Below are 144179 nucleotides of genomic sequence, written 5' to 3'. Positions count from 1 at the left end.
TTCCCCAATCTGCGTCTCCACCTAATCAGTTGCAGTGCTGTCATTTGTCATTTGCTCTTAGTCTCCAATTTATTAGGTGAATGACGAGTGGGAAATTGGATTCAAAAGGACCAAATCACAAAGCGAGGTGCTATGGTAAGCATCATCCTGGAATTTTAAAAAATGCTTTTTCCAGTGTGTCCCTCGGGATTTGTTCTCTGCGCGTTACGCAGTTGGGTATTCTGCTTCGAACACAGGCGCATTGCTCAACCTGGCCATTTCTCCCCAAACTGGTTTTGAAGCGCAAGGCATATCTGAACGCAGGCTGCCTTTCGCTAAAACTCAGGGCTTAAGTGTGAATCCCAATGCATTCTAACGGTAAAATATTAACAGATATTACATAACATTGAGATGTGGGCAACCATTTCAGTGGATGAGCAACGGCGTTAATGTCGCAGAATGAAGATACTTCTGATAGACAGATAGATACTTTATTCATCCCCATGGGGAAATTCAACATTTTTTCCAATGTCCCATACATTTATTGTAGCAAAACTAATTACATACAATACTTAACTCAGTAAAAATATGACATGCATCTAAAATCACCCTCTCAAAAAGCATTAATAAATAGCTTTTAAAAAGTTCAAGTAGTTTACTTAAATACTGTAGCACGTCCATTCAATAGACTTCACAACGGTGCTGAAGATTTCTGCCCAGCGTCATATAAGATAGTGAGAGTCTATCTGTCTACCTGTGAGACAACTTCGCCATAACGGTGGAATATCGGTTAGCGCGATGATATTGCAGCTCAGGACTATCTAAATAAACAAACAGAGAGGCAGACAGACAGACAGTCAGTCGAGCGGGGAGGACGAAATGACGGGCAAAGGGACGGACTGACGAAAGGACGGACAGACGGATGGACGGGCAGGCGATGGTCATGCATAAAGGCAGATAGACAGACGGATATACAGACCTGGACGATATTTTTGTTTTTCCAAAAGTGTACCTTCCGCAAAAACCTGTATTTTTTATCATAGACTGCTTGAATCTGAACACAGATATGATTTCAGACTACACATATCACGTAACAATTTAGAGAAACAAGAAATTAACTTTTCTGGAATATAATGTGTTTAATTGCATAATGGTGCAGATGCCGTGAAATAGATTAACTAAGCTAATATCGTTTGTTAATGACTTTTGTTTGTACTCAGTGTCTGAGGCTACCTCCTGAAATGTACAATTATCAGCCAGCGTTGATAGACTCCAGTCACTCTCATAACTTTCTCGATGACCACAATGTCCAGTTGAAACCTTTCACCATGCTGGTCACTGAATGTGCCAACATTTGCAGTACAGGTGTTTAAAGAGGAATGCAGAAAAAACATCTTTAATGAGATGTTCCACTTCACGGTTTGTACATTTGAAGTATGGCGTTAATCAGCGGCATGTAGATTGGTGTTCTGCAGTTGCCAAGAACATTTTCAACAGCGTTCATGAATTTTTATGCAATTTTCTCTGGTGTCATCGAAAGTTGCGAATTGCCTGTCATTGATGAGCCATTGTATTTCGGGACGGACAAAAATGCCTTCCTTAATTCTGGCATCAGTTAGAGGAAATATCTCTCTGAAAAATCGAAATCCTTCACGGAAACCTATAGCCTTTCTAAAACCTGAATTGTATGCAGCATCTGACACGATTAAATATGGACAGGCGTGTCTGGACAAGATATAATATTTTTTAGCTTCCATTATGGACAACATTTTATTTGACTTGAATTATAAACTGGAATAAAAAATATAGGCGATTTCAATAAACTGTTTTGTATTAGCGAAGTATTATGGTGATGTTCATGATCAGTAGTCGAACGTCCATAGGATACAGCTAAAAACATCAGGAAGTACAATCTTTGTTGTACAATGTAGTTTCATAGATAGAGAAATAGATAGATGCCAGGTAAGTAAGTAAACAGATACATAAACACAGATATCTACCGGAAGAAAGCATTCGTTTCTCTTCATCTGAAAACAGGAAATCTATTCTATTTGTTTTCATTTCTTTCGCGGAAGGCAATTTATTATTACCGCCTTCTGACTCTAGTCTATATTGCTAACCCTCGAATACAAAGAAGATAGGTTCTATCATCAAATCTCTTCTGTAATCCCTACTGTGCAACCATTGCTTTGCAGGGCTCTGGTGACCAGAAACATAGCGAGAACTTAAGATATCGCACAATTGTTATATTTTACCGTGTTTACTGTTCGAATATTCTATATGTCTGCTGATGAACGAACACATCCTATATGCCTGGGAAATATTTATTCACAAATTTTGTTTACTTTAAAGATCCGAACTTATCCTTCCATCTCACAGTGCCCGCTTCTTAGAGATAGACTGATATATAGGTCGAAGAAAGACAGACAGATAACCAGGCAGAAAGATAGATAGATAGAGATGCATTTATAAAACATGTTGTATGTATGTATTTGTACTTTGTTGTAGTATATTTTAATATGCATTACACTGTGATGCGGCTGAAAAAGCATCCAATTTCACGACATATGTCAGTGATGTTTAAACCGTTTCTGATTCTTTTGATTTCTGATGCTTTTGCTGCTGGCGAAGGGTTGGGGAGGATGGCTTCGGAGCTTCGATGGTCTGTCTCTGCTCCTATGCGGTCTCTTGTTTCGTTGATGCCTCTGAAGAACAGAAATTACCGGCTGTATACTGACACTAAAGGAACCGAAAAACAGCATGAAACGAAATAATAAAGCTTTCGCCTTTCAGTCCAATGATTCAAATCTTGAAATGGATGCGGTTGTCAAACTAGCACTAAGCTTAGTTATATGCACATGATACCAAGATTGTCGATTGTGGTAGAGAAATGACAGATCGAGTTTAGCACAGATAAATATGAACTGTTTCTCCTTGATAATGCAAATGCATGGAGACAGTACACTGTTAAGGACAATAATCTTGACAGTGTTAATGAGCACAGAGAAATCTTGGGGTCCAAATTCGCAGGTCCTTGAAAAACTTTTATTAGTCCGAGAATTGAGTTAAAAAGTAAAGAGGTTATGTTCCAACATTATAGAACGCTTGTGAGGCCACATCTGGAGTATTGCTTATAATTCAGGTAGCCCGAATTAGGAAGGATGTTAATGCTTTGGAAAGGGTGCAGAGGTGGTTTACCTGTATGCTACTTTATGCAGAGGGTATGCTCTATAATGAGAAGCTGGAGAAACTGGTGCTGTTTTCCCTCGGGCGGCAGAGGCGGAGGAGGGATATGGCAGATTTTTTTATGACTAGGAACTATCTATATACTAGATGATATAGACAGAGTGTATATTTTTACCCCAGGGTATTGATGTTTAATACGGGTAGACATGCATTGAAGGTCAGTTGGGTTAGGTTCAAATGGGATGTGAAGTGGTATGTTTTTTTTAATTCAGAGAATGGTTGATACCTGGAATCAGCTGCCTGCTATGATGGTATAGGGTACCACATTAAAAGGCTTTCAAGTGCTCATTGGCATGTGAATATAAGGAAGAGGGAGAGATATGAACATTGTGTTGGTAGCGTGATTAGATTTACTTATTTCTGTTCGGCTTTTATCGGGTTCAGCACAACATTATGGGCCGAAGGGCGTGTTCTTGTGCAGTACTATTCAGAAGTGCTCCCGCACAGGTCTGGTGAAGAGTTTAAAAAAAACAGGAAGTCTTTCAACGCGAGTCTTCGATTGGAGTACTGTACAAGCGTAAGAGAAGCGTTCCCGCATAGGTCCGGTAAAGAGCTTTAACAAAGAAGAAGTTTTTCGAAGGAAATCTTCTATTATAGTACTGCGCAGACGCAACACAGTGGTTCTCGCGCAGGTCAGGTGAAGAATTTTTGAATAACAGTCTTTTTGTCAATGGAATCTTTGTCTGGAGTACTGCACAGATGGAACATAATTATTCTCACGCTGGTCCGGTAAAGACATTTAAAAAGCTCGTCTCGTTAGAGAGCAGTACCGCCTAGTGGAGCGGTCGTCTTTGGAGTAGTCTGAGTCAGAGTAGAAAGACTTTGCCTCAACAATGCTTTGGCGAGAAATGGAGGAGACAAGTTAAGTCGGTAAATTCATTCATTATGTCTTTATTTTGAAGTAACTAACTCTGGAGGGAACAGGGGTTCGGTCTGCAGGGCCAGTGTTTTGCTTTGGGTTCTACAATTCGTATTTCTAGGAGACCTCCAGCATCTCCGATGACCACGTCTTCACCAGGTACATTGGGAAGCAGCACATTTGACATCGTGTTAAGGAACTGGAGATTCAACTTGGTAACCTTCGTCTTGTGACTGTAAGTGAAGTGGTGATAGATAGGAGCTGCAGCTACGTAGTCACCCCCAGGCAGCAGGAGACAGGTTAACGGGTGACTGTCAGGAGAGGGAAGTGTGAATGTCAAATAGTTGATAGCATCCCTATAACTGCCCATCAACAATAATTTCTCAACCTTGACTACTGTTGGTGGGCGACCTACCTGGGCGAGGGAACCGAGGCAGTGTCTCTGGCACTTGAGTCTGGCGCTGTGGCTGAGGTGCAGAAAACTGAAGGGGGTGTCAGCAGTAGCAGGGGAACCTAATCGCAGGGGGACAAATAGGCGATTCTGTGGACAGAAGAAGGAAATAGGGATGGTAGTTTCCCTCCAAGGTGCCAGGATCAGGTCCTGAATACAGAATAAAGGCAGTTAGGGACGAAGCGGAGAAACAGGAACTCATGGGTAGTAATCTCGGAATTTCTGTCTTTGCACATGACAATGAGAATAAGAATAGAATGAGGTGTCGGGTAAGTACATGGCATAAGAATTGGCTCAGGGGACAGCGATTCATATTTTTGGTTTGTTAGAACCCCTTCTGAGGTAAGTGTGATCTGTACAAATGGGCTGGCTGCACTTGATCCGAGGAGGACAAATGTGCAGGCAGGTTTGCTAGTCGTGTTTGGAGTGTTTTAAACTAATATGTCGGCTGGGGGGAGGAGGGGGTTAAGTATGATAGAACTGAGAATGAGCCAGCAACTTTACAAGAAAATGATATAACTGTCGCCCCCTGGTAAGCCTCAGACTCGCTCAGCTCGCGTCCGTCTAGGGGGAGCAGCCTTCGGCCCTGCCAAACTGGGCAATCAGCATGTGTGGATGCTGTGTGATGTCGCGGTCCCGACAAATAACAGATGGTGCACCATATGCGATTAAATGATTACACTTTATTGATATTTCTGGAAATATGTTCTTAATAGAGATACAATATGAAATGAAAAGTACAAGGCACCAAACTTATCAAAGTCCAAACCACTTCGTGCACAACCATTGGAGCTCAATTAACGAAGTCCTCCGGCCACCATTCGATCCCCTCAGACCTCTTCGACTCGTAGCTCAGGACCACCCGAAGTGATCAACCAAGCACCCCCGGCACAACTGTCTTCGTCTTCTCTCCTCGCCGAAAACCCAGGCCTCGGACCCCCGCTCGGGGTCCGTTCCGTCGCCCAGCTTAGAGCATCGTGTCCTCTCTCTGTCTTTCCCCGTCGCACCGACTCCCCAAAAGCCCGCCAACAATACTAGCTTAACAGACCCACAAGAAGAATAACCTCTATCCCAATTGGTTAACAAACGAATACAAATCTACTTATCAGTAAATATAACACAAACAAGCTTCGAGAGTAATAACTCTCTCTCCAGTTGTAATTACAAAGAAGCATTTATACTTTTAACAAAACAAAGAAGCCATTTTGATTAACATATGCAGTAACATAAAGAAGAAATCCCTTACATAAGATTTAATATGAAAGTAAGAAGGACCAGCCAATGACTGGGTACAACTTCAGACAGACCAAAAATATAAATAGTATAACGGCGGCAAAATTCAGAAGAGAGGAACCTGCAGGACTGAAGGTAATTAAATCCACATCGCTTTTGGTAAAAGGTGGAAAAAGGTGTGGCAAAATTAGAGATGTTTCCATATGACAATATGGGCATCACTAGGCGTGGCTGAAAGCAGGTCATATCATTAAAGGATACACCTGCAATCGAAAGGACATGTGCAGAAGGCATTGGCAGTAGCTTGGCTGTATTGGTAATCTTTCGACAGAGGTGACACGTGATCAGAAAATGTCGAATTTTTCTGAGTGGATGGAAGAAACTGCAAGGGTAAGATTAAAAAAAAACTATTCTGGGAATCATATATATGCCTCCAAATAGTAGCCAGGATGTGGGATTGAGATGGCATAGAGAGCAGGAAAGAGCATGTAATAAGGGTAATGACAAAATTGTAATTATAAATACACAAAGGGAATTGTAAAGTGAGGATGGAGTCAGATTTGAATATTGGGAATTTGTTGAATGCCTATGAGATGGCTATTTAGAGCAGGTTATGCCCTAGCCTAACGGGGGAAGGCTATCTTAGAGTGGATATTATGTAATAACCCAGACGTTATTAGTTAGCTTAACGTAAAGGAACACTTAGTCAAGTCAGTTCAAGTCACTTTTTATTGTTATTTTGACCATAACTGCTGGTACAGTACACAGTAAAAACGAGACAACGTTTTTCGGGACCATGGTGCTACATGACCAACACAAAAACTACACTAGACTACAGACCTACCCAGTGTTACGTACCCGTGACACGTGACAGTGGTACCCTTGTCACGTGACTGGGGTTGAAGTTATACTGGACTTGAGGTAATGGTCTTGTGATGGTGGAGTGATGTCATTTTCCCGCCAGTAGAGGTCATGTGACAGGTTTTTTTAACAGGTTATAAAAGGAAGACCCACCCTGTCAGGTGGGGCAGTTCGTGGCTAGATTTGCCAAGCTGACTTCATGTCACTGCGTGATTTAATGTGATGACACAGTTTAGTTGAAAAATGAAGTTTTATATAATGCCTAAAGTTTAAAAGGTCACTGCCAGCGGTTTATTTGCTGATGGAGAGTAAAGATAAGAATTTGGAAGATAGAAGTCGAGGAGAATCGATTTTCGACGGTGGAAAGTTCGACCTTATTTGATCCTCATTCGGAAGGATTTCGTTGACTGTTCTCGTGTTAATCTCCGCTGGGATAGCGGGAGATTGAGAATAGTGTGGAAGGAAGGTCAGTGCCTTTAAGACGTTATATTCCATAAAATTCTTCATGGGAAAGTTCGACGCCGGGGATAGAAGGACAACGACGTGGAAGAGAATTTAAATCGTTTTAAAAAGTCTCTCCTTTTAAATGGACTGTGAGCTTTTGAACTTTTGGCATACCGCTTTAAAGAACTGTTTTTTTTTTCAATACCGCTTTAAGAACTGTTTGAACTGCAACGCTATTAAGAACTGTGAATCTGCCGCACAGCAGCTGAATTCCGGTTAAGCTAATGTTTGTTTACTTTTGGGGGGTTTGTTTTCAATGTTTAATAAACGTGTTATTTGTTATAAAAACCCTTGCCTAACTCATATATCTTTATTGTTGCCTGAATACGTAACACCAGGACTGCATAAAGTACACAGAACAGAGCAGGCGTTACAATAAATAATAAACAAGTCAGTAGCCATATCAGTGAGTAGTAGTTTGGTAGTCCGATGGCTTGGGGAAAAATCTGTTACATAAATAAACAGCTGAATGGTGGCTTTCGGGATTTCGTCTGTTTCAGTACTCCCGCCGAGTTTTCGCTCCCATAGATGTAGTCCGATTTAATGTCCATTGGCGAGCAGAATGGACGGGAGAACCAGCTGGCTAGGGCTTGCACGGACTGGCAGGGACTCATGCACGCTCGCCTCGCTTCCGCTTCCTCGCACACAGCTTATGACTTCCCCAACTCTGGTCACCGGCATCAGGAGACTCCGACGTCTGCAGGTCCGATTCCCTCAGCAAACCGAGGTCGTTCAATCTAACCAGCAGATTTTCATGAAGGTTTGTTTTTGGGCGATCTATTTATTGTAGCAGTAACTGGCGATAGTAGATACTCACTCTGTTATCCATTGCTCCAAACCCTAATTGTGCCTTAAAATTAAATTTAAAAAAATTAAATCAAAGTAGCAACAGATCCGAAAGGACGCTGTTGCTGTGTGCCGCGCCGCCTAAGCGGCAGTGATCATAATATGATTAAATTCATACTGCATTTTCTGAGGGAGAGACATACGTGATGAATAAAGTGAATTGCAAAGGCATTGGAGTGGAACTTCCGCAGGTCTATTGGAGGAAGATACTGGCAGGGATGACGCAGAACAGAGGACATTGACCTTTCTGGGAATACCTCGCAAGACGTAGGATGGATATGACCAACAGAAGAAGTTCTAAAAGGCACGCTCTGCAATCACGGATGGCAAAGGAAGTTAAAGTCTGCATAACGGCCATAGTGGGGTGTGTCAGAAATGGACAGGAGGAAAAGTATAGGAAACTGATACAGGACTTTGTGATATGGTGCAACTCAAATTACCTGCGTCTCAATATCACCAAGACCAAGGAGATGGTGGTGGACTTTAGGAGATCTAGGCCTCATATGGAGCCAGTGATCATTAATGGAGAATGTGTGGAGCAGGTTAAGACCTACAAGTATCTGGGAGTTCAGTTAGACGAGAAGCTAGACTGGACTGCCAACACAGATGCCTTGTGCAGGAAGGCACAGAGTCGACTGTACTTTCTTAGAAGGTTGGCGTCATTCAATGTTTGTAGTGAGATGCTGAAGATGTTCTATAGGTCAGTTGTGGAGAGCGCCCTCTTCTTTGTGGTGGCGTGTTGGGGAGGCAGCATTAAGAAGAGGGACGCCTCATGTCTTAATAAGCTGGTAAGGAAGGCGGGCTCTGTTGTGGGCACAGAACTGGAGAGTATGACATCGGTAGCAGAGCGAAGGGCACTGAGTAGGCTACGGTCAATCATGGAAAACCCTGAACATCCTCTGCATAGCACCATCCAGAGACAGAGAAGCAGCTTCAACGGCAGGTTGCTATCGATGCAATGCTCCTCAGACAGGATGAAGAGATCATTACTCCCCAATGCCATTCGGCTTTACAATTCAACCGCCAGGGGTAAGATATGTTAAAGTGCCGGGGTTAGGACTGAGCTTAAGTTACCATTCAATGTATTTTAGTAAACTATTTAAGAACTTTTTAAAAGCTATTTATTAATGCTTTTTGAGAGGGTGATTTTAGATGCATTTCATATTATACTGAGTTAAGTATTATATGTAATTAGTTTTGCTATTATAAGTGTATGGGACATTGGAAAACATGTTGAATTTCCCCATGGGGATGAATAAAGTATCTATCTATCTATCTATCTATCTATCTATCTATCTATCTATCTATCTATCTATCTATCTATCTATCTATCTATCTATCTATCTTTCTTTCTATCTATCTATCTATCTATCTAAAAGCCAAGGAAAATAATTTTATGGTAGCAGAAGTGATTGGGAACTTGGATAATTGGGAACCTTTTAAAATCCAACAAAAGAAAGCTATAAGAAGAGAAAAGAAGAAATATGAGGGCAAACTGGCCGATAATATAAAGCCGGATATTAAAAGTCTTTTCAGTTATATAAAGAAAAATGGGAAGCGAGAGTTGGTACTGGGCTACTGGAAAGTGATGCTGGTGAGGTAGCAATGGGGGTCAAGGAAATGGCAGATTAACCTAATATGTACTTTGCTTCAATCTTTACTGAGGAATTTACTAGCTGTGTGCCAGAGTTCCGTGAGTGTCAGGGAGCAGGAGTGATTGCCATTGCTATAACTAATGAAAACGTGTTATGCAAATTGAAAGGTCCTAAGGATTTGAGCACACCTAGATTAGATAGGGTACATTGCAGAAAGAGATTGTTGAAGAGACAACGGATGCATTGGTTGTGTTCTTTGAGGAATCAGTTGATTCTGGTATGGAGCCAGAGAACTGGAAAACTGAAAATGTCACTCCACACTTCAAGGAGGGAGGAAAACAACAGAGAAAAAATTATAGGCAAGTCAGCCTGACATCAGTCATTGGGGAAGGTTTGGAGTCTATTACTAGGAATGAGGTTTCTGGGTACTTGGAGAATACTGATAAAATAAGTCAAAGTTTGCATGGTTTCTTTGAAGGAAAATCTTGCCTGACAAACGTGTTGAAATTTTCTGAAGAAGTAACAAGAAGGGTGTACAACAGAGAGTCAGTGGACGTCATTTACTTGGATTTACATAAGCCATTTGATAAGGTGCCTCACATGAGGTCGCTTAACATGATAAAATCGATGGTGTTATATGAAAGATACTGGCATAGATGGAATCTCTGACAGGTAGGAGGCAGCGAGTGGAAATAAAGGGAGACTTCTTTATGTTTAATAGAAAAATTAATCTGGTCAACCTATATGGACCTAATGTAGACGATCCTTCCTTTTTAAAAATATGTATTTGCTTTATTGCCGTACTTCAATGAATATATGTTGTTAATTGATGGTGATTTTAGCTAGTGTTTAAATCCTTTCATTGACGAGAGTTCGAACAGTCAGCGGCTTCCGAGTTGTTCTGCATCACGTATTAACTCTTTTTTTTAATTGATATTGGGCTGGTTGAACATTTGAGACATTTACATCCTAATGATAGAGATTAATCTTTTTTTCACATGTTCACAAAAAATATTCGAAAATCGGTTACTTTATAGTTGATCTCCGATTTGTCCAAAGTCCAGAAATATGAATATGATGCTATAGTTCTCTTGGATCATGCGTCTTTAAGTTTAGCTTTTTGAATTGAATGATGTCCCTATTGCAAATTTGCATTGGCGTGTTCCGGAAAATTTATTACAAAGTCCGGACTTTGTCAATTGTATTGGGACTCAGTTAATTTTTTTTCTTTTTTTTTAATAATACGGCAGATGTGTCGAAATTGATTAAATGGGATACCGTTAAAGCATATTTTGCGCGGTCGGATAATTTCCTATCCAGCTAAGCTTAAGAAACAGACAAAAACAGAGTTAGATAAGATTTCCAAACAAATTAAAGACTGGCATAATATATATGCAATGTCTCCTAACTTTGATTTATTTAAACAAAGAGTTGAACATTAATCAAAATATAATTTATTATTAACTTATCCTATTGAAAAAATAATTGCTTAAATTGTAAAGTCAATTTTATGTGTTTGGAGACAAAAATAATAAGGTATTAGCATCTCAATTAAAACCAGCTAGAGCCAAAATACAATTTTTAAAAAAAAATTCGGAAGGGACATGGTAGTTTAGCATGTCATTATGAAGATATTTCAAGGCGTTTATATTGAATATTATAAATCTCAGTTTCCCGCTGATTCATCTAAAATGAATACCTTTTTACAAAAGTACGATTTTCTTCAAATTTCTGTTGAAGATCAACAAACCCTTGATGCTCCTATTACTGAATGCGAAATTCGGGAAGCTATTATTTTCAATGCAATCTGGTAAAACTCCTGGACTGCATGGTTATTCTGTAGGATTTTTTTTTAATTGAAAAATTGCTCTCTTCATATATGTTGGAAACGCTTAAAGATTCTTTTTTGACAGCAGAGTTACCTCACACATTTTATGAAGCTTATATCTTTCTAATTCTTAAGAAAGATAAAGATTCTACTGACCGTGCTTCATATAGACTTATTTCTTTATTAAATGTTGATGTTAAAATTCTCTCATAAATAATGGCTAATCGGCTGGTGAAATTCTAGCTAAAATTATTTCTCAAGATCAAGCAGGTTTTGTAAAGACCCGATCTGTTATTAATGATAAGAAGTTCCATAGGAAAATCCACAATAGCAGTCCCGACATAATAATGCAGAATAAACAAGCAACACCAACTTACTTAATAGATATAACCATCCTGGTCAGGTGTAAGTTACATCAATCAATAAGAGTAAAAATCTAAAAAGACGCTGACATTCACAAAAAAAAAAGAAATTAAAGGACTTTGGAGCATGAGCATGATATCATTGCTCGATAGGAATCTCTCCATCTGGAATCATCCCAAACTCAGTACACCATAGCATTAAATAATTAGGGCTATGTAAATCTTCAGAAAGCCACAACACTGCACACTACTAGAATACTCTCAATATCGCTAGCAAGAGAGAAAAGAGCGTATTTGGCTCTGCTCTCACCTCAAATTCATAAGTTCCAGCTGACAAAATATAAATAATAATTATACTAATAAATCTATTTTGCTTCTGTCCAAACTTAAACCCGCATTCTAATTTCTGGAATTAGACGAAAGTTGTGTAGCAAAATAGAAACACCAAAATGGCTTATACTTATCATACCTTCTACAAATGGATGGTTAGAAATTATATACTCCTTCATCAAAAAATTAAAACCAATTAATTCAAATAGAAGAACTATTTTCGATTGATATAAACATCCACTATGGACTGAATAAATGCAGAACATTAAAAAAAAAGAAAAGTTACATAGAGCTAATAGATTACAAAAGAGAACAGCAGGATACAATACAATGGATATGTAAGTATGGAATCTGATAAATCAACAAGCAAATAAAATAGTGCATAGTACGATGAACGAGAAACATTCGACGGCGATTATTTTATGGGCTTAGCAAATAACTAGCAAACAGAGCTCAACAGTAACAAAATCACAAAGCCAACAAACACGTTCGCTATATTGATCTGGCGTAATATCTTAGTCCGAAGTCTTTTCTGGAAGATTTATAGCGAAATAATAGAACTGAATTGACCAATTGCAGAAAATATCATAGTTGGTCAATTGCGCTTAATTTAACACTACCAATGACTGGAATTGAAAGGAATAATATTAATAATTTACACAACAGGGACACAGCGTCTAAGGATATAATTTCAACAACGAACATTGGATTCAGCACTGCACTCCCGCATTGAGAATTTTGATACACCACTGAACTTAAATGAGCTCACAACCCAGGAAATGTTTTAAATTATTACTTTTGAAGAAATGGTTAACTAATGGAAGAGATTCACCATCTGTGGACCACATCCGCATAATCTGAACAGCACATTAGTTGTCGGCATTGAAACGTCGAACACTGATCTCGGAGCCCAAGGCCTCTCCCCAATAATAGAAGGGTTCCTAGTGGCAATACGGGACTGGGTTGTTAACTAAAAAAATACTGTATCACAAACACATAACAATAGACCGACGAATTCTAGATGAAACAAATCAAAAAAATCCAAGGAAATCCTGAAAAAGTCCAACGCAGGCACAAACAATTGGCAAACATCATTCACCAATATCTTGCTTTAAGATACAATCATAAAGAAATCCTACCATACTGTAAATACATGCCATATCCAGTTTTAGAGTCAAAATCCCACAAATTATATTACGACGGATCCGTTATTAGAAATTAGAAAATCCATAATAACCGCCCGGATACAGTAACGCATACCATACCATACAGCAACCATAACTCACTTAATTTATATAGCCATAACGATCGCACATAATGTACAGAAATTGATAAGCTAAATCATCCGACTTAATATGCTATTACTGCTGATGAAACAGTTAATGAATAGAAGAACACTACCCTCCATGAAGAAATGGAGGTGCGCAAGCTAGATGTCGGTAACGAAGCCCCGAACGCCTGTTTCAGTGTTGGAGACTTCTTCCCTGAAACAGAAGGGCCCTTATGGCAATACTGTACCAGGTGGTTAATGGAAACAATATGCTAACTTAAAAGTGAAAATTGAAGACGTACGGGATATACATTCTCTCGATAGTTACATCTCCAGTCACTACACAATAGCATTTAACAATTTATAGTGTACTATCTGTATGAAACCCCATAAAGCCACAATGCTAAATGCCAATAGAATAGTTCGAAAGGTCTTATAAGTTGAGAAGTGAGCGTGCTCGGCTATGCCAGGACCTCAGGTTTTACCAGTCTGAACTGCGAGAAAAATAATGATTTGAATAATTATCGACAGATACATAGGTGGGTAAGGACATCTGCTGACGTGAATTTTTAAGGTTTTAAAAGTGAGTCTACAATTTGTGGAAACAGTTCAGTGTTCAGGTGCACGGATAACATTAGTCACCTCAAAAAGATGGAGGAAGTACTAACAGGAATAAAATGGTAACAGAGCACTGGATATCGTTGGTGGTACTGAATTGTCGTTATTGTAATGCTGCAAGCTAAACGAATATGTGTTTGAAGTTTTGGTTGCTCTAAACTTAACTGTGCTGAACTTTCGTTCCCCAGTCCGCAATGTCAAAACCTGAGGAAATATATTTTGTATTGAGAGATTGACGACTGCGGTGATTATAGCCGACGTTGAACAACGGTTATTGCAGTTAAGTTTCAATGGGTTCACGACGCTGTACCCCGCAGCTGAATAGTTAACATCACCCGTGTGGAGAGCATACTAGTTATTTGATGGTTCAGTGGTTCGAGGGTTCGATGGTTCATTAGGTCAATGCTTCATTGGTTCAATTTATTGTCAGAAAATGTAGACAGTATACAATCTGAAAACATTACTTTTCGCAGACATCCACGAAACAGAGATACCAAAAGTCAAGGAACAAATGCCAGAAGAACGCTCGAACCCAAAAGTCTTCCCATGCAGATGAGGCAACAAATCACCTGTCACAGCGAGAGGGGATGCCAACAACTCGCTGTTTCGTCGTTAGTTTCCATCGTCGTATTTGCAATCATCTACTTGAGAATCAACAGTATCTCTCTTCTCTCTTACCATCCAGAGTATGGGGCCTCCGACAGCTGCGACGGCTGTGCCGATATTACGATCGACCGCGATGCTTCAGTCGGCAACATCGACGAGGAATCGAATCGTCCACAAAGCAGTGACAGCAAGGCCCACGTCCTCCAAACTGCTCCCTTGCACTACCGAGAGAAAACCCCCCGCATCTGTAGATAATGGCTACCGACGTAATCACAGTACCGTTAACTGTGGTGTTAATTGTTCAGGCTAACAAAATGACTTCTCTGTATTCCTGTAATGAATTGGCTTCTCTTTAGTGTTACTTAATGATGTAATGGGATCTGTAGCTGGAATGCTTGGGTTATAACTGCAAATAATGTGAGAACTAACCAATGGAGAATTGCTATGCTGTCTTACATGTGTGAGCTGCGCGGGAGTTCGCGATCTTTTTCGGGAGGCGTGCAAGGAGGAAGAACGTATGAGGAGCGGACAGCGGTTCCACGGAGGCGGATACTCGAAGTCGGCGGCTCGGAGTGTGGCAGAAGGCTCGGAATGCCGTTGTGGATTGAACCGAAGCTGGTGAGATCCATCATATTAAAATATTATGTGCACAAACTGATGAACTTACTGATTTGGCGCCTTGGGTTATCTGTTTCCAATAACTCATCACTAAGAAATAACTATAAAGTTGTAATTATTTGCTCGCATTTGGTGTATTGTCTGATATTTGTGTTGTGAGCGTATATCGGGAGGCTTAACACCTTATTTACACTGAATTATAGCACTGTTCGCGGGGCGACGGCGGTTTACCCTAGGCGAATGGGGATAAATTGGGGTCACAGATGCTACACATCAAAAGAGATCTTGTAATTTTCTTTTTGTGAGAAAGAAAATAATTTATTTATTTTTGTGAGAAAGTCTTGTTTGTTATTTAGTTTGTTTGCTGCGAAGGTACTCTTCACAAAACTTTATCTACTCACGTATCTGTCGTTCTTGGATATGGAGACGAAATGTGTCCATCTGCCGTCACGCGGCGTTTGAACCGTTTTTGATGTTAAAATCCTCGATGAATCCAACCTATTGTTTTCTAAAATAGTCTGTGCAGAAACTTTCAATCCCTATGTTTTGATACCGATTAAGTTTTATAAAACATTCAATGCCTCTTCTTTTATTCTTTTTCTTGCTAGTTTTGCAAAAACCTACCTATTACTGATTTGCGACCGGGTTTTATGATGATTACGAGTAACTGAAATACCAAGTTAAAGAGACCATAAAGTGAGATCATTTGTCGTGCAAAATTCTCAATGTATGGGCAAGTGATGTAGTTATCATCTGTTTTCAAGGGTCCGATAGTTGAGGGATTGTAACTTTTCTTGAACCTAGCGATGTGTGTCTTGACGTTCTTGTACTCAGATGACAGCAAAGAGAAAGGAGCGTCGCCTGCGTGATGAAGAACTCTGATGATGGATGCAGATTTTCTAAGGCAGCGTTTCATGTAGGAGTGCTCAATGGTTGGGAGAGCTTAAACTGTGAGGGCATATCCAATACAATTTGCATGCCTCCTGTTCAGAGATATTGTCCATCATATCAGGCAGTGACAGAGCCAATCAAAAAAAAAACCTCCGCTACACAGCTATGGAAATTTGTCAAAATGTTTGATCTCATGCCGAATTTTTGCAGAATTCTAACGAATCAGAGGTGCTGCAGTTCTTCCTTCCAAATTGTATTAATGCGCGTTGTCCATAATAGATGCTTTTGAAAGAATAACACCAAAAAACCTAAAATTTCCATCACTGTCAACCTCTAATCCTGCGATGACGACTAACTCATAAGGCTCCGGTTTCCCTCTCTCAAAGTCTACAATCAGGTCATTGAATATACTTGGCGGTACACCTGAAATATAACCCTTTGTTTCGGATAGTATTATAGTCTGCGAGTCAGCCTATCATGCCCCAGTGTGCTAATAGCGATTAAGTTTGATAAAATATGTACTACCTTCTAAATTGAAAGACAATATAATGTAGTTTGGAATTTTACCATCCGCATATTTGCCCACCTACAATGTCCTTACTGATTGTAAGAAAAAAGTTTTTTTTTCAAATGCTAATCTTAACTACCCTGCATATCAAGCATATGAGAGGCTTGACAGTTAGGGTGTTTCAACTGCTGTCAAATGACAAAACGGGTCAAATTTGATCAGAACCGGATGTAACGGTTAAATAAGTTTACTGTGTCCATGGTTCGGTTCTTGCTCTGATAAATAAAAACATAGAAAGTGTAGACTGCTCTTTAACCTTGTGTAGCGCGGGTATTTCATGTCTCACCTTGCAATGTTAGTTTATTTTGGATGGTCTCAAAGTAACTCTTCTTAAATGCGTTCTCCTGTTTCCCTGCTGAACTATAATTCCATTTGTTAGTCAGCTTTCGATATGGTTCGACATCCAGTGTATCTCGAAGTTTTCCTCCACATCTTTCACCCTCATTTCAACACGTTGGAGAGAATAACTGGTAATTTTGCATCTCAATTATTGGCACCAGTCCGATGTTGACCTACCTTCAAGTAACTCTCCCATTCTAGTTTTGTCAGTTCTCAGATTATGTTTTCCAATCCACCCTTCCTGAATCAGCGGCTTTATTTCTTCGACTGTCTTTCTCCCTTTTATATATAACAGCCTTCAAAGGTTCAGTGTTCTTATCACTATCACCAAAATGCTCGGCCATTGTTCATCTACTTGATTCAGCGGCCTTCGTGGATGCACTTTACCTTTCCCAGTGGGTACGTGTATTCCAGACCAGAGCGATCCAAGCAGTGTTTACTTCCCATAATACTAAAATAGTACACTTTGCTTCCAATCGTGCAGCCATCATCTCTCCTCCCAGCATTACTGTAATGAACATCAATGATGTCTTTTCTGAGCTCATGAAAATATCTCAGATATCCGCATCAATGTTTACAAGTCTGATTCGCATTGAACTTTAAAAATAGCGCACTTGTGTGTACAAAGCGACACAGATATTTCACATCTTGGAGAATAGAAAACGAATGAAACAGCTCCAAAAATCTCATCTATGGAGATGTATCCGGGACTCCTTTTCCTTGTCACAATATACCAAAATATTCATAGTACGTTTATAAGCTTTAGCCCTGATTATTCCGGCGAGGCCATTATTGTGATGCCTCATAAATTATATTCGGAATAGACGCACACGAACCATAGACAACATGAAATCGTAGAAGAGTTAAAACATGAAGAGTTACACGAGTGGCGATCATTGATTGCAGCTACAAGGTTTTAGTAGACGACAAACGACGGCACAGACAGTGAAAGAAAGAAAATCCCCTCATTATTTGAAGTAAATTTGGAAGAAAACTCAAGAGACTCGGAGATGTATCGAGAAAGGGATGGGTGCGATTTTCAATAGGATAGGGCTTTTGGTTCGGACCGAGTGGAGTTTCTGCTATTTCTACGATAATGGATTCGCCTTCGGCCAGCTACCTGAACGGATCTACCTTGTTACAAACAAACTGCGTGCGTGTGCATCACTGGCGATTCCATTTTCAGATCAAGGTCAGAAAACTTTGAGGAAGTAGAGAGGCTGCAAAAATTCAGGTAAATTAACCGAATGGGCAAAGAAATAGCAGATGTAATACTCTGTCGGGAAGTGTATGGCCATACACCTTGGTAGAAAAAAATGAAAGAGTTGACTTTTTTCTAAATGGACAGATTGTGTGCAGGATTCCCGAAAGGTTACTTTGCAGGTCAAGTCTGTGGTGCAGAAGGCGACAGAATTATGTTAGAATTATGGAAAGGTGATTAGCGAAAGTGATACAGAGCTGGAGAAGGGAAAGGATCATGGGACGGGAGTTCTCAGGAGAAAGGGGGGGCGAACCACCAATGGGAGATGGAGAACAGGCAAACAACTAAATATGTCAGGGATGGGGTAAGAAGGGGAGGAGGGGCATTAACAGAAGTTAGAGAAGTCAATGTTCATGCCATCAGGTTGGAGGCTACCCTGCCGGTATATAAGGTGTTGTTCCTGAGTTTGGATTCATTTTGACAGTAGAGGAGGCCATGGATAGACATATCAGAATGGGAATGGGACGTGGAATTAAAATGTGTGGCCACTGAGAGATCCTGCTTTCTCTGGCGGACCGAGCATTGGTGTTCAGCGAAACTGTATCCCAGTCTGCGTCGGGTCTCACCAATATATAAAACGACACTGTCAAAATTAATCCAAACTCAGGTTGGAGGAACAACTCCTTATATACCGGCTGGGTAGCCTCCAAACTGATGGCATGAACATTGACTTCTCTGACTTCCGATATTGCCCCTCCTCCCCTGCTTACCCCATCCCTGACATATTTAGTTGTTTGCCTGTTCTCCATCTCCCTCTGGTGCTTCCAACCCCCCTCCCCTTCTTTCTCATGAGGCCTCCCGTCCCATGATCCTTTCCCTTCTCCAGCTCTGTATCACTTTCGCCAATCACCTTTCCAGCTCTTAGCTTCGTCAAACTCCCTCCGGTCTTAACCTATCATTTCGCATTCCCCCCTCCCCCCATTACTTTTTAATCTCTTACTATCTTTCTTTCAGTTAGTCCTGACGAAGGGTCTCGGCCCGAAACGTCGACATGCTTCTCCTTATAGATGCTGCCTGGCCTGATGTGTCCGACCAGCATTTTGTGTGTGTTGTTCTAACTCTCTATCGCTCTCTGGCTCTCCAACTCTACTCAAACCAAATTTCAGAACTGAACTGATTAGTTACCATAACACCGTAAGACAGCATCACCTAATCCCCTGAGCTGTGGAAGCTTGGGAAATTTATTTATTCACCTTATATATATATATATACAGACACACACACACACACACACACACACACACACACACACACACACACACACACACACACACACACACACACACACACACACACACACACACACACACTTTGCTAACCTGTTTACCTTTTCTTTATTTATGTTACAGTATTCGCGTAATGAGTAATAAAATAGAGTTATAGAGTTTATAACGGAATACAGTCTCCAGGCGTGTCCATTTCCGCTGGTTCTTTCTAAGCCGTTTTGGGGTAGGTAACAATGAGAAAGAAGGAACCAAGATGTTTTTAGTTCTATGCATACCTTCTCTACAATTCACTCCCGCGTCCTCACCGTGACGGCAGATATGACTACACCACCCTCTGAAGGAACATTCACAAAGAGCGGATTCATTTCCATTGCACGCAACATTATCCATCCGGATCTTCCCGCTGCCTTGCCCGAAGCGTGAACTCGATATTGCTGTCGCGACAGAGGGGCATCCCAAATGTCTGCAGACAACGTTGGCGTCATCGTTTCCCCATCCATCGTCGCATACGGTTCCCCATTGTGAATTGATTCGCACTTCCACTCTCCCTGAGCAACGATCGCTGCCGCCTACCAGCCTTATCTCGAGATCTGGAATGATATTCAAATAATAAATTAGTCTATGACGCAGAGGTAGTTGTATTTTTCAGAGTGTTGCTTACAGCTGAGTTCAATTCCATTTTCCAGCATGTGAATGTTTGCTTAATCGGAGCCACAATTGCTGGAGAGGTGCTTGTTGGCACAGGCCAGTATTGAGAGTGGCACTGTAATGCTTTGGCTGAATGGAGTCTTCAACACGAAATAGGATCTGGCTCAGGGTAACTTGAAAGGACTACTTACTGTATTTTAAAGGCCCTTTGTGTGTTATTGCCGTCGATGTTACAGTCATGGCGTCACATGGGCAATTAAGAGAGCGTGAGGTGCATCCAGCTGCAGCTACCAGAAGACTGTTTTCGATCGAGAGCAGCAGCTGCAGGACCTTCGGCATGCAGGATAGAGTGAGGAGAACGTCCTTCGGAGGTTCTCGGAAGTAGCCTCAACTGAAGTGCAGAAGCCCGAAAACTGCCTGTCTGTCACTGGAAGGAACTCGATGGTGAATAGGCATTCAGTTCAGAGCAGCTCTTGGGCTGTTCTCCTGAATAATAACTGTATCGGTTTGAACACTGTTTTCGAGAGAACTTCTCGAGGGAATGACACCGAGACCACATGTGTCGCACTGAGTATGTGGCCGTATTGCAGAAAGGACAGTGTGAGAGTCGGGTGCGGATGAGAAGTGGCACTCAATAGGCAGACGGATCGAAAATTATGTTCTGTTGATGTTAAAGGGACACGCGGGTGTTCTTTTCTCTCCCAGGTGCAAGGTAAATGGACAATACCGATCGCGTCCACAGCATTTCGCAGAGAGTGCGGGATCAGGCATATGTGTTGGCGCAAAGGGTTCAGCAGAATGGATTTAAAGAGCTAGAGAGTTGGCTGACACGCAGGGAATTGAGCGTTACTGCCAGTGGCATGCGTCAGTGTGTGTAGAAATAGATTGATTTGTCAGATAATTGTGTGGCTGAGAATTTGGAGAAGAGGGGAAGTGCTTCAGCTTCTTGGATGATTTTCTGGGGGGCCTTTTGAGCTATACAAGAACGAAGAGTTGCAGCTGAAGCCGTACAGGACCAATATTCAGGCGCACTGGTTACTACCATTGTTGGGGAGAGTTTAACCGAATGCTGCAGAGGAGTACAAACCGAATAGAACGGGCTCAGGATAGGGTAGAGGATGAACGAGTAAATATAGCGTGTAGTCAGACTATTAGGACGGTAGCAGATGATCGAAACAAACTGCTGCCAACAGTGTGTATATCTGTGCATTAGGGACGCAGAATCAAAAAGTGTCTGAATTCTGTTCTCAGAGTCCTATAAAGTATAAGAATGAGTACAAGAGGGCGAGAATATAAAACAAGGATGTAACGTTGAGTATTTATTATTATAGTGAGGGTTCACTTGGAGTATTGTGACCAAGTTTGGTCACCTTAATTTTAGAAAAGATAATGCTGAAACTGGAGACGTTACAAATGAGTTTCACGAAAATGATTAAAGGATTGAATGGCTTGTCATATAAAGAACGCCTGATGACTCTGGGCCTGTATTCACTGGAATTCAGAAGAATGCTGGGTGACCATTGAAACCTATCGAATAGTGAACGGCTATGATAGAGTGGATGTGGAGAGGATGTTTCCTATAGTTGAAGAGTCGAAGACCAGAGGACACAGTCTCAAAATAGAGGGGCGTCCGTTCAGAACAGAGATGAGGAGAAATTTCTTTAGCCATAGGGTGATGAATCTCTAGAATTCTTTGCATCCGGCAGCTGTGGGGGCAAAGTCCTTACGTATACTTAAGGCAGGGATTGATAGATTCTTGATTGGTCAGATCATTAAGCGATAAGGTGAAAAGGAAAGAGATTGGGGCTGACAGAAAAATTGGATCAGCCATGATCAGCCAATAAGTGGAGCAGACTCGATGGGCCAGCTTGCCGAATTCTTCTGCAATATCGTTTGGTGTTATGGTCTTACGGTCAGGTGTTTTTTTTAAATATTTTGGTAAACATGGACTTTAGAAAAGATTCACTATATTAATTTTCCATCCTGGTTACAATCACCAGTAGAACCAGTGGATGAACCAGGAGGTACGTCATCCGCTGAAGTCTAGATCTGTGGCATTCAAGTCTGGCGACCACGGACAGTACCAGAGTTCTTGGTATGCTCTGTGGCGGGCCATTTCAAGGGCGAAGAGACAATATTGAATGAGGTTGGAGGCGACATGGGATGGACGGCAACTCTGGCAGGGCTTGCTGGACATTACTTCCCACAAAGCGAAACTCAATAACATGAATGGCGGCGAGGTTTCACTCATCGATGAACTCAGCGCCTTCTATGCCCGTTTTGAAAGGGGGAACACAACTACTGATGTGAAGATCCCTGCTGCACATGGTGACCCTGTGATCTCTGACTCAGAGGCCGATGTTAGCTGTCTCGAAGGAGAGTGAACCTTAGCAAGGCGAAAGGATCAGGCGGAATACCTGGTCAGGCTCTGAAACCCTATGCCAACAAACCAGCGGAAGAATTCAGGGATATTTTCAACCTCTCAATGCTACGGACGGAAGTTCCCACTTCCTACAAAAAGGCAACAATTATACCAGTGCTTAAGAAGAATAAGGGGAGCTGCCTAAATGACTATCACCCGCTAGCACTCACATAGACAGTGATGAAAAGCTTTGAGAGATTCGTCATTGACTACACTGAACTCCTGCCTCAGCAAGGACCTGGACCCATTGAAATTTAACTATCGCCACAATAGATCAACGGCACACGGAATCTCAAATGCTCTCCACACGGCTTTAGACCACCTGGTCAACAGATATACTTGTATCAGAATGCTGTTTATCGGCTATAGCTCAGCATTTAATGCCATCATCCCCACAATCCGGATTGAGAATTTGCAGAAGCTGGGCCTCTGAAAATCCCTCTGCTATTGGATCCTCGACTTCCAAACCAGAAAACCACAATCTGTGAGGATTGATGATAACATATCCTCCTGGCTGACGATCAACACTGGCGCACCTCAGGGGTGTGTGCTTAGCCAATTGCCTTACTCTTTCCATACCCACGACTGTGTGACTAGGCACAGATCAAATGCCATCCATAAATTTGCTAAAAATACAACCATTGTTCGTAGAATCTCAGGTGGTGACGAGAGGGCGTACAGGAGTGAGATATGCCAACTAGTGAATTGGTGCCGCAGTGATAACCTGACACTCAACATCACTAAGACGAAAGCGATGATTATGGACTTCGGGAACTGTAAGGCGAAGAAACACATACCAGACTTCATAGAGGGATCAGAAGTAGTGAGAGTCAGCATTTTCCAGTTCCTGGGTATCAAAATCACTGAGGATCTAACCTTGTCCCAACATATTAATGTAGTTATAAAGAAGGCAAGACAGCAATTATACTACATTAGGAGTTTCAAGATGTTTGGCATGTCAGCAAAAATACTCAAACACTATAGATGTGCCGTGGAGAGCATTCTGACCGGCTGCATCAATGCCTGGTATGGGTGGCGGTGGGGAGCTACTGCACAGTACCGAAAGAATCTGCAGAGAGTTGGGAATCTAGTCAGGTTCCTCTTGGGTACTAGCCTACAAAGTATTCAAGCCATCTTCAGGGAACGGTGTCTCAGAAAAGCAGCGTCACCGAGGGAATGCCGTTTTCTCACTGTTACCATCAAGTAGGAGGTGCAGAAGCCTGAAGGCACACACTCGGCGATCCAGGAACAGTTTCTTCCCCTCTGACATCTGATTCCTAAATCGACATTGAACCCTTGGACACTACCTCACTTTTTTAATATGCAGTATTTATGATTTTGCACGTTTTAATCTATTCAATATACGTAAACTATAATTGATTCATTTACTTATTTATAATTATTATTATTTTATTATTTGTTGTACTAGAGTGAACTGCTGCTGCTAAGCTAACAAATTTCACATCACATGACGCTGATAAAAAAAAACAGATTCGGATTATGAGTCTGAGAACTAAGACCACGAAAGACAAGACTGTGTGCACCTTACTCTACAGAACGCCATTTTATGCCAAAGTTAATTTTCATTGATTTAGTTTGTGAGTTGACATGCCTAACAAAATCTAATAAATCCTAATTATTTGAAGTAAACGATAATATGCTAAATAATATTGATCCTGAGAGAAAAAGAATGAAATTACCCACTCACGTATGTTGTCACAAAATACAACATGCAACACATCGTTTCAGAGTCTGAACAAATCTATGATGCAATACCCCTCGAGGAGCGAATTGTGTTTGTTCAATGGATTGAAACTGATGCGACTGAGAACTAATTAGTTCAGTACCTCGCTCTGTAGTATAAGAGATGGCTGAAGCAATGTTCAACTTATTGGACAGTTGGAAAGTTAAGTTCACATAATCGCTGCTGCAGACAGGCAATGGGCTATCCGACAATATTTTACATAGCCAGTATCTACTATCCTGTACTTGCAGCTGTTGGTATTCCTGGTAAGAAATCAATCTGGCTATTATTGCTTTGAATCCATTTATATGTTGCAATGGTATGGGTAACACTTATATTGTTACTGTAGAGTTCAGTGTTAAAATATATAACTGTTTGATTGTCTGATGCTTACATTCGTATCAATAAAAATAAACTTTTTTTCACAACGAAGGAAGCAATCATACTCGAGTTGATATTCCCTCCAAAGGCGTTAGAGTCTCTATATATTGAATCCACAATTTCAAGACAATTAGCTAAGCCTCCTTACGAACGAATCTAAGAGCCCCTCGTGTCTCAGTATCACAGTCATTCTCCTTCCGCTTTGTTACTCGCCAAAACTACTTTAAACCCACGTTTCCAACTGTAAATTCAATCTGGTGTGCCCCACTCTATCATATGCTTACTTTTCGATCACATCTGCTTTCATCTGTAACACAAATAGATCAAACCTATATGAACGAACCACTTAGCCGATTATTGATTACGTCCTGAAATTGCATCCTGTTCTAAATGCAAATAATCTTGATGAAATTTTCCGGGTAATCCGTTAATTACTCCGTTAATCTGTCAATCCGTTAGGAACCAAGTAAGCTCTTTCGAAGGTAAAAATACAGAATGCTTCTATGTTAATATAATACAATACTGTCCAAAAATAAAATGGGGTTGGCGTACGCGGCGCTTACGTATAAGAAAGTGACTGCAGATTTAACCGTATTGTCAAGAAAAAAAGGTGTAATATTCCCTGAAGTTAGCGCCTGGTATTCTGTTCCATTGTAATAACATTCTGTTTCGAACGTTCTGTCTTATCTTTTCGTTGGATACTTATATGATCCCGTCAGAACTGCTGTGTTGTAATCCATTGACGTATTGGCTGGGAGATCGTCGGTGTTTCACAGATGATCAAGATCATGAGAGTCAGAATATTTAACGAATTATTGCTTCGCGTTTAGCTCAATGCTATTACACTTCGGGGCATTCTGGAGATTGAGGATCCATTCCATGGGTAGTCCTTTCGTATATACTCCCGTGACCTCTACAGATTCCTCGAGTTATTCCGGTACTCTCTCACACTCTAAAGACATATTTCTTAAGAGGTTAATTCGTTGTTGTAAATTGTCCTGTGATTGGTTAGAGTTAAATCGGGGTTTGTCGGGGGTTGAGGTTTGAATAGCTGGAAGAACAAATTCTAAGCAGTATTTCCAAATAAATTAAATAAATAAAATTAAATATTTTTTGATTTCATCAGATGGAAATAATTATGTCCTTAAAAGTTTCCTTCAGCAGTTTTTTCACTACGCCTTTGCGCTGAGACTGTCACAATGCCGTCTTGTAGCAAAGGCCACAACAATATTTTTCCCGTGTATCTTCATTCAAAAATTGAAACGAGTTACCTCAAATTTTGAGACCATTTATTTATCATTGCTTTAAATTTGTTGTAGTCTTTAAATGAACAATTAATTTATGTAATGTAGAATTCACTGGGAGAGTTATATTGAGTACCTACACCCACCATTATTCTGTGGCCGTCTGGGACCTCACGTCCTCAAGGTTTAATGTTTCACATGCGCTACGATACAAAGTGGAAAGTGAGCTACGACCAAGCCTCCAACGGTGAACAGTGAAGCGCTGCCCTAGACTCCATAATGGCACGCAGAGAACCTTTTCCCTCGTCTCCAAATATCTCTGCTGAGGGTATGAATCGCAAATGAACAGTACAACCGCAAAGACTTTAAACATATTTAATTTACGCAGAACACTGCTGCACTTTGTTCACTGCTCACTTCAAATTCGGTGTTTTGGCTCAGGAGTGCTGGTCTATCTGATGTTTCATAATGAGTTAAGTAAAGTACAGATGAAATTTGTCTATGGTTGATGGGTTTCAACAACCTCAGAGCATTAATATTAACCATGCAGATGACATTTAAGCGTGAAATATGGGCAAGTTTTGATGTTATATTTTTGTGTTTCATATCATCAGTTAATTTAACGGCGATTTTGATCCTGTCTCGTGGAAACTGCGGTCTCTCCAAATGCGTGACCCGTTACCTGGTGGCTATGGCGGCAGCGGATCTGATGGTGGTCATCGTTTCTGTTATAGTTGAGCAGATAAATAACATCTATTTCTTTGCTCATTTCCTACTTATAACTCCCATATGCGCTGTAATACATGTCCTCAGGATGGTGGCAATGGATTGTTCCGTTTGGTTTACGGTTGCTTTCACTTCTGACCGCGGCATCGCCATCTGCTGTCAAAAGCTGCGGAAGCAGTACTGCACGGAGAGAGTAGCGACAGTGGTCATAACGACTGTAGGTGCGGTGAGCTCTGTGAGGTGTGTTCCATTTTACTTCACAGTGGAGCCCTACGTTATAATCAACAACGTCCCATGGCGGTGCATCCAAACAGTCGAATACTTTACAGCATCGGTGTGGAAAATATACGAAATTTTTGACAGCATCACAACACCCTTATTGCCAATATGTTTTATTTTGCTGTTCAATGCTCTAACCATCAGGCATATAATAGCGGCAAACAGAGTCCGTCGGGGTCTGCGGAACAAGACCGAGAATCAGAAAGATCCAGAAGTAGAAAACCGACGGAAATCCATGATATGGCTTTTCGCTCTTTCAGCCAACTTCATCTTACTGTGGATGCCCTACATAGTACACTCTCTGAATTGGCAAGCGGAAAATTACTTCTATATAGACAGGTCTTTGAGCACACCTATCTATATTCTGCAGCAATTTGGGTTTATGTTCAGATTTCTGAGCATCTGTACCAACACGTGCATCTACGGACTGACACAAAGAAAATTCAGGGAAGAACTGAAGAGTGGAGTGAAATATCTATTCACATTGAACGGGCGGCTCTGTAAATGACTTGCAAACCTTAGTATATTTTCAAATAACGTAATATTGTATTTTATGAAGGTGTCCCAGACTTCCAGATAAATTTGAGATCCGCAATCGGGATGGCTACTTTGCAGATAATCGAGTGAAATCTTTTTTTTTTTCTGAACAAGGAACGTAACATGTGTTGGGAAAGGATTAGTTCCCTTATTGGATGTATACTTTATTATAGTCTAATTTGATTCACAACATACCCAATTTCAGTCGCAATTTGTCATCTGCCTCAGTGTACCATTGCATTTTAAATGAAGTAAAAAAGGTACCTAAATGGGTGTCAGTGAATCCCTGATTTGTTAAAGCTGGACTTCCAGGAAATAAAAACAAGATCGTCGAGAAGATTTTTAGAAAGATCAGTGTAACGTGAGTTGTGGGTAGCGAAGGGCAGAGATTTCAATGCTGAGCAATACCAGTCACGGAGGTTTTCATTGGGAAGCTGACTCAAAATTTGAACAATCTAATGTTACCGCCATTTCGTTTTAGTGTTTCATTCTAATGGTCTACCTAATGCGGAAGGTACAAATTTTCAGCACCACAGTTATAAGGGAAATGATGACCATGATGACAATACGTTCACGGGCATTTATCTACAGCCAATGCTACTTTACTATTGGTACTAGCATTTCTTGATGAATGACCGCGCTGATTTATAAAATAAACCCATTTAACAAAGTGCCTCCACACTTAGCAGGAATGGTGTAAAAATAAATTAACCGTCTCATTACCATTGCTCTGCTTCAGTAAATACCAGAAGTACCCTTGGGTGTTTACGAAACAGAGCTACCTTTGAAAGTACAGCATTAGCACTTGGAACTTAGAGTAACGTTTCATGTTCCCCGATCTGCGTCTCCACGTAATCAGTTGCTGCGTTGTCATATGTCATATGCTCTCAGTCTCCACTTCATTAAGTGCATGATGAGTGGAAAATTGGATTCAAAAGTGCCTAATCACAAACCGAAGTGCTAAAGTAAGCGTCATCCTGGAATGAAAAAATACTACTTCCAGTGCGTCTCCTCGGTTTTTCTTCCCTGCACCGACACAGGCGCATTACTCAGCCTAGCAATTCCTCCCCAAACTGGATTTGAAGAGCAAGGCGCATCTGAACCAGGGCTCAAGTGTGAATCTCAATGCATCCTAACAGTAAAACAATAACAGATATTACTTAACGTTGATATGTGTACAACCATTTCAGTGGATGAGCAACAGCACTCATGTCGTAGGAGGAAGATACTACTGTTGCACGTTCATTTCATAGACGTCATAACGGTGCTGATGATTTCTGCCTAGCGTCATATAAGATAGTGAGAGTCTATCTGTCTACCTGTGAGACTACTTCCCCACCAGGGTGGAATATCGGTTAGCGCGATGATATAGCAGCTCAGGAATATCTAAATAGACAAATAGAAAGGCAGACAGAAAGACAGCTAGTCGAACGGGGATGACGAAAGGATGGGTAGAGGGACGGACTGACGGAAGGACCGACAGACGAATGGATGGGCATACGACGGTCATACAGAAAGGCAGATAGACAGACCGATATGCAGACCGGGACAATATGTCTTTTTTTTTTAACTGTATATTTCGCAAAAACCTATTTTTTTTTTTTGTTTACCACAGACCGCTAAAATCGGAACACACATAGTTTCAGACTACACGTATCACGGAAGAGTTTAGAGAAACAATAAATCAACTTTTCTTGAACATAATGCGTTTAATTGCATAATGGTGCTGACACCTTGAAATAGTTTAACTAAGCTAATATCGTTTTGTTAATGACTTTCGTTTGTACTCTGTGTCTGAAGCTTCGTTCTGAAATGTACAATTGTCAGCCAACATTGATGGATTCCAGTTACTCTGATAACTTTCTCCATGACCACAATGTCTAGTTGAAACTTTTCACCATGCTTGCCAGTGAACGTGCCAAAATTTGCAGGGTAGGAGTTTAAATGGGAATACCGAAAATGCATCCTTAAAGACATGTTGCACTTCATGGTTTTGTACAGTTGAAGTATAGTGTTAAACAGCTACCCTGTAATTGTCAGGAATATTTTCAACAGTGTTCATGATTTTTCATGCGATTTTCCCTGGTCTCATCGAAAGTTTGCGAATTACCTGTCATTGATGAGCCGTTGGTTTTCGGGACGGACAAAATTGCCTTCCTTAATTCAGCCATCAGTTATTATAGGTAACATCTATCTGAAATATCGAAATCCTTCACGAAAATGTATAGCCTTTCTGCAAACTGTCTTGTATGCAGCCCCTGGCCGATTAAAAATGGCCGGGCATGTCTGGACAAATCAGAATTTTTCTCAGCTTGCGTTATGGATAAAATTTTAATTGATTGAATTTTAAATTGAAATAATATTATAAGCGATTTCAATGAAATGGTTTGTATTAGCGAAGTATCATGGTGATGTTCATGATCAGCAGCCAAACGTCCATAGGATACACCTAAAATCATTAGGAAGCACAATCTTTGTTATACAATGTAGTTTCATAGATAGATAAATATATAGATGCCCCGTAATTAAGTAAACGTATACATACATTCTGATATCTGCCGGAAGAAAGCGCTCGTTTCCCTTCAACAGCACACATAAAATCTATTCCATTTGTTTTCCTTTCTTTCGCGGGAGGAAATTCATTATTATCACCTTCTGTCTCTAGACTACATTGGTCACCCTCACATACAAAGAAGATAGGTTCTATCATCAAATCTCTTATGTAATTCCTACTGTGCAGCCACAGCTTTGCAGGGCAGAAACATAGCGAGAACTTAAGATATCGCGCAATTGTTATATTTTACCGTGTTTACTGTTGGAATATTCTATATATCAGCTAATAAAGGAATACATCGTATCTGCCTGGAAATATTTACTCAACAATTTTATTTACTTTACAAATCCGAACTTGTCCTTCCATCTAACACTGCCCCGCTTTTTAGTTTCATCCATAGTACAAGGAATAGACCGATAGATACACCGAAGAAAGACAGACAGATAGACAAAGATGCATTTATAAAACATATTGTATCTATGTATTTATATTTTCTTGTAGTATCTTTTTAATATGCATTACACTCTGATGCAGCAAAAGAAAATATCAAATTTCACAACATATAAGAGCATAAGACCATAAGACAGAGCAGGTCGGCTATTCTGCCTATCGAGTCTGCTCCGCAATTTTATAATGAGCTGAGCCATTCTCCTATTTAGTCCTACTCCCCCGCCCTCTCACCGTAACCTTTGATGCCCTGGCTACTTAGATATCTATCAATCTTTGCCTTAAATACACCTAATGACTTGACTTCCACTGCCGCCCGTGGCAACAAATTCCACAGATTCACCATTCTCCGGCTAAAAATAAAATCTTCGCATCTCTGTTCTGAATGGGCACCCTTCAATCCTTAAGTCATGCCCTCACATAATATTCTCCCCCATCATGGGAAACACCTTTGCCTTATCCACTCTGTCCATGCCTTTCAACACTGGAAATGTTTCTATGAGGTCCCCCCCTTATTCTTCTAAACTCCAAGCAGTACAATCCAAGAGCGATCAAACGTTCCCCATATGTCAACCCTCTTATTCCCGGAATCATTCTAGTGCATCTTCTCTGAACTCTCTCCAAAGTCAGCACATTCTTTCGTAAATAAGAAGTCCAAAACTGCACACAGTATTCCAAGTGAGGTCTTAACAGGGCCTTATAGAGACTCAACATCACATCCCTGCTTCAATACTCTATTCTTCTAGAAATCAATGCCAACATTGCATTTGCCTTCTTCACCACCGACTCAACCTGGAGGTTAAACTTAAGGGTATCCTGCACGAGGACTCCCAAGTCCCGTTGCATCTCGGAACTTTGAATTCTCTCCCCATTTAAATAATAGTTTTCCCGTTTATTTCTTCTACCAAAGTGCATGACCATACACTTCCCGACATTGTAATTCATTTGCCACTTCTTTGCCATTCCCCCAATCTATCTAAGACTCTCTGCAGACTCTCTGTTTCCTCAGCACTACCGGCCCCTCCACCTACATTTGTATCATCAGCAAACTTAGCCTCAAAGCCTCAATTCCATAATCCAAATCGTTGAAATACAACGTAAAAAGGACCCCTATGTATCACCACTGGTAACTGGCAGCCAAACAGAATGGGATCGCTTTATTCACACTCTCTGTTTCCTGTCAATCAGCTAACGCTCTATCCACGTATGTAACTTTTCCGTAACTCCATGGGCTCTTATCTTGTTTAGCAGCCTCATGTGCGGCAGCTTGTCAAAGGCCTTCAGAAAATCCAATTACACAACATTCACTGCAGCTCCCTTGTCTAGCTTACTTGTAATTTCCGCAACAAATTGCAATAGGTTTGTGAGGCAGGATTTTCCTTTAAGAAAACAATGCTGAGTTCTGCCTATCTTGTCATATGACTCCAGGTACTCTGTAACCTCATCCTTGACAATCGACTCCGACAACTTCCCAACCACCGATGTCAAGCTAACAGGTCTATAATTTCCTCTTTGCTTCCTTGCCCACTTCTTAAATAGCGGATAGACATTTGCAATCTTCCAGTCCTCTGGAACCATGCCAGAATCTATAGACTTTTGAAATATCATTGCGAACACCTCCGCAATCTCCACAGCTACTTCTTCAGAACACGAGCGTGCATTCCATCTGGTCCGGGAGCTTTATCTACCCTTAAACTATTCAGCTTCCTGAGTACTTTCTCTGTCGTAATTGTGACTGCGCACATTTCTCTCCCTGACACCCTCGAGTGTCCGGTATACTGCTGATGTCTTCCTCAGTGAAGACTGATGCAAAATACTCGTTCATTTCCTCCGCCATCTCTTTATCTCCCATTACAATTTCTCCAGCATCATTTTCTATCGGTCCTCTCGCTATACTCACCTGTCTGTTACTCTTTATATACTTGATTAAGCTTTTAGTATCCTCTTTGATATTATTTGCTAGCTTGCTTTCATAGTTCATCCTTTCCCTCTTAATGACCTTCTTAGTTTCCTTTTGTAAGCTTTTAAAAACTTCCCAATCCTCTGTCTTCCCACTATTTTTTGTTTCCTTCTATGCCCTTTCTTTTATTTTTACTTCGGCTTTGACTTCTCTTGTCAGCCACTGTTGCATCCTTTTTCTATTCGAAAAATTCTTCTTCTTTGGAATATATCTGTTTTGCACCTTCCTCACTTCTCGCATAAACTCCAGCCACTTCTGCTCTGCCGTCCTACCCTCTAGTGTCCCTTTCCAGTCAACTGTGGCCAGTTCCTCTCTCATGCCACTGTAATTTATTTTACTCCACTGAAATACCAGCACATCGGATTCGGCTTCTCTTTCTCAAATTTCACAGTGAACTCAATCATATTATGATCACTGCTTCCTAAGGGTTCCTTCACCTTAATCTCTCTAATCACCTCTGGTTCATTACACAATACCCAATCCAGTATAGCCGATCTCCCAGTGGGCTCAACAACAAACTGTTCTAAAAAACCATCTCAAAGACATTCTACAAATTCTCTCTCTTAAGTTCCAGTGCCGACCTGATTTTCCCAATCGTCTCGCATGTTAGAAATCCCCCACTATTATCATAACACTGCCCTTCTGGCAAGCTTTTTCTATGTTCTGTTGTAATTTGTAATCCACATCACTGCAGCTGTTAGGATGCCTGTATAAACTGCCATCAGAGTCCTTTTACCCCTGCGATTTCTTAGCTCAACCCATAAAGCTTCTGAACCTTCCGATCCTATGTCACCTCTTTCTAATGCTTTAATATACTTACCAATAAAGCCACGCCACCCCCTCTGCCTAACTGCCTATCCTTCCGATACGCCGTGTATCCTTGGACTTTCAGCTCCCACAGACATGCATCCTTTCGCCACGTCCCATTGATGGCCACAATATCATACCTACCTATCTGTAGCTATACGACAAAATCATCCTCTTTGTTCCTTATGTTGCCTGCATTTAAGTATAACACCTTAAGTCTAGAATTTGCTAATTTTTCCTTTGATTCCACTGCAACTCATCCCAATGGCTGCAAATTTGCCACATCACCTGCCTGTCATTCCTGACATCTTCACTGCTCACTATCTTCGAGTTATTTCTGTTTTTTTCCCCTCCTCCGCTCTATTATTCCGGTACTCATCCCCCTGTTAAATGAGTTTAAACCCTCCTTAACAGCTCTATTAAACCATCCCGCCAGGATATTGGTCCCGTTCGGGTTCAGGTGTAACGCGTCCTTTTTGAACAGGTCATACTTCCCCCGGAAGAGATCCCAATCATCCAGGAAAGGTAAGACATAGATAAGAAAAGGGAGGAGATCCTGCTTCTTAGCTTCCTTCCTAACTCCCGGAAATCTATCTTCAGGACTTCCTCCCTTTTCTGATTTATGTCATTGGTCCCAACATGTAACAAGACAGCTGGCTGCTCGCTCTCTGCCTACAGAATATTCTGGACCAGATCCGAGACATCCAGTGCCCTGGCACCTGGGAGGCAACACAGCATGCGGGTATCTCTATAAGGCTCACACAGTCCTCTGTCTGTACCCCTGACTATGGATTTTCCAATGACTACCACATTCCTCTTCTCCCTCCTTCCCTTCTGCAGAACAGTGCCAGGTCTCCGTGGCCGTTCCCTGTCAGGTCATCCCCCTCAACATCATCCAAAGCGATATACTTGTTGCCGAGGGGGGCAGTCACAGGGGTGCTCTTCACTATCCAGCCATTTCCCTTCCCTCTCCTGCCAGTCACCCAGTTTTTGACCCCTGTAGCCTAGGGATGACTACTTCCCTATAGCTCCTGTCTATCACCTTTTCACTTTCCCTGATAAGCAGTAGGTCATCAAGTTGCAGCTCCAAATCCCTAACACGGTCTCTGAGGAGCTGCATCTCGGTGCACCTGGCGCAGAAGTGGCCATCAGGGAGGCTAGAGTTCTCCCAGGATTCCCACATCTGACACCCTGAACAAAGCACTAACCCTGCAGACATGCTACATAATTCTACAGGAATGAACAAGGGAAAATAACTTTACTCACCCACTTACCTTGCCAAACACACGAACTTTTTAAGCAGTTAGCTTGTACCGTTTCCTGTGTGAGCCTTGCTGTTCCTCCGTCTGTATGGGCCTATTCGCCAAGGGGAAAAAGAAGAGTTGGTGCCTCGCTCTCGCCTCTTCACGTTACCGCCCAAGACCGTTGAACCAAAGTCCTACACTCTGCTGCCACTCACTCCGCTGCCCGCTGTTTAGGGTGGTCTTCTTTTTAAACTCTCCGCGCTGTCCTGTCTCCGTCACGCGTCTGCGCAGTCTCTCCCTTCTTGTACTAGAGGAAGTTTTAAAAAAAACTGTCTTCCTTCAGAATTTAGGTATCACCACAACCTTCTTATCCCGATCCTAAAAACCAAAAATCTAAAATATGTCCGTGATATTTAAGCCGATTCTGATTCTGACTTCATTTTTATTATCGCTTACATGCGGTATGTTGTAAGAGGTATTGCTTGGCGGAAGCAGCACAGTATAATTCATTAAATTCACAATACGTCACAAGGATAAACAAATAATGCAAGTAGTGCAAAAGACGAAAATCGAAGTCGTGTTAATGCGTTCAAAGACCGTTCGGAATCCTAATTACGGTGTGTTTGATCATTTGATGTATTTTTCTCAGATTCGTAGAATCGGCTGATACGGGGGCTTTTCCTGCTGTCTGCATTGTGCGGTGTTTGGTGCATAGAATCGGTGCATCTGTTGGTGCACGTTGAAGTGGGGGTGGTCTGATGCTTTTGCTGTTGGCGAAGGGTTGGGGAGGATGGCTTCGGTGCTTCGATGCTCTGTCTCTGCTCCTATGCGGTCTCCTGTTTCGTTGATGTCTCTGAAGAGCAGGAAGTTCAGGCTGTATACTAACACTAAAGGAACAGAGAAAAACATGAAACGAAATAATAAAGCTTTCGCCTTTCAGTCAAATGATTCAAAACCGGAAATGGATGCGCTTGTCAAACTAGCACAGATCATAGGTGTTTGCACATGATACCAAGACTGTACATTGGGGTAGAGAAATGGCAGATCGAGTTTAAGACAGATAAATATGAGGTGTTGCTCCTTGACAATACGAATGCATGGAGACAATACAACGTTAAGGGCAAGAAGCTTGAAAGTGTTAATGAGCAGAGAAAACTTGGGGTCCAAATTCGCAGGTCCTTGAAAGTGGCAAAACAGGTCCATGAGGTAGTTAATGATGCTTATGGAATATTTACGTTTATTAGTCCGAGAATTGAGATAAACGGTAAAGAGGTTATGTTCCAACATCATAGAACTCTTGTGAGGCCACAACTGAAATATTGCTTATAGTTAAGGTAGCCTGAATATAGGAGGGATTTTAATGCTTTGGAGAGGGTGCAGAAGTAGTTTACCTCTATGCTGTCGTATGCAGAGGGTATGTCCTATAATTAGAAGCTGGAGAAACTTCTGTTGCTTTCCCTGGGGCGGCGGAGAAGGAGGGGAGATATGGCAGATGTTTACATGACCAGGAGATGTTTATATACTAGATCGTATAGACAGAGTGTATATTTTTACCCCAGTGTGGAGATGTTCAATACGGGTGGACATGCATTGAAGGTCAGAGAGGGTAGGTTCAAACGGAATGTGAAGTGGTATGTTTGTTTCTCAATTCATAGAGTTGTTGATACCTGAAATCCGCTGTCTGGTACGGTGGTATATGCAAACGCATTAAAAATCTTTGAAGTGCGCATTGGCATGTGAATATAAGGAAGAGGGAGGGATATGAACATTGTGTAGGTCGGTGTGATTAGATTTATTTATTTCTTTTTGGGTTTTAGCGGGTCCGGCACAACATTATGGTCCGAAGGGCGTGCTCTTCTGCAGTACTATTCAGAAGTGTTCCCGCACAAGTCTGGTGAAGAGGTTTAACAAGCAGGAAGTTTTTTTGAAGGGAATATTCTATAATAGTACTGTGCAGATGCAACACAGTGGTTCTCGCGCAGGTCAGGTGAAGAGTTTAAAAAAACAGGCTGTTTTTGATGGAAATTTTGATTGGAATAATGCACAGATGGAACAGAAGTATTCCCATGTAGGTCCGGTGAAGACATTTCGAAAGCCAGTCTCGTAGAGAACAGTACCGCCTAGTGAAGCGGTCATCGTGGGAGTGGTCGTCTTGGGAGTATTCAGAGTCAGAGTACTAAGACGTTAGCTCAACAAAGCTTTGGCGAGAACAGGGGGAAGCAAGTGAATTCGGTAATTTCATTCCCATTATATCTTTATTTTTTTGAAATAACTAACTCTGGATGGAATAGTGGTTCGGTCTGCAGAGTCAGTGTTCTGCTCTGGGTGCTAAATTTCGGATTTCCAGGAGACCTCCAGCATCTCCGATGACCACGTCTTCACCAGATGCATCGAGAAACAGCCCCTTTGACATCGTGTTAGGGAATTGGAGCTTCAACTCGGTAACCTTCGTCTTGTGACGGTAAGTGAAGTGGTGATAGATTGGAAATGCAGCTACGTAGTCACCCCCAGGCTACATGAGACCGGTTAATGGGTGACTGTCAGGAGAGGGAAGTGCGAACGTCAAATAGTTGATAGCACCCCTATAACAGCCCATCAACAATAATTCCTCCATCTTGACTACCGTTGCTGGGCGACCTACCTGGGTGAAGGAACAGTGGCCGTGCCTCTGGCACCTGAGTCTGGCGGTGTGGCTCAGAAGTGCAGAAGACAGAAGGGGATGTCAGCAGTAGCAGGGAACCTAATCGTAGGGAGACAGTTAGGCGATTCTGTGGACAGAAAAAGGAAACACGGATGGTAGTTTCCCTCCAAGGTGCCAGGATCTGCGAAGTTTCAGAATGCATCCAGAATGCCCTGAAATGAATGGTGAGCAGCCAGAAGTCGTGCTATATATTGTTACCAATGGCAAAGGTTAAAAAAACAGGGAGGAGTTCCTGAATACAGAATAAAGGGAGTTAGGGGCGAAGCGGAGAAGCAGGAACTCAAGGGTAGTAATCTCGGGATTGTCGTCTTTGCGTTGTACAACGAAGGTAATAATAGAATGAGGTGGCGGATAAATACATGACTGAAGAATTGGAGCAGGAGACAACGATTCATATTTTTGGTTTATTGGGACACCTTCTGAGGTAGCTGCGATCTGTACAAAAGGGGCTAGTTGTTCTTGATCCGAGAGGGACAAATATCCGTGCAGGCAGGTTTTCTAGGCCTGTTAGGAGTGCTAAAACTAAAATGTCGGGTGGGGCGGCGCAGGGAAATGTATTGTAGAACTGAGAATGAGCTAGCAGGGTTACAAGAAGAATATGAAAGTAAGGAAGGACTAACTGGACATAACTCCAGACTGAGCAAAGATTTAAATTGCATTACTGCGGCAAAATTCATAAGAGAGGAACCTGCAGGACTGAAAGTAATTAAATCCACATCGCTTTTTGTATAAGGTGGAAAAACGCGTGGCATAATTAGAGATTTTTCGATATAACAATGTGGGCGTCACTAGGCGTGGCTAAAAGCAGGTCATACATTAAACGATACACCTGGCATCGAAAGGACATGTGCAGAAAGCATTGGCGGAGGGATGGCTCTACTGGTAATCTTTCGAAAGAGGTGACATGCGGTCAGAAAAAGTCGAATCTCTGTGGGTGGATGGAAGAAACTGCTAGAGTAAAAAAAACTATTACGGGAGTCATGGTAGCCAGGATGTGGGGTTGAGATGACATAGGGATTAGGAAAGAAAATGTAATAAGGGTAATGAAAAAATTGTAATTGTAAATACCCAAAAGAAATTGTAAAATTAGGTAGGAGTCAGAGTTCAAGATTGGAAATTTGTTAAATGCCTAGGAGATGGCTTTTTAGAGCAGGTTATGCTCTAGCCATCAGGAGAAGGCTCTCTTAGTGTAGATATTTTGTAATAACCCAGATGTTATTAGTTAGCTTAACGTAAAGGAACCCTTCCGAGGGAGGCAGTGATCATATGATTACATTCATACTGCATTTTCGGGGGAGAGACATACGTAACCGGTATCTGTATCATGATGAATGAAGTGAATTGCAGAGGCATTAGAGTGGAGCTTGCTTATGTCTCTTGGAGGGGGATACTGGCAGGGATGACGCAGAACAGAGGACACTGACGTGTCTGGGAATAGCTGTCTGGGAATAGTGTCTGGGAAGACGTAGGATAGATATGACCAACATAAGAAGTAAAGAATAAAAGGGAAGCGGGAGTTGAAACTGAACCACTGGAAAGTGGGGGTCAAGGAAATCGCAGATGAACCTAATATGTACTTTGCTTCAGTTTTTACTGAGGAATTTACTAGCTGTATGCCAGATTTTCGTGAGTGTCAGGGAGCAGGAGTGTTTGTCATTGCTATAACTAATGAAAACGTGTTAGGCACACTAAAAGGTCCCAATGTTGTTAGCTCACCTGGACCAGATGGACTACATAGCAGAAAAAGATTTTTGAAGAGAGAACGGGTGCATTGATTATGTTCTTTCAGGAATCACTTGATTCTGGTATGGTGCCGGAGAACTGCAAAATTTAAAATATCACTCCACTCTTTAAGAAGGGAGGAAGACAACAGAGAAGAACTTATAGGCCAGTCAGCCTGACATCAGTCGTTGGTCAAGTGCTGCAGTCTATTATTAGGGATGAGATTTCGGGGTACTTGGAGAATAATGATAAAATCAGTCAAAGTCAGCATGGTTTCTATGAAGGAAAATCTTGCCTGACAAACGTGTTGAAATTTTCTGAGGAAGTAACAAGAAAGGTGTACAACAGAGAGGCCGTGGATGTCATTTACTTGGATTTTCATAAGCCATTTGATAAGGTGCCTCACATGAGGCTGCTTAACAAGAGAAAATCCGATAGTGTTATAGGAAAGATACTGGCATAGCTGGAGGAATCCCTAGCAGGCAGGAGGAAGCGGGTGGCTGTAAAAGGGGATTTTCTGGTTGGCTGTCCGAGACGTATTGTTTCTCGGGGGGTAGTGCTGGGAGGACTATTTTCACATTTTTTCTCAGTGATTTAAATAGTGGAATTGATTGTTTTGTGGCAGCGTTTGCTGATGATACGAAGATAGGCGGAGGGGTAGATTGTGCTGAGGGAGCAATGCGATTGCAGTAAGTCCTAGACAAATTGAAATAATGGAGGAAACACTAGCAGGTGGAATACAATATTTGGAAATGTATGATAATGCACCAGTAGAAGGAATAATGGTGCAAACTATTGTATAAATGCGGAGAAAATACAAACATCAGAGGTGCAAAGGGACTTAGGTGTCCTTGTGCAAACCTCCCTGAAGGTTACTTCACAGGTTGGGTCTGTGGTAAAGAAGGGAAATGCCATGTTGCCATTTATTTCAAGGAGAATGGAATATACATACATAAAATAAACAAGAAGATTATGCTGACGCTTGATAAGACACTAGCCACGCCGTACATAGTGTATTGTCAACAGTTCTGTGCCCCATATATCAGAAAAAATGCACTGTCATTGGAAAGAGTCCAGAAGACGTTGACGAGAATGATTCCTCAGAAGAAGAGGATACCATATGAGAAACGTTTGGCAGGTTTGGACCTGTACTCATTGGAATTTAGTAGACTGCGCGGGAATTTCACATAAACCTACCAAATGAATAAAGGCCTAGATAGGTGGATGACGAGAAGATATTTCATCTAGTGCGGCCATTCAGAACTGAAGGGCACGGTCTCAAAACTGAGGGGAGAGCTTATAGAACTGAAGCAATGAGGAATACTTTTAGCAAGAGAGTGGAGAATCTATGGCATGCTCTGCCACAGACGACCGTGACGGATAAATTCGTGGGTATATATAAAGCAGATGTTGATGGATTCCTGATTGGTCTTCAAGGGATATGGCGAGATGGCTTGTGTCTGCGTTTGAATGGAATTAGGGATCAGCCATGATGAAATACCGGAGTGGGCTCGATAGTCAGAGTGGCCTAAACTGCTCCAATGTCTTATGATCTTATGGTCTATGTTCTATATTCTGTTTATGAGTGCACCGCTTCTTTCTATTTGTAAACCCCATGAAAGGATTCTATTTTTTCACTAATTTCTTCATCTGGCATTACATATAGACGAGGGTTGACTATTACTGAAAGACTATTATCATGTAATTTATACTGTAACACCCTATTCTTCCGGAATTCAACACTGCACGGATAGGTTAAAAGATACACAAATCTGTTCTACAGTTGTGGAATCCTAAAATCTATTTAAAGTCTCTGAAGACACAGAAAGAAACGGGTATTCAGGGCAGTGATGCCGGATTCAGTTTTAACTAATATGCTTAGGAAATGTGGATACCCCATCGCTACACCAGTCCCGAGGCTTTTAACAGCTCAAAAAGTTTAATTCTTAAATTTCTGGCAGTCACCCGTGACAGGTGGCATCTATAGCCAGATGCTGGGACTATATTTGGACAACTTGGTCGTGAGCTGAATATTTTTCTTTATTCTGTATTATTCAATTGCAGCGTGCGTTCTCAGCGTTTGTCTGACAAAGCTGAATGAGCCTCACCCTGTTCTGACCCTACAGAGCCCATAGTAGTAGCGTTTAGAAGCATACCGCGGGAGCCGCAGCTCATACTTCCTTGGGGGACTCTACTGAGATAAGGACCGATGGCTTCATTCTTCACAGAGCGACTTCTAAAAACAATTAGATTCTGATCGGAGAATGTCCTGTGGAGAAGGCGACACATATGGAATAATCGGACGATATTTTTTCAGTTGAATCGGACTGTCATCTAAATTGTCATTACCACGCGTATATTTGAAACAGTCACTCCTGATACGTTGCTGAAGGACAAAGAGTAATGGAGAATTCACGCAAATGTACCATTTTCATTACATGGTATTTCATTTTTTGATTACTGGAATGTTGCCTTTAATAATGTCAAATAACCCAGGATATGTAGATATTTTACTACAATCGGAAAGGGAGCAAGTGAGCGACAAAAGAGTTGGGTTCGTTAGTCCCGCTCTATTGATGAAAAATAGCAACAGGTGATATTTTGCTTTACAGAGCTGTATTATGTCTCCAAGCTGAGTAAGGTCAAAGGATGCCAAGTCCCTTCTGTGCAAATACCTCATTCTCTTTGCGATGACAGCTCCAACGAACAAAGATACAACTTCTGTTAAAGCAAAGGAAAATCTAATGTTAAGCCCCGCGCGCTGTGGATGTGAGGCATGAGTGGACAGGGAGCAACCGGGTGCAGAAGAAGAATGGAAGCAGGCAAGGTCGGAGCGTGTGAGGTGGAATTAGAGAGCGGGAATAATCAATACAGTGCACTACATGCAATGGTCAGCAATGGCACTGGGCCCTTGGGCGGGAGGGAAAGCAGATAGTCTTGAAATAAAACAAAAGATACCAGAAGTATCATAAGATGAGGCAAGTTCGCATAAAGAGAAACAGCGTGGATGCTTTATTGAGAAACTGACATCAAAGGTGTGTAGAAGGGAAATAGTATTAGTAGGATCCTGTGTGGAAAGGGAAGGGCACATTTGCGGGACAAGGGAGGCGTCGGGATCAGCTGTAAGCGACGGTTTCCGAGCTCCCTGCTGAAAACATGATTTATTTTGATATTTGTAGAATACAGAGGATCAGCGCGAAGCTTGATTTAGTTACGTGCTTTATTGCTGTCTTTTAAGACAGTGCTGACCCAATTCACCGGATATTTCACCGCGTTTTTCAGCTCCTCTCGGAATCTGTTCTGCGTTACGGTGTAAATAAACGTGTTGGTGCAGGAACTGAAAAGCTGCAACATCGTTGCTGTGCGCCGTGTGATATAAGGGGGGTCGGTGGGTGAATAATAATAATTCTTTGAAATACGTCGATAAATATAAAATGTCACCTTCGTTGTCCACAACAAAATAAAAGTACCAGTTATACTGAAGAGTAAAACGATTGATTTCCTTCGGTTTTCCATCTCCGGATCCTTCTCATTCCCCCCACTGATGCGGCCTCGGAACCCCTTACGGATTCGACTGGCCACTAAAATCTGTCTGACCGTCAGGGCATTGAGTAGCAGAATTAGAAAGAATGGAACACAAGGAGTTAACGTGCGGTGAAACAGGTCGTATGCCGCCCATGCTGAGGATGTGTAGAAGCTGGGTTTATTGAAACATTCCCAGGGAATGTCATCAATTATTTCTCTAGGCTGCTGCGTAAAGTACCAGGGAATACTCTCCAGACAGCCCAGAGCACTGACTGTTCCTATAATTACAGCCGCTGTTCTTTCGGTGCAATATTTTGTCTTCAGTTTCTCACAAGAAATGGCCACGAATCGATCAAAGGTGAAAGCAACCGTTAACCAAACAGAAACGGCGGTACTTGCAAAAACTAGCCATAGAACGAGGCTGCATATTGGCGTAATGCGGAGGAATGATCGTGGAAAATAAATCCGAACAGTCCACCTCAGCAGTGGACCCGAGATAACGACCATGAGATCAGCCGCTGCCATTCCCAATAAGTAACGTGTGACACATTTGGACAATCCGCACTTTCCTCTGGACAGGATGACAATCGGCACCAGGTTAACTGTAGAATAGAGAAATGGAAACGGAGGAATCAATTGTAATATACAAACCCAATAGTATAACGGTTTCAGAGGACACTTCCGCTTTGTGCTGCAATATCTTGTCGAAACTGTTTCCAGAGCCATGAGCAACTCCTCTAGATCACAGCGTATGGTTGAGGATGGAGATGATATGCAGAGCTAAATGAATCTGATCAGACCTGGGTTAGGATTCCACCCTGAAGCAGAATCAGAAAACAAGCCTGTAAATGACACCACAGATTTAATATGGGACGGATCTTCATTTCAGCCTCCATTCAAACTCACGGTGAGTGAAATTACTGAATGCGTTTGGCTGGTGGCGGCATTATTCCATTGATGAAACATTAATATTTCGTCGCTCTCTGTCACCGATAACCGAGGACGGCTGATTCCAAGGATACATGGTAGACTGAGACTATCTCACTGCTAGGCGTTCTGATCAAGGTCATGCTCAAGTTCAAGTTTATAGTCACTCAACCATATACATGTAAGTTTGAATTATACACCTGTGCACATCTAAACAATAAACCCTTCTCTGGGACCAAGGTGCAAAACACAATACGTATATCACATAAATCGCATAAAATAATACTAACGCAATATAGTTAGCATTGAACTCAAAACGTCTTTATATGTACAGGTTGAAATAAAGTTTATAAATGACATGCAGTTAAACATACATTAGTATAATGCTACTGGTTCTGTAATGAATAATGAGCATTGGTTACTGTAGTAGCAGGGTTATCAGAAATGCCACAGCCAGTGATAAGTAGCTGCTGCCCAGCCTAACAATCCACACATGACGGCCATTTAAAGCAGAACATTTCGGAAACCAGCACGTTAGCTCGTTGTTCTTGAGCTGGCCCGGTGCCAACTGCAGATAAAGGGGAAACATGCCTCACAACAGTGTCAGGCATGAGACTCATTTGAGAAATTAAACAGTGATTGAAACGACGTAGCACTCCTTGTTCAATCACACCATATTATGGTACTCAAAGCTTTTCCCTGATTTACCTATCAACGTGCAACGATGGGAATGCATATTTCCAATAAAAGAAAATATTCCAGCCTGCACATGGAACACTTCAAAAGTACGTTAAGCGTTATAAGTTAACAACTACCTTCGTTCTGCTTCCCGCTACTGCTCGGAACATCCGATCCCTGAACAGTTACAATGATCCAGGATGAATACTCGGATACATTCATTGCAAATACAGTTCAGCTGTTACAAGATTGGTTACAGAAATCCTCGACAAATTATTGAAAAGTAGCTGCAGATAGAAGTACCGAGTGAAACATTTCTGAACATTGCAATTAAATACCAATTCCTACTAAAGGCGATTTAAAACAGCGACTTACCAGGAATCCCAAAGGCTGAAAGAAAAGGATAGTAAATGTCCTCTATCCGCCTAATTATTGGGTATACCATTTCAGAATCAAATTAAAAATTATGTCACTCGAGTATCCACACATCAGGCAAACACTCTTATCCGATGTACTACAATAGCCTCCGACTTATACCGAAGAGTAATCTCCAGTGCTAATTACACTCCACACCCTTGTTCTTAATTAGTCAACAAAACAAATATACATGACATCAACGCCGTGGGTCGCGCCGTGACAATAAACTGGGGAATGTGGTGTGACAGAGCCATGACAGTTTTTTAATTTGTTGAGATAGGTGGACAGAGTGCTGAAGTATGTGTGAGCCCTAGAAGTATCCACGCAGGAAAACGCCAATGATATGCAGGTCTTCATTAGTTGAAGTAATGTCCCCAGATTTTAGGAAGTCATATTACATCGCAATAAATCTGTGGTTAGGCCAAATTCAGGTATTTAATTTAATTTTGGCGTAGCTATGTAGGAACCATGTAGATGTTTTGGAAAGTGTGCAGAGGAGTTTCAAAAGGATGCTGTCTGGTTTGAAGCACATGTGCTGTGAGGAGAGTTTGGATATAGTAAGACTGTTCTTTTGTTCTCAGCCGTGGAATCCGAGGGGAGATTTGAAAGAAGTTTGTTAAATTATGAATGGAAAAAATATAGATAACTGTAAGTAGTTTTTCCAAGGTTCCAATGTCTAGTGGTAGAGATCATGTATTAAAAATGCGAAGAGAAATAACAAAGAAGACAGATCAAGCATCACAGGCCATTGCACACTACAGCGCAGTGTAGGCCCATCGGCTCAAGATGTTGTGCCGTCCACTTAACCAAATCAAATATCAATCTAACCATCACCTCCTCCATTTTCTTCTATTTCTTATCTCATTCATATGCAAATACCTCACGCTGCTACCTGTAAGGAGCTCTTACAATCTGTCTTCACCAATCGTGGAATTGGATTTAGGAGCCGAGAGGTAATGTTGCAGCTATATAGGAACCTGATCAGACCCCACTTGGAGTACGAAACACAAAGTGCACTGCAGATGCTGTGGTCAAATCAAGACGTACAGCAACGCTGGATGAGCTCAGCAGGTCGGGCAGCATCCGTTGAAAGAAGCAGTCAACGTTTCGTTTCGAAACACTTCGTCAGGACTAAAGAAGGAGGGGGCAGGGACACTATAAAGAAGGTGGGGGGAGGGTGGAAAACCAATCAGAGGAAAGATCAAGAGGTAGGGGGGAGCAGGGAGGGAATAGGCAGGAGAGGTGAAGAAGGAATCTAAGTGGAAAACGCTATGGACAGTAGAAGAAGGCAGAGTCATGAGAGGTGATAGACAGCTAGAAGAGGAGACAGAGTAGAGGTGGGATGGGGAAGCGACAGAGAGGGAATTACCGGAAGTTGGATAATTCAACATCGAGGAGCCACAGGTGTGCGCTGAGTGCCAGGTGGGGACAGAAGGTGGACTAAACGCCTTGAAAAGGACCCGACATGCTCCTCCACGTGAGTGCTACCCACCAACCCCCCGACACCCCATACACCCCATCGACGAGATAATGTGCTCTTGAAATACCGATGTTTAGTTAGATATGCTTGACAATATTCTAAATAATACTGAGGCCATGAAAGTCTTTGCTGAAGAAACTTAAACCTCGCACTGAACGTGAAACCTTTCACTCAGTCAAGATGTACCAGCAAGTATTTTGTAATATTCTGCAAAACGCATTGCAGGTCATAGTTAAATAGACTTTAATGGAAATATAAGAATAGTACACCAAAGGCTCCAAAACAGGATTTCGGCGGTCTACACATCCAAATTTCACCAGCGTTCCTAAGTACAAGTGTTTGTTGTGTGTGTGTGTGTGTGTGTGTGTGTGTGTGTGTGTGTGTGTGTGTGTGTGTGTGTGTGTGTGTGTGTGTGTGTGTGTGTGTGTGTGTGTGTGTGTGTCTGTGTGTGTGTGTGTGTGTGTCTGTCTGTCTGTGTGTGTGTGTGTGTGTGTGTGTTGTGTGTGTGTGTGTGTGTGTGTGTGTGTGTGTGCGCGCGCGCGCGGGCGATAGATTGGAAGGTTATGAAACTACGTGGATGAATAATGCCATGAAAGTTAAATAAATACAATAAACATCTGCTATCACATTCACTTTCAGGAATACATCTGCTCGAAAGAGAGAGAGGGATGCAAATCTGCCCACGATTGAGAATTCACTTGTTTTAACATGAAAAATAATAACCTGTCTCTTTACTTTCCCAGACAATATCCTGCACGTAATGTATAAAAAATATTGTTTACTCGGAGGTGACAAAACTTCGATCATGCTGTTCAGTCACGTCGTGTAAACAAGCGTTTTGTAATATCTGAAACCGAGTGAAATGCATTGCACAATAGAACAATGCTAAACCCGGTTAATGTCAAGTGTTTGTGAAATAAGCCTTGACTAAACTGTTAAAACATGTTCGCGCTAAGTGTCCCAGTGGATTATTTTCCTTCTTAATCAGACGTTCTTCACTCTATTACAGAAGACAGTTGTAAACTATTGAGAAACTGTCGGCAGATTTTCAGGAAAAATGAGTAATATAACAATCTACGGTGTATTCCCCTTTATTTGAAGAGTTTCGTATTCCCGGTAAGATCCTGGATCACTTAAATCCAGTTGATCCTTTTGAGGTATGAGCTGCTGTACAGAATAAAGTGGGTTTCCTTTCGATAAGCACAAGCAAATCACTACACTTAAATAAATTGGCGGTCTCGCACAAACACCCAAACGGCCAAAGTGACCAATATATGTTACTTCCAATTAGAATCGATGTTTCCCGTGGAGAAAGCACCCTATCGGATTATAATTCATAATGAAAACGGTGAAAATACGCTGCGTATAAAATAAAACTAAATGAACGTTGTGGACATATACAACAGGTCACAGAAGAGCTGTGGAAAGAGAAGCAATGTTAGCGTTGGAAGACGAGACTCTCCATAGGAAATAGTTAACAGAGGAAAGTTTTTTGTTTCCTGTATTCTGGGGAAGTATAGATAGGACAACATGTCTGTGACTGCAACACCTATTTTATTGCAAAGCAGGTTACATGGTTGACAGATAGATTATTTAAAAGGCAACGCTCCGATTAGCAAATAATGCCTTTTTCCTTTGTCTAGTCCACCCCATATTGCCGAACCTGAAACTTGAACCTGACTTGTTTCTTTGTGTTCCCAACGTATTTGAAATTATATCTGAAATGATTACTCGGCCTTTTTGAAAACCAGAATCCAAATGATTTTTAATATCACTTACATACATCAGAAACCATGTTACTTTGCGACAGCTATGCTCTGCAATATCTGAAGAATATATTACAAAAGTCGAAGGATGGATTTTAAGAGTCGCGGGGTAATGATGCAGCTCTATAAAACTCTATAACTCTATAGAACAAGTTAGGCCACACTTGGAGTACTGTATCTACTTCTGGTCGCCTCACTGTAGGAAGGATGTGGAAACATTGGAAAGCGTACAGAGTAGATTTAGCAGGATGCTGCCTGGATTTGAGAGTATGCATTAGGATCAGAGTTTAAGGGAGCTAGGGAGTTACACTCTGGAGAGAAGGAGGATGAGAGGAGACATGATAAAGGTATACAAAATATTAAGAGGAATAGATAGAGTGGATAGCCAGCGCCTCTTCCCCAGGGCACCACTGGTCAATACAATAGGACATGGATTAAAGATAAGGGGTGGAAAGTTCAAGGGGGATATTAGAGGAACGGTTTTTACTCAGAGAGTGGTTGGTGCGTGGAATGCACTGCCTGAGTCAGTGGTGGAGGCAGATACACTGGTGAAATTTAAGAGACTACTAGACAGGCATATGGAGGAACTTAAGGTGGGGGGGTTATATGGGAGGCAGGGTTTGAGGGTCGGCACAACATTGTAGGCCGAAGTTCCTGTAAAGTGCTGTACTATTCTATGTTCTATGTTCTATCTTATAGTGCGCTCCCAAGTTTTTCCTGGTGGAAGAGGGGCTTCCCACGTTGAATCTTTAGAGACGTATGAGGGAGTGGTCGGCTTAGCTTTTCTAGGTGTTACTTAGCTATACGGTCTTTGGATTCAAATTCTTTGTGCAGGTTTGAAGCGGCTATTTTACCATGCTGAAACGTTGCCGTTCACTGTTATGGCTGTCCAACTTCATGTTCCAGTCATGCAACTATAGGAGTTGTAAATTGAGTGAATATTCACTAAAATAATCGGGTGCCACCACTGTGTAACATTAAAAACAAGCGATTCTGCAGATGCTGGAAATCCAGCATAATAAACATAAACTGCTGGAGGAGCTCCGCAGGTCAGTTAAAATCTATGCATATGAATAATAATTTACGTTTCGGGCCTAGGCCATTGATCACAACTTGAAAGGAAGTGGGAAGGTGCTGGAGGTGGCAAGTAGGATAAGCAGGAAGACCAATCACAAATAAGTGAAAATCCGCAGATGCTGGAAATCTAGTTTCAGCCCGAAAAGTCGACTTTACTCTTTTTCTATAGATGCAGCCTGGCCTGTTGATTTCCTCCAGCATTTTGTGCGTGTGAGCTGCAAGGCGATAGGTAACCCAGATAAGTAGGAATCCAAAAAGACTGGAGATGAAGGAATCTAATCGTAAGTGTGAGTGGACCATGGGAAAAATGGAAGTAGGATAAGCACCAGGGTGAGGTGAAATGCAGGTACGAAAATTAGGTAGCATGTCTGTGGGGAATAGAAGAAAGAACTAAGCGTCAGTACGTTCGTATATGGACGAAATGGGGAGAGGAAGACTTTGAAGCTGGTTAATAATTCGCAGACCTTAATGCAGCAGAGTTTAGATGGAAAAGAAAACAATAAACGCCAGGTTAAAAAAAAAGGTTGGTCAACCTGTTTACCTCTCGAATAAAATCAAAGTCAACACTGCGACTGAACAGAATAACTAAATATAAAACGAATACCGTTAGTTTTCAGTGTCAGTTGACTCAACATTCCAGTTTCTTAGGTAAGGTCGAATGCAAGCAGGCAGCTTAACGTTTCTGTACCTTGGCAAAACCTTGACCAGTGATACGTCGAAAAAATGCAGTTAAATGTGGTCACAGTGAAATAATAATTAGCTGACATTTGCATATTCACGAGCGCATTTGCCCAGTTCACACCCTCAGTCTAGTCTTTGTATTGGGAGTAAGGTAGACGAGAGGCTGGCACAAGCCTGTAGAAGAGAGCGGAAAGCCTTCCAAAACCGGCAAGTCAATTGTGGTCTACCATCAGACAATGTGTCTTAAGGGAAGCCGTGGAGCCTGAACGCACATTGAACCATGAGTGTGGTAGTCTCCTGAGCCGATGAGAATTGAAGTGGGAAGCCTTGGTCAGTCTATTCAAAATGACAAAAAAAAATGTGTTTTTTTATTAAACAAGAGCAGCCCAGAGATGAAATCTGCTGAAAGGTGGGAAGATGTGTGGTGACACAGGCAGTGGACATAGTAGAACCGCAGGACGCTGGAGTAACATTTTGTTCCACGAACAGTTTGGGACAGCGGATACAAATTCTTGGACATCTTGGAACACAGATGGCCACCTGTGTTGTCTGTTTCACTCCTGTGTTCGTTGATTTCCCGTATGTCCAATCAGACGGGGGGATTGGGCCTATTTCAACATTTTGGAAAGCACTGCAGCAGAGACAAACAACCGTTTCGAAGGTCTCCAACTCTAGGGTTGAGCGGCCCTCACGTCTGTCTCTTTTCCCCAGATCATCGAAGCAGCAATACACGAACGAGGAAGAATGGGCTATGGCGGGGCATTGACCTCTGATTCGTCAAGCTGTCAGCAGACTGCGTCCTTCTTGGTATTCCTGCTGTCGGATCGACAGGTGAGATGAAATTAAACAATGTGAAATTGAGAGCCCACCGGCCTTACGAGAATTGGTTCTTTTTGCATCCTGAATGTAGAAGATGTTCTTGCTTTGCAGTGCAATCACACACATCCCCACCACCTTTTACCTCCTCCTCCACCTTTTCTAAACCCTCAAGTATTTCGTACATTAATCACACATTAATGGTCCTCTCTCACTCAAATTTCAGTGATGGCTGCTGTATGGTGTTTCCATGTAATGATGCATGCTCTAAGTTCACCAGTCTTACCAATTATACCGCTAGCATTAAAATTAAAAGTACAACTACCGATTATCAATGCCTTGACCTCTTAGGTTTCAAATGTATTTGTGAAACAAATTAGATATACTTTTAAACCTTTAATTGAAAACTCAAAGTACATTCATTTATTTACAGACCCTCCCATTTAAGGTTCAAACATATTTCACCTCGTTCATCACTCCTCCCTGAGCTTTATTTGTGTTAGTCCGTAGATGTACATGTTGGTGCAGTTCCTAAGCATCTCGAACCAGTTTCTTGACTGTTGCAGGCTGTAAGTCGGGGTGATAAAATATTTGACTTCATAGATATAGTTCTCCATTTACCAGAATAGGAAGTGAACTACGTAGGGCATGACAGAAAAAAATAAAATTGACCGATAGATTGCACAAAAAAATCATTGATTTTCTCCGGTTCTCCAGCTCAATATCCCTTTCATTCTCACTGCTATTCCGCATTGCCCGACGGACTTTATTGGCCGCTGTGACAGGTTTAACTGCTAAAACATTGAACTGCGAAATTAAAGAGATTGGTAATAAGGAGTTATAATGTTGTGGAATAACTCAAAGACTCTCCACGCAAAGATGTAAGGCATTCATCGGAGGCGTCGCAAGGCCATGGATGCACTCCAGCTTACATCACGCATCCTGATTAAAATCGCTAGCGGGAATAAAACCACCAGAAAGACACGAGGGTACTGTGCATCTCCATCAACCAGAAGGCTATATTACGCCTAAGATCCCGTTCCTTATTTTGTGAGCTGACATGCCGAGCAGAATCTAATAAGTAATAATATCTGAGATGAACGATCATATGATCATTAATATTGAATTGAATTGACTTTATTACATACATCCTTCAAATACATATGGAGTAAAAACCTTCACGTTACGTCTCGGTTCAAATGTGCAGTGTGCAATTACAATTATTTTTAGTAAATATAATGTACAAGATGATAGTGAATATGATATAGAAATACAGTTGCGCAGCATGAATTAAGTAGTCTGAAGCTAGAAGCTGGAACAGTTCGGGTTTAGAGTGACTCGGGTCTTCAATGATCCTTCCAACCCTTTTTACTCATCTGTCTTTGAAAATGTCTTGAATATTGCGAAGTTCACATCAACAGATGCGCTGGGCTGTCTGCACTAATCCTGCAACTGAGGGAAGTACAGTTCCTATACCAGGCAGTGATGCAGCCAGTCAGGATGCTCTCAATCGTGCCACTATAAAAAGAGTTTGGGGGCCATACCAAACATCTTCAACGTCTGTGGTAAAAGAGACACTGTTGTACCTTTTTGCACCTAATGGAAACACGACCATTTTGGTCGTCGTGGATTGATTTCCAAAGGCTGTCCACTACATTACCCTCCTTAAGTTCCCATTACCACATGAGGCTACCATACTCATGGTTCACCATGTGTTCAGGCTCCATGGCTTTTCTCAAGACCTAGCTCTGATCGTGGACTACAGCTCACTTCCCCTTTTGAAAGGCTTTCTGCTCTCTGTAGGAGCCACGGCCAGCCTCTCGTCTGGGTTCCACCGCCAATCTAGTGGCCAGACTGAGAGAGTGAAGCAGGAGTTGGAGACAACTCTGCCCTCTCTTGCCTCTTCCAACTACACGTCCTGGTGCACCCAATTGGTTTGGGTAGAGATCGCCCACAATAACATCCAGTCGTCCTCCACCGGTATATCTCACTTTGAATGGCAGAAGGGATTCCAGCCCCCGGTCTTACCTGATCAGGAGATTGTCGTAGGAGTTCCTGCTGCTGAACAGCTGATCCAACATTGCAAGTGCACCTATAGTCGAGCCAGAGCTTCTCTGCTGCCCGCCGAGAAACACCATTCCCGGCAGGCTGATTAACTCCGTCGACAGGTAAGGCCATTCAAGCCAGGACAGGAGGCTTGTTTTCATCAAGGGATCTTCCGCTGAAAGTCGAGAGCCGGAAATTGGCACCGTGCTACGTGGGACCCTTTGTCGTGGAAACTGCTGTCAACAAGGTGTCCTATAGATTGAACCTACTACCGTCACTGAAAATTCTCCCAGTATTCCATGTTTCCGAGCTCACGATGGTTACAACCTCTTCCCTGGCCCCAATCACCCCACCTCACCTTCCTCCCCGCCTGGTAGATGGTTCCCTTATCTATACGGTTCGGCGCCTCCTGGCATCTCGCCGGGGATATGGTTAGCTCCGATACCTGGTTGACTGTTAAGGGTATGGTGCAGAAGAACGTATTTGGATCCCGGCGAAAGACGTCTTGGATAAGCCGCTGATCCGTGACTTCTCGTGGACACAGGTCTGTGGCTCCTTAGCGTCTGCGCTTAAAGCAGGGGGTCGGGAACTGTTACATCCGCGTGTTCGGCAACGCAGTAGATACAATTGTGCTCGTGAATATGCAACTATAAGGTAATTATTATTTCATTGTGATAGTGTTTAACTCCATACTTGTCGTCGTAGTGTTGCCTTGACTGAGAAATTGGACTCTCGAGTCAACTGACTTTCAAGACTAGCTGTATTCGTTTAATATTTAGTTGTTCTTTTCAGCCGCAGTGCAGGTTTCGTTTTCAATTTGAGAGTCTTATTTAACGGCCCTGGTTGACCTAACATGTGGTGTTTTATTTTCCCTTTTACACTGTTCGCTTTAAACTCTGTGAACTATCGACCCACTTCAGTGTCTCTCACTCCGCACTTGGGCCATATCGGAGCCCTGGTGACAGACAGATGGAATTCCATAATGTGTTTTGTTGAAAGGCACACGAGTGCGGACTATTATCTAACTGTGTGTACACACAAAGCCCACTGTCTCGGTATTTCAATATCCTGCGAAGCATTAGTCGGCGATATCGGTGAGGAATCGTGTCGTCTTCAAGGACGCACCAGCAAACATCAAAAAGCAGGCCGTTCGGCGAGATCCGAGAGCGAGAACACACCACGCATGCGAAACCGTAGTTTGAGTTGAAACTGTAAATCATGGAGTCCGAGACGACCCCAGCCACCTTGGAAAGAAAACGAAAGAAACATGAGAAGAGAAGAATTAAACTGTTTCGCCCAGGTCCGAAAAACGTCTGGCGCCATCTTTAGCTCTTCTCACGTCAATTGCAGTGAGGATGGCAAAAGGTAGTTCAAATGTGGTATTCTACAGGACAGTGTTAAATGGTGGGACAGAATCCAAGAGTCGAAATAGTTAACGTTTTCCCCAGTTGTCTGTATTTTCCATTAACAAGGGACACAGACGTCACTTCTCTTGAGAAACAATAAATGGGGAACGACCTCATCAGCTGGTAACCACAATGCATAGATTTGGCTTGGTTGAAAGGAATGTAGCGAGGTAAGATAAAAATTGCCCATTTCACACATTGTCTTGATTGGCTCCCCACCTCCTTGTGAAGTGGACCCATCGTATGTAAGACCATAAGACATAGGAGCAAAGCTAGTTCATTTACCGTTCGATTCTGCACTCCCATGCCATCATAGCTAACCCTGGATCCCGCTATGGTCCATACACTTGACATCTCGCCATATCCTTTCATGCCTTGACCAATTGAGAAACTGTCAACAGCAGCTTTTAATATATCCACCTCCACCATAGTCTGTGGAAGAGCATTCCACAGATTGTCCACGCTCTGGCTAAAAAACATTCTCCTTACCTCTATTCTAAAAAAGTCCCCACTCAATTTTGAAGCAGTGCCCTCTAGTTATGGATGCCCCCACCATAGGGAAACATCCTCTGCACATCTGCCTTATGTAGCCCTTTCAACATTTGGTCGGTGTCCATGAGATAACCCCGCATTCATCTAAATTCCAGTGAGTTCTGGCTCAAAGCACTTTTCGACTCTCTCCAATGACAACACATCCTTTCTGAGATACGGAGCTCGAAACCGTTGACAATACCCGAGATGCAGCTTGACTACGGTCCTATAAATCCTAGGTATTATCTCCTTGTTTTATATTCTATTATCCTTAAAATAACTGAAAACATTTTATTTGCCTTCTTTACCACAGATTCAACTGTCTAGGAGACTTATTCGAGGAATCCTATGTCCCCTGCACTGTTAATCTTTGAATTTTCTCCCTATTTAGATAATAGGCTGTATTATTGTTCCTTTTCCCAAAGTGCATTATCGTAGGTTTCCCAACATTGTATTCCATCAGCCACTTTTTTGCCTATTCTTCCAATATGCCTAACTCCTGTTACAATCGCATTGCTTCCTCAGCAATACCTCCCCCTCCACCTATCATTTTATCACACGCATAATTTGCCACAAAGCCAGCAATTCTATTAGCTGTCAGCGATTCCTCTGTCTATGTAAATCTTTCCTGTCTCTGTATATCTTTCCTGTAATGCCACAGAATTTCATCTTTTTAAGCAACCTCCTGTGTGCCACCTTATCAAACTCCTGAAAATCCAGATAAATGACATCAATTGCCTCTTCTTTGTCCACCCAGCTTGTAACTTCCTCAAAGAACTCTGTCGGGCAAGATTTACGTTTAGAAATTATGCTGACTTTAACTTACTTTATCCGTGGTCTCCAAGTAACCCGAAATCTCATGTTCTGTAATAGACTCCAACACACTCCTAAGCACTGAGGTTAGGCTAACAATCCTATTTCTTTTCTTTTCCCTTCCTCCCGTTTTTAAGAGTGGAGTGACATTTACAATCTTCCAGCTCTCTGGGAACATGCCACAATTAAGCGATACTTGAATGATCATGGCCAATTCTTCGTTTATCTCTTCAGCAACTTCTCTCAATACTCTGGGGTGTATTCAGTCTGGTCCAGGTGACTGAGCCACCTAAAGATCTTTGTGCTTGCTTTGCAGGTTTTCGTTTGTAATAGCAATGGCACTCACCCTTGCATCCTGACACTCACAGATCTCTGGCACACTGCCACTGTCTTCCACTGTGAAGACTGATGCAAAGTACTCATTAAGTTCATTTTCCATTTCTTTGTCCCCCATTACTACGTCACCAGCATCATTTTCAGTGGTCTAACAACTCTCAGCTTTCATTTACTCTTTATATAAATGGAAATAATGTTCAATATCATGCTTTATATTATTGGCTAGCTTGCCCTCATATTGCATCGTTTTCCTTCTTATAGCATTCACAGTTGCCTCTTTTCTGGATTTTAAAAGCTTCCCAATCATCCAGATTCCCACTCATTTTTGCTACCTTATATGCCCTTTCCTTGGCGTTTATGCAGTCCTTAAATTCCATTGTCAGCCACGGTTGCCCTCCCATGCTATGTGAGAACATTTGGTTTTTTTCCGTGGGACTTATCTATCCTGCTCTTTGTGAATGATTTCCAGAAACTTCAGACATCTCTGCTCGACCGTCATCCGCCCCAGTATCCTCCTCCAAGCCATCTGGGCATGCTCCTTTCTCATGCCTCTGTAATTCACTTTATTCCATTGTGATACTGATAGATGTCACTTATGCTTATCCCTCTCAAATTTCAGTATGAATTCAATTATATTATGATCACTGCTTCCTACGTGCTCCTATATGTTAAGCTACCGAATAAGATCTGGGTTATTACGCAACACTCAGTATAAGATAACATTTTCCCGAGTAGGCTTAAGCACAAGCTACTATTTAAAAGCCATCTCGGAAACATTGAAGAATTGTCCTTTCTTCCGATCTGACACCAACTTGATTTTCACAAACCCCGAGAATATTGACGTACCCATTACAGTTGTGACATTACCCTTACTACATGCCTTTTCCGGATCCATTTACAATCGAAAACCCACATCATGGCTACTATTTGGAGGCCTATATATGTTTCCCATAATGTTTCTTTTTACCTTCACAGTTTCTTAACTCCACCTGCAAAGATTTTAAATTCTCTGACCCTATGTCACCTCTTTCTAAAGATGTAAATCCATCTGCTACCAACATGGTCACACCACAGCCTATGCGTTGCTGCCTGTCCATTGGATACAAAGTATATCCTTTGATGTTAAGCTCAAAACTATGATCTTCTTTCAGCCAGGACTCAGTGATGCCCACAACTTCGTATCGACCACTTTCTAATTGCGCCGCGAGTTCGTTCACCGCATTCTGAATGCCACACGTATTTAAATACAGCACTACCAGTCCTTCATTATTCACCCTTCTGAATTTTGCCTCTGAGGTTCAATTTAACTCTTGGTCAGTCACCCCTTTATGGGACTCCTTTAGCCTTGGGGTGACTACTTCTCTGTAGCTTCACTTTTCCTAACAAGTCAAAGGTCATTGAGCTGCAGCTCCACTTACTTAACATGATCTCAAAGGAGGTAAATCTGGATGCACCTGGGGGAGATGTGGCCATCGAGGAGGCTGTTAGTCTCTGAGAACTCCCTCATCTGACACCCAGAACAGAACACTGGCCCTGCAGACATACCCCCCATTCTCTCCAGAGTTAAATTGGAAAACAAATATAAGAAATAAGGAATGAACTTACCAGGAACCCATTGTCCCTTCTATAGCTTGAGATCTGCAGAGAACTTTCTATTATCCTCTTGGGTTTCAAAGCTCTCTTTCATGCCCTGAGGAGAATGTTCAAATTTGTCTGTGAATAATTTGGATGCCCATCTATCAATTAGGGTGGAAAACCAATCTATCGACAGATGAGCGATTGCAATAAGCGGTAACAACAAATTGTTTATAGCCGGACTGGAATAGGTTCTGTGGGCGCATAAAAGGGCAGCGGTTACCGGAACGTTAATACTGCTCGGAAGGGCCTGTTAAGTGCAGTATCTTGAAATAAACAAAAATAAATAAATATATTTTAAAACAGTCTGCGCCTGGGTGCTGTCAATTACAGATGCAGACCGTCAAGCCAGCGCAAGGTTGCTGTCTTAACATCCAAGTGGGATCGGCTTCTTTCACGAGCAACTGAGTGTGACCCAATAAAATGATCAAACCCAAATTGTTGGTCTCATAGACTTAACGAAACAAAACAATAAATCTTAAATACAAAAGCATTGAACAAGTTAATATTTAGAATAGGTCGAAGATAACGCCAGTAACCATTGCAAGGGAGAATGTTTCTGTCAGCGAAGTACTGGAGAATTATTAAGAACAGTCAAGTTGCAAATCCAGAGAATTACCTGCAGTTTAACATTGCCGGGGGAGACAGTTCACCAAGAGGGGAAAGAAGGATCCTGCGCATCAGTTCCTATAGATGGCGCAACCTTACGTGTCAAGTAATAAGCATTGCTCACAACCTAGTCACGTATTAATTGCGTGAAGATGCATATCCTTCCACGTAATTCACTTTTTTATGCTAGTATGATGATCCGTTCAAGTTTAAGAAATAAGTAATGCAAACATTTCAAAAAATGTAATGCTGAAAGACACCTATTGGACAACTCGAAGATGAACAGCCAAATTATTAAAGCAAGGACGTAAATCACGTTATAACGAAAAACGAATTTTCAACTCACTCTTTGTTTTCTCTTTCGTGGTATTCCCTTAAGATCAGCAACTGTACAAAAATAAAAACAATGCATCAATGTTTTAAAACTCCGATTTCAATATTTACTTTTTGCCTCCTACCAGTCAGCCAATGTTTATTTCTTAATTTTAGTCACTGTTAGAGTGTGGTGTAGAACCCTTTGTCCATGCTATAATTTCCTGTAATCGCATGGATCTTACGTTGACCACCTTGTCAACGGCCTTCTGAAAATCCACATAAATAGTATGTACTGACTTTCCTTTTTCTATCCTGCAAGTTATATCCTCAGAGAATTCCTACAGGTTTGTCACGCAAGATTTCCCATGACGGAAACCATACTGACTTCCAGGACCGGTCTGATAAGCAATCACTCCTTCTACAACAGTTCAGGTGTGGAACGAAATTTGCATGTAATACTTCAGATCAGATTCATTCCACAGATGCTGACGGACGTCCTGAGTGATTCCAACATTTTCCATATACTCCTTTGCTGAGAGAACACAATGCTAATACCTGGTATTGGATTCTGAACACAGTTCATAGCTTACTCACACGTTCGCGAGAACGTTGCAAAGTTTACTTTCATTCAAATAACATTACATCGCTGTCCCTCATGAAACGACAAATAAAATGTAATTAACACCTCGTGCAATCTAGGTGTCACACAATACTTACGTACGATATAGTCACTGGGAGCGTCCTTAGAAGGAGGAGCGTTTCTGAAAGAACATAAATTTACAAGTCAGCATATTTTATTTGTAAGATACTGCAAAGATATTGAATTTGGCGGGAAAAAATGGAGGAGATCCATCTGGTTGATATGTAGACAACCTTCCCAGGAACTGAGTTGTCCCAACAGGCCAGATGGGAGTAAACGAGAATAACGTATAATTATGAACGTTAGCGGAAGAGTGGAAGTGCGTTACATTTTACAAATGGCGAATGATTTAAGTGTATCACAGTTTGGCGTGCCCGAGGGTACCCTGTGACTGTGATGCAACGCAAAGAATTAGAGTCCAGATATTGTCCAGATGAGTATGATAGATGTGAAGAGCAGAAATCCGCCAGTCACTGTCAGCACCCAGGTATCATCACAGACGAAGCGCCAGTTAGTGACATACTGTTTACGTTGTTAACTCGCGTCGTAAAAGTAGCTCATTATTTGTGAAAAATGTGACAATTATATCTGTTGCGCGTGAGTACTGTACTGTAATATATACTGTAATATGCACCTTGGTCCAGTGGAACATTGTTTCCATTAGCGGGTATAAATGTACATGGTTGAAATGACAATGAAACTGAACTTTAACATGACTTGAATTTGGGATAACCTAGGGAATACTTCAACATTAGCAAATAAGGCACGGACAATTCTGATTTCAGTCAATCGATGTGAGGCCTTCATTGCTTTCAAAAACTAGAATTCGAATGTGGAAACCTCTTGACGGCCAGAGGTGTACCATATCAGATCGAGGCGAGAAAAGGACGTGGAAAAATTATAATTTAGAAACGGGAGCGTGAGGGAGAGTTCAAATAATATTAAGAGTAAAAAAGGGAGTAAAACGAATTGTCAACAAAATGTGAAAGTACTTTAACATCCCACAAAGTTGTATGAAAAAAAAACTGGGAAGGTAAATACTGAGGAAATCAGCAAACATTAATTATGAACGGTATCAGATCGATTGTTGAGAACGTAGCGAGTGGGTATGCGGACGATCGATCGCGTAGTCAATCAGTTGGGATTCCCACGTGCGGGAAGCATTTTCTTTTGATTGCGGGCATTCAAGAGTGCATGTACTTCGTTTCGGTAGGCGCGGTTCCTGGATATCATACCATAAGGTGCCCATCCTGTACAGTCACTACATTACCCAATATAAAAGTTGTATCATACTGCTCCGTCGCCGTTCTTAACCCGCGAAAACGCAACCAGAGGGGCTAATGTAATCTATTTGGAGAGACGCTTTGAGGTGCTGCCACTGGGGACAATGATCAAACGGGAAATCATGTGCGTCATAATAACATCTCGAGAATTAACAGTCCAGATATCGGGTAAAAGTGTTCCGAGAAGACGTTCAGAATTCTAAAACCTTCCCCAATATTTGAATATGAATGTTAATTCCACTTAGTTCCGCCGAAATCATGTTCTCACCTCCAGTTCCCCGCGGCCTCTGCACTTCCCTGTAAATTATAAGGAGATTTTGAAAAAGTTAAAAACGATGCAGTTAAGAGCCGTATAGAGAATAAGATGCTTACATGAACATTTGCAATTTCTGCTTCTTTGCACAGAATAAAATCCTGAGCAAGTCCACAAATACATGAAGAATACAAAAATGTCCCTTAAGGTGAGGACAAGGGTGAAATTAAACGAACATAAACATGAAAGAAAGGAGTTAAAAACATGACTTAGATGCAGGGAGCTTCCCACAGGATTTCGGACAAAGTCCGAACCGGGTTACTGTGATCACCATCACGACTATGTGCCGTGTCGTATGGCGTGGCCGATTATGGTCCGTACATCACCATGATTGTTCTTGGCACATCCTTCCACAGAAATGGTTTGTCATGGCTTTCTTCTGGACAGTGTCGATAGTAGACGAGCGATCCTGGCCATGATCACTACCCTTCTGAGATTGCCTGGCGTCAGTGGTCACAAAACCAGGACGTGATGAGCACCAGCTGCTCATCCGTCCAACCATCACCTGCTCCTGCAGCTTCACGTGCCCCGATTGGGGTGGGTTGCTAGGAGGGCCTAGGAAAGTGCTACACCTTCAGGCTAGTGGAAGGAAGCAGCGCCTTACAGCTGCTGTGGTAGGCCCGTAGTCCCACCCCGCCAAAAACCTGTCACAATACTGAGACATAATCGGCTTTAGGACTTAGTGAACTGGGCTTCGAGGATCTACATGCCAAGGTGGGGCACTGTTACCTTTCTATGTCGTTATGGTCCTACTTACCTTGTGCTTGTTAACATGTAGGAAACGGAATTGGTGGGGGAAGAGGCAGAGAGAGAGAGAGAGAGAGAGAGAGAGAGAGAGAGAGAGAGAGCGAGAGAGAGAGAGAGAGAGAGAGAGAGAGAGAGAGCGAGAGAGAGAGAGAGAGAGAGAGAGAGAGAGAGCGAGAGAGAGAGAGAGAGAGAGAGAGAGAGACAGAGAGAGAGAGAGAGAGAGACAGAGAGAGAGAGAGAGAGAGAGAGATGAGAGAGAGAGAGAGAGAGAGAGAAGAGAGGGAGAGAGAGAGAGAGAGAGAGAGACGGAGCGACAGATACAGACAGAGTGAAAGAGTTCCAGAGAGAGAGAGAGTATAAGTGTATGTGATGGAGAGTGTATGCGAGCGTGTGTGTTTTAGAGTATTTGGGAATTTTTCCTATAGTGGAAAAGTCTAAAACCAGAGGACAGCCTCAGAATAGAGGGGTGTCCTTTTAGAACGGAGGTAAAGAAGATTTTGTTTAGCCAGAGAATGGAATTCGTTGCTACAGGCAGCTGCGGAGGTTAAGTCTTTATGTATATTTAAGGCAGTGCTTAATAGATTCTTGATTCGTCAGGGCATGAATAGTTATGGGGAGAAAGCAGGAGGATGGGGCTGAGAGGAAAGAGGAATCCGCCATGATGAACAGGCGGAGCAGACTAGATGGGGAAAATGGTCTAATTCTGCTCTCATACAGTGTCTCATCTTATGTGACCGGGAGAGAGGGAGAGACGGGGAGGGGAAAAGGTAGAGAGAGATGAAGAGAGAGTGGAAAAGGAGAGTGGATTTTTGTGCTTCAGATAGAGAGTGAACGCGTGTGTGTGTTTGTGTTTTGGAGGGAGAGAGAGCTGTATCAGCCGATACAGATTTTCCGTGCTGATGAAGATGATAGGAGTATATAGTGAGCTGACAAATCGATAGATACTTAAAATGAAAGTTGGACCAAGTTATGCACCTACCTGACACGGATGTTAGCTTTCATAAGTCGAGGGATAGAGTTTAAGAGTTGCAATTTAATGATCCTTTTAAACTTTGGTTTGGCTACACTTGGAGTATTGTGTCCAGTTCTGGTGGCCTCGTTATAAGAAGGATGTGGAAGCATTGAAAAGCGCTCAGAGGAGATCTACCAGGATGCTGCCTGGTTTAGAGAGTATGCATTATGATCAGAGATTAAGGGGGCTAGAGCTTTACTCTTTGAAGAGAAGGAGGCTGAGAGGAGACATGATAGAGGTATACAAGATAATAAGAGGAATAGATAGAGTGGACAGCCAGCGCCTCTTCCCTAGGGCACCACTGCTCAATACAAGAGGACATGGCTTTAAGGTCAGGGGTGGGAAGTTGAAGCGGGATATTAGAGGAAGGTTGTTTACTCAGAGAGTGGTTGGTGCGTGGAATTTTCTGGCTGAGTCAGTGGTGGAGGCAAATACACTAGAGAAATTTAAGACACAGACATATGGCGAAATTTAAGGTGGGGATTATATAGAAGACAGGTTTAAGGGTCGGCACAACATTGTGGGCTGAAGGGCATGTACTGTTCTGTACAATTCTATGTATGTTCTATATTGTAAATATGTGTACATATTTACTGTAATACAGGTCTTTGACTATATTTATTTTTCATGTATTTCATTTTGCAGCCTTCATAAAGTTGATATTAAACACATTTCTGATTTTGAATTTCTGCCCTTAATGTGCGCATCCTTATGGTAAATTTCCTATAAATTTAATCCTTTTTATTTCGCATAGCAGTTCATAATCTTTTGCCACATTTAGACGATGAGAGTTAGGCCGTTGCAAGAGGGATTAAAGTGAGATACTAATATTCCTCTTGCTAGCTGTACAGTTGGGTCTCATTCACAGGTGTCGCCTACCTTGTTTCCAGCAGTAAACGATCGATACTCGAAGCATTAAAATTAGGGTCACGACAGGTAAAACTGGAATCCACGGCAGAACCGAATTTACTAAAACAGATAAATGGGCGACATTATGTTAGGGTAGCTGCTGCAGACATAATACTTTCGGCAAGAATGCAGAATAACGTGAGGCGTCTATTGAAGAAAATTTCAAATTGTCTACTTTCCTATCTGAGGCTGACTGTTAATGCCGGGCTTCACAGGGTTCTGTAGTTTTCAAAGAATATGCTGAAATATCTGACAAGCAGAAAGATAAACTTTTACTCTTCGGGTTATAGTTCATTCCCAAAGGAGACAAAATCTCAAATTATTGTTTTAGGGCTCACCTATCTCCAGTCATTTCATTATTAGTTTTTGCTTACTAAAAGCAAAGTAGGTAGAAATGCTTTGTAACACGTTCTAAACCGCTGACACGCTTGTCGGTATCAAGAACATTTTGATATAAAAGTAACTTCGTTATCAACCCAATAACAGCGCATCAGTGGAAAAGCTGATGAAAAACGCGGGAACGCCCAATGTAGATATCAAGGACATCATGTTAAATTATTTCGATATAGCGCGGAATACGTCCTTCCAGCTCTTCGAGCCACACCACCCAGCAATCCCCGACAACCCAACTAAATTCTAATCTGATCACCGGATAATTTATTTTTAAAAAAATCATGCAACAGGTGCGTATTTGAACTGTGGGAGTAGAAAAAACAATCCCACACTTTCCACGGGGAAGACTTACAGAGACTCCTTACAGAGGTCGCTTCAATTGACTCTGAACTGTCATAGCGTCACTGTAACAGTACTGTAGCATGAACTGGGAGAAAGAATGGGGTCGGGATGTATAGCAGAAGAAAAAGACTGGGGGAGAAACGGAGGACAAGACGTCAGTTACAGCTGTAGGTGGAAAGCGATCTAACCCCATGAAGACTTAACTTCACAGTAAGTTGAAAACCAGGTAGGTTCAAGAAGATGTTAGAATATCAGCCCACGTGGACCAATGGGACTGTTGTTATTTATAGCCGGTGCTTGCGGTATAATTTTACTGATTTTAGTGGAGCAAAATACAAGACTAAAGAATGCAACCGGTAGCAGACGTAATATATATGGTATGGAAACGCATGAAAATAGCCCATCGAAACCTTCACGAGGAAATCTGCAGATGCTGGAAATTCAAACAACTTCGTCCTGACGAAGGGTCTCTGCCCGAAACGTCGACAGCGCTTCTCCCTATAGATGCTGCCTGGCCTGCTGTGTTCCACCAGTATTTTGTGTGTGTTGTCCATCGAAACCTTTAACAGTCTTGCATTTTGCATGGTTTTTATCAGAGTGCAGAAAAAAATACCACGAGATACATAATGAAAATTTCTAGAGGATAAGAATAAAGAATAAGAAGTAAAATGGATGATGTTGAAATCCAGCTACAGATTGGCAAGTATGATGGCTGTTATTGGGGGTTGAATGTCCAAGGATAATATGGTGTATTGGAAAAATAGGTTAGTAGACAGAATGGGTGGTATGGCCCTGTGTATAAGAAATAATATTTAATCATTAGAAAGGGATGACATAGGTTCGTAAGGTGTAGAGACTCTATGGGTTGAGTTAAGAAATGGCAAGGGCAAAAGGACCCTAATGGTAGTTGTATACAGGCCTCCGAACACCAGCCAGGATGTGGATTACAAAATTACAACAGGAGATCGAAAAGGCGTGTCAGAAGAGCAATGTCGTTATAATCGTTGGGGATTTTGGCATGAAAGTTTATTGGGGAAACCAGGCCAGCACTGAACCTCAAGAGAGAGAATTTGTAGAATATCTAACGGATGACTTTTTAGAACAACTTGTTGCTGAGCTCACGAGAGGATCGGCTGTGCTGGATTTGGTGTTGTGCAATAATCTGAAGGTGATAAGACAGCTTAAGGTTAAAGAACCCTTGGAAAGCAATGATCACAATACGATCGAGTTCAGTTTGAAATTTGAGAATGAGAAACTAATATTCAATGTGCTGGTATTTCAATGGAATAAAGGAAATTACAATGACTTGAGAGGGGAACTTGCCAAGGATGCCTGTAAAAGGACACTAGCAGGAATCAATGGCTGGATTTTCTGTGAAAAATAAGGGAAGTCCAAGACAGATATATTCCAAATAAAGGGTAAAAGAGAGTTGAGGATAGATATAGGACCAATAGAAAATGACGCTGGAGATATTATAACGAGTGACGCAGGGATGACAGAGGAACTGAATGCGTATTTTGCATCAGTCTTCACAGTGGAAGATTTCTGCAGTATACCGGACATTCAAAAATGACAGGAAAGTGAAGTATGTACAGTGAGAATTAAGACTCAGAAGGTGCTCAGGAAGCTTAATGGTCGCAGAGTGGAAAAATCAGCTGGACCTGATGGAATGCACACTCGGACTCTGGAGGAAGTAGCAGGAGAGATTCCAGAGGCATTAAATTTGATCTTTCAAGAATCGATAAATTCTAGCATTGTACTGGATTACCAGAAAATTGCAAATGTTACTCCGCTATTTAACAGGAAGGAAACTATAGACCTGTTAGCCTAATATCACTGTTTGCGAAGTTGTTGGAATAGATTGTTACGGATGAGATTACAGAATACCTGGCTGGAGACGGATGAAAGGGTAGGCCAAAGCCAGCATGGTTGCCTGAAAGTGAAATCCAGCCACACTAACCTACTGCAATGTTTGAGGAAAATACAACCAGGGTAGACAAAGGAGATGTAGTAGATGTGGTGTACTTGAATTTTTAGAAAGCCTTTCATGAGGTTCCGCACATGAGGCTGCTTAGCAAGATAAGCACCCATGGAATTACTTGGGGGTTGCTAGAATGTGTGGAACATTGGCTGATTAGGCGGAGGAGCGGATAGTGTTGAAGAAACAGAGAGCCTGCAGAGAGACTTGTATAGTTCGGGGGAATAGGCAAAAAGTGCCAAATGAAATACAATGATGGAAAGCGCATGGCCGTGCACTTGGGTGGAAGAAATAAACGGACGGGGAGCCAATTATTTAGATGGGGAGAGAATTGAAAATGGCATAGATGCAAAGAGACTTGGGAGTTCTTGTGCAAGATACCCTAAAAGTTAACCTCCAGGTTGAGTCAATGGTGAAGAAGGTGAATGCAATGCTTGCATTCATTTCTAGAGGTATATAATATAAGAGAAGGGATATGATTTTGGGGTGCCTAGGGCACTGGTGAGAAGACACTTGGAGTATTGCATGCAGTTTTTGGCTCCTAATTTTAGAAAGGATATACTGAGATTGGAGGTGATTCAGAGATTCACGAGAATGATTCCAGCAATGTAAGGGTTACCGTAGGAAGAACGTCTGGCAGCACTTGATCTGTATTCCCTGGAGTTCAGTAGAATGAGGAGCGATCTTATAGAACCATTCGAATGGTAAAAGGCCTGGACAGATTAGATATGGCAAAGTTATTTTCTATTGTAGAGGTGTCTTGAACAAGAGGGCACGAATTTAGAATTGAAGGACGTCCATTTAGAACAGAGATGCGGAGAAATTAACTTAGTCAGAGAGTGGTATATCTGTGGAATTTCTTGCCACGAGCGGCTGTGGAAGCCAAGTCATTGGGTGCATTTAAGACAGAAATAGATAGGATTTTGAATAGACAGGGCAACAAAGGGTATGGAGAGAAGGCATGGGGGTTGGGATGTCTGGAAGAATTGGATCAGCTCTTGTTTGATTAGGGGAGCAGAATAGATGGGCAGAATGGCTCACGTCTGCTCCTATATCTTATGATTTTATTGTCTTACTGGATTTTGCAGCATTTTCCACGAGGTCGTCTCCATTAACGGTAAATTCAACGAGAGATCAGCGAGGGTTAAGAGGTGAAATACTCTTTGCAACTGCATATTTATAATAATATGTACCTCAGTTTGCCCACCGGAGCAACATATTCCATGTCAATGGCTCTTTACGCAACCGGGGACCATCGGAACAGCAAAATTGCACACATCAAAGGGTGTTCTGTATCGAATACTCGCCATTCTATACCATCAGCCATATTAAACGAATCAATAAACTTCAAGACTTTCACCTCAATACCTCATTGTGCAATGGCATCCTGGATTTCCTCACTTGCAGATCCAAGTTAGTTCAGATTGGCAACAATATCTCCTCCTCGATCTGAATCAACACTGGGGCTGCGCTACTCATTTTACACTTATGACTGGCTAAACACAGCTTCAATGCCACATTCAAGTTTGCTGGCGATACCGCAGTTGTAGGCCGAATCAAAGGTGGTAACGAATAAGGATACAGGACAGAGATTGAAAATCTGGATGAGGCGTGACATAGCCACGAACTCTTACACAATATGATCAAGATTAAGCAGCTGAATATTGACTTTCGGAGGAGGAACCCAGAGGTCTACGAGCTCGTCCGCATCAGACAATCAGAGGTGGAAAGGGTCAGCAATGTTACATGGCTCGGTCTCGTTATTTCAGAGGAGCTGTTCTTGTCCTAGCGCGCAACATTAATTATGAAGGAAGCACGGCAGCAACTCTACTTCCTTTGGAGTTCGCGTAGTTTCGGTATTACATCTATAACTTAGACGACCGTCTATAAATGTGCAGTGGACTGTATATTGACTGTTTATATTGCAGCCTGGCATGGAAACACGAACTACCTTGAACGGAACATCCTACAAAAAGTAATCGATATAGCCCAGTCCATCAGTTGTAAAGCACACTCCACCACTAAGCACATCTGCACGAAGAGTTGTCGCAGGAAAGCAGCATCAATCATCAGGGACGCCGCTATCCAGTACTTGCGTTCTTCTCGGTGCTGCCATCAGAGAAGAATTTACTGGACCGTTAGGATTCACATCACCAGCTTCAGGATCAGTTATTATCCTTCAGCTATTAGGCTCTTGAACTAAAGGGGAGAACTGCAGTAGTTCATTTACCACGCCATTGAAATATTCCCACAAAATCTAGACTTACTTTCAAACACTCGTCATCTCCTGTTCTCGATGTTTATTGCTTATTTATGTATTGCTAGTCTTAATTCCTTCTTTTTGTATTTGAAATTTGTTGTCTTTTGTGCCTGGTTTAGTGCCCACATTGGCGAGGTCTTTCATGGAATCTATTATGGTTATTGTTGTACTCTGGATTCGTTGTGTATGCCCGCAGGAAAGTGCATCTCACGGTTGGATATGGTGCCATATACGTACTTCAACAATAAACTAACTTTGAACTTTAAAATTCGAATACTGCCCATTACGTCTGAATATCTGCAAAATATGATTCGAGGGGGAAAACGGAAAAGCTGAAGAAGAATGCATATTTGTTCTTGCTACGCAAACGTCAAAACAACATGAATGTGAATTGATATTTTGTTTGCGCTATCATGGACGGGACCTCCCTGTCGAAATACTTTTGCTCCAATTGTGTGCATTTCTCAGCTGGTTGAATGGGAAAGCAAAACACTCACCCATCACTGTTAACTTTATTCTGTCGCTTTCTCTTGAGGATATGTTTCTACCGGACACCGTGCACCAGTAAATACAACTGTATTGGCTCGCTGCATCACTTCCAGTCGGGATGGTGAACGTCGCGCTGCCTTGCTGTGATGGTTCTTTCTTTACATATTGTTGGTTGCTGTACAGGTGAAAGGTGCCATTGCAATGTACCGGATCAGTTATCTGACAAGTTAAAATGACCGATTCATTTGTCAGATAGACCTTGACTCCTCGATCACTTGATATTTGAGGTTTCGGTGGCTGAGCTGGAAGGAAAGAAAATAAATTCATTCAGACTGCACACAAGCGGACTGAATCAAAATTCTCACTAACTCCGTGCAAACTCCGTTCTGTGCAGCTACCTACCACCCATTCCTAATTCCCATTATATAACACCCAGCCCACACCTGACGTTTTCTATGTATAAGGAACTTTCCTAGTGGCAAAAAGTGACGTATGCCTGTATGTATGATTGAACGAAAGAGCTACTAGATATAAGTTAAAGATATTGATTTGCTGGATACGATCTGGATGATAAGAGGTGAAGTGGATCAGCAATGTTGCGGATGATACCGAGATTGGTAGTGTAGTGGACAACGAGAAGGACTATCATAACATGCAAGGGGATCTGGACCAGCTGGGAAAACGGGCTGAAAATGTTAGACAGATTTTAGTGAGAGTTGATGCAGTTCGATATGTTCAATCAGGATAGGTTTTACACAGTGGTAACTGAGGAATGCGATGGAAGGAACAATATGGGAATGCAGGGGCATAATTCACAGAAAGCAGCGTTATAGCTTGAAAGCGTAGTAAGTAATGATTTTGGCACATTGGGTTTCATAAGTCAAATGACTGAGTATTTGAGATAGGATATTATATTCAAGACGTTTTAGAAATTCGTGAAGCTAAATTTGGAGTTTGAGTGCCAGAAAACAAGACACCCAAAAGAACACGTTAAAAAAGACAGTTAAACGCCCAATGTGCAGAGAGAAGGAAAGAAATCATGCAAACAATAATGCAAGCAAATAACTGTGACATGCAACTATTTCAGTAAACCTAGATATAAGAACATAAGACATGGGATCAAATTGAGATCATTCCGCCTATAAGATCTGCTCCACCATTCCATCATGGCTGACTTATTATTTATCGTTCTTAACCCTGTTTTCCTCGTTTTCCACCCCAGCCTTTGACTCCCATACTAATAATGAACCTACCGTTTCTATTTAAATATACCCAATGACGACCTCCAGATCAACAGTGGAAATGAATACCACATTCATCACCATCTAAAAGCAGAACTTCCTCCTCATCTCTGTTCGAAAGGACCATCCTTCCATCCGACCTGTGTCCTCTGATCTCTCACACTATGGGGAACATCACGTCCAGTCTAAGTAGGCCTTTCAATGTCCAAAGTCTTTTAAAGAGACCGCACAACCTTCATTTATTTTTACGCACCAGTGAGTAGGGTCCAGAGCCTCAAACGCTACGTATACGTTAAGACTTTCATCTGTACTGTCTTTCTCTTGAAACGCTATTTGGATCGTTTCGAATCCCAGCTCATCCTTTCTCATATTTGCCCTCCAGTCCTAGACTCCCCCACTATAGGAAAGATCGTGTCCATATCTAATCTACCAGAACGTGCCTGTGATTGTAAACGGTAAATATTATAGATCACAAAGAAAAAAGTACGATTTAGTGTGGCTTGTGATGCTGGAAAACAATGATCACGAGGACAGAATCACCTAAGCAGAAAATTGCGGGTGGCAATTAACGCAGATACTTATGAATATTAGGTTTAAATTCCGAGCATGCGGAAGATTTAACATGAACAGTCCATAAACCAGTAATGCAGCTCCTGAATAGCGATAGCAGCTTTTTTGTAATTCTCCGGGCAAACCAGGACATTAGCTCAAAGTGACACTGTCAGAAAATATAGAGAAGACTTGACCCAAAAGCAGAGTTGGGGAGACAGTTTGGCAACAAACGAAATCATTATTAATAGACAAGGCACCATGAGGAGCAAAACAGGGGAGAACAGAAACTAAACACAACAGGCAGCAGGGTAAACGTTACGGAGGAAGAGTGAAGAAGAGAACTAGCGGTTGAAGCTAGATGGTACGTGAGTGAAGAAGGCCTGTGGGAGATAAGGGATTAATAAGGCTGAAGGTGATGAGCCTGGAACGAGTGCCCGGTGAATCCTATTGGCTGGGTGGAGACTGGGCGCGAACTGCTTTTGCAGGCTGGTTAATGCGAGCACGAGCGGACCTGATAGATATGACATGGAAGTGTTAAAATAGTCCATGGAAATTTTTAACAGTCTTGGGTTTCGCATGCTTTTTATTAAAGTCTAGAAAAAAAGATACAACGACATATATATGATGAAAGTTAGGAGATGATCTTCCAGCATTTCCCACTATTTCAATGTGAGGAGTAATGAGTGGAAGGCTGACGAGCTGAGGACGTGGATTGACACGTGGAATCATGACATTGTAGCCATTAGTGAAACCTGACTTTAGGAGGGGTAAGACTGGCAGCTTAATGTTCCAGGGTTCTGATGTTTCAGACGTGATAGAGGCAGAGGGGAAGTATGAGATCCGGGGTGTGGGGTGGCATTGCTAGTCAGGAAAAATGTTACAGCAGTGCTCCGGCAAGACAGATTGGAGGGCTTGTCTGCCGAGGCCATATAGGGGGAGCTGAGAAACAGGAAAGGTATGACCACATTAATGGGGTTGTATTATAGACCACCCAATAGTCAGCGAGAATTGGAGGAGCAAATCTGCAGAGAGATAGCAGACAATTGCAGGAAACATAAAGTTGCGATAGTAGGGGATTTTAATTTTCCACGTATTGATTGGGACTTCCATACTGTTAAAGGTCTAGACGGGTTAAAGTTTGTAAAATGTGTTCAGGAAAGTTTTCTAAATCAATTTATAGAGGTACCGTCTAGAGAGGATGCAAAATTATATCTCCTATTAGGAAACGAGTTAGGACAGGTGACGGAAGTGTGTGTAGGGGAACACTTTGGTTCCAGTAATCATAACACCGTTAGTTTCAACTTGATCATCGATAAAGATAGATATGGTCTTCGGGTTGAAGTTATAAAGTGGGAAAAGGGCAAACTTGAAGAAATGGGAAAGAATCTAAAAAACGTGGATTGGGACAGGTTGTTCTCTGGCAAGGATGTCGTTGGTAAGTGGGAGACCTTCAAAGGAGAAATTTTGAGAGAGCAGAGTTTGTATGTTCCTGACACGATTAAAGGCAACGTGAATAAGAATTTAAGGAACCTTTGTTCTCTAAGGATATTGGAACTCTGATAAAGAAGAGATGTATGACATGTATAGAAGCAGATAAGGTACTTGAGGAGTATAAAACGTCCAAACAATGCTTAAGAAAGAAATCAGGAGATCTAAAAGAAGGCATGAGGTAGCTTTGGAAGTCAAGGTGAAACATAATCCAAAGTGCTTCTACAGATATATTAAGAGCAAAAGGATAGAAAGGAATAAAATTGGTCCTCTTGACGATCAGAGTGGTCGGATATGTATGGAACCAAAAGAAATGGGGGAGATCGCGAATCTTTTTTTCCGCATCTGTATTTACTAAGGAAACAGGTATGGAGTCAACGGAAAAAGGGCAAACAAGTAGTGAGGTCATGGAACCTATACAGATTGAAGAGGAGGAGGCGCTTGCCATCTTGAGGAAAATCAAAGTAGATAAATACCCACGACCTGACAGGCTCTTCCCTTGGACCTTGAAGGAGACTAGTGTTGAAATTGCAGGGGCCCTGGCAGATATATTTAAAATGTCGGTATTTATGGGTGAGGTGCCGGAGAATTGGAGGATAGCTCATGTTGTTCCATAGTTTAAAAAAGACTCTAAAAGTAATCCAGTGAATTATAGGCCGGTAAGTTTGACGTCGGTAGTAGGTAAATTATTGAAAGAACTACTAAGAGATAGGATGTACAAATATTAACTAGACAGGGACCTATTAGGGAAAGTCAAAACGGCTTTGTGCGTGTTAGGTCATGTTTAACAAATCCATTAGAGTTTTTTGAGGAGGTTACAAGGAAAGTGGATGAAGGGAAGGCAGTGGATGTTGTCTACATGGACTTCAGTAAGGCCTTTGACAAGGTCCTACATTGGAGGTTAGTTAGGAAGATTCAGTCGCTATGTATACATGGCGAGGTAGTAAATTAGATTAGACTTTGGCTCAATGGGAGAAGTCAGAGAGTGGTAGTGGATGATCGCTTCTCTGAGTGGAAGCCTGTGACTAGTGGTGTACCACAGGGATGAGCGCTAGATCCATTGATATTTATCATCTATATCAATGATCTAGATGATAATGTGGTAAATTGGATCAGCAAATTTGCTGATGATACAAAGATTGGAGGTGTAGTGTACAGCGAGAAAGGTTTTCAATGCTTGCAGAGGGATCTGGAACAGCTGGAAAATGGTCAGAAAAATGGCAGATGGAGTTTCATACAGACAAGTGTGAGGTATTGCACGTTGGAAGGAAAAACCAAGGCAGAACATGCAAGGTAAATGGCAGGGCACTGAGGAGTGCAGTAGAACAGATGAATCTAGGATACAGATACAAAATTCCCTAAACGTTGCGTCACAGGTACATAGGGTAGTAAAGAGAGCTTTTGGTACATTGGCCTTTATAAATCAAAGTATTGAGTATAAGAGCTGAAATGTTATGGTGAGGTTGTATAAGCCATTGGTGAGGCCGAATTTGGAGTACTGTGTGCAGTACTCCATCCGCACACCTGTCTGAAGATGTATATGTGTGAGAGACTATCCAAGAGACAATAATTGACGGTTGTCTGTCTGATCCAACGAAAGATGTACTGGAAGGCTCTGCTAAGTTAAAGAGCAGGAACTCCAGGGTAATGACCTAAACGATTGCTACTAGTACCACGAGTTAGTGAGGCTATAAATAGGAAGGTTATACAGTTGAACACGTGGCTAAGGATTTGGCGCAGGAAGGAAGGCGCCAGATGTTCGGATCATTTGGCACTCTTCCAGCGAAGGTGGATCCTGTACAAAGACAGTTTGCAGCTGAACTGGAAGTGTGCTAACATATCAACAGGAAGCTTCGCTAACTCATGCTGCAAGGATCTGAGGGTGGGATCATCCTAGGAGAGCAAGAAGATGGTAACCAGAGAGCCAGAACAATTTGTAGAGTGGTTGTAGAGATAGATGTTGTTAAGACATCGGACAAAGTCAGGAACTAAAACGTTGAGCACGATGCCCCTAAAATCCTGAGCTAAATACTATGCCAAAGTAAGAGGTGTGGTTGAAAAGACAGTTGAATTCAGGGCATGGATCAACACCTTGAATTATGATAGTATACCCATCAGTGCGATCTGGCTGCAGAAGGGGCAGGACTGGCAGCTCAGTATTCCAGTTTTCCTTTGTTTTAGACACACCTTAGGGGGTGGGATTATAGAAGGAGGTCTGGTGGTTGTGGCTGTACCCCTTGATAATAAGTACTCCTGTTTGAGTACTGTTGGGTGGGGGGGGGGACGGCCTACCTGGGGGAAGCGACAGTGGTCGTGCCTCTGGCACAGAGTCTGGCCTTGTTGCTCAGAAAGGTAGAGAAAGGAAGAAGAAGACAGTAGTGATAGGGGACTCTATAGTCAGGGATTCAGACAGGCGATTCTGTGGATGCAGGAAAGAAACTCGGATGGTAGTTTGCCTCCCAGGTAGTTGGGCAGAAAAATGGCAGATGGAGTTCAATCCGGACAAGTGTGAGGTGATGCATTTTGGATAGACATACCAGAAGACTGAGTAGGATTAATGGTCAATTACTTAAGAGTGTGGATGAACAAAGGGACCTTGAGGTTCAAATCCATACATCCCTCAAGGTCGCTGCACAGGTTGATAGGGTAGTTAAGAAGGCCTATGGGATGCTCGGCTTCATTAACAGGGGGTTTGAGTTCAAGAGTAGAGAGGTCATGTTGCAGCTCTACAAATCTCTGTTGAGACCACACTTCGAGCATTGTGTTCAGTTCTGGTCACCTCATTATAGGAAGGATGTGGAAACTATGGAGAGGGTGCAGAAGAGATTTACCAGGATGTTGTCTGGTTTGGAGAACAAGTCATATGAAGCAAGATTTGCAGAGCTCGGACTTTTCTCTTTGGAGCGTAAAAGAATGAGAGGGGACTTGGTAGAGGTCTACAAGATTATGAGAGGCATTGATAGGGTGGATGGCCAGTACCTGTTTCCCAGGGCACTAATAGCAAACACCAGAGGGCATATGTACAAAAATAAGGGAGGGATGTTTAGAGTAGACATCAGGGGTAAGTATTTTACACAGAGGGTTGTGAATGCCCGGAATTACTTGCCAGGGATGGTGGTGGAGGCTAAAACATTCTGGGTATTTAAGAGCCTCTTGGACAGGAACATGGATGAAAGAAAAATGGAGGGTTATGGGGTAGTGGGGGTTTAGAACTTTTTGAAAGGATTATATGGGTCGGCACAACACAGAGGGCTGAAGGGCCTGTACTGTGCTGTAGTGTTCTATGGTTCTATGGTGTTACTGCTAAGGGAAGATGCCACAGCAATGCTATCAGGACCGACTGCAGAACTTGCTGAATGATAATTTATGGGTGGGGCTGCGAAACACCTCACTAAATAAAACAGTCTCTTCACGTCCCATCTACGTCGGCCGTTCAAGGTTCAAAAGCTTTCAGTGAGACCCCAACTTTATTCTTTTAAACTCCAGTGAATAGGGATCGGAGTTCAATGGGTGCCTATACGTTAACATTTTCATTTGCTGAATCTTTCTTGTGACGCCACTGAAATGTCTCCATTTCCAAAATATCCTTTCTCATATTTGCTCTCTAGTCTTCGATGCCTCCGCTGTAGCAAATATTGTTTCTACATCCACACTACCAGAAGGTGCTTGTGATTATAGGGGGTAAATATTACGGATCAGAACAAATATCACACTTAGTGTGGCATGTGATGCAGGAAAGCTAAGATCACGAAGATAGAATCACCTGAGCAGAACATTTCGCATGGCAATTAACGTTGACATTCATTCATCACCCTCCAGAAGAACAAAGTCCTCCGCATCTCTGTTCGAAAGAATCATACTTCTATCCGTGCTTGGGTTCTCTGATCCAATACTCTCTCACTATGTTGAACATCATCCGCAGGTCCAGTCTAAGTGGGCCTTTCAAAGTCCAAAGTCTTTGAGAGAGACCGCACAACCTTCATTTATTTTTACGCACCAGTGATTAGGGTCCAGAGCCTCAAACGCTAATTATACGTTAAATCTTTCATCTGCTGAATCTTTCCCTTGGAACGCCATTTGGATCGACTTGTATCTCATCTCATCCTTTCTCATATTTACCTGCCAGTTCGGGACTCCTCCACTATAGGAAAGATCGAGTCCATCGCTAATCTATCAAAACGCGCTTAAGATAATAAGCGGTAAATATTATAGATCACGAAGGAAAAATACGATTTAGTGTGGCTTGTGATGCTGGAAAACAACGATCTCGAGGACAGAAACACATAAGCAGAAAATTGCGGATGGCAATTAACGCAGATATTTATGAATATTGGCTTTAAATTCCGAGCATGAGGAGGATTTATTATGAACAGTCCATAAAGGAGTAATGCAGTTTATGAATAGCGATAGCAGCTTTCTTTTATAATTCTCCGGACAACCAGGACATTAGCTCAAAGTGACACTGTAAGAAAATATAGAGCAGTCTTGACCCAAAAGCAGAGTAGGGGAGAAAGGTTGGTAACAAACGAAACCAGTAGTAACAGCTAAGTCACCAAGGGATGCAAAACAGGAGAGAACAGAAACTAAACACAACAGGCAGTAGGGTAAACTATAGGGAGGAAGAGTGAAGACGATAAAAACCGGCTGAAGCTGGATGGCTCTCCTCCATTATGTAATGTCAAAGCTTGGAGAAAATTAGAAGCCGGACATTTGATACATCTTTTAATCTTAAACAAGTCTGGCGACCCTTTATTCAATATTTTCACATGATTTAAGTTCTTATTTATTTCCTTATTTATTTCTAATTCTCCTTAGGGAAAATCCTTATCCGTGAAGGTTCGGAGATGACTGTAAGGATGTTTTTTTTTCTCTCTTTCTCTTTTTTTTCTAATTTTATCCTCAAATGGACTGCCCAATCTTTCTTTTTTTTTCTTTTTTTTTGTTTTGGTTTAGTTAGAGGTTTTTTTCCCTTTATTAAATAACTTTTCCAATTTTTTTATGATTGTTATGAGGAGCTGTAGTTTTTTCGATTATATTGTATATATATCAGCATAACATTTTACCTATCTGATTTTGACAATAAATAGATTTTGTACTGTTGTTTATATGTCTTTTGTATTATCTGTTTGCTGAACTTCTCCTCTGATTTGTATATTCTTTGTATATTATTGTGCACATTACCTGCCTCAGGAACAGTTACTACCCTTCAGCCATCATGCTCTTGAACCTAAGGGAAGAACTTCACTCAGCTTCACTTTCCTCTCCATTGAAATATTCCCACAAACGGGAATTTCATTATCGGCTGCTACTTGGCACTCAGCATCATCATCTGCACAAAACTAATCAATAAATTTCAAGACCTTGACCTCAAAACCTCATTATGCAATTGCATCCTTGATTTCCACTCTTGGTGATCTCCGTTAGTTCTGATTAGTGGCAGTATCTTCTGGATTTCCATCCACACAGGTACAGCACCCCGCCCCCCCCCCCCCACCCCCACTCGTGTTTCGTTGAGTATTCCCGCAATAAAATTTATCTCAGGTTTGGATATGGTCACATATACGCAATTCAACAATAAACTTATCTCGAACTTTGAAATTTCAATTGTCCCCAACATGTCTGAATATCTGCAAAACTATGATTCGCGCGTGAAGTTTGAAGGAGGAGGTATGCCTGGTCGTAGGACTCACCCGTCAAACCATGATGTCTGTGAATTGATATAGTGTTTGCACCACTATAGGCGGGGCCTCCCAGTCGAAATACTCTGATTCCAATTCTGTGCATATGTCACCTTGTTGAATGTGAAAACAAAACACTCACCCACGACTGTTATCTTCATTGTGCCGCTATCTGTTGAGGTTAGACTTCTACCAGACACCGTGCACGTGTAATCACAACTGTATTCGCTGGATGCATCACCTCCAATCCTGATGGTGAAATGCGCTCTGCCTTGCTGTGATTGCTCTTTCATTACTGGTTGTCGGTTTTTGTACAGTTGGAAGGTGCCATCGGAATGTACCGGATAATTTATCGAACAAGTTAAAATGACCGATTCACCTGTTACATATACTTTGTTCCTTGGGTAACTTAATATTTGAGGCTTCGGTGGCCGATCTAGAAAGAAAGAAAATCAATTAATTTAGAATGCGCAGAAGCGGAAGGAATCAAAATTCTCACTGACTTCGTGCAAAACCCGTTCTGTACAACTATTTTCTTCGCATTCCTAATTTCCATTATATAACATCCAGCCCTCGTCTAAAGTTTTCTATGTAGAAGGAACATTTCCTAGAGGCTAAAGTGACGTATGTCTGTATGATTGAACAAAAGAACTACCGGAAAGCTCTGCTAAGTTAAATTGCGGGATCTTCAGGGTTATGCCGTGCTCGATTGCTACTCATGTCAAGTATTACTGAGTCCTGAAATAACAACATTAATCAGTTTTACTGGTGGCTAAGGATTTGGTGCTGGAAGGAAGGCGTCAAATGTTTGGGTCACTGGTCACCCTTCCAGTGAAGGTGGATCCTGAACTGAAAAGACAGTTTGCAACTGAATTGAAAGGGTCTAAAATCCCAACCGGAAGCTTTCCTCATGCTGCAAGGGTCTGAGGGTGTGCACCATCCTAGAGATGCAGGACGTTGGGAAACAGAGGGCCAGAACAGTTACCGGAGAGTTTGTGGATTAGATGTTAAGACATCAGACAAAGTCAGCAATCAAAATGTTGAGCATGATGTCACTAAACTCCTGAGCTGCGTAAACATCATGCCAAAGCAAGAGTATGGTAGAAAAGGCAGATGAGTTCAGGGCATGAATGAACACCCGGAAGTATGATATTATACCCATCAGTACGATCTGGCTGCAGGAAGGGCAAGACTGGCAGCTCAGCTTTCAGGATTCCCGATGTTTTAGACACATCTAAGCGGGAGGGAGTAAAGGAGGAGGGCCCACTATATTCCCATTAAATGAAACAGTCTTTCCACGTCCACTCTGCGACTCTATTCAAAGTTCAAAAGCTTTCAATGAACCCCCTCCCCTTTATTATTTTAAACTCCAATGAACAGGGACCAGAGTCTTAATTGGTGCACATATGCTATCCATTTCATTTGCTGAATCTTTCTTGTGACAACACTGAAATGTCTCCAATGCCAGCACATCCTTTCTCATATTTGCCCTCTAGTCCTGGCTGCCTCAGCTGCAGCAGGACAGCTACATCCACTCTGCCAGAATGTGCTTGTGATTCTAGGGGGTAAATACTACGGATCAGAACAAAAATCGGATTTAGTGTGGCATGTGATGCAGGGAAACAAAGATCACGAAGACAGAAACACCTAAGCCGAACATTGCGGATGGCAATTAATGCTGACGATTATGATAATACAAACGTTTGTAGATTTAAATTCGGAGCATGAGGGAGATTTAAAATCAATAGAGCATAAAGGAGTATTGCAGCTGATGAATAGCGATAACAGTTTTTTGTTTACAATTCTCGAAACAAACTAGGAAATTAGCCTTAGTGTGAGAAAATATAGAGAATGCTTGACCCAAAAGCAGAACAAGTAGACGTTTTAGCATTAAACTAAATCTTTAGAAATAGACAAGCCACCAGGGGGCACTAAACTTACGGAGCAGAAACTAAACACAATCGGCAACAGGGTAAGCTTTCAGCAGGCAGAGTTAAGATGAGGAGCATTTGTTTGAAGCAGGGTGGTTTGACGTGTAAAGAAGGGGAAACGTAAGGTTGTTATCGGGCATAGTTTTAACTTTTCAGAAATTGACGTGGAGCCCCATTCTGTAAAACGACTAGATGGGAAAGAGTTTGTGCAATGTGTTCACGAATATTACTTGAATTAGTGCTTCAAAGTCTCAGAAAAAGACTGTGTGATCTGCTATAAGGGAATGAAATAGGGAAGATGACAAAATTTTGTGTAGGAGAACTTTTTTTCATCTCGTGATCACAAAGCATTAATTTCAGAGTAAATTTGAAATAAAACGGACAGGCCTAGTAAGCGTGTTGAGATTCTGAATATCATAAAGGCCAGTTTTGATGGTTTCAGCAAGAATCTGGCATCAGTTACTTAGGACAGGCTGTTTTCGGGCAAAGGTGTACATTTTACGCAGAAAGTCTTCAAAAGTGAAATCCTGAGTGTTCAAAGACTCAATTTGTCTGTCAGAATAAAGGGTAACGATAACAGGAGAAGGTAAAGAAAGCGCGTGGATAAACAAAATACATTCATTATCCTGGTTAAGGAATAGAGCAGGCTGCATTGCAGGTATAGGCAGATAGGAAGAAACGAGTTGTTTAGGTAGCAAGAGATGCAAGAGATGAAATGCACACACACACACACACACACACACACACACACACACACACACACACACACACACACACACACACACACAGAGATATACATATATATATACACACACACACACGCGTGAGATGGATACAAAATCTACAACAGAAAGGCAAGGCAGCATCAGCGTAATGGACCCTATACAACTAACAGAGCACAAGGTGTTTGCTGGCTTGAGGAAAGTTAGAATGGATAGTTCTCCCGGGCCTGACAATGTGTTGAGGAAGGCAACTGTGGAATTGCCCGGGGCACTAGCAATTATGTTTAAATCATCCTTAGCGACCTGTCAGATCCGAGAGGATTGGGGAATAGCCAATGTTTTCCGCTGTTTAAGAAAACTCCTAAAAATAATCCAGGAAATTATAGGCCAGTGAGCTTGAATTGAGTAGACAGAAGGATATTGGACCCGATATATGAGCATTTGGATAGACTTGGACTAATTATGGATGGTCAGCGTGGCTTCGTGCGAGGTAAGTTGCGTCTAACTAATCCTAACGAGTTTGTTGAGGAACCCAGCAACAAAGTTGATGGAGACAAGACAGTGAATGGTGTCTACATTGACTTCAGCAAGGTATTTGACAAAGTTCTGCATGGGAGTTTAATTAGGAATTTTCAGTCATTCGCATTCAACATGAGGTGGTAAATTGGATTAGACATTAGCTTTGTAGAGCAACCGGAGTGTAGTAGATAGTTGCCTCCCGGAGACGCATGCGTCGCATGGGTCGGTGCTCGGTATGTTATTGTTTGTCATCGAAATCAAACATCTGAATAATAATGCGGTGAACTGGATTAGCAAAGTTACCGATGAAACGGAGATTGGGGGTGAGGTGGACAACGAGAAGGACTATCATGACTTGCAATGGGATCTAGACTTCCTGGAAAAATGTGCTTAAAATGTCAGATGGAATTCAGTCAGAAAAGTGAGAGTTGTTGTAGTTCGGTAGGAACAGCCAGGGCAGGTCTTACACAATAACCGGAAGGGAACTGTGGAATGCAAATGAAGAAACAATGATGGGATATAGGTCCATAATTCACTGAAAGCAGCGTAAGGTTTGATAGTGTCGGAAAGGAAGATATTGACACACTGGCTTTAATAAATCAAAGGACTGAGTACTTGAGAGGGGATATTATATTGAAGGTATATAAGACGTTGTTGAGGCTTAATTTGGAGTATTGTGTGTAGTTTTGGTCACATACCTACAAAAATAATATAAGTAAGTTTGCAAAAGTACAGAGAAAATTTACAAGACTGTTGCCAGCTCTGGACGGCCAAAGATATATGGAAAAGATTGATAGCTTTGTACATTATTTAATGGTACACAGACAATTCAGAGGAGATTTGATAGAGGTATGCAAAATTAAGAGATTGGGTAAATGCGAGCAGGGTATTTCCACTGAGGTCGGGAAGAACTACAACAAGTGGTCAGTGGTTACGTGTGAAAGGTAAAAGTTTAATGGAATCTTGCGGTGAAATTTCTTCTCTCAGAGGGTTGTGAGAGCATCAAACGAGCGGCTGGCGCAAGCGGTGCATGCGATTTCGATTTCAACGAATAAGAGAAGTTTCGATCAGTACATGAATTATAGAGATGTGGAGAGCTATGTTCCCTGTGTAGGCTGATAGGGGTAGGCCGTTTAAATCTTTAGGCTGGACTAGATAGGCCGAAGGTCCTGTTTCTGTGCTGTCCTGTTCGGTAGCCCTATGACTCTGGTGAAGACACGCTCATAACAAAAACAGGAAGGAGTATGCGAGGGCGGGAGAGAATGTAAATTTTAATCTGCTCTTTATGGCCGCTGTCTGTCTAAATATGTTTCCATCACGCGCAGGCATCAGTACATACAACATACCCTTAAATCGACAAATATTAAACTCACCCACGACCGTTATCTTCACCGTTTCACTTTTCTCTGACGTGACTTTCCTCCCACGTATTGAGCACAAGTAAGCACAGTAGTAGTCATATAAGCCTGCCCTCATGTTTACCATGGTAAACGTTATACTACTTTGTCGTAAATAGTTTGGTTTTTGGACAGGTGTTTGTAGTCCGACTTTATGGAGCAGATAGCGTGAAATCGGGTGTTGGCTTTTCGCTGTACAATTGAACCTATTCGCTTCACCGGACACATAGACCCGACGGTCAGCTGACAGTATAGGTTTCACCAAATCAGCTGCAAATACAGAGAAGAAATTGATTCAGACCGCGCACAACCTCAGCGTAATCTTCACACGTCTTTGGCAAATATTAATATATTATTTAAAGTTCAATGTCTTGTCGGAATTTTCTACAGATGCTCTTTATTTCCGAATTCATTGTCACGTTTACGAAGTTTTCCTCGCGGTGAAGAAAATCTGTCCCTGTGTAGCATGGATAGCTGGTTAACTGTTGTAGCAATGCGCAATCATGATGTATTGTTAGAATGGAATATTATCATAATGCTACATATTTTATTATCATAATTATCCAAACTGACGACATGAACATCGGTTTCTCTAACTTCCAGGAACTTTTCACCATTCTCCCTCCCTCTTCTTCAATGTCCCCACTATTGTCTATTACCTCTAGTAGTCATATGCCTATCACCACCCCATCATGCCCCTCCTCCCTCCCTTTCTTCCATGGTCCATTCTCCTGTCTTATCAAATTCCTTTTTTGCTCCCTCCCTTTAACTTTTCCGTCCCAAATTTATTTTGGGATATGACGCAGAATAGGCCGTTCAGGACCTTCGATCTGTTATAATGTCACACGCGTCCGTTGTGAGATTGCTCGTGCCTAGGATTTTTAAAAGCGAATATTGAACTTTACCCTGTGAATAACAAACACCAAATCGTTTAAAGCAATTTCAGTACCCTTTAGACACCTTACATTATATAGCGGATATCTGTTCCCTTTTACAATTTGGAGAGAATTTCTGTTCTTTTGGGTTGGTGTAAAACACATACGCTAAAACTGTGGACTGCAGAGGTTCCAATGGACATTGAACATTTCACTTCCTGTGACACTGACGGATTCCATATCGGTGCTTGTTGATTACCCTGTTATGTTCGGAAGGGAATTTATTGCAGATTCCTTTACACGTAATTGTGCTTCTGAAAGCAGAGAAAATTTTCTTCTTCAAGTTGAGCTTTGTTAACAATGTCTCCATAACGAATGAACTCTGCATCTGTAAAACTGCCTTATCATCTTACCTCCTCATCTGTCTAAAATCGAATTTCAGTGAACTAAACCAAGGAATAGCAGTTGTTTCGGGGCCTTAATCTTGCTTGCCGTAGGTTTGGCTCAATCATATCAGAGCCGTAGAAAAATCAGAGGCAACAAGTAAAGTTGGTGTAATCACATAACACATTGATCAAATAGCAAGATAGAACAGCAGCATTATAGGAACAATCAATAAAGTTTAGCACGCACCTTGAACGTTTTCACTCTGGTCCTTCACGACCGCTGTAAGGGAAATTATAATAAATTACATAATTGTCTCTGATTCTTCCATAAATCTTTAAAAGCCTACTCGCAGACAAACCCTCCATTATTTTGTGACTTCCTAATGGAAGCGCTCTCCTTCGACAACACCACCGCCCACCCCGGGGTTCAAGCAACAGCTTTGAATCTTTGATATCTGTCAATCAGGCGCTGTCTCCGCTGGACATTCTTTGCCACATAGAACAGAATCATGACGGAAACAGAAAGACCGGTGCGTGGATAGAGACAACTTTCTATGATCGCCTTTCAGTAATCCCATGGGCACACTCGTATCTCACGGACACCAAATCACAGTAACCACGTCATCATATAGTTCCCTGGATCCAATAATCTACTAAAATAATGAACAAAATTCAGGGACGAAAACATAAAATATGGAGAAGATCATGGTCAGTTGAATCCTATCCTTGTCTACAGAGGATGTAATAATACATGCAAGCATTAAATGCGCAAAATTCCCGACATTTACTAGCGATGTAACTACTAAATTGAACAATTACTTGGATGGAGAGTTAGGTCATGACGTATATAATCGATACACATTAAAAGAAGGTCTCTAATTATTAAATGGGGCATAACTAATGCAGATGAAGAAAATACGTTCAGTCGACTTGTTCGTTATTAATAATATTTCTGCTGTTCAGCAGCGAATGCCGTGGTGAAATACTGAAGATCGTTGAGTGTACGTTATTTCCATCTTTCGTCCTTTCTTTAGTTGCGATGGTAAATATTCAGCATGGGAGCTTACTGAGCAGAAGACTATCAATAGCGGAAGGAATGGGTAACAGTGCTAAGTGTTACGTATTCGGGCAACAATAATATAGATGAGTTAGGCAAGGGGTTTTATAACGAATAACACGTTTATTAAACACTGATAACAAACCCCCTTCAAATGTAAACAAACCCAAACAATGATCCGAGCTCAGCTGCTGACAGCTGGTCAGACAGTTCTTAATAGCTTTGCAGTCTCAAACAGTCTTTAAAGTAGTATTGAAAAAAACTCAGTTCTCCAAAGCGATATGCCGAATGAAAGCAGTATTTTAAAACGATATGCCGACAGTTCAAAAGCTCACGGTACTTTTAAAAGGAGAGACTTTTTTAAAGCGATTTAAATTCTCTTCCACGTCGATGTCCTTCGATTCCCAGCGTCGAACTCCCACGTCGAATTTTATTAAATATAACAACTTAAAGTGACTGACCTCTCTTCCACACTATTCTCAAATCTCCCGCTTTTCCCAGCGGAGACTATCGTGAGAATAGTAAACGAAATCCTTCCGAATGAGGATCATACAAGGTCGAAGTCAATCCATCGAAAATCGATTCTTCTCGATCTCCATTTTCCAAACTTTTCTTCACTCTCCCTTAGCAAAGAAACCGTTGGCTCTGACCTTTTAAACTTTAGGCATTATATAAAACTTCATTTTTAACTAAACTGCGTCATCACATTAAATCACACAGTAACATGAAGTCATCTTGGCAAATCCAGCCACGAACTGCCCCACCTGACAGGGTGGGTCTTCCTTTTATACCCTGTAGAAAAAACCTGTCACATGACCTCTACTGGCGGGAAAATGACATCACTCCACCATTACCTCATGTCCAGTATAACTTCAACCCCAGTCACGTGACAAGGGTACCACTGTCACGTGTCACGGGTACGTAACACCTCCCTCCAAAAAAAAAACATTTTTGGTCTGTCAAGAACAAAAATTTTTAACAATTACTTACAAGAAAAACAAATGTATAAATTATATAACATACACAATATACAATACAGTAGGAGTGTTACAAAAAAAAAAACCACTCCAAAAAAAAAACCATTGTACATTCAATATCGAGATAGACAATCAGCAACCACATTATCTTTACCTTTAATATGAGTTATCACAATATTGTACTCTTGTAACATCAAACTCCAATTTAACAATCTTCTGTTTTTGTTTTTCATCTTACTCAGAAAAACTAACGGATTATGATCAGTGTAAACAATAAGTGGTTTTTGAGTTGTACCAACATATACCTCAAAATATTCCAAAGCTAAAACAAGAGATAACAATTCTTTCTCTATTGTTGAATAGTTTCTTTGATGCTTATTAAATTTCTTAGAAAAGTATGCTACCGGATGATCAACCTCATCACCCTCATTCTTTTGCATCAATACTGCTCCCGCAGCTTCATCACTAGCATCCACAGCTAATGAAAAAGGTTTTTCAAAGTCAGGTGCCTTAAGCACAGGTTGTTCACATATCATTGTTTTCAATTTTTCAAATGCTTCCTGACAAAACACTGTCCACACAAACTTTACATTCTTCTGCAGAAGATTAGTTAATGGAAGGGCAACATTAGCAAAATTCTTACAAAATTTTCGATAATATCCTACCATTCCCAAAAACCTTCTGAGAGTTTTTTTCCCCGTCGGAGTGGGAATTTCCAAAATTGCCTGAACTTTTGCCTGAACAGGAGCTACCTTACCTTGACCCACAACATAACCAAGGTAAGTCACAGTAGCATGTCCAAATTCACTCTTGGCTAAATTAATAGTCAAGTTAGCTTTTGAAAGCTTTTCAAACAATTTCTCCACTGCAATTATGTGTGCTTCCCAAGTATCATTTCCTGTCACTAAATCATCAATATAAGCATCAGTATCTTTCAAACCCTGAATCACAGAATTAATCACCCTCTGAAAAGTACCTGGCGCATTCTTCATCCCAAATGGAAGAACATTATACTCATATAACCCAGATGGAGTTACAAATGCAGAAATCTCTCTACCTCTGTCCGTTAGTGGAACACACCAATACCCTTTTAATAAATCAATCTTTGTAAGGAACTTTGCTTTTCCAACCTTATCTACACAATCATCTACTCTAGGAATTGGATATGCATCTGTTTTCGTTACAGCATTCACCTTTCTATAGTCCGTACAAAACCTAATACTACCATCAGGTTTTGGCACCATAACACATGGCGAACTCCAATTCGAGTTAGAATGTCTAATAATATCATTCTCTAACATGTATTCAATTTCTTTCTCAGCAAGTTCACATTTTTCCATGTTCATCCTATATGGATGTTGTTTAATAGGTTTGGCATCTCCAACATCTACATCATGTGAAGCTATAGTAGTTCTTCTCGGAACATCTGGAAACAAATCCTTATACTTAAAAATCAATTCCTTCATCTGTTGTTTCTGCTCTAGCTGTAAATGTGCTAATTTCTCATCCATATTTTCCAAAATAGTCGAATTAGGTAACCTAACAGAAACAATGTTAGATTTAGAATGAAAGTCAGATGAATCATCTATCATGTTCCCAGTTAAATCCAACTCATTCTCACTAACCACAACAGTCACAGTATCAGATTGTTTCTCAAAATATGGTTTAATCATATTTATGTGGCAAAGTTGTGTTGATCTTCTACGATCTGGAGTTTTTATTACATAATCCACATCATTAACTCTAGACACAATTTCATAAGGTCCATGAAATCTAGCTTGTAAAGGATTTGTCTGCACTGGGAAAAAAACCAACACCTTATCTCCAGGCTTAAACATCCTCATCCTAGCTTCCTTATCATACCAAGTTTTCATTTTCTCCTGAGCCAACTTTAAATTTTCCTTGGCTAAGCTACAAGCTCTATGTAACCTGTCCTTAAATTTCAAAACATAGTCCAACAAATTAGTATGCACTTCCTTACTAATCCACTGTTCCTTCAATAAAGCTAAAGGTCCTCTAACTCTATGCCCAAACACAAGTTCAAATGGACTAAACCCTAAAGATTCCTGTACCGATTCCCTTACTGCAAATAAAACTAAGTTTATACTCTCATCCCAGTCACTTTCATTCTCCACACAATATGTCCTAATCATATTCTTGAGAGTAGAATGAAACCTCTCCAAAGCACCTTGCGATTCTGGATGGTACGCAGACGAAGTAATTTGCTTAGCTCCCAATTTATAAACTATCTGTTGAAACAATCCAGACATAAAATTACTACCTTGATCAGTTTGTATTTCCTTAGGCAATCCAAAATAAGTAAAGAATTTTATAAGAGCCTTCGTCACAGTTTTAGCTTTTATATTCCTAAGTGGTACTGCCTGTGGAAACCTAGACGAAGTACACATGATAGTCAACAAATACTGATAACCAGTTTTTGTCTTTGGTAATGGACCAACACAATCTACAATAACTTTAGAAAACGGTTCACCAAATGCTGGAATAGGTTGTAATAGAGCTACTGCTGTAACCTGATTTGGTTTACCCACAATCTGACAAGTATGGCACGTCTTACAAAACACCGCCACATCTTTTCTTAAACCAGGCCAGTAAAAATGTTTTAAAATCTTGTCCACAGTTTTCCTTACCCCTTGATGTCCACCTAAAGGCACACTATGAGCTAAAGTCAAAATCTCATTCCGATAAACTTTAGGAACAACTACCTGATAAACAACATTCCATTCCTCACTTGCAGGAATTGTAGGCGACCTCCACTTCCTCATCAACACTCCTTTTTCCAAGTAATATCCTACTGACACCTTCTCAATTTCACTACCTAGTAAAGCTTGTTCCCTTAATTTTACAATCTCAGGATCTCTATTCTGCTCTGCTATCATCTCCTTCCGAGACAAAGATAAATCTTCATAGTCAGACTTACTCCCAGAATCTTGTTCAAACAACGAAGGTAAGAAAGTTTCTGACACATCCTCAAAACTCAAATCCTGAGTTGAACAGTCATGAGTAACAACCTCATTCTGCACATCAATTTTTTTAGCCATAGCTCTAGTCACAACACAGGAAAAATCTGTGTTAGAATTCACCTCTGGTTCCTCTGATTCCTTTGTCAAATGCACTTCAGGAAAAACTTGTCCACCTGCCAAGTCATTACCTAACAATAAAGAAATACCCTTCACAGGTAAGCTATGCTGTAATCCTACCTTAACAAATCCTGTAACTAACCCTGACTTTAAATTTACTTCATGTAAATGTACAGGCATAAAATCACTTCCAACACCTCTTATGTAATTCACCTCACCAGTATCACTCTCTTCATTAAACTTCAACACACTATCTAACATCAGTGATTGAGAAGCTCCAGTATTCCTAAGAATCTTTATTGGCACCAGAGTAGATCCTTCTTTCAAGGATACAAACCCTTCAGTTATAAAATGATCATATCCCTTTCTAACTTTGTCAGACTCTAACAAATCCTCATTTGTGTTTACCAAACCCTGTAACTTTACAGGTGCTTTAGTATGTTGCACACAAGCATCTGGAACTGCTTCCTTCTCTTTCTTTTTCAATTTGAAACAGTTAGCTATTACATGGCCAGGCTTCTTACAATAGTTACAAATAAGACCAAACTGTCTTTCCTTCACAGGTTTTCCTTCCTCCTTACCTCTCTCATTAACCTCTAATTTAATTTCTGATTTACCTGGAGTCTCCATATTATTTTTCCTCTTGAAAATTCTACCCTGAGGAAATTTATTCTTATGGATTAAAACATACTCATCAGCTAATCTAGCACAGTCCTGCAATTTATCAGTATCCCTCTCATTTAAGTAGGTCCTTACTTCAACAGGAATGCTTCTTTTAAATTCCTCCATTAAAATCAGCTCTCTCAATGTCTCATAGTCCTCATTTACATTTTTAGAAGAAACCCATCTCTCAAAACACATAGCTTTATCATAGGCAAATTCCACATAAGTCTTTTCCACAGACTTTTTCAAACTCCTGAATTTTTCCCTGTACGCTGCTGGGACCAACTCATATGATTTGAGAATATTTTCCTTCACAATATCATAATCTAATGCTTGCGCAGCAGTTAAAGCTGTGTAAACGTGTCGTGCCTTTCCTTTGATTACACTCTGTAATAACACTGACCATTTATCTTTCGGCCACTCTGACATCCGAGCAATAGTTTCAAAATGTTGAAAATATCTCTCCACTTCTGTTTCACTAAATGGAGGGACCAATTTAATTTCTTGGCTAGCAACAAACGGTTTTCTAGAATCAGAAGACTGATTCTCAGACCTTAATTTCGCCATTGCATATTCAAAATCTCTTTTCTTCTGCTCAGATTCCAATTTACACCTTTCTAACATCATTTGTTCAATTTGCAACTGCATCTCCAGATTACTTATTGGAAACGATTCTAAAATCGATTCTTCAAAATGACCCGAAGCCACAAAATGTGATGCGATCTTTCTCTGTATTACAGCTTTTGAAGTAGTTGGCAAGATCCCTTTAAGATGCAACCGATTAGCAAGTTCAGAGACTTCAGTTTTTTTCGCCTTCACTAACAAATCCGCGTCTGGCGAATCCAGAAACTCATCAATATTCATCGTTGCCGAATACCACTCACAAGCCAATCAAACAAAAAAAAATCGAGCAATCCCCGTTACCAAAACACCGATTCAAAATTCAAAAAACTTTTTAAAACACAAACAATTCAATCCTGGACGTACCCCCATAATTATGTTACGTATTCGGGCAACAATAATATAGATGAGTTAGGCAAGGGGTTTTATAACGAATAACACGTTTATTAAACACTGATAACAAACCCCCTTCAAATGTAAACAAACCCAAACAATGATCCGAGCTCAGCTGCTGACAGCTGGTCAGACAGTTCTTAATAGCTTTGCAGTCTCAAACAGTCTTTAAAGTAGTATTGAAAAAAACTCAGTTCTCCAAAGCGATATGCCGAATGAAAGCAGTATTTTAAAACGATATGCCGACAGTTCAAAAGCTCACGGTACTTTTAAAAGGAGAGACTTTTTTTAAAGCGATTTAAATTCTCTTCCACGTCGATGTCCTTCGATTCCCAGCGTCGAACTCCCACGTCGAATTTTATTAAATATAACAACTTAAAGTGACTGACCTCTCTTCCACACTATTCTCAAATCTCCCGCTTTTCCCAGCGGAGACTATCGTGAGAATAGTAAACGAAATCCTTCCGAATGAGGATCACACAAGGTCGAAGTCAATCCATCGAAAATCGATTCTTCTCGATCTCCATTTTCCAAACTTTTCTTCACTCTCCCTTAGCAAAGAAACCGTTGGCTCTGACCTTTTAAACTTTAGGCATTATATAAAACTTCATTTTTAACTAAACTGCGTCATCACATTAAATCACACAGTAACATAAAGTCATCTTGGCAAATCCAGCCACGAACTGCCCCACCTGACAGGGTGGGTCTTCCTTTTATACCCTGTAGAAAAAACCTGTCACATGACCTCTACTGGCGGGAAAATGACATCACTCCACCATTACCTCATGTCCAGTATAACTTCAACCCCAGTCACGTGACAAGGGTACCACTGTCACGTGTCACGGGTACGTAACATAAGATTTCTTCCAAATTAATTATTGAGGGTTTTAGGGCTTATTCCAATTCAACAAAGGACAATTGAATAAAATTATGAGAACCGCTTTTAAATGTGAATAACATCAAGTGGAGTATTTTAGTTGCTAAGATAAAAAAAAGTGTATCATAAAATCAAGTGATGATAGTACAATACATGGTCAATTCCCCTTTTATACGTTGGTCGGGACCCAGCTGTAACTAGCGGCCAGCGCGACAGGCAGGCAGTCAGAACAACGAGTCAGACCCGAACTTTCAACGGCAGCAACATTGAATTGCGCACAGATGATGTCAGCTCGACTAGTGACGAAACCTTTGCAAACTGTTAGACCCCCACGTTAATTTTATCTGTGGACTGTCACTTTAAGACACCGAGGGAATGCGACTGACTTTCGGACACTTGGATTTCTACTGATTACAAAGTTGCTTGGTTACTATGGTGGAGAGAGGTGGAATTCTTTGGTCGACAATCGATGTTATGATTTCTCTGCAGCTTGTTTACTTTTTACAAGGACAGTCACAGAGACACAGACACACACAGCTTAAAGTCAAGATGGGTTCGGTCAATGGAAGACACCAGTGAGTCGGTCGTTGGTTTAAACGTCCGGTAGCCTAAATGCTGTGAGATCCTAAGTATTGTAAGTGACTCTCTCTAAGTAGCCGGTGAGGGTGAGTTTGTTTCCATTCGGCTACGAAAGGGTGATTGTCGCTTATTTAATCCACAGGAGTGGGTTCCCAGATGAGGGGAAACATTTGTGAATACCACGTGTTTGTTTATCCTTTGTCTGGGTGTGGTCGTTCACTGAAGAAAGACACCCCTGTGGCATAGCACTGTTTGAGTTACTTCGTATGTCGTCGAACTGGATGAGTGGCTATCAGTCTATGTGTGATTGGGGTAACCTTGTGGAATCTACCAGTGTGTCGACCCTTGCCTGGGTGGTGGTTCCCTTTAAGGTGGTCCCTTTTGTGATAAGCTACTGTTGGTGATTATCCATACGTGGATTCCGTTTGAGTACCTGTGGCCACCACTCTGAGATATCCCGTAGCTGAATTCGGGTGTGGTACCATTTGTGTTGAAATGATATTCGTTGAAGATCACTGTCGGTGATACTTCGCGTGTGGAGTTCAATATCGTCAGAGATAAAACCTACTGGTATTATTATTTTGTATTGCTGTCGTGGAGTCTGTGGAATATCGATGTAATGGCCTTCTCACAATATTTGCCTTAGGATTACACACATCTCGCATTAATTAACACGTGCTTTTGAACTGCGGTTTCTTACATACCATCTTAATACTGTAACACTTACCATCTGAGCTTGAAGAAGTTTGGGGATTTATATATTTGCACCTATATATGCATAACACCGTTAACTCTTGATTTACCTGGTTTATGTTATTATATTATGTAGTTGCTAATAAAACAGTGTTTTTTAACAGCAAAATCAGTTTTCAGATGTGTTCTATTGTTACTGATACTTTTATAGGGTGGCGTGTGTGTAACATAAATTAGGGGCTCAAATGAATAATTATTTGGAGCCATTTAAAAATTGTTGAGGGCTTAATTGATTGATTAATATTCGATCTGATTGGGGAAAATCCCATTTGATTTGCTTGAGTAGAATATCAGAAGGAATGGATGCCGATAAATTTCTGGAAACGCCAACCTCTGAAGCATTTTGGAGGATGTTGAGAGGGTTGTGCAGTGGGGAATTGCTCAAAAGTTAAAGCTTAATGGGGAACACTAAAATGAGGAAGACTCAGACGCAGCTGTTAATAGCACAGCATTCTTTAACCAAGGGGAAGTTTAATGAGGATGTGTTGGAAATGTTTGCTGAAGGTACACCTGCTGAGGCTGAGCTTCAGTTCCAGGTAGAAAAATTCAGTATGGTGGGTGAGGATAGGCTAAGACAGCATATAAGTTAAAATTAAAACAGCTCGAAGCTCGAAAGGCAGACAAACAGCGAGAAGAGGCAGCCAAACGAAGAGAGGCAAAAAAAAACAGAGAGAAGAGGCAGAAAAACAAGAGAAAAGAAGCAGAAAATCAGAGGCAGTTCGAGGGGGAGAAATGGCAGCAGGGAGGTCTAGTGTTAGACCTTGATGATTTTGACAGCTTGAAAGAGCTGGATTTGACTGAGGAATTCAAGAAGTCTGTTCCAGATGATATAAAGGCATACCCAGATGAAAAGGATGCCACCACTTTGCCGGAGTCTGCTAGATTAGCAGATGAGTTTGTTTTAACCCATAATGTTAAGTTTATTCCAAATAGGAGCTTCCAAGAGAGTAGCTGGGATGACCTGAATGAAATGGAATCTGAACCTAGGACTAGTGATGAAACCGAGGAAGACGGGGCAGTCGCAATTGCCTGTGTTCAGGTTGTTGAAGCATCTGTAAATCTACAGGATGCTGAATATTGTGTTGGAACTCTATTAAATCCTGAGATGTCTGATTTGGTAGGAAAGGAATTCAGTCCTTTTCTGTCAGATGGTGTCACTGAATGAAGGGTTAACAGCGTTACCAGTGGAAATTGGGTGTTCTCAGTCACTTATATTGGACAGTGTGCTAAAATCTGGCGATGAGACGAAAACCGGTGAGTAAAATTTTACTGAACGTATTGGGAAAGATGTTGTTTCTGAACCTTTGAATAAAGTGATATTGAAGTCTGGATCGGATTCAAGACCTTTGACCTTGTTGAGGGAATAGTGGTCTGCAGAGACAGTGCATGTTGATCTGTTCAACTATATTTTGGGATTTAAAGATAAACAACGTCAATGTTGTGGGTTGGAGAAGTGTTGTTTTGACTTGGAGAGACCATCTGTAGGGATTACTAAGGAAGCCAGTGGAACTAAAGGATATGGAGTTGGACAAATAAACTGTTTGGAACTTTGCACAAGGAAAACATTAGTGATAGTTAGGACTTGTTCAGAGTAAAGTTCAGGCAGTCTCTGGAGCTGGTAAGCCAGCTGATCACGTGGTAGTTAATCGTTCTGACAAAACGTCGTTTTGAATACCACAGGATCTTGTTTTGCAGGAATTTGATTTTATAACAAAGAACGTGAGAGATAAAGATAATAAAATGGTAGATTGGTTGTCTGGATGTTAGGTTTAAGAATGAAATACAAACTAGTATTTATATACGCTTCTGTAATGTGCTACATATTAAACACGTATGTATGGCTTTATACTCTGTAATCTACAGTTAAAAATTTTGCTCCTTGATCAGAATTTTGCTTTCTTTGGGGCGGGTGTTATGTACCCCTAGGGTTCATTTGATCTGTGAATTGCCACATTAAGACGCCGAGGAAATGAGACTGACTTTTGGGCACTTTGATTTCCTCTGATTACAAAGTTGCTTGGTTACTATGGTGGAGAAAGGTGGATTTATTTCATGGACAATCGATGTTCTGGTTTCTCGGCAGCTTGTTTACTTTTTACAAGGACAGTCACAGACACACAGGCACACACAACTTAGAATCAAGATGGATTCCGACAATGGAAGACACCAGTGAGACGGTCGCTGGTTTAAACTTTCGGTAGCCTAAGTGGGATAAGTTAAGATCGATCCTGAGTATTGATAGGTGACTCTCTCTAAGTAGCCTGCGAGGGTGAGTTTGTTTCCATTCGGCTACGGAAGTGTGGTTGTCACTGAGTTAATCCACAGGAGTGGGTTCACTGGTGAGGGGAAACATTTGTGAATACCACATGTTTGTTTACCCTTTATCTGGGCATGGTAGTTCACTGAAGAAAGGCACCCCTGTGGCATAACACTGTTGGGGTTATTTCGCGTGTCGTGGAACTGGATGAGTGGCTATCACCTTGTGTGTGATTGGGGTAACCAAGTGGAATCTACTAGTGTGTCGACCCTTGCCTGGGTGGTGGTTGCCTGAAGATGGTCCGCTTTGTGATAGACTACTGTTGCTGATAATACACACGTGGATTCCGTTTGAGTATCCTGTGGCCACCACTTTGAGATATCCCTTAGCTGAATTCGGGTGTGGTAGCACTTGTGTTGAAAGGATATTCGTTGAAGATCACTGTCGGTGATACTTCGTGTGTGGAGTGGAAGAACATCGGAGATAAAGCCCGCTGCTATTGTTATTTTCTATTGCTGTCGTATAATCTGTGGAATGTCAACGTAATTCCATTCTCACAACATTCGCCTTTGGATTGCAAGCTTCTCGCATTAATTCAGCTGTGCCGTTGAACTGAGTTTTCTTATCTATCATCGTAGTACTGTATCACTTACCATCTGAGCTTGAAAAAATTTGGGGATTCATATATTTACACCTATCTATGCACAACACCGTTAACTTTTGATTCACATGTTTTAAGCTACTATATTACGTAGTTACTAATAAAATAGTATTTTTGTTAACAACAAAACCAGACTCCTGGTGTGTTCTATTGTTGCTGATAATTTTACAGGGTTGCGTGTACGTGACAGAGCTAACCTCTGAGCTAGGCGTTCACATCTGCAATCAATCAGTCAAAACGAAGAACTAAACTTATCTATCTATCTGTCTATTTATCTGCTTATCTATCTATCCATCTGCCTATGTCTGTCTGTATATATCTCTATCTCTCTATGTCTCTTTGCCCATCTATCTGTCTGTCTATCGCCCTGTTAAACTACAGTTTATCAGCCTGAAGAAATTTTGCTTGAAAAGACTCACCACGTGATGAGGGACTAAATGAGGACTATCAAAAACATCAGAGTGATCATCTCCGGTTGGGCTGTGAGAGCAATAGCTTTTCTTCTATGGATTCTTATATTCCTGATGAAGGGTCATGGCCCGAAACATTGGCTACTCTTTTCTCACGGATGCTGACTGACCTGCTGAGTTCTTCCAGCGTTGTGTACGGATTCCTATAGCAGGTCAGCTTTAGACTTCTCTGCATATCTCACTCGGTCTATACCCAACCGCCAAACTGCTTTGTAGCACATTTCAACATGCTAGGCAAAGTTATGCATGGTTCTGTTTGCTTTCTCAAAGAACTGGAACAAGGAAAAAGGTGAAGTTAGGAGAGGAAAGCAAAGTGTTAATCAGATCGACAGTAATGTGATAAAATGTTTTAATCAGAGGTGGGAGTTTGTACTTGTTGAAAAAATTACTTATCTTAGAAAAGGTAAGTTTGAGGAACGTGGTCATATTAGCCAGTCCCGCATTACTCAACAAATGTTAAATGCAGGAGATTAACAAATAGATAGATAGATAGATAGATAGATAGATAGATAGATAGATAGATAGATAGATAGATAGATAGATAGATAGATAGATACTTTATTCATCCCCATGGGGAAATTCAACTTTTTTTCCAATGTCCCATACACTTGTTGTAGCAAAAACTCATTACATACAATACTTAACTCAGTAATAATATGATATGCATCTAAATCACTAACTCAAAAAGCATTAATAATAGCTTTAAAAAAAAGTTCTTAAGTCCTGGCAGTTGAATTGTAAAGCCTAATGGCATTGGGGAGTATTGACCTCTTCATCCTGTCTGAGGAGCATTGCATCGACAGTAATCTGTCGCTGAAACTGCTTCTCTGTCTCTGGATGGTGCTATGTAGAGGATGTTCAGGGTTTTCCATAATTGACCGTAGCCTACTCAGCGCCCTTCGCTCAGCTATCGATGTTAAACTCTCCAGTACTTTGCCCACAACAGAGCCCGCCTTCCTTATCAGCTTATTAAGACGTGAGGCGTCCTTCTTCTTAATGCTTCCTCCCCAACACGCCACCACAAAGAAGAGGGCGCTCTCCACAACTGACCTATAGAACATCTTCAGCATCTCACTGCAGACATTGAATGACGCCAACCTTCTAAGGAAGTACAGTCGACTCTGTGCCTTCCTGCACAAGGCATCTGTGTTGGCAGTCCAGTCTAGCTTCTCGTCCAACTGTACTCCCAGATACTTGTAGGTCTTAACCTGCTCCACACATTCTCCATTAATGATCACTGGCTCCATATGAGGCCTAGATCTCCTAAAGTCCACCACCATCTCCTATTAATAGCTATTGTGGCGGTTCAACAGTGTCCGTGTTAACCACTCTTTCAATTAGTAACGCCGGATATACTGAATAGGCTACGAACAGATATTTTGAACAGACAGTTTGTGCAATTGGCCGTTGTCAGTACTTTTCCATGTATTGAGGCTCCTCTCAGAAGTGTATGAACTCGTGAATCACCGACAGGGAACGTGGAAGTAAAAGCAATCATTGAGATTAAAATGAGATATATGTGATAGCAAATTATTTATATCACTGGGAGTAAGTTTGTTGTCACTCCTGAAATACTTGTGAGTCTGAAAATGCTTGAACTAAATTAATTTTCTCTAACTGCAAACTTTTTTGCACCACACTTTCTCTCTCTTCACTGCATCTAGTAACCTCTCTTTCTTTCCCCATTTCTTCTCTTTCCTGCTGTTTTCTACTGTCTCTCTTTCTTCTTTTCATTCATTCTTTCTCACTTTCATTCTTTCTTTCACCATTTCCTTCCCTCTGCCTCTTCATTCTTTCTCTATTTTCATCTTTCTCTCTTCTTCTGTTTTCCCTTATTTTCTGCTCATCCCTCTCCTCCATAAACCCTTCCCCCTTGAAAGCATTTAGTTTTTGTTGAAAATTACGAGAACATCTGCTATTTTGAAAGGAAAGAATTTGTTCGTTGTCTAAGAAATAACTGGTGATTTCAGTAGCAGGTTTCGACGCGGTTTTTCGAAAGATCCTGGGTTCACACCTCACTGCTGACCTATAAAGGTGAGGCGCCCTTACAGACACAGAAAGAAAGTGAAGTTTAGATGCGTTTTAGAGTATTACAACTCTATTAGAAATATTCCACGTGTTCTGGATTATCATACAAGTCCTCTGGATGAGATATAAGAAATTTAAAAAAAAAACAACTAAAATTTTAAGGGGAAAAAAATAAATTTTCAAATGACATTTTTTATCTGTAACGTTCATCCAGAAAGCTATGATGACGGCAATTAGTGGATTTATTTCATTCAAGTTCTGAAACAAAGAAGATTGTGCCACAGCAGAAAGACTTTGCAGAGCAATCACCCAAAAACTATTTTCAGAAATATCCGCTCTCTGTCTTTAATGAATATTCGTCCTGTGTCAATTGATAAACCAAAGGGAGGACGGTTTCACACAACAGTTTTGTGCTACCACTACTCATTTCACTGAACTGATCATGGGGACAGTATTTGTTTCTGACAATTTTTCAGTAAATTTGACGTCTTCGACGATGTTAAGGCAGCTCCGATTAAAGAGATCTGCTGTTTCCTGGACTTTATTTCTATCCACTTCTTGCCTCAGCCTATGAGCCACTGATCGATTGATCGTTGAGTGCATCATTTCCACAGTCTGATTTGTCTTAATACCCATCCTGCAGAATTACATCTGTATCAACAAACTGTCTACACGATAGTTTTAATTTAACAAGAAAGATTTCCGAAGCATTGTATTCCTGGTAGTACAGTATTGAGTTGCAATAATGTGGAAACCGAACTATTTTAGAATCAATATCCATATTTGTATATTTCCTGCCCCTTATCGGTGGTGTTTATGTGTCTTTCCCCTCCAACCTGGGTCTTCTACCAGAAGCTAGGGAGCTTGAGGGTCCGGTGCAGTATCTTTACTACTCCTAGTAGTGCTTTGCTCTGGACTGAGATCTCAGACGTTGTTCCCGGGATTTCATGAAACTACTTTCCCAGTCCAGGTGCACAGCCCCAAGTGTTCCTATCACCACCGGGATTACTCTGGTTTTGACCTTCCACACCCTTTCTATCAGCTCTTTCAAGCCCTGGTATTTCTCCAGCTTCTCACATTCTTTCATCCTGATGTTACTGTTATTCGGGATTGCCACATCTATTACTATTGTTTCCTTCTGTTCCCAGTCCAATATTATTGTATCTGGTTGGTTGGCCGGCACCTGCTATCGGCTTATTTTTTGGAAGTCCCACTGGGCCTTAGTTCTGCCATTCTCCACTAAATTCTCGGGTGCTTCTCATTACAGCTGCGAGTGTCCAATCCATACCCAGCGTAGATATTTCTGTACACAATTCCTACAACTTATTTGTGCGGTTCAGTGCGTGCTGTCCCTGCCTGCATCTAGCACCCTGCTCTGTGTGCTGAATGGTTTACGCGAATTCCTTGCACAATCTTCATCTTAAGTCTTGTCTGGTGTGAAAGAACTCCACTTATATTGCTCAGCGCCTTTTCTTGTGCAGCCATAAACAGCGTCTCTGTTCTGTCCCTCAGGCCTGCAATTTCGAGCCATTGTTAGGGCTTTCTTCGGTCAGCCACCGTTGATATCTGGCATTTGTACATCCCGTGGGGTGGCCTGTCCTGCCATGGCCTCTTCTCCTCTGGCCCACTTCGCTTACATCCATATCCCTTGCCTGCTGTCTGAGGCATTCTCCCAGCGGGTCGCCCATAAGGACCATTTTCCTGACATCTTCATGGATCTCTTCCAGGACCGTGTGTTTCACACTTCCAAGTTCCCGCTCTTTTTATTCCGCCGGGTGGGCATTCGCTCGACGTTGGACTTTGAAGGGATTCCTCCTGTTAGCAGTTTTCCTGTTCTTGGCGTCAGCAACTTCCAGTTTTTTTTTCCTGGACAGCCACTAATACATAAACATATATGTGCGTGTGTGCGTGTTTACGTGTGTGCGCGTGTGCGTGCGTGTGTGTGTTATTTTCTCAGCATGCTTATGAAACATTCCGAGGACATAGGGCAAAATGAGCTACATTTGAAGATAGAGAGGCTCGCAGAATTGTTGTTGTAAGATCATTACTTCTCCATTTTTTTGCGAAAACAACGTGTTGAAACGGAAACGGGGTTTCAACTCAGATACACATCATGCCGGATGAACTGAAGCAAGTGTATATTTCAACATTTTTTTCTGCGAAGTAAATCAAATGTACACATTTCTCAGTAAAGAGACAAAATGATAGGAGTGGAAGGTGCACAGGGCAGAAGTTGAATTTGCTGAAGAAACAGTTGCAGTAAGGCAACGAGTTTAAATGAGGCCACATGATTATGTTTTAAGTAATAAACCCGATCAAAATATTATTATTAATAACACATGCTCTGTGAAAATGACTTCTACTGATATAATGTTAAAACAGCCGGATGTCATAAAGTAAAGAGGCAGTTTTTTTCCCCCGAAAGTAACAGTAATCCAGAAAAGACGAAATTGTTCCAACAAGGCACGAACGTACATAGAACACAGCTAAATATAGAGTACACTATCGATCAACTGTAGGAAACATCTTGTACTTTTTCTTCCTGCTTGAGCTCTATATATGCACATTTTCTACCATCGAAGTGCAATGTGTTACGGATTGTACAGGGAAAAAAACTTAACAGCGTTCTACAATTCATATTTTGGAGTTTGATTTTGCCGCTAGGTACAGGTATCCTCAGTATTTAATCTTGTAGCAATTTTTGTTTTATATTCCGTACAGAAACACACGTAGCGTAGAAAAAAGCAGCAAAACGGCCGTATGACGAACACAATAAAACTGAAGCAGGTAAATATATCTATAATTGCAGAAAAAAAAACAAACAGTATTAAAATGCCTTCGTGGAGCAGCAGAGGAGGAATTCCATAATTTTCAAACGAAATGGTGGTTATTTCCCTACTTCGAGGAACTACGATAGCTTACGCCGAACGTTTCATCGTACTCACGCTGACGATCACGGTAAGTTGTCGGCACTGAATACATCCGTTCAAATATAGAATAGTTTCACGACTTACCAATTAACAGCAACAACACGGCGGTGATCATGATCTATTTTGTACCGCTTGCACACAAAACTGTTCTGTACCGAGAAGATTCTGAGACTGCTGTTATTTCCAGGATTTGTTAAGCATATGACTGCAGAAGGGAGGAGATGAAAGGAACACGTGACATAGAACATAACACGTAGGAACAGAATTAGTCAATTCGGCGTATTGAGTCTGCGCCACCATCCCATCCAGGCAGTCTTATCATGCCTCACAAACCCATTCTCCTCCTCTCCTGAACCTTTGACTTAGTTACTAGGCAAGAACCTCCCAGCATCCAATTTAAATATACCCGATCCCTTGGCATACACAACTGTGTCAAGCAATGAATTCCACAGATTCACGATTTATTGTTAGAAATTCAGCCTCATCTCTGTTTTAAAAGATAGTTACTCTGCTGATTCCAAAGGAAATAACAGTGTTATAGTAGCATTACAAGTACCCAGATATACAAATACAGGAAGAGAAGTAAAAAGAATAAAAACATAAGTTCTCTCATACAGTCGAACAGGAGGGGTCATCATCTCCCCGGCTATAGATTGACTCATTATAGAGCCAAATGACCGAGAGTTAGAATGAGTAAGAAAGGCGCAGTTGTTGTAGTCTATTAATAAAAGAGCTCCTCTGTTCAGCCAAGGTGCCATGAAGAAGATGAGAAACATTGCCCAGAATTGCCAGGATATTCCGCAGTGTCTTTCATTCTACCACCCTCCAGTCTGTCCAGGTCGACTGTTATAACAGAGCCAGCGTTTCTAATCTTTTTGTTAAGCCTTTGGCATTACCCGTGTTGATGACATTACCCCAACACGCCACCTCATAGAAGATTGTACTAGCAACAACAGACTGGTAGAATATAAGAAGGAGAGGCCTTCGTACTCCAAAGGATCTCCTCAGGAAGTAGAGGTGACTCTGGCTCTTCTTGTACACAGCCTCTGTGTTGTTGCTTTACTCAAGTTTATCACTACCCACTCACTACCCACTGTACCTATTTGTATATTAACTGCCCAGTCCTCCGCCCTATCACTTTGGTTCCAAATTCCCTGTCAATTTCCTGTCAAATTTCTTTAAACGCTCTCCAACAGTTTCGGCAAACTTGCTCAACACTGCCCCACCCGAGTTCAGGTGGAACGGATCCTGTTTGTACATGTCATATGTAATATGTTTCCCAAAAGAAATCACAGTGATCCAGAAATCTGAAGACTTGACCCAATTTCTCAGACACACATTCACCTGCCTAGACACCCTTTTCTTACTCTCACTGGCGCGTGGTACAGGCCGCAATGCAGAAAAAAAAACTACACATGAGCTTCTGCTTTCTTCCTAAATCCCCTTGTTATTTCTTCAGGACCCCATCCCTTTTCTTACTTTTACCGTTGGTACCAACATGTTCCACGACTTCAGGCTATTCATTGTCCCTCTTTAAAATGCTGTGGACCTGATCCGAGACTTCCCTGACCCTGGCACCTCGTAGGCAACAGACCATCCAGATATCTCCTTCATGTCCACAGACTCTCCTGTCTGCGTGTCTAACTATGGAATCCCCTATCACTACTGCACTCCCTTTCTTCCCCATTCCCCTCTGAGCCAGAGCCAGACTCAAGTACCAGAGACTCAGTTGCTGCTGACGTGGATCGCTCCTCCTTCAGCAATAGTATCGAAAGTGGTAGAGTTATCAATGAGGGGAATGACCAGAAGGGTAGTCTGTACTGTCTCTCAATTTGCTATCCCTCTTCTGACTAACTGTTACACGGCTCCTGCAACCTCCGGATGACTACATCTCTTTTGCTCCTATTTATCACATCTACATTCTTCCGTACGAGCCGAAGGTCAGCCAGATGGAGCTGCAGTTCTCTAACACGTATGTAAAGAGCTGCAGCTGGATTCACGTCGTGCAGAATTAATTATATTATATCATATATTATAATATATTATATTATATTTAGACCTTAGATTAGTCACTGAATGGAGGGCGATCTCACCGAAGCAAAATCATTGAAACCGGTCAGAGCTCCCTATGACAGACAGGCACACCATTCAGTCCGTCTATTCTATCAGAGTTTTCCCATCTATCAATGCTTCCTATTTTACCAATGACACATTATCTCATGCAAATCTAACTGAAAGCCATAGCGCTCTGACAGACAAGCGGGGCACTTTTACAGTTATTAATAAATCTATATTGAGCTTCCAATAGATATGAGTGTACATCATCTGCTCTGAGCTGTGTCGGAAAAAGTGTTGATATGTTGCTGCTTTACTGTGGAAGACATAAGAAAACTGCTCTAAGTTACAAAGAAAAGTAAATAAATTAATAGTGCAAATGAAAAATAGCAATGACGTGTTCATGGCTTCTTGGACTTGAAATCGGACGGCAGTGGGGATGAAGCTGTTCATGAAACGTAGAGTATGGGTCTTCGGGCTCCTTTAACGTTTCCTTGATGGCAGTAAAGCGAAGAGGGCATGTACCGGATATTGAGGATCTTTAACGATAGACGCAGCCTTCTTGAAGCACCGCCCTTTGTAGAGTTTCCTGTTGCTTAGCAACAGCGCAAGTCTTCCGGCTCCTCGCCCCCTCCCACCCATCACCACCTTCCCACGGTGCTCCGCTACCCCGCATCTCTGAGCCACTTAGAGATGAATATTAATGAATATTAAATATACCGTGTGTTTGCGAAGTGTGTTACTATGTGAGGGAATCTGTAAGAATTATGTAGAATTTGCCTGGGATGTGCGCAAGTGGGAGTTTAATCGTCGGCAGGGACTTGCCGAGCCAAGGGTCCTGTTTCCATGATTTATCTCTCTGTGCCATACAGCAGAAAATCAGGATGATCGATCCAGCCCGACAATGCCCACCATGGAGTTCATGTCTATCCTACTCCCATTCACCAGCAAGTAGCCTGATTGCTGATTTATGATATTTCACCGCGAGAATCTTCCAGTGTACCATCGATCAGGCAGTGTGCTTCATATTCGTGACTTGCTCCTTAGCATTCATACGTATTACCATCACTCGATATTCACGGCAGACTGCTCATTGGAAACTGACCATATGTACAACGTGGCGACAATCGCAGGTCAGAGACCAATAATCCTGCAACTAGTCGGGACTCTTTCACCCTACTCCACACTCTCGATCTTCCGATCAATTACGTGTTCTTCCCGCTGTTCCACTTCTCAACTCTACCCTTTATTCCACAGTCCACTAGCTTATCATATTAGATCCCATCTTCTTCAGCTCAATTCCCCTTCAATCTACAACCTCACGACTTCTTTCGTCCCCCTCTCCTGACTCCTGCCCCCCTCTCACTTGGGCTCACCTGCCACCTGTCTTGCTTCAACTTTTCCACAAACTTTTTTTGCACTGGTAACCCCCACCCCACATAGTTTCCTGAGGAGTCTGAACCCGAAACGTCGACTGTCTATTTCCCTCCAATACATACGAAATGCTGGGAGAGCTCCGCAGGCTAGGCAGCATCTTTGAGAAAAAATAAACACTCCATGTTTCGTACCGAGACCATTCATCCTCCAGTATTTTATGTGTGTTGCTTGGGTTTCCAACATCCGCAGATTTCCATGTCTTGTCTATTCCCTCCCTCGATGCTGCCTGGGCCGCTGAGTCCATGCAGGATGTTGTGTAGTTTTGCCTCAGTGCCAGTCAGCCATGTATAAACCTCAATTCCGAAATTTGTCAAAGTAAATGTTACCGAAGTACATCTATGTCGCCATATATTACCCTGCGATTTATTTTCTTGCGTCATTCACAGTAAATAAAAAAAAGTCAAAGCAATACAAAAGTACACGCAATGAAAGACGGACAAACAATGTGCAGAAGAAAACAAACTGTGCAAAGACAAAACAACAACAAAATAATATTCACTAATAAATAAGCAAGAACTATCGAGAAAATAAGAGGAAGAGTCCCTGAAAGTTGGTCTGTAGGTTGTGCGATCTCTATTGAGGTGAGGGAAGTTAAGAGAAATTTTCCCTCTGGGTTTAGAGCCTGATGCTTGAGTGTTAATAACTGTCCCTGAATCTGGAGGGGCGGGACCTAAAGCTCTATTTGTAGGCTTTTCCGTTCAAGCGCATTGGTGTTTCCATACCAGACCGTGATACAATTCAGTGATGGAATTATCTTTACTTGTCTGGATGAGTGCAGCTTCAACATTTCTCAGAACTTCGACACCAATCAACACGTTGCAATCACTTATTGGGAACTCTATCCACAGAAACTCTAGCAGTGACGCTCTAAGGTCACTTGAAGCTGCTAATTTTTTCAACCTGAAGCAGTGATTATTATCTATTGTTTTCAAGGGTTAGAGAATAGCATTCCTATATTTTCTTTCCCGATTTTGTCCACGCTCGGCGCACATTCATGCTACTTGCTGTACTTGACCTCATGAGATCAAGTAAAGCGACTTTGCAATAATACTTATTCAGCAGTGCACGGTATCAAACATCTTCCCGGTTCTCTGTTCCCCTACGTCAGTATAGCTGCTGTTTGTTGTCTGTGGTAACTGCACTATATCAGTAGCTATATAACGATCAGTAGCTGGAGTCCCATCAGCAAATAGTGGGTTTATCATGGGAAATAACGATGACCAACGGGGCGCCACGGTGGTGTAGCAATTAGTGCGATGCTATTACCATAAGAGCATAAGTCACAGGAGCAGAACTAGGCCATTTGGCCCATCGAGTGTGCTCCCCTATTAGATCATGGATGATTCTTTTTTCCCCCTCCTCAGCCCCACTCCCCGGCCTTCTCACCGGAACCACTGATGTCCTGGCCATTCAAGAACCTATTCCCCACGCTCTGGCAAAAGAACTTTTTTTCGCATAGCTCAAGGCGTCGGTGTTCTGAGTTCCATTCCGGCCCCGTCTGGGACTTTTGTACGCTCTTCCCGTTAAAGAGTGGGTTTCCTCCTCGTTCTCTAGTTTCCTCGCATATTTCAAGACGGTTAGTAGATTAATTGGTCATTGTAAATTGTCCTGCTGCAGCTCAAAACCGGGGATCAGTAGGGTGGTTGCTGGGCAGAAGGGCTCGTTGGGTCAGAAAGGCCTGTTCCACGCTGCTTCCCGAAAAATTGAACTGTGTATATATACACAGATCGTGAAACAAGGCGGAGACAAAAACAAAATATTGAATTCATTTTTTCAGCTTATATAAATTATCACTTTCATCCGCCCTCCCCATAGTGAAATGTTTATCATTCAGGATATCCAGCATTGACATTTTATCTTTCTTCTGGATCCCAGTGGATAAGAATCCAATGTTTTCCCTCTGTGTCCACTTATCCCGAAGCAATTATAATCACGTCAGAGAGTCATGGAATAAACAGCACAGAACTAGTCCCTTGACCTAACTCGTCCTCTCGGTCGGAGATAACTATCCAAGCTCTTCCGATCAGACGGAATTTCTTTGTAAAGATTACGTTACATCCAGAGTCGTGGCTGACGTTCAAAATGTCAATTGTAGCCTATTCCAGCACTTGCTTTTACATCTTCATCCATGTTACCATGCTCATCTGCCTGACCATATTTCCCCTTGCGCGCATTGTTACTTTCCCATCTGTCTTTAAATCTATCTTCTCTGTTACAACGGGAAGGAAAAGATCATAAGGATGTACTCGACCTCCGCTCCTCATGCATTCATAAACCTCTACAAGGTCACTCCTTATCCTCCTCAGCTTCCTGGAGAACAAGCTCAACCTATCCAATCACTTTTGATAATTTAATGGCTCTGGATCAGGTAACATCCTCGTGAAGCTTCTCATCCATCTTTCCAGATATGTGACATTTTTCCGAATCTCGGACTTCAGGAGAGAACAATGTTGCAAGTAGACCGGAAATAAATTATTGTCGGTGTAGGTGAATTACGTTAAAACTTAACCTCGTGTCGTCATTTTATATCCGCGTGCGTCATATCAAGTAAATCAACGGATATTGTCAACGATTATGGCTCTTTCAGAATTGAGAACATCCGCCATCTAGCGGTAAGGATTATCCTCTACACGGTACAGCCAGTGCGACCACACATGATAAGATTGAAGTCAGAAATGTTCAGTGAAGGCCATGCATAATCCATAATAACGAACAAAATTAGGGTCAAACACTTGAATCCAAACTAAAAGCAGGAAATGAAGCAACGCTTAGTATGTCACGCAGTCTTACAGGTTGAAGGCCCTCTGTCAGAGCAGGGAAGGACAACTGAAGAATACTCTTTATGTTTAACAAAATTGCAAGCCGTAGGGAGGCTTAGGACGAACGTGATCCCTTTACAGAGGTAAGAGTCATTGCCGTAAGGGTAACGTCTCATGAGTGACATGTTAACTGTGAGATTGGAAAGTGGTTGAGTATTTCCCTGTAACACACACAAAATGCTGGAGAATCTCGGCCGGCCAGGAACATCTGTGTGAAAGAGTCAACCGTCGACGTTTTAGGCCGAGACCCTTCATCAGGACTGGAAAGAAAAAGATGAGAAGTTAGAGCAAGAAGGTGGGCAGAGGGGAGGAAAAGGTGCAAGGTGGTAGGTGATAGATGAAACTGGGAGAGGGGGAAGTGTGCAGTAAAGAGCTAGGAAGTTGATAGGTGAATAAAGGGATAGAGATGGGACACATGACAGAACAGGGTAGAAGACCATGAAAAAAGGCAAGAGGGAAGAGCACCAGAGGGGGGTGATAAGCAGCTAAGGAAACAAGGCGAGAGTGAGAAACAGGGCTGGAAATGCTGCAAGTGGGGGTGTAGGGCAATTAAAGGAAGTTTGAGAAATCGAAACTCATGCCGTCAGTTTTGAAGCTACCCAGACAGCACACAAGGTGTGTGGCCTCATCCCGGTAGTAGAGGAGGCAATTGACTAACATGTCAGAATGGGAAAGGGAGGAAGAATTGAAATAGGTGGCGACTGGGCCACCGTCTTTGTGAGTACTTCACTGTCATGTGTTACTAATTGCACAGTAGATCAGTCCGTACTAACGAAAGGGGAAAACAGACATCTGCCCTCTATCATATCCATCCACTAACCAGTGCAGGTGCAACAGCGGTGAGTGGTTTAATAGAGTCACGCAATTAAAGATTAATGGATTATCTGGCACAGAGTAAGGCCATTTCTCTAAACTGATCTGAGTGGATCAAGATTCCTATCTCAGACCGTTCGAAAGTCTTGCGTTTGACGCAGGTCCTTCTAAACGTTTCCAAAACATATACCTTTCAGTTATTATTCAGTACTTGCCACAACCAGTTTCGCTAGAATCTTATTTTATGTACGGACCGCTCCCTGTGTGTATAAAGTTGACTCTTACGTTCCTGTTAAGTCTTTGCCGTCTCACCTTAAGCTTGGTCCTCATGTTTTTAATTCTCCTTGGCGATGCCGGTGCTTTCAGAATCGCGTAATTCCACCATCTTGCGGTATAGATTATTTTTTACAGCGGGTGTTGCCACATATGCAGAGGAAGCATGTCCGGAATGTTCACTGTTAGTCATGCATAAACAATAATAACGAAATAATCCTGTGAAACATCGGAATACAAAATAAAAGCAGGTAATGCAGCAACGCTTAATAAGTCACGCAGAATTATAGACTGACAGTCCTCCATCAGAACAGGAAAGTACAACTGAAGAATATTCTTTAGTTTAACAGAATTGCAGGTGGCAGGGAGGCTTTGAGAGTGATTGCTGTAAGGGTAATGTGCCATGTGTGATATGTCAACTGTGGGATGGGAAAGTGGTTGAGTATTTCCCTGTAACACACACAAAATGCTGCAGGAACTCGGCAAGACAGGCGGCATCTATGTAAAAGAGCCAACCATCGACGTTTCAGGCCGAGACCCTTCATCAGAACTGGAAAAAAATAATGAGAAGTCAGTGCCAGAAGGTGGGGAGAGGCGGAGGGGAAGAAGAAACTCAAGGTGAGAAGTGAAACTAGGAGGGGTTGGTGAAGTACAGAGCTAGGAAGTTGTTTGGTGAAAGAGATAAAGGAGTGGGGAATGGGGAGAATGATAGGAGAGAGTAGAAGGCCATGGAAGGAAGGGAAGAGGAGGAGTACTAGAAGAAGGTGATGGGCAAGAAAGGAAATAAGGTGAAAGAAGGAAACAGGAATGGGAATGGCAACAGAGCGGGGGTGGGGAACGCAAATACCGGAAGTTCGAGAAAACGATGCTCGTGCCTTCACGTTGGAGACTATCAAGACGGAATATAAGGTGTTGCTCCTCCTGCCTGAGTGTGGCCTCGTAGCAGTGGAGCGGGTCATGGACTGACATGTCGGAATGGGAATGGGAAGTAGAATTGAAATGAGTTGCTACCGTGGCCACCGTTTTTGAGAGTACTTCCGTGTTATGTGTTGCCGACTACTCTGCAGGTCAGTCTGTTCTAATGAAGTGGAAACAAAAATGAGTCCTCTGTTATATCCATCCACTAACCACTGCAGGTGGAGCAGTGGTGAGTGGTTTAATAGAGTCACACAATCAAAGAGTAATGAATTATCTGGCAAGGAGGAGTATCATTTCTCTAAACTGATCCAAGTGAATCAAGATTCCCATCTCGGACAGTTCAAATTTCTCGCATGTAACCAGGGTCCTTCTAAACGCTCCCTATACATACATTTGTCCGAATATCTTTCAGTTACTGTTCAGTAGCAGTTTTGCTGGACGTTAATTCTATATACCGACCACTCCCCTTTGTGAATAACGTTGACCCTCCGGTTCCAGTTAAGTCTCTTTCATCTCACCTTAACCTACGTCGTCATGTTCTTGATTCTCCCTGCCTTGGAAAAGGAGCGTCCGCATTAGCGCTGCTTGGCCCTCTGTAATTTAACTGAGATATGTTATTACTTAATCCTTTACGGGATGTAGGCATCGCCTGCTGAGCCAGCATTTATTGCCCATCCCTCGTTGCTCTTGAGACGGTGACGAGCTGCCTTCTTGAACCGCTGCAGACCCTGATGTGTAGGTACATCCTGACGCAACATGCAATGTATAGTGAGAAATTCAATGGCTAATATTGGAGAATGGGATACTACCATTGTATAATCAATGATAGTAATTTTACGGTTCCTGGCCAGTAGCAAGGTGATTCTACCTTTCCGTGTCTGTTGAATACTTGCCACTTTCCTTTTCCTTCTGTTACACTTAACTTGCTGGCGATTGTGATCCTGAGCCGAGGGAAATGCGGTCACTCCAAGTGCATCACCCGCCACCTGGTGACCATAAACACGCCGAACACTAAGTCATAGTCACCGATCCGTTTTCGACGTGTACGAGACTGATATATTTCCGGTATACATTACTAAGTATTACTCCCGTTTGAGCTCCCACCTATTTTATGATGTTTCCAAGCACCACTCTGTTTGGCTGACAGTCACCTTCACCTTCGATCGGTTGGTGGCCATTTGTTCTGAGAAACTGAAAAAAATTGCATCGCAAGAACGGCGACTGCTGTCATAGCGACAGTCAATGTGATGGACTGTTTGGAGAGTAAACGGCGATGGTTTGTGTATGAACTTCCCTACGGGTTTCATAATCTTTCCTTCGCACCGTGTTACTAACTTTTCACTTGCGTGGGTCGCATATGATCTCATTCACCGCAGGTTAGCAACCTGTGTTCCATTCTCACTGATCCTGCTGCTCAACCTGCAGACGGCCAGATCGGTTGTCGTAGGCAACAGAGTGCGCCAGGGCTTTGGGGAAAGAAATGCGAGAACCCCGAGCAGAAGAACCGCAGAACTCCATCTGTGCTCTTCAGTATCATGGGACGTTTTATTTTGCTCTGGGTAACACAGGTTGTCTTTCAATTTTTTACGATCATTCCAAAGATATCATATGTAAGCAGCCCCACCGGCTATTACTACATAACTGACGCCACGGCCGGGATGTCACAGCTCCTCAGTACCTACACCAATACGTTTATTTATGTTGTAATGCAAAGTAACTTCAGCGAAGAGTTGAACAACGCGGGGTGAAATTCCCTCTCGACAATTAAATGGCACCTTTTCTCTCAAAACGTCGGTAGAGGCTTGATTGCATCCTATCGCTCTGTGTATATTATATTTATCATTTTGACCTTTCCTACTTCAAGCTTCTCCTTCACAGTTGAATTTAAACCCTTTTTAATATACAAAATATCTTTATTACAAATTTTGTGCGACATATATACAAATCAGTGACTAACACAATTACTACACTACAAATAGACAACACACATTAAACTAAAATGTTTCCATCTCTGTCAATGATTGCAATAACCTCCCGCGGAGCCGAACGGTCCCGGAACGCCTCCATGGCGGCATGGACAGCGCGTGTTCCTTCTCAATTATTTCCCCGGGCACGAATATACCCCCTAAACATTGGCAGCCTGTCTACCCAGGCAGATCCTCCCGCCAGCCGTTTCCAAGACACACCGATGGTTGATTTTGCCAGCCCCAGAAACAAGTTGACAAGGACATTCTCATTCCTCCATGTACCCCCCCCCCCCACCCCACCGCCTTACCGGATGACCGTATATAAATAGGGTAGGGCTATAATGCAAACAGAAGGCGAGAAGCAGCCCCCTCAGATAGAATTTAAACACTTATGAGTATTTGTAGTTCTTCCGTTAGGACGAATTTCTGACAGTCGTACTTTAAGCATACACTGCAGCATAGAGCCCCGAGATGCGATAAATCATGTTGCTGCTATTGCTGTTGCACGGAGCGACTGAGCAGAACCCAAGTGCAGGACACTGGCACGGAGATGGAGTTGGGGATGCGGGCGCAGACGTGACCGTTAAACAGCAAACCGGAGGAATCTTGAGAGGGAGCTCTGATACGGAGTCCTGATTTCTTGAAACTGGAGCTGAACCTAGGACAAACGGCTCGAAGCAGGCGAGAAATGAAATTATCACATGGGAGTAGACCAACAAACTGGCAACCTGTGATAGTGGCGCCATCGTATTTATTTCACAGTCTCTGATGAAAACCAGGTGTACTGTAATTGAGTAAACTAGCAGCATATTGAGATCTAATGACTGAAATTAGGGCATAAACAGGGAGGAAGAAGCGTTAAAGGGGAACAGCTAACCGGACCATGACAATAGCAATCGTCTAGAAACTTCCTGAAGCCATTGTTAATCTAGTTTATCTAAAAGTCCTGTGTAATTGCCTCTGCATTCAGACTTTCCTCTCAGGTCTGGCGAAACTCCAGGTGAAAAATCACCATGAATGGAGGTGTACACAGCTTTATGTAACGTCAGGGTTTGTTTGGAGTCATAGAGCAACGCAACACGTCCCCAAACGATTCGAGCCAACCAATTAACACAACCACCGTGTCCCCCCCCCATCTTCCTCAGCGTAACACATTTGTTTGCTGGAAGGATCTGTGTTCTTCTCGCAACTCTCAAACGCGGCCTTTCATGCTCTTCTCAGTGGAACAAGAACAGAGGGAGCTCTATATATTGTGTTGAGTTTCTTCTCCGAACTTTGCAATCCATTTGCAAACGTAATGCCAACATACGAGGAACCCCATCCGCTCAGAGACCCCTGCTAAAGATGGCATCTTCACTCTACCTTAGATTCCTCCAGCAAAACAGCTGTTAAAGAAGGACTCTTGTTAAATGTTGGCGGAGGGAGCCCCTCCGTTATCCGATCCACTGTGAGAAATCACATCTCTTCCTATAATGGAAAGTAGCTGCAGTGGAATTATCTTGTCAATCAGCGATACATGTTACAGAGGGAATATCACACCCTATCAGAGCTCCTTGTGATCGTGAGACTCCCCTTAGCCGCGATGCCTCTGAAACTGGAATCTCACAAGACAACACGTCCTGTTAAAGAGGGCCATATACCCTCCATCAAGAGACCTTTTAAAGATGGATGGGCGACTCTCTGATATTAGTGATCCCTGTTAAAATGGAACGCGTGACACATCAACAATCCATGTTAGTGTCTGATTTTCTCCCACATCACAAACGCCTGCAAATCTAGGAGTCTTGTTGAGGACCATGTTAAAGAGAGTCCCTCACAACCCTGTTCAAAATGAGATCTCTCATCCATCAGAGACCCTGCTTCAGAAGCGATTATCTCACCATCAACCATTCCTGTTAAAGACGGAAATCTGTACTGAATATCGGTCTCTCCCACGGCAGGGACGCCCACTCCGCTCTTCTGCACCAAAGGCCTCGATTTTCCCTCTCTGCGACCTTACTGTCCCCTTTAGTTTCACACATACACACACACACACACACACACACACACACACACACACACACACACACACACAATTCAAATCTACCGTCTCTCACTCCTCTCTCCTTTTTCATTGTATTTCTCCCTCATCACCTCTCTGTCACAATCTACTGCGCGATTTTCTCTCTCGCCATCTCCTGTGCGAACACGACTGCATACAATACACCGGGCGATCTCACCAATGTCTTGTTCAGATGTAGATGAAATCCCCACTCATAGCGCGGCGGCAGATAAATCTCAATGCACCAACTGGCTTTTTCGCTGCTCTGTCGATCTGTATCTTCTCTTCCAGAGACAGATGTACCGGAAGCTTTGGAATTTTCTGTGTCACGACATTCCCTAGATCCTTAACATTTTCTATTCAAGTTTGGCCCTGGTTTGACTTTCCAAGGTGCAACACCTCGAATGTTTCTGAGCAAAGATCCAGCTGCTATCCCTCGGCAAAACGACCCTAGTGGAGTGAGAACGTTCTTCTATCATCTACTCTCATTCCGACCCTTCTCTCGATCTTCTCTCTCTCCATTCTTGACCCTCTTTCTCTCTGTCACTGTCACTCTTTTCCACTCGCTCAATGTCTCGCTCTCTATCTATCTGGCACCCTCAACGACCTGTATATGCCATTCTTGACCCCGCCTCTCTTCCCCCCATTTGCTCCCACTGCAGAGAAATGGGAACGAAAATAATTCAAGATCACCGACCTTGTCTTGATGTTCATCTTAAGAGACTGGTCTAACGTGATGACCTAAATGCGTGAAGTTCTGTTACCGAGCTTTGTGTTGATTGTTTGGAGTGCAATAAATGAGTTGGGTTTTTTTCTTGAACATACAATGCCTCACGCCAGCTTATTTGCGAACGCTTGCTCTGGTGACTCCGATTCTCTAGGACAATTTCAGAGGTCGGCCAACGCAGTCTCTTTGCAACTACCGGAGTTTGGAGCAAAATGGTGTTGCTTGTGCAGTGTAGCGTATGTGGGAAAAAGGTACATAATTCACAAGCACACACATTGAGTTGGGGTTTCACTTTAAAAGACTGCTCTGAAGTGATGGCGTTATTACGTAAAACAGTTTTATAGCACACTTTTGTTGTGCAGGTTTTGAAGTTCAATGAAACGTGTTACGGGTTTCATGAAATGTAAAACGTCTCACTTTGTTTGATTTACGTAAAGTTAATTTGCTGTCCCCGATGTTCGGTTATTGAACTTATCGGTTAACCGGGTTGCTTCGAAACGGCCGGAGATGTGGAGGCAAAATGCCGTCACTTGGTTCAGATAAGCTGAGGTTGCTCTGCAAGGTTCAGACAAGGTTCGCTCTGCAAGAAATCGCCATCGAGGAACCTTAATTCTGCCATGTGGTGGCGTCGTTCGGCAATTCCACGGCTGCGAGAGTGGTGAGTCTGCCTGAACACCCACATGGACACGATACATACGAATCGCTGAAAACAAACCTTTTTTGGACATTTAGGCTATCGGAATCTGAACGCGCCAAACAGTTGCTTTTCTTGCTTTGCCTCGGCTCCAATGGACTATATGCTGATTCTCCTGGGAAATCATTGTCCTTTTATTTTCAAGAACTCTTCATGCAGCAAATGCCCCATCAGGTTGGCTCATATGGAGCCAGTGATCATTAATGGAGAATGTGTGGAGCAGGTTAAGACCTACAAGTATCTGGGAGTACAGTTAGACGAGAAGCTAGACTGGACTGCCAACACAGATGCCTTGTGCAGGAAGGCACAGAGTCGACTGTACTTCCTTAGAAGGTTGGCGTCATTCAATGTCTGTAGTGAGATGCTGAAGATGTTCTATAGGTCAGTTGTGGAGAGCGCCCTCTTCTTTGTGGTGGCGTGTTGGGGAGGAAGCATTAAGAAGAGGGACGCCTCACGTCTTAATAAGCTGGTAAGGAAGGCGGGCTCTGTCGTGGGCAAAGTACTGGAGAGTTTAACATCGGTAGCTGAGCGAAGGGCGCTGAGTAGGCTACGGTCAATTATGGAAAACTCTGAACATCCTCTACATAGCACCATCCAGAGACAGAGAAGCAGTTTCAGCGACAGGTTACTATCGATGCAATGCTCCTCAGACAGGATGAAGAGGTCAATACTCCCCAATGCCATTAGGCTTTACAATTCAACCGCCAGGACTTAAGAACTTTTTAAAAGCTATTATTAATGCTTTTTGAGATAGTGATTTAGATGCATATCATATTTTTTACTGAGTTAAGTATTGTATGTAATTAGTTTTGCTACAACAAGTGTATGGGACATTGGAAAAAAAAAGTTGAATTTCCCCATGGGGATGAATAAAGTATCTATCTATCTATCTATCTATCTATCTATCTATCTATCTATCTATCTATCTATCTATCTATCATCGCTAATACAGCCGTGAAGACTATAGGGAGCTTTCTAAAATACCCGACAGTTTACACTGTGCAAGAAGGAGGCGCATCATTCCTCCTGCTTTAACAGCCACAATAAGACCGGTCAGCAGAGCCTCCAACGTAAACGCGCCAGCAGCTGCGAAGCAGACAATGCATGGTCTCTGCTTTTACCACGCTCGCTTTGGGGACGCTAGAACTACCGACCGCCTTGAAGCTTCGACAGTGCCAGTCCATGGGAGTATCTGAGGTCTGTGAACACCAGGGTTTCCAGCTGCCAAGGACATCTGTTTTTCATTAGAGACACCCGCTGAAGGCAACCCTCCCTGTGGAACATTGGGGCACAAATGAATATGCTGCCAACACCGCCTATAGATTAGAAGGTAAAGGGCGACGAAACTTCGCCAGAGGTCACCAACGACAGCAGGAACCAGACATCAGGGACACGATGAGTGACACTCTGCGTAAGCTGGCGACGTTACACATGGAACCACAACCTGGTTAAATTGCCAGGGGACTATTACTCTGTACAGATTTCCTGTTTGCCCATGACCGTTAGTCGGTCTTAAGACCTTATGGATGTTAAGGACGCTGGGTCGTTACCCTGCCCTCTCGTAAATTTTCACAACGACTCTTTCAAGGTCATGCATTACAGCATGTAAGTTTACTCGACTGCTGGATGAATTCCCAAACCTTACCGTCTACGTTCCCCACTACAGTCACAAAACATGGGGTCAAGCACCATATTTCCACAGCTGGCCCGCCAGACCATGCCCGCACGAGTAGACTGGACTCAGAAAAGACTGCAACGGCTGAGACCGAGCTTGCCAATCTGGAAAAACTTGGCAGTGTACACTGTTTGAATAACAACTGGGCTTCGTCACTCCATATGGGCCCTAAGTCCGATGGTGGTCGGCGGTTACCGACGCCTTAACCATCGTGACCCAGTTCCACAGATCTAGGACCTTTCGGCAAGTTTAACCGGAAACAATTTTTTTCCAAAGCCTACTTAGTCTGGGGCTACCATCAGGTACCAGTGTGTTCGGAGGACATTCCCCAAACGGCTGTGATAACACCCTTTTTATCTCTTTGAGTTTCTGTGTATACCGTCTGGGCTGAAAAGTGCAGCGCACACTTTCCAACAGCTGATGGACTCTGCATTAAGAGACGAATCTTTATTTGTGTTTTCCTGAATGACATACTTGTCCTTGGTGCATCCAAATCCGAACACATATCTCATCTCATCACACTTTTTGAGCGCTTAATCCAACACAGGATGAATATAACACTTACTAAATGCCAGTCTCGGTTATTAACCATTGACTTTCTCGGCAATCGCATCTCTGCAGAAAGTGCGAAATCCTTTCTATCAAATGTAGCCGCTCTAATGTATTGCTCACCGTCCCGCATCACTAAAGCACTATAGCCAGTTTTAGCAACACACACAGAATGCTGGAGGAACTCAGCAGGCGAGGCAGCATCTATGGAAAAGAGTGCATTGTCATTTCGTTCTGAACACATTCATCAGGACTCTTGAAGCCAACAAGGATCCCGATTGAAGGTCTCAGTAGGAAACGTCGACTGCTTTCTCTTTTCCAAAGATGTTGCCTGGTCTCTGCTGAGTTCCTCCAGCATTTTGTGTATGCTGCTTTGAATTTCCAGCATCTGCTGATTTTCTCGAGGTGTTTTTCGGAATGGTTTTTCTATCACAGTATGATTCGCGAACTGCTGCCTCAGTAAAGTTCCCTTAAAGGCAATGCCGCTAAACATGTGCTTGACTGGTCAGCATAAATGGTCACGACATTTGATGATACCAAACGACTATTGCGTGTGTTATGGTGAGGCAAATTGTCACCACCCTAGCTCTCCCTAGTCAGCACACACCCACCGCATTCGGGAGGAATAGTGGGCCAAGCGACACTTGCTGTCGATCGAGGAGTGGTAGCGATGGAAAGACACACGACGTGGGAAGAGGGACGGGTTGCGGGAGGGACGGTAAAGTTACAAGCAAATGCATCATTGATACACATTCTCCAAACAAAGATTTTATTGGTTATTACACAAAACCTCCCCAATACCTTACCCTTACATTCCCCTATCCATCCCCACTCCCGTTAACCTTCTCCGCCCAAATCCCACCCACCTCTGCTTTCCTTGCCCTCCACCCCACCCCCCCCCCCCACCTCTGTTACTGACTCCCGCACACGTAAATCCTACGCCCGGTCTCAAAAAATCGCTGAGACTTTGGATGGGCCTCAGGATCGGTTTTACTCCTAAATTCGGTCGACTCCGGGCGAGTCGATGCTTGCAGGCCCATAGCTCGTTCAGAAAGACGGTTTTTCCTCCGCATTAAAGCTAAGGTGCCCATCACCGGCTGGGGCCTCCTGCCCAAAAAGTCCAGTTTCCGGCCCCCACTCTCGTCTATTGGCCATCCGAAGTTCTCTGCCGCCGGCGAGGGCGTGCCTACGGGCAGCACCGACCCCAGTTGGGGAAGAACAGGCTGCTCCGGTGGCAGGGAGCTGATCTTGACCGCATCGGTCTAAAGGCCCTTTTGAGGACATTCCGGGATGTTGGACTTCCCTTGGAAGACGGAGCACGGCCGTAGCTGATTGTGCTAACTGTTAGAACGAGTGTGACTGCATTCGGTGACGGGGACTTCATTATAACTACTGTTGTTTTCACCACCGGGACCTGGGTGAGTCCAGCAACAGCATGGTCGCCTGACGAAGTGTCAACGGGATCTATGCGCAACCTCGCAGCGGGAATCCCCACTGGTGATTGCCTCGGGGTCAGTCGAAGGCTCATGGAGTTTGTGGGGTCTGTCGGTGGGTGGTTCCGATCCTGAAAGCAGGAGAGAGAGACAGAGTGAGAGAGGAGAGAGGTGAGAACATTTCCAAAAAAAACAGATATTATGCAAGTATTGCTACACACACTTGTACATCCAAAATGGGTCTGGGTCAAAGGAACCGAAAGAGGAAGCGTGCACGTTACTCCGGGTGTGTTTTTGACCCAGGGGATACGGAGAGAGGATCTGTTCACGTTGCAGCCGGGGTGGATCTGAAACGGCGGTTACAGGGACGGTATCATGCATGGTCGACCCGATGTGCGTATGACACAGGGATATGGAGATTTGTACTATGAAGTGCACGCCCGTGCACAAGCAACAACTGGGGATTGAAAATTTTCCTCGCGATCATACTTCCCACGGGGTATAGACTTGATGGAGAACTCACCGACAAACTGCAACGACTAACTTTTCTTCTGGTTGCACCGAACGTCGACGTGATGGCGGAAAGTAACCTTGTTGTTCTCGCAACTCGGGAACGCTGCGGTTCCATATTCTCTACAGCGGAACAAAAACAGAAGGAGATCAGTATATTGGGGTGAGTTGTCCTTCGAGCTTGGCAATCTATTTGCAAACGTTTTGTCACTATACGAGGGGACATCATCGACACCAGAGGGTTTGACGCCCGAAATTGTTGGAAATAACTCGGAAAATGTGCAGCGCGGGTAGTTAATGGTTGGGTTGAGTTGTTCTCCGAGTTTGGCTATCCCTTTACGGAATCTCCGTCACCATCATAATGATGCCTCTTCGTCTGGCAACGAAACGTTTGCTAATGGATTACCAAGCTGGAAGAACAACTCAACCGAGCTACACGTTTGCCGAATTATTTCAAGTTTAGTGTGAGACCGACCCGTAGACTGAGTGACAGGGCGGTGTGGTGAAAGCTTCACTTCGCTTCTGACGCCAGGCATGTGCTATTGGACTGCGTGGAGGGAGTTCAACTCTGTGTTTGGCCCTATGATCTTTCAGACTGCAGACGATAATTCTACTGACACTTGGTCCCAGAGGATTGGGAGGACGGGTGCTCAACGCACGATCCCAAGTGATGGTAGACATCCAGGGAGTTGGTGTGTTTGATGGCTTGTCGCGGCGGATAGTGGAGTGGATAGAGGACTCACTGACATTGAGTCATCGTTGACCATTTGACCCTGACATTTACCCCAATGTAGTTTAAGCCCACGAATTACCCCATGACTTCCGACACATTGCTGTCCAACAGATCACACTCCTTTCTTGTAGGGGAGCTCTCTGTGTCTGGTCTCCCAACCACTAAGCCTCGTGTTCCCAGCCCTCCGAGACTCCCCTCGTCATTTCTGTGACATCCTTACCTTCCCAATGTTTACTCATGACGATTATTTTTTTATATATCCAGAGCTTTTCCGATCTACTCAAAAAAACTCTTGTCTAGACTTCCGTTTGGCCAGGAGGTTATACAGACAGATGCTCTATCTGCTCAGCAGGTGAATTACTGATCCTCACATCCCGACGACGGCCGTCTGGAACATCTCTGTGACGCCACAGTGAGGGAGATCTCTCAACATTAACGTCACACTCCACGTCTCCTGTGTCACCTCAACGGTATGTTACGTACCCGTGACACGTGACAGTGGTACCCTTGTCACGTGACTGGGGTTGAAGTTATACTGGACTTGAGGTAATGGTCTTGTGATGGTGGAGTGATGTCATTTTCCCGCCAGTAGAGGTCATGTGACAGGTTTTTTTTACAGGGTCTAAAAGGAAGACCCACCCTGTCAGGTGGGGCAGTTCGTGGCGGAATTTGCCAAGATGACTTCATGTCACTGCGTGATTTAATGTGATGACGCAGTTTAGTTAAAAATGAAGTTCTATGTAATGCCTAAAGTTTAAAAGGTCATTGCCAACGGTTTCTTTGCCGTGGAGAGTGAAGAAAAGTTTGGAAGGTAAAAATCGAGGAGAACCGATTTTCGAAGGTGGAAAAGTTCGACCTTGTTTGATCCTCATTCGGAAGGATTTCGTTGACTATTCTCGCTGTTAATCCCTGGGTTGACCAGAAAGTATTGAGAATAGTGTGGGAAGAAAGGTCAGTACCTTTGAGCCGTTATATTTTATAAAATTCTTCGTGGGAAAGTTCGACGCCGGGGAATCGAAGGACAACGACGTGGAAGAGAATTTAAATCGCCTTTAAAAAGTCTCTCCTTTTAAAAGTATTGTGAGCTTTTGAACTTCCGGCATATCGCTCTAAAGAACTGTTTTCTTTCGGCATACCGTTTTAAAGAACTGTTTTTTTTTCAATACCGCTTTAAAGACTGTTTGGGACTGCAAAGCTATTAAGAACTGTTTGAGCAGCTGCCCAGCAGCTGAGTTCCGATTACGTTTGGGTTTGTTTACTTTTGAGGGGGTTTGTTTCAGTGTTTAATAAACGTGTTATTTGTTATAAAAACCCTTGCCTAGCTCATCTATATTTATTGTTGCCTGAATACATAACAGGTAATTTGTGTTATCTCCATTACGTGACAGTGAGGAAGCTGACGTCACAATGTCTACCCTGCACATCATTTGAATGGCAGGGTGTGGCAGCTCTGTGATGTCATTGAGAGGGAGATGTCGCAATATGGAACCTCTCTGTTTTCTGTAACTGTAACACCAGTCCACATTCTGTTATTGTTTACCTTTGTGCTGCCCCGATGTGCTGAGGGAATAAAGTTATCTTCATGGATGGCATACATAACAAACTTTTTCACTGAACATTCATGAACCAATTAAGCCATTATCCATCAGGAACCCTTTTAAAGAGGGAGTTTCTTTATCCTTCAGTGGTGCCTGGTAGATAGTGAGACACTCCCTTCTCATGGCCCCGGCTAAAAAGTCTCCCCACCCCATCATGAGCGCCTGCCTATTGCAGTCCCTCTCCGATCAGAGAGCCTTGCTGCAAATGGAGCCTCGATACCACCTGAAACTCCTGTTAAAGATGGAGACACATCTACAAACGAGACAGCTGTTGATGAGAGTGTCCCTCTCCCATGCGGACCTTTGTGAAAGAGCATGTCTCAACCATCAGGGATCCCTGTTTGAGAGGGAATCTCTCACCCTATCAGGGACCATTGTGATGATGAATCTCCTCACAGCCACGACGCCTCTGAAACTGGAATTTCTCCCACGTCAACACACCCTGATGTAGAGGGCTAATCTCCTCCATGGAAAGGTGGATAGGAAATGTCTGTTAAAGTGGAAGTCTCTTCCCCATGAAAAACTCCTTTTTAAAGCTGGAGTCTTCAATTCAGGCTAGAGAGTTTTCCTCCCTCATTAAGGATCATGTTGGAAAAAGTATATTTCAACCCTGTTCAAAAGGAGATCTCTCATCCATCAGTGACCCTTGTTAAGAGGGGATTACCCTCACCCCCGCCCCATCAGAGACTCCTGATAAAGACGGAAATTTGTATTGAGCATTACTGTCAAAATTCTGTCTCTCCCACGTCCTGCACCCACTTACATTCCCCACTCGTTCATCAAGGACCTCGATTTTCCCTACCTGGAATCCCTTACCTTCGCACACTCACAGACACTCTACTCAGGCTGTCATCTGTCACCTTCCCTCCTTTTCATTCGATTCATCCCTCACCACCTCTCTGTGACAATCTACTCTACATCTTTCTCTCTGGACTGTTCCCTCTCCCTCATTGAGAACAGTATGGAAACTGGCCCATCGGCCCAACTCGCGAATGCTTTTGAAGCTTCCAACATGCATTTGTAGAAGTTGCCTGCATTTGATCCACATCCCTCTGAATTTCTCCTATCCATTTATCTGCCCAAGAGTCTTAGTGGCATGGACATCTCCAACTTCATCTGACAGCTCTTTCCAGACAGTGCTTTGTAAAAGTATTGAGCACCAACTATTTATGCACATAAATGAGTATTACAGCCAGTGATATGGATATATTTAACTTGAGAAGTTTTATTTATGAATCACATGTTTCCTTTTTTCACTGTGGAGCCAAACAAATAGGAAAAATTGTAAAGCATGAAAAACTAAAAATTGATTGCAACTAAAAATGAAAAACTACCTGTTAGCAGTTGAAAACTCCTCCTTTCCTCAGTACTAGGTTGAACCACAATTCGCAGATTTTCAGTCAGTAGTCTCTGTGGACAATTCACAATTTGCTTCGCATAAACTGGTGGAGCAAGACTTACCCATTTTTACAAGTTGTGGTAAGTTAGTTGGGCAGCAGTGCAGGACAGCAATCTTGACTTTCTGCCTGACATGTTCAATCAGGTTAGGGTCAGGACTCTGGCTCGGCCACTCATGCTCATCAGTTTTCCTCATTTGAAGTCACTCCATGGTTGATCTGGCAGTGTACTTTGGGTCGTTGTCCTGCTGAAAGACAAGCTTTCTCCCCAGCTGAAGCTTTCCTGCAGAGGCTATCAGTTTTTTATCCAGGATCTCTATATTTATCGGTAATGATTTTCCCATCAATCCCGACAAGATCTTCAGTACCTGCTGCTGCTGAAAAGCATCCCAATAGCATCATGCTCGCTCCACTATACTTTATAGTAGGAGTGGTGGTACCTGGCTAAATGAATTTACCTGGCACAGTATCAGATTTACTTCAGACGTACCGCTTAGCGTTGAAGCCAAAACAATCCACTTTTGTCTCATTGGAACATAACTCCTTATTCGGCATATTTTCGATATCTTTTACGTGGTACTTTGCAGAATATTTACGAGCAATGGTAGGTTTTTTAAAAAAAAATTGTGTGTGAGTTAAATCTAAAACTGCGCATCAGCCAGGCGATATCATCTGTACAGCAAAATATGGTGCATGTAACATCATGCTATGGGGAATGTTCTTCAGCAGCAGTGACGAGAAATCCTGTGAGATGGCTCAGACGGCCGGATGGCCAGGTTGCAGGGAGCTGATGCTGGCTTCACTAGTCCCGAATCCAGTCTGCAGGTATCCTGCGACGCTGGACCTCGCATGGGAAGCTGGAGTGCGGCCATAGCTGATGGCGTTGGTTGTTAGGATGAGTGGGACTGACTTTGGTGCTGCAGCCACCACAATAACTACCGTCATCCTCTGCACCTGGACCTGGGTGAGCCCATCTACAGAATGGCCAACTGACGAGAGGCCACCAGGAGCTGCATGCAGCCTCGCAGTAGGAACCGTGCCCCAGACCACCTTGAATGACAACCGAGGGAGGGCGAAGATGTACGGTCGGTCACTGGGTGGATCAGATCCTAGATGAGAAAGTGAGAAGGAAGAGAGGTGAGATCATTGCCACAAAAAAGTTATTCCAGTTGTGCCACATGCACGTGCTGATTGCAACAAGGGCCTAAGACAGCGATATGAAGATAGGAAGCATGCAGGTTTCTCTTAGTATGGTTGTGACACAGGGGACACAGAGGTGGGAACTATGAAGTTTGAATCAACTGTGGGCATGGCGCAGAGGATATGGCCATGAGACACCTGCATGTCTTCAGGTGTGGGTGGGACACAAGAATATGCAGATGGGAAACTGCACATGGTGTTCTCCGTGTAAGTGTGTCCCAAGTCATATGAAGATGGGAAGCATGCACCGTGGTCCTGGTGTGGATCTTACCCGGGGATATGGAGACAGCAACTATGCATGGTACAGCCGGTGTGGATCTGACCCAGGGGATATGGAGACAGCAACTATGCATGGTACAGCTGGTGTGGATCTGACCCAGGGGATATGGAGGCAGGAGCTGGGCACGTTATAGCCAGTGTGGATCTGGCCCAGGGGATATGGAGACAGCATCTATGTGTGGTGCAGCCGGTGTCGGTCTGACCCAGTAGATAGAGGTGGCACGATGCATGGTGATCCTGATGCACATATGACACAGATATATGGAGATTTGTTCGATCCCTGGTGTGCAGACTTGGTGGAGAACTCACCTACAAACAGCTGTTACAATAGCTCAATATTCATCTCATGGCACCGAATACCAAAGTGACTGCAGGAATGATTCGTGTTCTTCGTGGAAGGCTCATACACTGTAGTCCCATTTTCTCTACAGGCGATCAAGAAGAGGTTAACTTTATAGAGAGCAAATCTCCATTTACATTCCAGTAGAACGTAAGGATATATTTTTGGGGAGACATGGGGAAATGAAGAAGATGTGACAGAGGACAGAAAGGCCTAACTAAGGTACTTCAGATTTCCAGGTAGTATTTGCAAAACATAACATAAATGTGGCAGGATGCAAGGAGAGGTGTGAATACAAAGTGCTGACCTGATCTCTAGCAGCAAAATAGATTTCCATTTGGCAAACATGGAGAAAATTATTCAGATTTGTTTACGCATGGAGTTTTGCGAAAAATAACATCCACAAATATTTCACCCATATGGTCAGTTCAGAAATATGATGTGAATTGGAGACTCACATAGGTTACGAGGATTTGAATAAAGTTACCCTTTCAACTCCCCTATTGTAGCCATAAGTCCAGAGACTATGATTAAACAGAATACTGTAGAGAAGCATAGTGAGTTACTGAAAGAGCTTCTATAACTGTTACAGGAGACGGTTTTGAAGGTTGACCCTATAAAAGCTCAAATTATTATGCAGAGGGTCAATTACTTAGGAGTGGTCATAACCCCTGGGAAGAAAGAGACAGATAACCAACGTGTGGATTTAGTAGCAAAACTACCTCTTCCTACTGATGTGAGTTTGTTTCTCTGATTGCAGGGCTATTGTAGAGATCACATAGATGGCTTTGCTGCTAAAGCTTACCCATTTATGGAGCTCTTGAAGAAAGGTGTTTTATGGGATAGAAACCTGAACACACTAAGGCAGTTTCAGTTGATAAAGCTAGCATTGCAGTAGCAGCTGCTCTCAGGACCCCAAACCCTCCGAGTCAGTCTCTTTAAATTTTTGGCTGAGGTCAATATGGTTTTGATATTGTTTGAGCAGAGACAATAAAGTGCGAGCTTTGGTTAATTAAGAGTTGAGTAGTGAATCGTCTACCCTAGTTTAGCTGATGAATAGTCAACAGGTATACAACTAGATGCATTGTGCAGTCAGTATGTGAGGAAGGGCAGGCAGATGACAGAGAAAAATTACAGTCAGTGGGATGAATTAAAGTGTATTGGGCATGGGGCAAAATAAAAAAAGGATGATGAATACAGGACTGAAGGAGTTATATTTCAATTTACTAATTGTAGTGAGAATGTGAAGAGGGTAAGGGGTACGTGTAGAAGGGGTGGGCGAGGGGTAAGTGTAGCAAAATATGTAGACAGGACAAGAGAAAGGTACGTCATTGGGAAAGTAAGGAGAGGTAGCTAAAATAAGGTGCCAGGCCAGACGTGGAGACCACAAGGAAAAGGGAACCTGCGACCACAAGACAATGTGCTTGGCAAAGTATCCTGAGTCATACCTATTTCAAGTGTTTTGAAGTACATCAGTATTAATTCTAGGTATTACGCTTTAACCTTTGCTAAATTCTGAGTATTTTGCATGCTTAGCTATGCAATAGCCAATTAATTGATGAATTTTGAATCGGTATTTGCGAATGTAGTACCCTGCTTTTGGGTATAAGTATGACCTTTGTAAACCGACAAATTGGGAGTTGGCTACCTTACGCCCGAAGTGCGTGGGGCTGAGAACTCCTCTCTGAATAAAAACCGTTTCAGAGGTAATTTTGTGTCTCTGGTGTTTTTCCTCAACTGAGCAGGTAACAGTTACAGGCTGACAATTTGGCGAGCCAGCCAGGAGCCTAACAGCTGGCAGTTCGGGGATCCGGTGTAAGCGGTCGGCGGGCAGGTACGAGCGGGTTGAGACGGAAGGGCCCTCCGAGAGATTTTTCTCGGTCTCTCTCTCCCTCTCTGACTCCCCGTTCCGACCCCTTTGGCTCTGGCTGACCACCCTACGGCCTCCACAGACCAAAAGGAGAACCTCAGTTGGGAGACACGGATAACAGATGAGAACTACATAAAAGTTTGGGGTTCGAGTCCCCTGGTTAAATAGTTTGGGGTTCAAGTCCCCTGGTTAAAATGGTTTGGGGTTCGAGTCCCCTGGATAAATAGTTTGGGGTTCGAGTCCCCTGGTTAAATATTTTGGGGTTTGAGTCCCCTGATTAAAATAGTTTGGGGTTTGAGTCCCCTGGTAAAATAGTTTGGGGTTCGAGTCCCCTGGTAAAAAGAAGAAAAAAATAAAATTAAACAAAGAGAAGTTTGGGGTTCGAGTCCCCTGATTAAAATAGTTTGGGGTTCGAGTCCCCTGGTAAAATAGTTTGGGGTTTGAGTCCCCTGGTTAAAATAGTTTGGGTTTCGAGTCCCATAGTTTGGGGTTCGACTCCCCTGATTAAAATAGTTTGGGTTTCAAGTCCCCTGGTAAAATAGTTTGGGGTTTGAGTCCCCTGGTTAAAATAGTTTGGGGTTCGAGTCCCCTGGTAAAATAGTTTAGGTTTCCAGTCCCCTGGTATAGGAAGCGGGGTTAGAGTCCCTGCATGGGGTTGGGGTTGGAAGCTCCGGAGCAATACATATTTAATTTGATTAAGGTCTGGTCCCAACATCTAACTGAAACCGCATTCTGCCTTAGACTGCTTGTTAAGAGCAGAAATCTGCCACGCGGATGTCAGGACACTGAAGTGGATGCGAGAGTAAGTTATCAAAATGGGCCAGACTCTAGATAAATCGGGACCAAATACGCCATTATGGAAAATGTGTAAAGAATTCCCTGAAAACGAGACAGATTTACGGAGACTGAGCGCGCGGATGAATAAGAAGTTGGGGAATGAATTTTGGCCATTGGGGGAACTTGGGATCTTGAGAAGTGTAAACAAGCAGAGAGACAGGTGTGGCGACAGAATGTCTCAAAGAAATGGAAAGATCTAATTACGCGTGGTATACCGTGACCAGCAGACTTAATGAGCGCTCCCGCCAGACCTCCTGGGAGGTGAATGCAAGAAATAGAAAGATTCCCATCAATGGTAGTAATGAAAAACTCAGGGGCTGGCCGGTACTGAAGGCCTTATGTGAAATCTATGATGAGCAGCGTAGGATTGATGATCATAATGTACAATTTGGTGATAAAAGGCCGGCACTGGATATGACAGGGCTGCAGACCCTATTTGACCCTAATGAGGACACTGAGGAGGAGGAGGAGGAGGAGGAGCAGCACCTTCATTGGCGAGGGCTGCGAATCCTGCCCTGCCTGTACCTTCGGAGCCTTCCACCCCCCCTGTGCCCTTGACCGATGATCGCCCCCCCCCCCACCCCATGCACTCCCAACTTCCCTTTTCGGGATTGTCAGCTCCGGTGCAGGAGTTCCAGATGACAGAAGAACTCTGCACTCGCTATAACCACAATGAGCCCCTTATCAGATTTGCGGTAACCCCCAATTTGGGCGTCAACCTGGCAGGAAGGGACATACTCTGTCGTTTCCATCTCACCGTCACCTGCACCAGTGATGGTCTCACCCTGACTGAACCTCCTACCCATTGGGCGTTCTGGCTTCACGTTCCCCCACAATGGTGGGCGTTGAACCTCGCCCATCTCCCCTCCTGCTCGCCAGTTGCCCTCGAGCCCCCATACACTCCCCATGTGACCCTTGCGTACGACCCTTCGGGACACTCAGAAGTCTTGGCAGCCTTATTCGCCCCACACTTGGGAACCGAATTCCCAATTTCAGTCTTTGCCATTGTGACTGCGGAGGCAGGCGTAGCCTTAGCCGCCCATGTCTCCGACTTCCTGTGGCAGCAATCCCCTGGAATAAGCCCCCATACAACCCTCCGCGTAAATGAGGGTCATGCAGCTCAGGAATTAGGCCCTGCCATCTTTAGGGTGCTGCAGCAGGCCGACCCTTCTCTGACAGGAAACCCACAGGAAGTGGAAAGTGGTAGCATTCTTTTCTTCAACAAGCAATGTGACACCTCAAGAACCCTGCACTACCATCAGCCTCTGACTGACCCCTGCTGTGAACCCCCGCCCTCAGATATGGGCAACCTCCAAGACCGACGTAGGCCTTACCCCGGTAGCTCCCGTCCAGATACAGGTAAAGCCCAACTCACGATTTCCCCGGATCCCACAGTACCCTCTCAAAGCGGAAGCCGTTCAGGGTCTCCACCCGCTTATTACCTCCTTCTTAGAACAGGGCATCTTGATCCTCTGCCTATCACCCTGTAATACCCTGATCTTAGCAGTACCAAAGCCCGGACGCCCTGAGTGGCGCCTTGTGCAAGATCTAAGGGCAATTAATGACATAATCCCTCCCCTACAACCCTGCAACCATTCTGGGCCAGATACCCACCACTGCACGATAGTTCACCATTATAGATTTACAACAAGCCTTCTTATCCATACCCTTACCTGAGGATTCATGCTACTTATTCGCCTTCACTTTCCAGGATTGCCAATACACCTGGACCCAACTTCCCCAGGGCTTTAGGGACTCCCCCACTATTTTCTCACAGACCCTTTGTGGCCAACTGAAGGACCTCACCTTCCCTAAAAACTCAGCGCTCATCCAGTACGTTGATGATCTGCTTTTGGCTAGCAGCACTCAGTACGCCTATGAGGAGGACACAAACTATCTCCCACATATCTGATGACTCTCCCATTACTAAAGGCAATGCCAGAGCAGACCTGGCAGCCAAGCAAGCCTCCTCCTCTAAAGCAATAACTCTGGATTCGACCCCACGCCTTCTGCCTGTCAGGCAGCCGGTTGATAGCCCAGGCATATCCAACATTGCGCGATTACAGGGGGATGCCCCTGCAGCAGAAATTGATGTTGGAAAAAAACATAGTTGTATTGTTAATAACACAACGGGCCTCTGGCAGACCCCAGTAGGTCAGATTTGTATTCCTGATACTCTCCTGCCTGTCCTGGTCGACCGCCTCCACTCTGACACTCACCTCGGCCAGGAGGCAATGTGTATGTTGTTGTTAAAAGCATGGTGGTCCCCCAGTCGGAATGAGGCAGTGGAGAGACGGGCAAAGGGTTGCTTAATTTGCCAAAAAGTAAACCCGGGTAAATCTATTAGATGTGATAAAGGGTGCACCCCAATCCCAGTAGGACCGTTTGACACATTACAAATGGACTTTATCGAGTTACCTAAGGTAAATTGTTATAAGTACTGTTTGGTTATAATCGACGTCTTTAGTAAATGGATTGAAGCCCTCTCCACAGTGAACAACATGGCTTCCACGGTAGTGCAGATGCTACTGAAAGAAGTTATTCCTCGTTTTGGTATCCCACAAAGACTATCATCTGATAACAGCCCACACTTCACAGGGAAAGTAAACAAAGAACTCTGCGAAATACTAAAGATTGAACAACAATTCCACTGTGCCTACCACCCCCGAGCCGCAGGAATCGTGGAACGTGCAAACGGCACCCTGAAGGACAAACTAACTAAATTGACCCTTGAAACAGGACTAAATTGGCTTAAAGTCCTTCCCCTGGCACTGTATCATATGCGCATTACACCTCAAACCGGTACCGAGCTAACTGCTGCTGAAATAGTTTATGGGCAGAAGTTCGCTGATGACACGGCCATAGTGGGGTGTGTCAGGAATGGACAGGAGGAGGAGTATAGGAAACTGATACAGGACTTTGTGATATGGTGCAACTCAAACTACCTGCGTCTCAATATCACCAAGACCAAGGAGATGGTGGGACTTTAGGAGATCTAGGCCTCATATGGAGCCAGTGATCATTAATGGAGAATGCGTGGAGCAGGTTAAGACCTACAAGTATCTGGGAGTACAGTTAGACGAGAAGCTAGACTGGACTGCCAACACAGATGCCTTGTGCAGGAAGGCACAGAGTCGACTGTACTTCCTTAGAAGGTTGGCGTCATTCAATGTCTGTAGTGAGATGCTGAAGATGTTCTATAGGTCAGTTGTGCCTCACGTCTTAATAAGCTGGTAAGGAAGGCGGGCTCTGTCGTGGGCAAAGTACTGGAGAGTTTAACATCGGTAGCTGAGCGAAGGGCGCTGAGTAGGCTACGGTCAATTATGGAAAACTCTGAACATCCTCTACATAGCACCATCCAGAGACAGAGAAGCAGTTTCAGCAACAGGTTACTATCGATGCAATGCTCCTCAGACAGGATGAAGAGGTCAATACTCCCCAATGCCATTAGGCTTTACAATTCAACCGCCAGGACTTAAGAACTTTTTAAAAGCTATTATTAATGCTTTTTGAGATAGTAATTTAGATGCATATCATATTTTTTACTGAGTTAAGTATTGTATGTAATTAGTTTTGCTACAACAAGTGTATGGGACATTGGAAAAAAAGTTGAATTTCCCCATGGGGATGAATAAAGTATCTATCTATCTATCTATGGGCACCCAAACAGAACCCCATGGGGCAGTGACCACAACCCCCCGCCAATACAAGTAGATCTACAAATGATGGGCAAGGAACTGCAGTGTTACCTCAAGCATTTATCTTTGTCTCTTAAGTCCCTACACACTCGGGTGAAGGAAGCCTCAAGACCTGTTCCTGACAGAGAAGGCGAGTGGCAGGAAGCAGAACCAGGAGATTGGGTGTTAATAAGGAACTGGGATCGACCCAAGCTGGGACCCCGGTGGAAAGGACCGTACCAGGTCCTCTTGCAGACCCCCTCTGCTGTCAAAGTGAAAGGACAAGAACGTTGGATTCATCTGAGCGATTGCAAGCGCTGGACCTCGGACTCGCTAGAAACCACAGATAAATGAAGGAACTGATAAATGGACTTGATTGAACTGTTGTGTGTTTAAATCCCTTTTTCCTTGTGGTGTCACATCGTTGAAATTGTGCTCTGGCAATGGAAGGTAGGATGCTCTTGGTTATCTATATTCTTTTAGGGATAGTGGGGTATAGTACAGAGGTTGAGGGACAACTGGACGAGGATCCAAAACCCCTGAAAGGATCGAAGGGGGACATTTCAAGGCAGAAAAGGGATTGGGGCTTCCCCAAAGCCCTACCCTTGAAAGACCCTCCTCGGAGTTTATAAGTGGCAACTATTTCCAAAACGTGCACAAACAACTGTATGGCACTACAACCATTGTTTGCTATCCCCACCCTGCCAGTGTCTCCTTGCTCTTTGCCGTTTTCCCACACTGGGACCGTGTTGATCAGCCCTTCCAATGTGCCCCTGCCAGCAAAACATTGCCTGAGGGAAAGAGGGTGGAACTCACCTATGACTCTTCCATGGCCCCGGTCGCAGATTGTTTATTCCCCCCATCCAACAGGTGGATGAGAAAGGATCTCTGGTGGGAGGGGAATCCCAAGCCCCCGAAAGGTGACCGAGTATATGAGAACGGCTTCTTCGGAACAGGGTGGGGGTGTTCAGACGTGTATGTCTCAAAAAACGTTGCCTGCCTCTCCAAGCCCTGTAGGAAAAGGAAGTGTCACCCCACCAAGGACCCCTTAGGGATCTCTTGCTCTTGCCATGAGACAAAGTGCCAGTCCCTGGCCAAGGGGGGTGCAACTTCTTTGTGGGGAGGGGAACCGCACCAACCTCCGAGTCAACAATCAGGTATTCCTACGACGTAAGTATCGCAGGGGCGCCAAACGAGTGTACGCCCCTGCCGGTATAGCAGAATGGACTGATACCATACACCTAAAGGGTGAGGGTTGCACTGAGACCATGTATACCCTCCCGGGGTATTTTTTCTTCTACAAAGGCACTGCCACCAACTTCCTTAAGTACCCTTACCCTTCCTCGATGGCCTATGGCACCCTCCTCCCTGCAGCGGTCCCTTGCCCTGGAACTTGGGGTCCCTCATGCCGCCCAGCTGGGAGGTACAAGAGAGAGGTCTCCCAGGAATTTTGTGCAGATTACTGAATCCTGACCACCCTAACCGCAGGTCAGGTGGCCGGATACAGGGCAACTGACTTTTTCTCTTTGGGGGCATCAGGAGCCGCTATGGCGGCCCACAATCGGAACTATCTGGCCTGTGGTCTCATGAGCCTTGGGAACTCCACCAGGGGAGCATTAAGACTCATCACTGACAGCCTTAACCAACTGCGGCTCTTCTACATGCAAAACCGCTATGCACTTGATTATCTCCTCACCAGGGAGGGAGGGCTCTGTGCTATCGTAAAGGACAAATGCATAATGGAGCTAGACGTTGCTACCGCCAACATAACACGGTACACGAACAAAATAGATGAACAGTTAGGATCCATCAAGGAAGGAACAGGTTGGGCAGGGTGGGGGGACTGGGGACAAAGTGCGTGGAAGGACTGGTTGATCGATGGGGCTATTTACGCACTGATGGCTATTTTTGGGATTTTTGTCTCTATCACCGTTGTTAAATGTGTCCTAAACCGCATGATGACCTCGTTAGGGGACCTGCTACCAGCTAAGCCACTGATGATAATGCGGGCAACCGGCAAGGCCACCGAACTCCTCAAACCTGCACCAGAGGATTTTCACGATATTGACAAGTGATCATTTCATAATCACAGGAGGGAATGAGAATGTGAAGAGGGTAAGGGGTACGTGTAGAGGGGGTGGGCGAGGGGTAAGTGTAGCAAAATATGTAGACAGGACAAGAGAATGGTGCGTCATTGGGGAAGTAAGGAGATGTAGCTAAAATAAGGTGCCAGGCCAGACGTGGAGACCACAAGGAAAAGGGAACCTGCGACCACAAGACAATGTGCTTGGCAAAGTATCCTGAGTCATACCTATTTTAAGTGTTTTGAAGTACGTCAGTATTAATTCTAGGTATTACGCTTTAACCTTTGCTAAATTCTGAGTATTTTGCATGCTTAGCTATGCAATAGCCAATCAATTGATGAATTCAAATTGGTAACCATATTTGCGAATGTAGTACCCTGCTTTTGGGTATAAGTATGACCTTTGTAAACCGACAAATTGGGAGTTGGCTACCTTATACCTGAAGTGCGTGGGGCTGCGAACTCCTCTCTCAATAAAAACTGTTTCAGAGGTAATTTTGTGTCTCTGGTGTTTTTCCTCAACTGAGCAGGTAACAGTTACAGGTTGACAGTAGGGAATAAGGGAGATGACCACACGGTGCACTTAAAGACTGGTAGGTAAGATGTTGTGGGCATCTCTGAGTTGTTGTTGAAGGATCATTGTTGGGAGCTTGCATGTAAGAATACACATTGTAACAAAAGGACGGGCAGGTAGGCAAGAGAGTGCAGGTAGTTCTCTTGGTTAAAAAAAGGTGAAATTAAATCCTTGGAAGGAGGTATCATCCTATTGGAAGATGTGGAATCCTGTAGATTTTATACAAGAAGCTGCAAGGGTAAAAAAAAAAAAAGACCCTGTTGGAAGTTCTTTACTGACCTCCAAACAATAGCACTGCCAGAATCCCATCCACATTGAACAGCTAAAAGAAAGAGACATTAAAGGTAGATATTACGCTGTTTCCACAAATGAGCTCAAACAATATGCTCTCTCATGCCATCTTTGGTCCATGCTCCTACGTTTTGCCTTCTGCCTGTCAGCCAGTCTTCCATTCATGCTGGTACATTTCTTGAAATACCATGGGCTTGTATTTTGTTAAGCAGCCTCACATGTGGCACCTGGGTAAAGGCTTTATGAAATTCCAACTGTACAACAGCCAATGACTCTCCTTTATCTATCCTGCCTGTTATTTCTTCAAAGAATTTAACAAATTTGCCAGCAATACTTCCATTTTAGAAAACCATGCTGACTTTGGCCTATTTTCTCATGTACCTCCAAGTACCCTGAGAGTTTCTCATGCACCTCCACATACCTTGAAACCCTAAAACTCCCATTACTTTTTATAAGCCTCCTAACCTCTAACCTCCCATGATATTTTGTTATATTATATGCCTCCCATTTGCTCTTATGCTTTCTATGACCTGTTGGCAGCCTCAGATGTCCTTTAGAATACTTCTTTATCTTTAGCATGTATCTTACCTGCACCTTCTTAATTGCTCCCAGAAACTCCACCATTGCTGTTCTCACATCATCATTGATAGTATCAATTTCAAATCAACTTTGGCCAGCTAATCTCTCATGCTTCTGTAATTCCCTTTGCTCCACAATAATAGTGGTATGTCTGATTTTAGATTCTCCTTCTCAAACAGCAGGGTGAATTCTTACAAAATATAATCACTGTCTTCCAAGGGTTCTATTACCTGAAGCTTCCTAATCAAATTTGAGTTATTACATAACACCCAATCAAAAATTGCCGATCTCCTAGTGTGCTCAATGATAAGCTGCTCTAAAAAGCCACCTCATAGGTATTGTACAAATTCTGTCCCTTGGGATCCAGTGCCAAATGCTTTTTCTCCTAATCTGCCTGCACTTTAACTGCCAGAACTTTTCCTTTTGACACGACTTTTCTATTTCCTGTTGCAACTTGTATACAACATTGTGGATACATTCGGAGGCTAGTAAAGAACTCCCACCAGGGTCTTTTTCTCTTTCAGTTACCTACAGTTGTTTAAGCAAATAAGAATGCTTAATCAACCACAGATATTAGCAAAGTACATTTATTATCAAGGTTGTATGCTATATACAACCTTGAGATTTGTTTCCTTACAGGCAGCCCCAAAACAAAGAAACCCCAATAGATCTGATTAAATAGATCTCATTGGTGCAGAGCCAACAACCTGTCTCTTAATGTGAACAAAAGAGATGGTTGTTGACTTCAGGAGGGCACAGAGCAACCACTTCCCGCTGAACATCGATGGCTCCTCGGTAGAGATCGTAAAGAGCACCAAATTTCTTGGTGTTCACCTGACGGAGAATCTCACCTGGTCCCTCAACACCAGCTCCATAGCAAAGAAAGCCCAGCAGCATCTCTACTTTTTGCAAAGGCTGAGGAAAGTTCATCTCCCACCCCTCAGCCTCATCACATTCTACAGTGGTTGTATTGAGAGCGTTCTGAGCAACTGCATCACTGCCTGGTTCGGAAATTGTACCATCTTGGATCGCAAGACCCTGCAGTGGATAGTGAGGTCAGCTGAGAAGATCATCGGGGTCTCTCTTCCCACCATCACGGACATTTACACTACACGCTGCACCCACAAAGGAAACAGCATTATGAAAGACCCCATGCACCCCTCATACAATCTCTTTTCCCTCCTGCCATCTGGGAAAAGGCTCTGAAGCATTTGGGCTCTTACGACCAGACTATATAACAGTTTCTTCCCCCAAGCTATCAGACTCCTCAATACTCGAAGTCTGGACTGACACCTTGCCCTACTGTCCTGTTTATTATTTATTTAGTATAGCTTTCTCTGTGTTTTTTTTTATTATGTAGTTCAGTCTAGTTTTCTGTACTGTGTCATGTAACACCATGGTCCTGAAAAATGTTGCCTCATTTTTACTATGCACTGTACTAGCAGTTATGGTCAAAATGACAATAGAAGTTGACTTGACTTGACTAAATCTAAAGAAATCCGTCAAACCTTGTTATAGTTCTGCCAGATCTCATTGCCTCCAATTCTGCACCAGCAATGGACATACTTGGTCCATTCCCCGCTCACCGGTTGAGACCTCGCCGTCTCGATTGGGCCCTCACGCTCCACGAGGCAATCATCTTGCACCTCTGAGACTGCAGTTTCCACTGTAAAAATACCAGATGGTACAGGCAGTTCAACAACTCCAATCTTACAGGGAAGTTAGTCTATTGTTGGAAATGACCACTTACCAAAAAAGTATTAATATTTAATTGTTGTCTTTGTTTTATTTGCTGCCAGCAAGTAATCACTGTACTTCATCAGCACCCTCTCAAACCAGAATTCCAATTTGATATGTCACTTGCAAGTCCCTGTGCAGGACTCCCTAAAGGTTATCCTCCAGTCATTGAGTCATTTGTAATAAAGGGAAATGAAACACTAGAATTCATTTTGAGAGGAGCAGAATGCACTTGGGAGTATTGTCAGCGGTTTTGGCCTCTTATCTAAGAAAATATGTGGTGGAATTGGAAAGTTCACAAGAATGTTCCCAACAATGAAAGGGCAAAGCCTAACTAGGGATCATCAGCCTGGCTTTGCATACAGGGAATTGTATCTCATCAATCTGAGTTGTTTTTTTTTGGATAGGTGAACAAGAGGATTGACATTGTCTCCAGCAAGCTCCTGCAAGACAAAATGGTCTGGAAACTCAGTTCACATGAAATCCGGGGTGAGCAAGCCAATTGGTGCAAATTTGTCTTCGTGGGAGGAGACAGCAGTTGATGTTGGAGGATTGGAGGTTTGTGACTATTGTGCCACAGGGATCAGTGCTGGGCCCACTGTTGCTTGCCATCTATATTAACAATTTTTTTAACATTATCAATGTTCGCAGCTGACACTAAACTTGCGGATGCAGTGCACAGTGAAGATGTTTATCTAAAGTTACAATGGGATCTCGATGGGGCTGTGGACAAAGAATGACGGATAGATTGTAATTTGGACAGTGTGAGGTGTTGCACTTTGCTTTGTAAAACAGGGCAGGATTGTTTGTGGGAGCTTCCTGCGTTAAAGAAGCTGCAAAGAATTTTACATAAAAACTGAATGTTTTTGCGGCATGTGGTGTGGACCCTGTGCTTGTGGACACTATTCGTAGAAGTTTTGGTTTTAGATCGTGCTCCTGAAGGTGCATGACAGCTTACTGCTAGTCCCAAAGGAAAGAAATTCGACTAAAACATTTAATAACATATTATGCAGTAAATCCTGGGTAATTGTCAAGACAAACAATAACGAGGTGAGCAATTCCGAGGGATTAGCCGTACTGGCAGCTCGTTTCTTCCGGCTGGTGCCATGGTCTTGGCCCGGAGCGTTTTGCTGCGGTGGAGCTCGGGTCTAATGCAAGGCATGATCTGCTGTTTAGACAATAAAAACGGCAGGCCAGACAGCCCGCATAGGCAGGGTATCGGGACCGGAGGGGAGGGTTGGGCCAATTTCCCACGCTCTCTCGCAGTGTTCATTCCGCAATGCTGAGGCTATGAGTCTGTCCCCGGCTGCTGTGCTTCCTCTCTGCAAGCTTTCCGGCGATTTCCACCCTTTATATGCTGAGCTGAGACCGAGGCTTGGGCCTATTCCAGGGATTCGGACCTAATAACTCAATCTGGTTCAGTAAACTGTTCGTCACTATGCGCAATGGGTGTCGGTCTTTCTGAGTTTTAATTAGCAGCAATAGATCAGAAATTGAGTCCGGTTTTAATGTTAAAACCATTATATTTATTAGTATCTACTCAAAATATAGAAAACAAAATGAAATAAGCGGGCAGTAACAGTGTAATGTGTGCGTGGCTCCCGAAGTGTCAAGCTTAGGAATAGTTCTTAAAGTCTTAAGATGGCAAACTAGAAAGGTCCAGTAATCCACGAAGTAAATGAGGGATTACTTAAGTGAGGGAATCCACGTTAAAATGGAGAAAGGAGGCGATCACGAAGAATTCCACAGGTTCCCCGCTGGGAAAACGAAATAACAGTCGCCAAAGATCTTATCCGTCGAGTCGTCCCAAAATTCACGAAGAAATACCACAAGATGACAGTCACGGAATATACCCTAGCACAAGTGCTCACAACATAATATACCCTAAACCATGTAAGGGTTATCAAAAGTGGTCGCCACGGGGTACTCCAACAAAATCCACGTATGGATCATACGAAGTGACAGCCAACCCAATCCTTTGGGCTTGGGAAAGTATCAGATTTTACCCATTATCGTAACAAGCTGTTCCTGCCCACAATCGAAAACTTCCTCTCTCTCTCTCTCTCTCTTTTCCTTCTGAAAGTCCCAGTAGTCTGCCGCATCTTGTTATACTGACGTCATACACCCGGCTCGTTCAGGCGTTTCAAAGTGACACCCACAGTAAACAAAACCGTGGTCACGTAACAGGTTCCTTCGGGTTTCTCGCTTTGTGGTTATCTGTAGACAGATACATCTCAAACTTGTATAATTTATCCATGAATTAATAATAAATGCACTTTGAACCTTGCTTACCCAGTAACCTTCGCGATGCCCAATTCGCCGGCGAGATCCAACAATGAAACAGGCGTAAGGGTCACAGACAGGCTCCGAATTCGCGCATGCACTCAGTGAGAAAAGGGTCTGAAAAATCGGTGGCAGGTAAGAGCGAGATTCCGGTTGGGGATTTCATTAGTATTGGCGTGCGCAGCGAAATTGAGAGACAATTGCTGTGAGGCAGGACACACCGTAGCCCTGCACCCCGAGACGGTCTCGGTTTATTCGATTTCTCTTTGTCCCAGGTTTCTGCTGATGAGCGAAGGTTTGCCGTCATCTCTGCGACGCATGCGCATCACTGCAACAGTGGCAGGATAGACGGGTCTCTTCCCTCGTGGGGGTTTCTGGGTAGAGAGACAGCCATGGATAACACTACTAACACGTTCCCAAGTTTTGTAGGAGGTCGTTGGAAGCGCAGGTAGATTAAATGAGAGCAGACGGATCTCTCAAGACACTGCCAGGCTGCAGCTAACTAAATTTCAGTCTACGACTCCCTCTACCTTCCAGTCCAGGAAAATGTCAGTTAGTGCTGCATGGACAAAAAAAAACCTCCATCTGCTTTAGTTCTTGAAAAAAACACCTTCGTTCTACCTCGTTGTAACAGTGTGATATCAGAGCTGACCATAGAGACTATAATAATGTCTGGAATGTTGTTCTGCACCCATCAATGTCTTTCATAATTTTTTTTTTACAGGATTGAAACAGCACAGAATTTGTATCTGGGAATCTCAAACGCAAGGAGTTCACTCACTCAGCCGGTTTGCAGACACACCAGTTTGTTTAATATGGAGAAAGACCATTCACATGCTCTCTGTGTATGAGGAATGAACTCAGTTATCCAGCCTGAAGAAATATTAGCCCGTTCACACCATAATGAAATAATTCACCTGTTCTGTCTGCGGGAAGCAATTAATTTTGTCGGCCAAGCTGGAAATACATCAGAAAATTCACAACTGTGAGAGACTGTTCACCTGTCCCACATCTGGGAAGAGATTCACTCACTCAGCCAACTTGCTGGCACTCCAGTGAGTTCACAAGGGAGAGTGACCATTCAACTGCTGTGCATGTGTGGGAAAAGATTCACACCATCACCTGGTCTTGTGACACACAAGCGTTTTCACACTGTGGAGATGCCATTTACCTGTTCAGATTGTGGGAAGGGATTTCCTGACTCATACCAATTGAAGATACATCAACGAGTTCACACTGGAGAGAGGCCATTCAGCTGCTCAGAGTGTGGAAAGGGGTTCACTCGGCCATCTGAACTGAAGCTACATCAGCGAGTTCACACAGGGGAGAGACCATTCACCTGCTCAGACTGTGGCAAGGCATTTACTCAGTCATCCAGCCTGCAGACACACCAACGACTTCACACTGGAGAGAGGCCATTCACCTGCTCAGACTGTGGAAAGAGATTCACTTGGTCATCTGACCTACGAGCACACCAGTCAATTCACACTGGGGAGAGACCATTCATCTGCTCAGACTGTGGTAAAGGATTCACTCGGTCATCTCATCTGAAGCTACATCAGCGAGTTCACACAGGAGAGAGGCCCTTCACCTGTTCAGACTGTGGGAAAGGATTCACTCGATCCTCTGACCTGTTAGCACACCAGTCAGTTCACACTGGGGAGAGATCGTTCACCTGCACAGACTGTGGGAAAGAATTCATTCGGTCATCTCAACTGAAGATACATCAGCGAGTTCACACCGGGGAGAGGCCATTCACCTGCTCAGACTGTGGTAAGGCATTCACTCAGCAATCCAGCCTGCAGATACACCAGCGAATTCACACTGGAGAGAGGCCATTCATCTGTTCTGAATGTGGGAAGGGATTCACTCAGTCATCCACCCTTGTGGCACACTACCGGGTTCACACTGGAGAGAGACCATTCACCTGTTCTGAATGTGGGAAGGGATTCACTCACTCATCCAACCTTGTGACACACTATCGAATTCATACTGGGAAGAGACCATTCACCTGCTCTGAATGTGGGAAGGAATTCACTCGGTCATCCAACCTTGTGACACACTACCGGGTTCACACTGGGGGAAAAGTTTAAATAAGTTGCATTCTGGATATTTAACCATTGAGGTTGCTGAATCCTGAGGCAAGTTCAAAAGTGACTGTTGGTGTCGTACTCTGCAATTATTGCTGCAGTTCATCACACCTAGTTCTGCACGCTGATCATTGGGCATGGAAGGAGTTTCTTCTGCTGATGTTCACCTTTAGTGGGATTGGAGTTTAATATTCTGGATCTGTGACTAATAAATCAGTTCTATTTTAAGCTCTGTCTCAGCTCCCTGGTGAAACTACAACACCCACAGAGTACAGTAGGGAGTCAACTCAGCCCAGCTGCTCCCTGCCAGACATTCTGTACCTTGACAGTCCTTTTAAATCCATCTCTGCTGTTCGCCTCTGCTGCTTCCTGTGGTGATGGGATCCAAACAATCACCACTGTGGGAGAATTTCCCTTGAATTTCCTGCATGACTTTTTGCAGAATGACAAATAAGATGAGCTGACTGTAGTTAAGTCTGATATGTTCTTCGTTTCTCATACTTCTAGGCCGAGGAAGAATGACATTGGCAGCTAACCTCCTCTTTTCAACTTTATGGGTCATGTTCACTGCTTCTCAAGGGCTCTGTATCACACAGTTGGGTTGTTAGAATACACCACTGCTCTCCAAAGTCTGAAAGCAGATTGCGGAATCGTTAGTTGGGCATTCAGTTGAGCAGAGTTGGAAACCAGAGGCAGGTCAGCACAGGGCAGGGTTTGGTACTCTGGACAGTAGTAAGAGCACATAATGATGAGCAGGGAAACAGAGCCGGTGGGAGTTGGGGGGGGGGGGGTGTTGCATTGAATGGCAGAGTAGCGATGCTTGGAAGCTGATTGTTAGAGTAAAAAAATTGGGTTGACTTTTGACACACTATGCCTGTTGACAGAGGGTATATTGCTTGTGGGAGCTTGCTGTGTTAAATAGCTTGCTGCGCTCTTGTAAAAATATTGACTGCTTGATACACACAGGAGGTACTGCAGGTGCTGGAAATCTATGCACATAATGTGGTGAAGGAGCTCAGCAGATCAGGTGTCATCTATGGATGGGAATAAACAGTCGATATTTTGGGCCAACACCTTTCACAAAGTCATCTTTCAATGGCACTGTTCTTACCTAGAAATCAGAGGTTTAGAATGTACTATCACTATGAATTGAGTGTGTAGGTGCCGAGTCTGTTGGATCCAATTGTTTAATTTTTATTGTCATTTTCTTTGCAGTTTAACAAATAATTATTTACTTGTATTTGAAGTAGCCTTTCTATGCGTATCAGTTTAATATGTCTTTAATGGTTGTACAAAGTAGAATTCTGGGTGGGGCTTCTTTGCAATTCATTAAATGAGTAAATGTTTCCTCATTGGTTAAGTTTTACTGCAGCACTGACAAGTGTGTTCTAAATGGATTATTATCCATGGATTTGAATGGAATTTTCCGTATCTTTGGGTATAGAAGTAATTGCTTTTTGCTGGGTGCCATCTTTTGTTTCTCTCTTTTCTTCAAGAAGTGGACACCTGTCACTGTTCTGTTCTGGTTCTATGAACTTTTAATAAAACAATTGTGAAGCAACAAGTTTCATGCCTCATTCCTGACTTCTAAAAGAAGGTTAGGCTTCATCAAAATATCAAAACATCAAAATATGTCAAATGATGTAGTTGGCATGATTTAGAGCTCAGAGTAATCAAAACATTGAATTCATAGAAGCAGTGGAGCACAGATTACTACTAAATTCAGGCAAACTGGTAGAGCATGAGGAAAAAAAATAAATCTGAGTTGCAGGACAACCCGTTAAAATTTTGAGATCATGGTCAAAGTACGTACGTACATACTTAAGACTGAATTAAAACAGTGGGCAAAGTTGTGAAAAATTTAAGTTTGATAAGATTATTGAAATATACCATCAATGATGAATCTAATAAAATGTGGCTCCTGATGATATTATCAGGAAATGACTGCAACTGGTTTCGTGATAAGACCTAGTGGTCAGTTGATCGAATGTGTGTGTGACTGAAAGAGTTAACATGACAAATAAAATCCTTTATGAATCAAAAGAGACATGAAACTTGTGATAAAATACAAAAACAGCATGACAGTTATGAGATCATTGGGCTCTCTTCTAGGCAATTTGGGAACTGTACAGAAGAGAAGGGGACTAATATCCTAACAGAAAGGTTTGTTAATGCTGCATAGTGTGGTTTAAACCAGAGTTGCAGGGGGATGGGAACCAGAGTGCCAGAAGAGTTATTGGAAAGATTGTGGAGACAAATTTTGGGAAGACCTTAGAAAAAAGTGAAGAACATGGTGCGACTTGTGTCCTGAGCTGGGTACATTTCAATACAAGGAATATTGTAGGAAGAGCAGATCAGTTCAGGGCATGGATCAGTATCTGAAATTCTGATATTGTAGCTTGGTAGCAAGACAGGCTCAACTGGCAGCTCAATATTCCAAGGTTCTGTTGTTTTAGATGTGAAGTAGTAGGAGGGATTAAAGGAAGAGGGGTGGCGTAACTAGTCAGGAAAATATCATGGCAGTGCTCCCTCGGGACAGACTGGAGAATTCTTCTAGTGAGGTGTTAAGGGTGGAACTGAGAAATGAAAAAGGTATGACCACATGAATGGGGCTATATTGCAGACCACACAACAATCCGAGGGATGCAGAGGAACAAGTTTGCAGAGAGACCACAAACTGTTGCAAGAAACATAACTGTTATAGCAGGTGATTTTAACTTTCTACATATTGATTGAGAATCCCCTACTGTAAAAGAAATAAATGGGATAGAATTTGTCGAGTGTGTTCAGAGCAGTTTCCTTCATCAGTATGTAGAAGTCCCAGTGGCAGAGTGTGCAGTACTAGATCTGCTATTAGAGAATGAGACAGGGCAAGTGACAGAAGTTTGTGTAGGGGAACACCTTACATCTAGTGACCACAATACCATTAGTTCCAAAATAAATATGGAAAAAGAAAGGTCTGGCCTGCGGCTGAGATTCTAAAGAGCAAAAACATCAATTTTGATGGTATCGGAAATGCTGTGGCATGTTTGGATAGGGACAGGCCGTTTACTGGCTAATGTGCACTTGGCAAGTGGGAGAACTTCAAAAGTGAAATTTTGAGACTACAAAACTTGTATGTGTCTGTCAGAATAAGAAGCAAAAATAACAGGTGTAGAAATCTTGGTTTTCAAGAGATATTGAGAAAAAAGGAGGTGCATAGGTATTGGCTGGTCAGAACAAATGAGGTGCTTAAGGAGTATAAGGAATTCAAGAGGAGAACACTTCAAAAAGAATCAGGAGAACAAATAGAAGGCTTGAAGTTGCTCTAGTAGAGAAAGTGAAGGATATATTCTTCGGGATTTTAGAGATATGTTAAGAGCAAAATGATCACACGGAATAAAATTCGTCCTCTAGAAGATCAGAATGGTATTCCATGTGTGGCGCCAAAACAGATGGTGGAGATCTTAAATAAATATTTTGTATCTGCATTTACTCAGGAGATGGCCAGAATCTATTGAAGTGAGTCAAAGTGACATCAACTTCATGGACCCTGTGCAGATTAGATTTCCAGATTTCAAATCAAGGTCGATAAATCACCAGTGTGACTTGACAAGGTGTCCCCTCAGACCCTTCAGTAGGCAAGTGCAGAATTGCTGGGGCCCCAGCAGAGATATTTAAATCATTCTTAGTGACAGCGGTACCAGAGGAATTCTGGATAACCAATGATGTTCAGTTTTTTAAGAAAGGCTCTAAACATAAACAGGAAATTAAAGGTCAGTGAGTCTGACATCACTTGTGGGAAGTTATTGCAAGGTACTTTAAGGGACTGTATATGTAAGTAGTTCGATAGACATGGACTAACTCAGGATAGTCAGCATGGCTTCATGGTCATAGTTTTTTGAGGAAGTTATCTGAAAAGTAGATGAAGGCAAGGCACTGGATGCTGGTTACATGGACTTTAGAAAGGTTGACAACGTCCAGCATGCAAGGTTGATCAAGATGGTTCAGTCACTTGGCATTCAAGATGAGGTAGCAAATTTGATTAGACATTGACTTTGTGGGAGAAGCCAAAGAGTGGTGATAGAGGTTTGCCTCTCTGACTGGAGGCCTATAACTAGTGGTGTGCTGCAGGGACCGGTGCAGGGTCCATTGTTGTTTTTCATCTATATCAATGATCTGGATGATAATGTGGTTAACCAGATCAGCAAATTTGCAGATGAAACCAAGATTGGGG

The 144179-nt window shown here is 42.7% G+C and overlaps 2 protein-coding genes and 1 long non-coding RNA gene across 3 annotated transcripts; 1 reads left to right on the top strand and 2 right to left on the bottom strand.

Annotated features, from left to right (window-relative positions):
- Positions 1–53377: 53377 nt before the first annotated feature.
- On the bottom strand, positions 53378–58037 carry LOC140715565 (uncharacterized). Its single transcript, XR_012096160.1, has 3 exons — positions 57997–58037; positions 57012–57096; positions 53378–53564 (listed from the first exon to the last, which is right to left on the bottom strand). It is a non-coding gene; the product is annotated as an uncharacterized lncRNA (long non-coding RNA).
- Positions 58038–60144: 2107 nt separating this feature from the next.
- LOC140715541 (uncharacterized) lies at positions 60145–81938 on the bottom strand. Its single transcript, XM_073027895.1, has 5 exons — positions 81836–81938; positions 77433–77726; positions 68340–68633; positions 62840–62929; positions 60145–60185 (listed from the first exon to the last, which is right to left on the bottom strand). Exons 1-5 carry the CDS (start codon positions 81936–81938, stop codon positions 60145–60147), a joined length of 822 nt encoding a protein of 273 aa, XP_072883996.1.
- Positions 81939–137940: 56002 nt separating this feature from the next.
- On the top strand, positions 137941–140353 carry LOC140715803 (uncharacterized). The gene is made up of 2 exons (XM_073028194.1): positions 137941–138008; positions 138598–140353. Exon 2 carries the CDS (start codon positions 138968–138970, stop codon positions 139964–139966), a length of 999 nt encoding a protein of 332 aa, XP_072884295.1. The 5' UTR covers positions 137941–138008; positions 138598–138967; the 3' UTR covers positions 139967–140353.
- Positions 140354–144179: the final 3826 nt, after the last annotated feature.

This window comes from Hemitrygon akajei, chromosome 24 (genome assembly GCF_048418815.1).
Source record: "Hemitrygon akajei chromosome 24, sHemAka1.3, whole genome shotgun sequence".
Lineage (NCBI taxonomy): Eukaryota > Metazoa > Chordata > Chondrichthyes > Myliobatiformes > Dasyatidae > Hemitrygon > Hemitrygon akajei.
Note: the sequence above shows the minus strand (reverse complement) of the source record. Positions and strands in the feature narration are given on the sequence as shown.

Excerpts from the sequence above, each read along its gene's own strand:
- LOC140715541 (XM_073027895.1), bottom strand. The coding sequence starts at position 81,938 with ATGAGGGCAGGCTTATATGACTACTACTGTGCTTACTTGTGCTCAATA. Across the intron at positions 77,727-81,835 it reads GGTGAAGATAACGGTCGTGG|ATCGGCCACCGAAGCCTCAA; the intron begins GTGAGTTTAATA and ends CTTTCTTTCTAG. Across the intron at positions 60,186-62,839 it reads CGTTTACTGCTGGAAACAAG|GGAAGTGCAGAGGCCGCGGG; the intron begins GTAGGCGACACC and ends TATAATTTACAG.
- LOC140715803 (XM_073028194.1), top strand. The coding sequence starts at position 138,968 with ATGTGTGGGAAAAGATTCACACCATCACCTGGTCTTGTGACACACAAG.